The sequence below is a fragment of the Perognathus longimembris genome, chromosome 5, assembly GCF_023159225.1.
Source record: "Perognathus longimembris pacificus isolate PPM17 chromosome 5, ASM2315922v1, whole genome shotgun sequence".
NCBI classification, from domain to species: domain Eukaryota; kingdom Metazoa; phylum Chordata; class Mammalia; order Rodentia; family Heteromyidae; genus Perognathus; species Perognathus longimembris.
Genome location: NC_063165.1, coordinates 18225659 through 18369837, shown reverse-complemented (window position 1 = coordinate 18369837; position 144179 = coordinate 18225659). Strand labels below are relative to the sequence as shown.

Sequence of the window (144179 nt, the reverse complement as noted above, 5' to 3'; positions counted from 1 at the left end):
CCTTTTCCAATTAGATTACGTAGTTCAGAGTTCTTCACACAATGCTCAAAGTGCTTTCTGTTCAATATTCACTGTTGACTGAATTTACAATGCATGATATACCCTGAACGGCTGAACAAAGTCCATATTTCAACACCTCTGTGTCAACAAAGAGTAAAAGAAATCAAATTAAAAAAAAAACTTGGCTAAATATCAGATGATGCTGAACCCATGGAAAACTGCGGATTAGGGGAGGGAAAATGCAAGAATGGAAGTAAGACATGCACTGATGCGTTGTTCTCTGACCCTTTGTGAGCAGTACATAGTCTTCTTTCCCAAATCATAAGCTTTTTGAGCACAGGATACAATGCAATGTCAAGCATAAGAGGCCACCTTCCCTCATTAGTTCTGCCACTGGGAACTAGCAGGAATCTAAGTTTCCTGTTAGAGATCTTCCTTGATCAAACACTGACGATAGCCTTGAATGCTACAATGGGGAAGTCAGCATAAATTTCTAGCTTGAGTTTTAAGAGAGCCAGGTTATGCTCAATACTTTCAGTTAGGCTCCTACTCATTGAATATGAATTCTCTATCTTGCCTCCTGCTCTCATAGTTTGACTCCTGAAAGTAACATCTGTAATGCTATCTTCCTGAATGCCTTCTGTTTACTGTACACCAATGGGAGGCTTCCCCTCTTATCTATTTTTCATGCCCAATTAATCACAATTTTTTCTCCCATGTTATTACTCTCTATTGTGACTACCATTTTAACCTATCTGATATTCGACACAGTTTTAAGCTTACAAAAATAATGTGTCCCTAAAATACCTGTTCAGTAGACCAGCTTGCTTTTTCTTATAAGTTGTTATTCAATGAACAAAAAGGTAGACTGTTCTCTATTACATTTATCATAGTGATTAAAAGAGAATGATGCCTATCCTTGTGCTTAGGAGTTTGCTACAGAAGATCCACATGAACAATCATTCCTCATCTGAGGACTGCTTGCTTTCCTCACAATAGTTTATGTGGTTATCATAGAAGATATTCTGTGCCACAGCTGATTGGTCCAAAAGTAAAAACTAGATCCAATATGACATAATTATAATCTGTGCTTCAGATTCTATTTCCTACACAAAGCGTATAGGTCCAGATGATACACAAATGAGAAAAATCAAATGCAGCCTTAGTCACATTACATTTCAAACTGGCAATCCTTCTTTAGGTACCTCATCTATGATTATGAAACTAGGACATTTAATCCTAACCTTCACACACACATACACACACAGACACACAAACACATACACACACACATATTTCTTAAAATAAAATAAGTAAGAGCCACATACTTGTCTTCATGTGGAATGTGTCTAGCACTGTAGAGGCAAGCCATAGAAAAGGATGTTTCTCAGGTCTATATTTCCACCTATACCTTTAGCCCAGCTGCATGTCTACTCTTGGGTCTTCTAAATCCTCCTCTTCGTTGAAATCAATCTAGCTTATGTAGATTCCATCAGATAAACCAATGAGTCTTGATGACAACAATTTCCCACCTTCCAAAATTACCCAGTGAAAAACAACCTCAAACAGATCAAGAACCATGTGGAAAATAACTTACAAAATAAAAGTTTGAAGCATCTTAAACCATGAATCTGGTTCATTATTTTTTGTTGTCATTTTTATACTGTTGACTTCAGTGACTGGAAGAGTTAAACTCATCAATTCCATTAAATTTTATACTGGTGAAGTAATCAACCTTATATTTTTCTAATTATAGAATCAAGTACACAATTAGATTAAATACTTGTTTGAAAGTGATCTATATATGTCCTAATGCCTTTTTAGATGGGAAAATGTGTTTTGAAATTACAAAGAAAGTCAGTGACCTAAGCAAGCCAAATATACATGGAGCACTATTACTTCTCAAATGATTATCTTCACCATTGGGCACAAAAGAGACAGTTCCAGACTGATTTCTATCCATCCTAGGTTTGGTGTCTCACCTGAATTTTCTACAATCTCTCAGCTGTCAGTGTATGCTATTAAAGGAAACATAAATCTACCAAATAAGCAACTGTGTGAATTTTGAAAGAAAATAACTCATCTGTTCTCTTCCAATTTATACAAAAAGGACTAAAGATCCAACCAGAGAGCACAATGGACACAGGTAAGTAAGATTTATGGATATATTTCAGGCAGTACAAAATAACTAAGGTTTCTCAGAAAGAATTACCATTATTAGACCATTTGTAATGTATGAGCAATGTTTTTGGGACTTGGGGTTCTGAACGTGGTTTGTAAGGTTTTCAATATCCTAATGTATCACTTGCCACCTATGTGACCTTGGACAAGTTTCATTTGTAAGCCTTAAGTTCCTTCATCAGTAAAACAGGAACCCCACAAGTGGTAGCAGTGAAGGGTAAATAAATTAATAAATTTAAAGAACTTGGAACACAATCCGGAATACAATAAACATTCAATAAATGTTAGCTCTTAACATTATGAGCTTATGGATCCCTTAGTTTTGGAGCTTTAAATTAACACATACACACACACTTCCAGGTGGTTTAAATACAAAAGAAAACACAAATAAACAGAGTAAATTTTAATTAAATCAGCTAATGGTAGAGTACAGATTTGTTGGGAAGATGCCTTTTCTTCACACATTATTGCTAAGATGTTGCTTATAAAACAGTAAGACTGCATTAGACATACTCAGTTAAGGAAGCATTAAAATATGTCAAATGAAATCATACAGATTTTGCTTCACGGCTGCTTTTATTATTACTATTCACAATGAACTTTAGTTCAAGGGGATTGCATGAATGATTTTTCTCAAGGAAATCAATAAATCTGCTCAGCCCCCTGAGACTACTGGGTCATAGCAACTATCCATGCTGAGCCACCAGAGAGGTGATAGGAAAGGACTGCAGCTTTGAAGTCTCCTGCAGAATGAGAAGGGCATGTTGAAACAATTAATCATAAACAAGTCATTAAAATTAAAAGTGTATTCTTAAATAGTTTCTTGATGAAGAACAAATGCCTCATTAATCTGGAACATATTGACTTGAGAACACAAGTGAAGTCAGAGAGAGTAATGACTGACATGACATGGAACACGGCATGCTGGGTGTTCCCATCTCAAAGCTTTGGAAGAACAGACACCTCAGAAGGTCACTGGATACAGTGATTGAGCAGGAAACCTAGCATCACCCAATGACACAAAAGTAAGTTTGTAAAGATCTAGTTTACAGATCATGCTGGGCTCCAGGAACACAGTCATTTTTCTCATCCATAGATTCTGAGTATCCTTGAGGAATGAAAATAAACCTACACACAAGACATAAAAAGTAAAAAGAAAAAATTAAGATAGCAAAAAAAGTTCTAATACTGAAGAACTACTTCTTCTTTTAAATAAGTTCTCACTAGGTAGCCCAGGTGAACCTGAGACAGAAGACCACAATCACAGAGCAGGTGAGGGTGAGTTACATTCTTTCTAAACTTGAAGAAATTTAACATCTACCCTCTCCACCTTTACCTTCCAGGTTTTAACTATACATGTAAATGGTAATTAAAAATTACTATTGATAAAAGACTTGATATAGTAGTCGGTGGATCTTCTTTGGGCCAAACTAATGCTGCATTTCTAAATATAAAAGATGGTTATCTATGAAAGATTGCTAGTGACAAAAATTAAATGCACCAAAATCATGCACATAATTTCAAAACAAGACCTTCAAAACCCATATGAGAATTGTAAGGTCCTCTCCATGAGGGCTCCATGTAGGTGCCCCCACCTCATTAAGTCTCCACCCAGTTACCTGGGTAACCTGCAGACCTGGAGGCAGTTACCTTCCCTTTCCCTGAGGTCACATCCGAGTCACAGCACCATATATGGAGGCAAGCCATTCCAGCAACAAGCACCTAGACCCCTGGGACTCAGCCAGTTCAGGGAACAAGGATCATGGAGGGGAGTAAGAAGAGAATGTTGTCACATCCTAAGTGGAGTCACTTTGTCTTGCCCTTTCAAAATTAATCAGAGCCGGGGGATCAAGAGATAGTAGCTTGTCCATCTAATGTCCATACCTGAGTATAGGAACTAGCCAAGTCATCCAATTTTTAATTTTGTGCCCTAAGCCCTTCCTTTTGCCTTAATATTTTTTTTTGTCCAGCCCCTGCCTCATGAGACTTCTTCCAGGCTTCATTCAAGGACTGGCATCTACCACCAAGGGACCTTGCTGCTCACCTTCTCCAGGAGGGGCCACATTTCTGCCTTTTACCCCTAATGCCGATGCCCCTTGTCAGCAGGAAGCAGCCAGAGAGAGTCTTCACCCTTTTTCATAACTATTAAAAGGCTGGAATGTAAGGTCCTCTCCCTGAGGGCTCCATGTAGATGCCCCCACCTCATTAAGTCTCCACCCAGTTACCTGGGTAACCTGCAGACTTGGAGTCAGTTACCTTCCCTTTCCCTGAGGTCACATCCTAATCCACCTGGCCACACCTCTTACCCCTGCCCTAAATAAAGCAGGGCTGGGTGGGGATCGACCTCTTCTCTCTCTTCTCTGCCTTCTCTCCAGCCATGGATCATCTTGGCCATAGGCCAGCAGTTTGGTAATAAACTTTCTCTTTTGCCTGAATACCGCATGGCGTTCTCCTTTACCGGCTACCTACTTTCAAAACCTAACAAGAATGATTGCCGTTTTTAAAGACACAAATCTCAATTTGGAAGAACTATCAAATCTATTTTTTTTCTGAAAAATCTTCAAATTTCAATTTCTAGGAGTTATCCTCTATGAGAGAGCACCATGCCTTACTATATTAGCTCGATATTTTATTTATTATATTAACAAGGTAAGAATTCTAGATATAATAGAGACTGCCTATGTCTTTGATGAATGAATTGCTTCAACATGCAATGGCGTGTTTTATTTAAGGTATTAACCAAGTAACAATTCTAAATATAATACAGACTACCTATGTCACTAATGAATAAATTGCTTCAAAATGCAATGGATGAAATCTTACCTTGAACTATATGATATGATTGATCATCTTAATACTCAGCCTCCTCATTTTCAACAGGACAGGTCACTCCTACCATACCACCTTCCATCACGACTGCTCATAAAGAAGACAAAGAAAATATCCATGAAAGATTTAGGTTTGGAAGGAATGCTTTGTACAAATAATTTTTCAAATTCCACTTGTAGTATTATATGGTTTTTTAAATGAAGAAAAATTAGCATAATATTTGCATGACAGGAACTGGAACAAATTCTCTTGAAAAAAAAGCAAATTTGACCTAATTTTCAAGGCTAACTTTCACATACAATACTATTTTATTTTTAACTTAAGTAATAGATTTCATTTCAGATTTCAAGGTAAGGAAAGATCTTTTTATTTGAAAAAGCAGAAATAAAAGAAAGAGCTTTATTTAGCCCTATAATCGAACTTTAAGCAAAATTTAGCCCTTATTATTTCCTGAAGTTTGTGACTGAAAAATGACAAGGACCTAATACAAATTCCCCATTTATTAAATGCAAACTCACCTTTTACTGTCATACCAACTAGGATAACCTTTGCCCATCAGAAGCAAATAATTGGTTTGGATATGGTATTGAATGACTGTAATTTGAGCTACTGAAAAAGTAGTTTGGGAGGATCATATTTCAAAATCAATCCTGGTAAAACATAGGAAAGATGTTTGTTGGGAAAATGGAGGAGAATGGAAAATGAATAGACCAGACTCAGTCATCAACAGGAGAGGACTGTTTATTGAGGAACAGCGAGGAACAGCACAAACTTTTCCTCCGGATTGGGGGTTGTGTGAGGGGATAAATTTGGGACCAGGCTTATATGGGGTCTGAGCAAGGAAGCAGGTTATTGAAAGCACCACTAGGTCTAGGAAGTTGGGGCTTTTCTGTTTGGCCCACAAAGGGTTGTTTATAGCTGAGGCTAGGTAAGATGTCCTGCCTGCATATCAAAGCAGGTTCACATATTGAGGTTCCTTCCAGGTGTTTGTATGGGCCTGAGGCAATAGGGTGGGATTAATCCTTCATATTCCATCTTTGGATACATAGAAAAAAATGGGCCTAGACAGGAGAGGCAAGTCCTTCATATTCCATCTTTGGAGGCAAGTCCTTCAATGTTTACCTCAACAAACAAGAGGTCACCATGTCACAAGATCGACAAACAGATAAAGTAACTCTATACTTCACTAAGTTTACAATTGTGTGCAACAAGTTCTAAATGTTATTCGTTTTAGTAATGAGAAGTAATTCTAGTGCATAGTACAGTATCCAACACAAATCTGACAGTAAGTAAATATTTGATTAATAACTGAAAGCTTGACTGAAAGAATGAGTAAATGAATGCTTTTAGAAGCAAACACTGTTTAGAATCCTGAAAGGTGAGATGCATGATTTAGCTAAGATTTTCTGCAAATGATATTTCATATTTTCTATCACTCTATCTTCATGCCTATGTTAGAGCTGTTCCTATTCTTGGTGTTGCAAAGAGGGAAAATTTGAACATCTAATTATCTTTTTAGTGGCATTGCTGGTCCTGCATTTTTGACCCATAAAAAATATTCAGTAGGCTGGGTTGTTGGCAAGTTTATTGTTTATAATTACATCTGCTTATAATGGATACTATATCATAATACAACTAGTAACAAACATATCAGAGTTAAATTCTGGCTAGGGTTCCCATTATAAATCACAATCAGGTTGAAAAAGTTTCATTTCTTTATATATGACCATGAAGTCCTCATCTTGGTTGCTAGAGTAAATCAGACTTTTTTTCCAAAAAAACATCCATGTACAAAGGGACCAGCAAGACCCTCTCACAAGAGAGAAGTGAGAAGGAATGTTGGCTATTGTCAGGTGACCTTTAATAAGCTCTGGGGTTTAGGAGATCATGGGACCTTACATGGTAATAGCTGCCCCAAAAGAGTGCCTTCTCAGGTGACCTATATGACCTGCAAGTTTTAGGAGCTCTTGCTGCCTTAAATGGTTATAGCTGCTCCATAGGAATGCTATGTCAAGGTAAAGGGAAGTAAAAGTTAAATGGGCCCAGTGTTGCCTAGGGAAAGAGCATGCTATGCTATGCTATCAGACAGTAGGCTTTTGAGCTAACATTAGGAGATGGATATTACCTTAATTTCTTAAGAATAATGAATGCTGCTCTTAGAAATTTCAAAAAGCAAGAAAATCTTTTAAGAAAAAATTGTAAGAATTTAAAAATATTAACTTAATATCAAAGAAACCTGAAATATTATTCAAATTTTTCTCTTTAAAACTCATGCCTCTGTATTTCTTTGTAATTATTCTAGAATCTGGGAACCCTAGGAAATCATCTCAGAGAAAAGCAGTTCATTGTTTCTAGAAACTTCTATGAAAGACCCTTGTTTTACCAGAAAATACAATGGCCTTAGACTCCGAATTTACATCTAATCCTGCTTAGCCATCCACAGAGCTTTTTCACTTTTTCTGCGGATCTTTCCCTCTCATCATTAGAGGGTTGGAGGGGGAAAAAGTCTTCTTTGTCTTTAACTAAGGACAGGAGTCTAAGAAGAGTACAGTATGCAGTAGTTAAATCTTCTAAATCAAATCTTAGGCTGGGGGTATAGCTCAGTGTTGGAGATCTTCCCTAACATGTTCAAGACCTAAGATTTGACCCCTTGTATTGGAAAGAAAAGTGGAAAGGTGATAGAATAGAGGTGATAGAATTGATTAGAATAAGATGCCTCTTCTCTAGGTCTTGCTTTTAGATGCATTATTACTATCTATCATTTTTCTCATCCATAAAAAAGTAATGATAACAATATATACCCTAGGAGAGATATAAAAAAATTAAATGAAATACTACACATGAAGCACACATCACAGCATATGTGTTGACAATGTTATCTAGCTACACATTTCTCAGTTTTCAGGAAGAACTGGAAGAGTAAGGTGTTAAGGTTAAGAATCCCTTCAGGTAGTTAAATTCTTTTACAACTGTTAGGACTGTAACACCATCAAAACACCAATAATCAAAGCATCCTTGCCTAAGTTCTTTGTGATAAAATCTTCTCTACCTTTGATTCCATTGGAGGAATCTCAGGTCTTTAATTCTGTATCTCTTTTGCTATTGCTATTGTTGTTGGTAGCATGTATTTTTTAATCAGGTCTTATCACAGACTTAGATCTTGGATTGCAGTGTGCACCACCTTCGATGGTTCTGAATATCAAATATTTCTTTTTTCCTTTTGGTTCCAAATGGCTAAACAATAAAGACTATCTCCTCGAAGTGTTACAAAAATCATTCCATTTTTTTCCTCTTTCCAGAAAGTACAGAAAGAAAAGACATATGTGTGAGCAATAACTTTTGACAATGTAATTGGTCAGGGGCAAGTAAGCACCCAATAAAAGTTGAAGATCCATTCCAATCAACTTTTGGGGGACTCTCTGCAATTTCTAAAATACTTGGCCACTTTTGGTAACACTTCACCAAATATCAAAGTGACAGGAGTGCCACAACTTTATTGATTATATGATGATGACAGTATTTTTTAAAAGAAAAACAAAAGGAACACCCTGGAAAAGCGTGTTAGTTTCATGAGGAAAAAATACCATTGAAAAGCAACATAGAGCTAATTTCGTAGACTGGAACAGAAGTCAGTATTGTGAAAATCCTGGATTCCTTTCCTCATGTCACTCCCCAGTATTGACAGTTTCCCAGCATGTATTGAGAATTTGGAAGATGAAATGTGCTTAATTTCTTTCTCAAAATGCCAAAAAAAAAAACAAAACCCAAAAACATTTTTACACTATTCTTAGCAATGGTGGCAGTGTGGAGGAGTGGGAGTTTTCACCGAAGCTGAAGATCATGACAACACACTCAGGATCCTAGAGGGGGAAGCAAAAAATCTACCCTAATGTTAAACTATCACAAAAGATTAAGTATTCAGAAGCACCTAGAATAGTGTCCTGTAACATTACATTATCATAATAGACATGTTAATGACCAAGCAAATGAAGGAAGAAAGGAATTCACCCTAGTAGTAGAGACAGGAACCTTCAAATTCTTGTTTAAGTCACCTGTGCCTATAGCCACACCAGTTTAAATTAGCATGTTGTATGTGATGTGACCTATCCTACTGCCTGGGTCTAGCTGAATGGATGTGAAGAAACAAAATGGTTCATGGATACACAAGATCGTAATTTGTGACTCTCGTGGCCTAGCCAATCAGATGCTTCCTTGTAGAGAAACTTCAAAAGACTCAGGAGAGTTGTGGCCAGTGAGATCCAGAAAAATCCTGACTGTTCAAAGAGAGATACCAAGAGAAAGGATGAATTTGTTTTTTCAAAAAGACTGATTCAGTATTGTAGCTTTGGAGTTTAGCTTTATCTGATTCATGTGAGGCTTCTTTCTGTCATTTAAACTACACTATTTGAGCAGTTTCTGTTCTTTCTGATTAAAGAACTAAATTCAAACTCTTCTTTCAGCAAATTGTTATTTTTATTATACCTTATTAATGTCTCATTTCCTTGTCTTTGGATAACATAAATATCAGCTTAATTTTAAAACTTACTTTAGTTTAGTAGGCTAGTGTAACTAGAAGAGTTTACATCCTTTCATAAAAAGAGTGAGTTTTAAAAGAAAACGATTTCCTTCTTGTGTTTCTTCTCAATTCAAATTATAAAAATTCAAGAATTTTAAATGGTGAGTAATCAAACAAAGGGTATAAGATGATATCTGTATCCTTGAAAAAAAATCTTTTAGGCTAGCAGCTGAAATACTGACTTCAAAGCAGGATTTCTGTAGCTTTATAGAGGTTTTGTGTGGAGTTAACTTCAGCATTTGCACAAAACACAACCACCATTGGAAAAGTACAGACTTCATTATTCAGGTGTCTCATCTATAATCTATGCACAAAATTGAATGAAATTTTTCCACATAGTTGATCAAACTACTCAGTAATGGTTATTATGCTTTGTTGAAATAGCTTGGGGGCTCCACTGTTTGAAAGTGAATCCTCTGTAGGCTTTGGGTGTTTTGTGTTTGTTTTGTTTTGTTTGTGCAAAGATAACCTGTAATTTGCATATTTCAGCCTTGTGAATGATTGAGGTAATCCAAAGTAGTGATTTGCTGTAGGAAAGTCAACCTTTATCCTATGAGTAATTGGAGCAAGACTAAACAGGATGAGTCACTTAGGGAAGAAGCCACTCTGATATTGTGGCCTGTGGCTTACTCTACTTCACTCAAAGAAGGCCCCATGAAGAAAATGTTTCTAGGTATATGTTATATGAGAAGATAGGTCCCAGAGTACTTACTCATACCCCAGAATATGTGAGTAAGAACCAAAACCTCTCAGAGCCCCACTCTAAGAAGAAGTGAGATTTCAATTGATCCTTTGGTGATTTAATGATTTATTAAAAAAAAAAAAAACAGAAGTCTAGTACTTCCAGCCTTAGAATACATAGTATCTTAAGATGCAAAATACACAATACACATGTATGAACATGGCATAATGAAAGTCATTTTGATGAAGCCCCAACATGCAGCAAAGCACGTTGACCAATTGTAAGGTTTACCATTGGGATTCAAGCCATAAAAATGAAAACAAGCTCCCAAAAGGTCAAGTAGGTGGAGGAATTTGTGTGATAGTCAAAAAGTGTGCATGTTCCTTGCTTAACAATTATCTAAGTAGAGAGTGACCTGTCACATCTATAATCTTCCATCAGATGTGATAGAGGGCTCATCAAATATTATCTCTCCCAAAAGAAGTCACTTTGCAAAGTTTTTTTTTTTTTTTTTTTTTTTTTTTTTTTTTTTTTTTTTGCCAGTCCTCGGGCTTGGACTCAGGGCCTGAGCACTGTGTCCCTGGCTTCTTCTTGCTCAAGGCTAGCACTCTGCCACTTGAGCCACAGCGCCACTTCTGGCCATTTTCTGTATATGTGGTGCTGGGGAATCGAACCTAGGGCCTCATGTATATGAGGCAAGCACTCTTGCCACTAGGCCATATCCCCAGCCCCCTTTGCAAAGTTTTATTTGCATTTAAGAACTAAAAAGTATTGAAAGGGTTTAGAGGTATGACCTAATTAGTAGAATGCCTGACTAGCAAAAAACAAAGGCCTGAGGTCAAACCACCATAAAACAACAATAACAACAAAAAATCAATAGGTAGATACATATATAAATAAGATAGCAAGCAGAAAGTTCAAATCCAATTTTAGGCTGAGACAAATCAATGTTTCTGTAAACAAAGAAAAGAATATGCTGAAATATTTTCTATCTTAAATATGTAGAAATTGGGTCATTTCTTTTTGTTTCCAGTTTTTCCCCATATAACAAACACATTACTATTTTTTACTTTTCTATGAAACCCAAATGTCCTGAAGTATCAGACTGAATAATAGTACATGCACACCAATGTATAGATCTCTGATCTCTCTCTCTCTCTCTCTCTCTCTCTCTCTCTTTCTCAAATGATAACTTTAGAAAAACCTTATGACCTAAAGTCTCTCCCACTCTCAAGAAATTTTCATTCTTTTCAGAGTGTTCTAGATTGTTCAGACACCTCTGGCCTTTTGCCATAGTCTGCAAAAGTATCACATATCTGCTTGGGTTAGATCTTTAAGGACAGTATTAACTATTAAAGGACAATATTAACTATTAAAATTTGTTATAATTCTATGCAATTGTATAAAGGAGCTTCAGTTTGTCAGGGTAATTATAACATATTTAGGACATCAGATAGGGCCCCAGAGCTATTATGACAGGCTCTACCCTTCAGGCTTCTCTGCTATGTATATGCTGACTTCTGTGTGGAAATGGGCAGTTTGCCTTATTCCTGAGTGCACAAAGCTCAGCACCATGTGTTGTTTTTGTTGTTGCTTTCATCTGTCCTGAGACTTAGACACCATATCATTCTCCATATTTTCTATATTCTCATGTTCTAAATTCCTTTCAGGCTTTTGTACATGAAATTTCATTTTCTTTTTTTCCAAATCCAAGTAAGTCATATAAACTTTTGGGAGTTCTGATTTTAACTTTTTCCTCAATTTTGGCGAAAGAAAGATCACAGTGTGTATCTACATTTGCTCTGTTGGAACACTAGACTATAACAGTTACTAAAGATGAGACACCGAGTCAATTTTATACTTTGTTCTTTTGTACATTCAATAAGACAAATGTCAATGGATGTCAGAGTTTTACTTAGTTCAAAATAAAATATTAAACCATGGGTAAAACTGAGCTGGCTAGGTAAAATGACCTGTTTTATGATATTATTCACAGGAAATAAGAACAAAGTGAAATTTTTTCTATTTTGCCAAACAGATAGCAAGGCCTTTGATAGAAAGAAGAAACATGACCAAATAAAAACTACTTATAAACCCCACTAAGAGAGTTAGGATCCTTTATACATTAAAAGATGATCTAGAGTGGTTTATAACCACAAGAAGATAGCATTCATTACTACTGTAATTTTATGTCATCTGGTGTAATGCATGGTTTACATGGTACAAAGAATTTGGTAGTGGAAAAGAGTTTCTCAAGAGTTGAGTTGCTCATTAATGAGATGATAGCAATAATAAGATGATTCTAGAGGGGTCCAAAACAAGGCTGAGTGCAAAATGGTAGCCAGACAGAAAACAAAGGAAGCCAGAGGCTTGAATTACAATCACAGAAGACTTAAAAGAAATCAGGGAGGGGAATGAGAGAGAGAGAGAGAGAGACAGAGAGAGAAATGGGTACTTCAAAGTAATGATTCCCTTTCCAGAATGAGATCATTTGTTTAGAACATAGTATATGTGCTTTATAATTCTCAATCACTACCACATTTAAGTGGGCAATTAGCAATATTTAAATAGGCATTTAACAATAAATATTTAAGTGGGCAATTAACAATACTTAAATGATTATTTTCAAGATATATGCAAATATCTATTTCTAAATCCAAAATGATATGATTATATCACTTTTTCATAATGTTACAAATGTGAATCTTACCTATTACCTTCTGATGTACAAGTCTGCCTAATTGACTACAGCTCTGTTGACATCTTAAACACAAACTGGATTATCTGGCTTTCAAGCGGCCATGTTTTGGGCCATCTACTTCTTTGGAATCAACACCTAAGGGTGTTTCCAAGGTATCACAATATTATGTTGGTCTAGTTACAAAGAAGAAGTGTCCTTTCTAAATTTCATGTGAGTGCACACAAACATGCTTAGTGGTAGAGGATCAAGGAGCCTTCTGAGTATAAAGATAACTAAGAAAGAGATATACTTTTAACAATAATACAAGGCATAAAAATGATAGCGCATACATGTTTTTAAAATATCTTTATAGAATCTTTGTTGACGAGAGTAGGTACTAACTAGCAGGAACAAGTTGAACTAATAAGAAGTGCGAGTAAGGATGAAGATGGTCCAAGTAGATTATTTGTAAGTATAAAAATAAAAGAGCAAAGTCTGCTTAAATAGTTTTAGGAATGGGAAGAGGGATAGAGAAAGTGAGATCAATTGAGATACATTGTATACATGAGTGAAAAAGTCACAATGAAATCTAACACCTACTATATACTGATGAAGAAAGGAAGGAAAGAAGGGAGGGAGTGAAGGAGGGTGGGAGAGAAGGAAGGGAGGGAGGGAGAGAAGGAGGGAGGGGTAGAGAAGGAAGGGAGGGAGGGAAGAAGGAAGGAAGGAAAGAGAAAGAGGGGGGTTGGGGGAGGGAGACTTTTTTCTAAAACTCTGCCATTTCTCAAAAGAAGATTTAAGGTTAATTTTTTGAAGGTAATTTTTATTTTCCATAACACATTTTTTTTTTTTTTTTGGCCAGTCCTGGGCCTTGGACTCAGGGCCTGAGCACTGTCCCTGGCTTCTTCCCGCTCAAGGCTAGCACTCTGCCACTTGAGCCACAGCGCCGCTTCTGGCCGTTTTTTCTGTATATGTGGTGCTGGGGAATCGAACCTAGGGCCTCGTGTATCCGAGGCAGGCACTCTTGCCACTAGGCTATATCCCCAGCCCCCATAACACATTTTTAAACTGCCCAAAAGTTACTATATCTTTGTCATTTGAGTAACAATATCATTTAGAAATAACCAAAAGTATAGTAGATATAAGTCTTAAGAAAAAGAAAGTCAATCTCATTGTGAAATAATATATACAAGTATTTTTATCTTATTTTTTCAAGTATTTGAGATGATTTTGTTTTACTTTCAAAGGTATCCTAAATTGTGTTCCTTGCAGAGACAATTTTTTTTTCCTTTTTTCCCTGTATTTCATTACAGCATTAAAGTAACATCTGCAGAATTCAATTATTTATTTTTAACACAAGAAATTTAGAAAAATTTTAGTTTAAGATAGAAGTAAATAATTAAGAAAAATATTTAATAAAGCATACAAACTTAACATATGTCAAATCAAAATATGAGATTTCTTTCAGCTAATCTTCTCCATCTTTTATGTAAAATTCTATCCTGAAGATGTTTTAGCATTTAAATAATCTTTATAATGAAATAAATATTTGTAAAATGTTATCTTATTAGATTCAATTACAACTCTTTGTGTTTATTAACTGCATGGAAAACTATAATTACTTATATTTTGTATGTGTATAAGAATTGAAAGTAATTGTAACTACGTGAAAATATTTTGATATTAAAATTTTTAATGTACTGTGTGAAGTTCTTTCTTTTCTTTAACCCTTTGGCTTATCCACTGTTGTCACTGTTTTTTTTAGTTTGGTACTCTCTGTTTTATATATTGTTTATTTGGTTTGGGGAAGGGAAGAACAACAAAATGGTGAGACAAAGGACAAAGGTTAAACCAATGCAACAGCAATACTCACAAGACAATATGTTGGAAATGAACTTTACAACTTGGTGAAAGGGGAGTTAGGGGGAGAGAAATGGGAGAAAAATGGAGGGAGTAACAATGTTCAACAAGAAATATACTCACTACCTTATGAATGTAAATGTAACCACTCCATACATCACTTTGACAATAAAATTAAATTTTAAAAAAGAATGCTTTGACTTCAATTTTGGAATTTGAATTTGATATAAAATCATTTACTAAAATTATATCAACTCAGCCAATCTTACTTATACAAAATCCTTCCTGCCTATCATTGCACTTACTGAGAAGAACTGCTGACTTGGCTGCTCCATAGCTTCTAAAGTGATTGTTCAATACAATATCAGGTTGTTGAATGTAGCCACAAATTTCTGGAGTCTAGAGAGATCCTTGAGATTTCATTCCACTATCTTTCAAATTTATTAGGTTCACACTGCTGTCTTACAGCTTTCTTAACCTTTTAACTTGTTTTCTAAAATACAGAATACATGTTATGAAAGTTGAACTATACCAATGACAAAAGTGATGGGAATACTATAATTGTAATTGGGTAAGAGTATGAAGGAAGGAGTCAAAGATCAGCATATCTGTAGCAATGGCTTCAATAAAGCACTTATGGGCCAAGTTTTCTTCCTTTCAAACTTATATACAATATGGTCATTTTCCCAATGTAACCAGAGTTCTGGGCCAGAAAGTCAACTCTAGGGCATCTACCTGTGAGGCACTGAAACGTGTCTGAATATGCCAAATAAAGTGATACAGAGGCAAAAAGCAGAACAAAAAGACATTTGTTAGGCCATATTGATACATCACTGAAAAAAGACCAGGTAAATAATTCAGCCCATCTTTGGGGTATGGAAGTGACCTTCAAATTAAAACCATGGCTAAACTGGAATAGAGGATGCAAAATATGCACAATTATGAGAGCTCCCAGCCATAGGTGTGATCCAGTATTCAGAGGCAGTCAGAGGTGTGGCCCAGTTGATGATCATCTGATCATCTGACCATTTTGATCATCTGATTAAGCAACTCTTGGTCACTTGTGGCTGAGTGCAGATTAGATTCCTGTCACAAGAATTGGTCCTGCCTTCCTGGAACCCAAGAGGTCTGCAAGAAAAAATGGCTCCTTCCAAAGGATATAGAAATAAAATGGAGTCAGAGATGCCAGGGGATTTTCCTGCTTTTAGGTACCCTTTGGAAAATTGCAGGCCAGAGTGAAAAGTCCTTGCTTTTAGCAAAAGTACCTGATATAGTAACAAATGTAAAAATAAGTAATTTCTCTGGGATACCATCTTTTAAGCACAATTTCTCTACAGCAGCTTTATTGACATTTGAGCTTACATAATTCTTTGTTGGGATGGGAAGTAAGCATTGCCAGGTTCTCCATTTGAAGATATTTAGTAGAAGACTATGTTTCATCTTTGCCTACTGGATACCATGACATCTTTCCTGCGTAAAGTATTTCTAGATATGCCTAAATGTCACCTCTGTCCCCACCACTTTCTATACTTTTTAGACCTACTGCTTTGAAAAAATTTCTGGCACTGCATGTTACAGAAGAGAATTCCAACATATTCATTTATTAGTTTTATTTACTGTTTTACTACAAGTAATTTACAGTCAAGTTACTACATGCTAATTCATATACTATAAATTCTTGTCCATTAATTTTCTTTAAAATCATATTTCTACAGTTTACCTGAAATTCAAGCTAGTAGTAAAGTGTACTGACTATAGACAATAAAATTTTAATATGGCCAAATATAGCAGATACTAACTTTATAAAGTATATCTCAAATAATATTTGCAGCATTTCATGGCAACAAAAGTTGCTGTAGAGTAAGTAGGTCAGAATTACCATTAGGGAAGTAGCACTCAAAATACCTATGGATTATTATAAGCCAAGCCAAAGCAAGAAACACTCAATTAGATTCGGAGGCTTTCCTTTCAGGCTGCCGAAATATCACTGGCCAAATAGCATTTGCAAATGACCCAAGCCTGAGTTAACTCAGTGGACACGCAGTAAAACTCCAAATGCTCTAAGAACTAGCCTGACTGCACTGATGACTAGCAGAACTCTCAGATCTATTCTTGTTCAAGTCTAAGGTATTTAATAAGCAAAACCAACAGAACGACTGGACTTCACATTTCACTCTGAGAAGTATTAGGCTAAGAAGTATTAGGACTATGAAACTAATTCAGGAGCAAGAAAAGCCTTGAATAATAAACAGACTGCTGGAAAATGAATAAAGGAGCCCATGGTTGCCTTCCAATTTCTTTAGCAACCAGATAAGCAACCAACTATTTTAAAACTCACACACACACACACACACACACACACACACACACACGGCTCACCATAATAAATCATAAAGCAGATAATCAGGCTGAGTGACAGTGTTGAGATAAACTCATTCCAGCTTTACAAGTACAAAACCAGTTATTCTACTGTAACATTTTAGTGATGGCAACTTTCCACATATATATTAAAGAAAGGCCTCAGTGAAGTGTGGAGAGTTTTCAGGATCTAGAGGTAAGAAGTTGGTCTAATATCAAAATTATCTACACTTGGGACCCCTAGCAAATAGCATGCCCCCAATACAAGACACTAAACAGAGGCAGTAGCCTTACTACAGACTAGAAATACAGAAATATGGAGAAGATAAGTGTAAGTGCAAACCAGCGGTTTCCAAAGGTAGTGAAGACAGATACCTAAACACTTAGGGTATTTAGACTTCTATATCTTCCCCAGGTGCTCAAGTTAGGTTTCATTTGAATTGCCATGACATTTTATTGGCAGTTGATGACTGAAAACCTTTTCTCATTGGCCTGATCCTGTCCAAACCAATATTTATTTTTCTATATTTTCTTTTTCATTTCTTTTCTTTTTATAAATACTTATTCCTGAGTGATGACTATTTTATCACCATGTGAGAACATCCTGAACCAAACCTGAACATTTTAAATCATCATAATCACACACATCAAAAAGTTGGAAGAGTAGGCTGAGAAAGAAAGTAGGAGTTAGAAAGACATGAGTAGGAGATTGGATAAAATGAGAAAGTAATAAGGAAAATAAATCATTTTAAAGTATAAGGTAGGAGAAAGAAGCTATTTCCTAAGACTTTGGAGGAGGTTGATTTCCCACACTGAAGGGGGTAGCAGATTGGAAGGTGATACAGATTGTTCTATAAACTCTCTGGAAGGTTTTGGAAATGGAGGCATTCAATGAAGTCTTAATGATATTAGATCTACATGCACTTTCTGTTCCTCTATTAGATAATGTGCCTTGTTTTATTACTATAATGTGTGACTCCATGTGCAAGCAGTCATTAATAACCAAAATGGAATTTATTTCACAGACAAGGGACAATTCAGGACAGTTTGGGGGAAAAAGTGTAAAACACAGGATAAGGCTCTTCAGGGCTTTCCTTCAAATTCACAGCATATCTAAGCTGTTTTGTACACCCAATCCTCTGCTTTTTGTAGTCCCTTCTCTATCCTTACTAATAATGCCCTTCAGATTTTTCTACCCTTCTCCAGGTGCTTCAAAAATATCCTGGATAAAATAATAGCAAATAGATGCTTGTGGTCAAAGCACAAAGTTTTCCTGATCAAATTACCTGAAATTACACAAATGGTGGAAGTACATATTTTGTTTTCAGCAGCTAAAGTCTTTCAGGTCTAAAGTTAATACATATATGTGTTGTGATAAAATCATAGTCTGGCCATTTTAAATACTCTTAGATGCATCTCAACCTTCTACCACAGTCCCACTCTTAAATACAATTTCCTTATTTGAACTTCTTCAAGTCCTGATTTGTTCCTTTCCCTGCGATTTCTACCACATGTTGCTATTCTTGGACATTTCACCTATTTTATCTGTGGTTGCTATCATGTGTCTATTCTATCTTTAAATAGGGTGTGCATAAGTTCTTAATCACTTTTCTAAAGCATATTCCTTTAAACAAACAATCTAAAAGTTTTCATGATCATTTAAGAAGTGACAGGTCTGGGACAGTTAGAAAGAATCAGAATTCACAAATAAGGTTTCCCTTCCTGCTTCAATTAAAAAAAAAAAAGAAATGAGAGTCATAGTGCCTTGTTCCATACATGGGATTTCTTGGGGGTCATAGACTTCAGATGCTAAAAGGACAAAGGAAAGAGACAGATGAGAACAGCCACCAAGCAATAGTGAAAACATATGGTGTCCATCTTGTAAGCATAAGGCTCCCTGGTATTGTTGCCACTGTCCCTGTGCTCAGAAAAGCTGGACGATCCACCAGGCAATCTGGTGTCTAGTCTGAGGAGTGCCAGAAACAGGTGGTGCTGACCTAACCCTTTCCTTCCGCCACACTTATCCCCGGCAGATCCTGTGTTCATCATCCCGGTACAGAGGAGATGAGGCCCAAGTGTTAATACCATACATAAAGAGTCAGCATGCCTAAAATTGTTTCAAATGGTTGTTTCCTTCTCTTTTACAAGTTTTAAGGTGTATCATTTTAAAATGACCCAAGACTACACACAGTTAGTGCATTAACAATAATTATATACCCTAATGTTACATTGCATAAATAAACTGTAATATATTTCAAGCAACTCAATTTTTTTCACACCTGCTTCTAGTCAAACTCCACTGAACTGTTAGTCTCCATGAATTATTTTGTTTGTTATTGACCATAATATACTGTATTTATTCCTTGATATCTGGCTTTCACTGTTCAAATTTTTTTTGAGAGTAGGCCCTATGGCATGTATCATTAGCTCACTTTTTTGTAATTACAAAGTACTATTTAATTATAATACTTAATGTGATATGATTCTACCATAGTTTGGCTATCCACCTTTCTGGATATAGACATTAATGTCTCCAGATTTTCTCTGAACTTTCTTGTGTTACCCTAGTACATCTTGAAATAGCATACTGTAAAGCCAACAATTTTGTATTCTTTAGCAATTCTTTAAAAAATTATTCTAGATACTGTGAAGTTTTACACTAATTTCAAAAGTGGCTGTTGAGGGTTTTTTTAAATTGAAATTGTATCAAATGTATAAATAATTTGGAAGAAGATAAATATTTTGACTCTGTTGAGTTTTTAAATATGTGAGTATGGTATTGATTATTGCAAAATTTCTCTCAGTTTTAAATTTGTTTTATTAGACTTTTCACTAGGTATGGAAGGGCTTTTGTTGCTATTGTAAATTGTTTTGTGGTTTTGTGTGTGTGTGTGTGTGTTATGTTTTGAGATATATAGGATTGAAAGTGGGTCTCATGTATACTAGAGGATAATGATAGAGAACTCTATCATTAAGCCACATACCTAGTTCACATAAATTCTTTAATTGTACATTACAATTATTTGTTGTACTATTTTATCTAAAATAAAATTAAAATCTTAATTTTGTCCCTTGAGACTTTACAAAATTCACTAATTCATTATGTGATGAGCTATTAAAATGTAGTTGTGGATTTTGTAGACATTTTTCTACACATATGCAAATGTCACCTTTGAATATGATAATTTCAGTTTTCTTTTGAATCTTTGTATCTCTTTTTTCCTTTGCTAGCCACATTTCACTAATAAGGATTTCAGTTCAATATTGAATATATTAAATACTGAGTATGTACAATAACATAGTCATATATATGTTATATATATAGTCATATATATATTATAGGCTGATCTTTTTTTTTCTTTTAGCACTTTAGAATTGTATTCAATTCTTTTCTAGATTTCCCTGTTTCTAAGAAGGAAGTAACCATTATTCTTATTGTTACCCTGTTGTAAAAGCCTTTGAATTGACTGTTTTAAAGATATTCTTTTTTATTTTCAGTTAGCAGTACTTTGACTAAAACATACTTAGATGAAGAGTTTTTCTTTTTTTATGGACTTCACAGAGCAGGAACTGGTACACTTCTTCAGTGGTTCATCACTAATTTTGGAGATATTTTTTAACCCATTACTCCCTCAATTATTTTTTCTGCTTCCTTCTTTTTCTTTTTTAAATTAATTATTTGATGCAGTTTTCAAAGCATTGAGTAAATTCTTTATTTTTCATAAAATATTCATTTTTTAACAATTTCTTTGTATGCCTTCTATAAGATGTTTGTACATATAATAAACTTCTCCATCTACTTTTACCATACATCGATTATTCTAAATTTCCTGTTCAACAGTCCAAACATTCTGAAATCCCTGTATTTGTTTCTTTTGACTATATCGTCTCTTTAAGATAGGCTGTGTTTTCTTATATTGCTCCTCTCATGACTTTTAACAAATACTGCAAAAAAAGCAGAAAAATCATGTTCTTTTTCTTGACTACGAATTTGGTGAGCTGTTATTAAGCCATATGATATTCAAGAGATTTAATTTTTATCAGCTTCTATATTTCTGAGTCATGGTCTCCCTCTCTCTCTCCCTCCTTCCCTCCCTGTCTCCTTCTTCCCTTCCTCCTACTTTATAGTCTTTAAAATAGATTCTTGAGTCATTGGGGAGTTTTCTTTCTATGACTACCAGATTTCCTGAATTTTAACCTTGGATCTACCAATGATTGAACATATGACCAGATTGAGCTGAGTTTTTCATTCTTATCAGTAATATACAATAAGAATCACTACTCTTGTTTTTATTAAGGAGTAACCAACAGCTATCATTAAATAGCAGTCATAAAAGAAGCATGTGTTTTTGTTTAAACTAGAAGTGAAAGTCCAACTCAAATTTGCTGTAGAAATTTCGTAGAAATATCTACAAATATCGTTTGTAGGTTTTTCTCTCTCATCATTAATGTTCTTTAATCTGTTAAAGTCAGTAGCACTTATACTTTCCTATCATAGTCTAATCTTTTACAAATAAAATGTTATATCAGTAAGAAATTATTACATCAATGTATCAGAAAAGCTAGTGGAATACCTTCCAAATAAAACGATGTGGATTCCTGGATTCATCCATAAGAAATATTAAAAAGAGAGGAAGGGAAGAATGAGAGAATAGTGTCGGTTTGCTATTCAGCATTTATTTATCGATCATCTACAATGCCTTTAGTATTGTCACCAGAAGTAGCACAGATTTTCTTTGTTCTCTCTGTAATTTTTTTAAAGAAGTTTGCATTGTTGAAATTAGCTAGTATCCACTGCCAAAAGTACATGATCCAGCAGCTAACATGTAATGATGCTATTTCTGAAATCTGTGTTGTAATTAAATGTCACAGTCTTGCATATATTTCAAGCAACTCAGCATTGAAGTCAAGTCAGGTCACTGGTAGAAAGTTATTGGTCAATGATCCCATTAAGCATGTGAAGAGATGTTCTATATTCAAAATGACTTCATCTTCTCTAAGGATAAAACTACTACATAATCCCAAAGGATGTATCCTTGTCCTCATGAGAACTCCATTAAAAATTAATATCTAAACCAATTACAATAAACTGGAAGGAGATTTTGCTTTTATTGTGGTAAAACTTTATTATAATGAGAACATTGCTAGGGCAAAAACATCCCAAAATAGCAGGGTAGAAGGTCAAGAGAAGTATCAAAGACAACTTTTTTTCACCTACTGTCTCCCAAAAAAGATGTAAGAAAATATTTATGGTTCAAGATTGCATATAGTATATGATTTACAATGTCCATATTTGTAAAGCTTTTCATGGGAGGATAGACCTTTGAAGAGTTTTCCCTGATTTTGCAAAATGTAAGTTCTTTTTTTTGTGAATTCTTTTCATAGTGATGGTTTTTGAAAGAGAATTTAAGAAATCATGATTATATATTTATATCGTCTCTTGCTTCAAATCACACCAAATACCAAGCTATTTTGCTATTGTCATAGACACAGTCAATGACTTCCAGCTTTGTAGAATCTGAGAGAAACAGAAAGCACACCAGTTCTCAGCAAAGTAAATGAGTAAACAACAGGCTAGAATACATATAGGAGAAGCTTGCTAATGAAGTGGGTGATCTGAAAGTCTCTCAACCCAGAGCCAACCATTTTAAGAACCAAAGGCAATCTTCAAAGCAGTTACAAGGGAATGAATAGGAAGTTCCTTTTGGAAAAGCAGTACTCTTTGTGGCTAGAGAAGAAGATGGAAGTTATAGATGACTGTAGGTGCTCACTTCCAGGAGGGATGAGATCTCTCTCTCTTGGAAGAGTAATGATTTCAGACACACTGCCATAGGCAGTCAAAACAACAACAACAATCCACATTTAAAGAAAGTCAGTAATATAGAAACTAGACATTGGAAAAGGTAAGAATGAAATCATTCCCAGGAAAGAATTTTAAAAACCTAACAAAGACATATTTAAATTGGAATTAGAAACATTTGAAAGTAGTTACCTTATATAAAAATATCACCAAGGGCTCTTAGATGAAGAATAGGAACAAGAGGAGGAGGAAGAGCAGTAGATATGAAATATCAATACTTGGACAATAATAGAAACCATGCATTGTATATAATGAGTTAGTGAGTGAAATGAATGAGTTATAACATTCTTACATGGAACAGAATATGTGGACTAAAGAATTAAATGGCAAGTGTACATCAAAAAATTCTACAGTGTAGATTATAGATTTTCCAGCATAAAAAAAGAGACTACAAGGAAATACATAGAAAAAATAAATACCAAGAAAAATATTTCAGATCTAAGGTAAGTCTTTTGAAGAGTCGAATTAAAATTACTAAGCCAGATTTCAAAGGGATTGAAATTTATGTATTCTTGTGAAATTTTTGAAGTATAAATAAAATCGAGACAAACAACTATAAAGAAATACAAAAGAAAAAAACAATTTAAAAAAACCCCAAATTACTCAAAACCGCAAAAATCAGCCTGCACCAGCATTATTTCTCATAAACACAATTTATTATGGTGGTAGCTATTTAGTATCTTCAAAATTAAGGGCAGATGGGGGTCAGGGGGCAGTGAGGGTCTGAGTGTGTGGCTAAACCTATAATACTATGTAGAACCCAGCAGGCTTCCAAGTAAAAAAGAATATCAAAATATATTCAGACAAAAGCTTCACCCTAAGCAAGCTCTAAAAGAGTTTCTTGAGGGTATATACCAACAAATAGGCAATGAATCCGCCCCCCCCCATGAGCATCATTTAGGCATAAATATACACACGAGTAGTAAGCAAATGTATAATATATAACACCTAAACAGAGGAAGTCATCACATCATTTATTATTTTGGGGGTGCCAGGATCTCTGCAGATAGCAAAAGCTCCAGAGGCCCAAGACTCCTATGAAATGGCATTATATTTGCATATTTGAAATATAGGTTGTAACTTATGTACATCCTCTAATAAACTTTATGTCATCTAATACTTAATGCACTATTGTATTTAGAAATGCAATTGTTGTATTTAGGAAATAAAGATAAAGAAGTTGACATTGTGTTTCCAGATATTTTCTCTGTTGATATTGTTTTGTGGAATGCTTGAATGTGAGGTCTACTGTAACACTTGATACACCATGAATACTCCAAACATAGTAAACATAAGAAGTAAAAGTTCCACTTAAACTCATCTTTATATAAATAATAGTACAGTTATTAAAAAAAGAGGAAATTAAAATTGTAAGAAGAATTCTAACTTTTGGTGGGAGAGGGCATACAGATATTGATGAAGCCTGAATGCCAATGGAAAAATACAATTATTTTAAAAAGTGAGATAAAGTTTAAGAGTGAGTAATAGGCAAATAGGATCTATAGCTTCTAAATTGATATTTTACATATGGATCTTTTGGAATGCTTTGGCAGACCTAGGGTTTTGAACTCAGAGCCAATGCTTGCTAATCAAGTACTCTTCCACTTGTGCCACATCTCTCAGTCCATTTTGTTAGTTGTTTTCAGATAGGGTCTCACAGGTTTTGATTTGGGAATGGCCTTAGAACACAATCCTCTTACCTTGCCGCTCAAGAAACGGGGATTATAAACATGTATATACCACATACTCAGCCCTACAAATGAGTCTTAGGAAAACACAGTAATTTGAAGGAATCATGCTTCTATTCTTTTTAGGCCTTTGAGGCTGATATCAAACAAAATCTCTTTCTGCCAAGAATTCACTACCTCTGAAGTGTTTTCTAGATGCGCACAGGATATCATATTATAGTATATACTATTCTCTGCCACTATGCCACGTACAATTCTCTGAAGCTAAAAGACATGATCAGATCTACCTCATACAGGTTATCACATGAGTCTGGCTTTCTTGGCTAAGTATTGTCAGTGGTTCTGCTGTAGTGTACTTCAAATCCCCTAAAAATTTCCATTTCCAGACATTTCTAATGCTCTGTGTTGGGCCCTGGCACAGCTACCCAGATTTTGCAACTGTTTATTCCATACATTCTGGCGTAACTTCTAGACTGAAAATAGTCCTTGTTTTCAGGAATGCATCTTGTTATGTAGAAGCTAGTTTTCTTTTAAAAATTATTCACACACACACAACATAAACATACACATATACAAACATACACATACACATACAAACTGAGAAGAGGAAAATTACAAGTAATTTCATTTGCATCGTATTATTGGCAGGCTCCCAACAAAACCAGTTTATCTTTCTTCAAATGGTTCAAAGTAGTATCCTGGGACAAGAGTTGACTTGAAAGAAAATCTAAATCTCTGTAATACCTCTAGAGTGATGATTCATTTAAACCGATTTTACTTGGAGGTATATTGTTTTGTTCAATGTCATTTCATTAAAATAAAAAATTTTAAACCTTACAGAGATGATTGCTGTTTCACAGATATATGCCTTCCAAGTTATCTTCAAACCACTATTATTATTTTAATATATCTAACACTGAATGTTCACAGGTTATTATTCATACCCACAATAATGTAAATAACAGACTTTTCTTTTTAAGGTCTCTATAATTTTCATCAATTTTACATGAAAACTGTGTTGAATATAACACAAAAACTCCCCAGTATACTTATTTTATTCAACCTAAGAATGGGTTTGGGGTGGTGTCTTACAAGGAATGGGTTGATGAAATCAACATAACAATTTTTTATATTCCTCTCCTGAAAGGATTTGACATCAGAGAACATAGAGTTTGCTGGAATGAACCAATATTCAGTGTCCCGACATAGTACACAGAAACCCTGGAACGGAAGATTGTTCAGATACTGAATCCAGTCCTTAAGGGCAAACAATGTAAGGTTAGAGATACAGGTATTGCTTCCTTCAGCAAGACCTTCCTCTTTTGCCAAACCACTAGTTAACTTCATTCATTAAATAAGAAAGGGACACCGGAAGTAGTATGATATCTAGTACTGTGGTAACATGGGGCTTGTGCACATATTTTTTCATTACCACAAAGACTGGGAGATTCATCATTGTATCTCAAAACAGACATGTACGTTTTTCATTGGCATCCATGGTTGTCTACCTAGATTGAAATATTTGTATGCTTCTTAAATTAAATTATAAATATCTAAATAATTCTTGGAAGAAAAACATGTTCTCCATCTCTGCTTCAGAGTGGCCCACTAGTTTGTGTAAGTGGATCAGTAATATAGTATAAATGTTTTTAGAATATTTTTCTAATGGAAATGTGAGGAGATTCAACCAAGAAGGAAAAAAAAATAATACTTGAGAACCACACTTGAGAACCACAATTTTTCAGGGTTTGCTTTGTTTCTAGTATTGGATAGACACTGCTTTGTTTCTGTCATTCAAGAACACATGGAGACACAGAAATGTTCACATTCACACTTGCGTAGAACAAGATGCCTCACTGATTTGCAAACTATTTGCAGCCAGTATTGCACAAATCTTCTCCTTACTCTAAAAATACTGATTATTTGAATCTGACTATACGCCAGATGCTCTTTTAAGTGATGTATGTAAATCAACACAATCTTTGCAGTACCCTTACTACAATCCATCTCAATGCAAAAAACAGCTCAGAGAGGCTAAATTGCTTACTGAAGTTCACACAATTAGAAAGTGGGAAGCAGAGCTTTACTCCCAGAAGGCAGGCTCCAGCATCTGCAACGGTATTCTCTTCCCCTGTATTCTCCTCTCTGTCAGGGTGCTGAGATGCTTTTCAGCAAGATTTTGAAATGACAGAAAAGCATTTGGTACAATTCATCCTTCTAAACAGTAGAAAAGAAAAAAGTAATATAGTGGTAGCCGCCCGTTCCTGTGTTTTTAGCTCACTTCTGATAGTGTCAGGATAGTTCTGCTATCAGAGTGTGTCTGGTTAGATGCACATTACTTTTTCTTCATTGAATCATTGAAACAGGTGCTTCAAATAAGGTGAATAAGTTTGAAGACGCACTTAAATTTGTAATTTGACTTATTCATTTAACTTAATCCAAAAAATTGTGTCTGTCTTGCTGGAAAACTAGCTAATTAATGTGAATCCATCTCTCCTCATCTCTTTTGAGAATACAGCATAGAAGTTTTTAAAACTTGCATTTTTAGGTCAAAGCCCAATCATTTAAACATTCTGTGTCTTAGTTTCATCATTAGAGAGTCATACGGATTTCTTTTAGGTCTAAAATTACTATAGGGGCTGGGAATATGGCCTAGTGGCAAGAGCACTTGCCTAGTATACATGAAGCCCTGGGTTCAATTCCCCAGCAACACATATATAGAAAATGGCCAGAAGTGGCGCTGTGGCTCAAGTGGCAGAGTGCTAGCCTTGAGCAAAAGGAAGCCAGGGACAGTGCTCAGGCCTTGAGACCAAGCCCCAGGAATGGCCAAAAATAAATAAATAAATAAATAAATAAAATAAAATAAAATTACTATATTCTAGCATTCTGAATATGTCCTAAGTGTTAGTCAGTAAAGGAGAACGCCACGTGGTATTCAGGCAGGAAAGAAAGTTTATTACCGAACTGCTGGCCTGTGGCCAAGATGATCCATGGCAGGAAATAAGGGAGGGAGGGAGGGAGGGAGGGAGGGAGGGAGAGAGAGAGAGAAAGAGAGAGAGAGAGAGAGAATCCTCCACCCAGCCCTGCCTTATATCTAGGGCAGGGGCAAGGGGTGTGGCCAGGTGGATTAGGATGTGACCTCAGGGAAAGGGGAGGTAACTGCCTCCAGGTCTGCAGGTTACCCAGGTAACTGGGTGGAGACTTAATGAGGTGGGGGCATCTGCATGTAGCCCTCAGGGAGAGGACCTTACACTAAGTTCTATGTGAAAATTGTTATAAATTTCCTGAAAAACTTTATGAGACTAGAAATTATATTGTAAATACTATTACAAAAATAGTTTAACACTTGTAGTTGTTTTTATATTTTATTAAATATTCAGGTATATAAAATTATATATGTATACAGGTATATATGCATACACACACACAAACACACACTCTCACGCACATACACAAACTTGCCAGGTACCAGGGGCTTTCATGCATAATCCTATCTACTCAAGAAATTAAGATCTGAAGATCACAGTTTGAAGCCAGGTAGACCAGGAAAAAAACAGTGTTGAAAGTAGAGCTATGACTCAACAGTTAGAGTGATATCCTCGAGGAAAACAAACAAACAAAAACACCTTCATGGGGCATGCCCAGGCCCTGAGTTCAAGTCCCAAGACTGGCATAAAATAAAGTACCAAAAAGTTGAGCATGGTGAAATGTGTCTGTCATCTCAGATCTGTGGAAAAGTGTAAAATAGGAGGACTGTGGTCCACATAGGTATTGACAAAAGTGACACCGTACCTATAAAAATAACGTGAGCAAAAAGAGCTGGAGGTGTGGCTAGTGACAGTGATAGAACACCTGCTTAGCGAGCGTGAAGCCCAGTACTGCCAGGAAAAAAATTCTAAAATTTCATAATTAGTGATATTTGTTTTCTTTCTACTGCATGTTTGATGTCTCCAAATAATAGGACTCTCTGTAACTCAATTTGGATATATTAAGAGATCTGTGTCCATAAAACATACCCTGAAAAAGAAGAAAAAAAACTTCTAGTTACATTTCTGTTGTTGCCATTTTAATCCACAAAAATCACTTGTTTACTGAATTCCCACAGTATTTTCCCATTTCTCCCTCACTTTTCCCTATGCCCAATTTTAAGAGGGCAAGGGAGTTATTCTTATCAAAAGTGAAGTCCAATCCTATTGTAATTATTAAAATTTTCAAATGGCTACTCATTTCATAGAGGGGAAAAAGCACTAAGTTGTTTTTCACAATGACCAATGTATTCTGCATGATGTGGTTGTACTCTCTCTTTCTGTCTCTGTCTCTCTGTCTCTATCTCTGTCTCTCTGTCTTTCTCTCTCTCTCTCTCTCTCTCTCTCTCTCACACACACACACACACACACACACACACACACACACACATTTCCTCTATACTTATCTCACTTCAGCAGCAATGCTCGCTTACAGACAGCTTAAGCTTGTATCTATCTTAGGCCTTTTCATTGGTCACATCCCATGTTTGAATGGATGAAATACAGTTAACAAAACATATCCTTACTTTCAAGTCAGCTCAAATGTCACTTTCTAAAGCTAGCCTCGTTGCAACCATACTTCATCCCAAACCTCTATACCCTAGTCACTTATAACTGTCTCTTTTTCTCATAGTCTGTACCATTTTCTAATATCGCTCAAAATTTACTTATTTGTTGTGGCTATTTTTAGTTTTCTTTGTCATCTCCTTCCCTGCACTGCTGAATATAACTTCTGTGAGTATAGAAAACAATATTTTAGCTTTCCAATGTATTTTATGCAATTTACACAACAGATATTTGTATAGAGATGAATCAATGACCCAACTACATATGAAAAACCTTACTTACCATTACATATATTTATATATTGTTCACAAAACATACCTCCAGAGTTAAGTTAAAATCATTGGTTTTGTGAGATTTCTTTGGCCTTCCTCATTTTGGGTGCCTAACAGTTGTGATATGGTTGCTGCTTTTTCCAGCCAAAGCAACAAGAATAAGCAAGGGAAAAAAGAAAAGTTTTAAAAAAAATGATAAAGGAGTTTACCGCAAAGAGAATAAAAAGTTTCTTTCTTTTGGCCTCTACAGACTCAAATGGCTTATGTTTCACTAAACAGAACTAGATGTAAGTCAACCTAAGTTAACAAGGAGTTTGTGAAAAGGCAACAAGATTTCCCTAATTTGTTTCATCAGTCATGAATCATAAGTTTAGGAGGAAAACATGGCCAAAGGCTTCATTGAGTTATGCTTTGGTGAAAGATGTTGGTCAGGCTAATATAGTCATGTACTATGAAATTTGCAATCTACTTGAGCCAAGAATAACAGAGGAATAAAACAGTATAAAGGAGGGAGGAAGTTTTATTTAATTAAGGATCAGAGAAAAGACATAATTTGCATGAGTTGATTAGATTAAAAGAAATACGAAGTGTCCTAGAATAGGTGGTTCTTAAGCTTATCCTTGAATTAGGAAAAGTCAAATCAGAAAGGCAAGAAGTTGAGAACAGGGTTAGTGTGAAAGGCAGGACTTCTAGTCTATCATAAATGGTAACAAAGCTAAAGTCAATTGGCAGCACCACCAAGTAAAATCAAAACAGAGTTTTATGGCAGCTCTTTAGGAAGTGGAAGGTGACTAAAGGCACAACAAGATAAGCCATGTGTCATCTAATATCTCCTGAAAGACTCTGTGGCTTTTAAGTTTACCATTGGACATTATTAATTTAATCCAATGCTTCTGTTATAATAGTGAAGAAAGTACGGAAAGGAGTCATCAATTGATTTCTCTAAAGTCACATGGTAGCTTTAAGGCCAAAACAGGACTAGAATCAGGACTTTTCTATTCCCTCAATACATTTTCCAAGTTTCATTTTAGCATGAACATTCTCCCTTGCCAAACATTCATCACCATGTAAGATCATATTAAAGAAAAGTGCTTAGACATGTATCAACAAACCCATCACCAGGGAACTGGATAAGTAAAAAGTCAGTGTCTGTGCAATTAAGTGGATCTTTCACTGTTGATGGCACAGCTGTTAAATAAAAAAGCTTTGTTTCACAGAAAATTTCAGTTATGAAAAGGGTACATTCATAGTACCCAGCAGGTGGAAGTGAGGATTTTTCTAGTATTGGCAAGTCATAAAGTTTGACATATTTAAAAAGATACTATTGAGCCTTATTGTTTTTCCATAGAAATTGATTTTTCACTATTTATTCAACTTTTGATTCAGCGGGACTCACTAAAGAGAACTGCTCTGCAAATATTGAAATGGCTCTTGTTGAAGTCATACTGAATCAGTGTCTGTGGGCTGGAGAGCTGTAGGGGCAAATATTATATCCAGGATACCAGCCCCAAGCATCTCCATTATCAACAAGATTCTAAGTTCACATTGTCTGTGCTTCAGAGACACAGATGTCCCATTTTACATTTCACAAACAAAGCAACTTAGGAACCAAGAATGTGGAGAGGGGAGGAGGAGGCAAACCCTAAGTCTGAAGAATTAGGATATGAAGTCACAACCCAGTTTCCCTTCCTGGCCTCAGGCAAATGATTGACTTGGGGGCTGACAATGACCTGCTTAGAGCTAGCTGTAGAGTGTCAAGTGCAACCTGGTTCCATGTCATTGAACATGTAACAAAGCACAAGCAGAGAGAGACTGAAGCACTGAGGAGAAAGGTATGCATCAAATTATATCCTGAAACCTTCCTTTTTCCCTGAACAAATGTAAATACTTAGATAAATCTGAATCATTCATTTTGAAAACCCAACACAGCCCTTCCCAGACAAGTAGGGCAGATTAAAGCAACAATAACTTCTGCTTTGCTCAAGTGATTTTCTAGATTAAGCTGACAAAACTGTTATGCAGGAGCCTGGCTTTGCTTTTCTCCTAGTTACAGAATTGAAATGCCCTTCTCTGTTTCAGTGACAGAAAGAGAAACCCACAAGAGGACCAAAGAAATGTCAGAGGAGGTGAGAGAGTGTAATCGTCTGATTTAGGGCCACATATTGATAGGTTTTCTTTATGGTACTATGAGATTTCTCAGACTGAGGTAATCATGCACCCATGATCATCTCCTCCTGTGACTGAAGCCAACAATCAAGTAGCAGTGGTTGCAATAGAACTAAAGGCCTCAAGTTACTTTGAAATGTATTTGAAAGAGTAAAATAGTGAGGACTAGGTCCGTTGAATAGCGTCTTGGCCTGCCACGGGAAATCAGATGCATAAGAGACATTGTTTGGGATCATCTTGTTTTACCTGTCCTGTGTCACTCACTGTTTAGTTAACTCACTTTCCTGTGACTCTGCAGAGAGGATCGAAGTAGGAATTAACAATCAACACTGTGATATCTGGCCAATAAAGTGATATATTCCAAAGCATCTAATTATAATAGCAGACACTAATCAGATCATGAGTCCACTAGATTCACACACACACACACACACACACACACACACACACACACACACACACACAAAGAGAGTCACTTGGAAGAAGGGAGGATGAACAACTAGCAGAGAAAACATTCGATGGAAAGAGCAAAGGAAGGAGTAGACTTCAAGCAAGGTAATTCTCTTCTGAATAAAGTTCTTCACATTTATCTTCTGTGTCCTGAACTTCTTTCATCCATCGATTTCCTGGGACAAGAACTCAAGGAGACTCCAGCCACATTGGCAAAAGAGCTGCAACACTGGCAGCAACTCCAACTCCAGGCTTGCCTATTACAGAGCTAAAGCCCTAGGGGTCTCTGCTAGCTGCTGAGCCAAAAGGGCTGTGTGGGCACAGAAAATTCTGTATCCTATTTACTCAAGTATTTGCTTGATCTCTTATTCTTCCCTACCCCACTTGATCCCACAACAAAACATTCTGTGTAAAACAGCAGGTATGGTCCTTACTGATGCATAAGTACCAAACACATTGCACTTTCTTGTCAGATACAGAAACAGAGGTTGTGGGCCAAACTAGATGAATTGTACCTTCATCCACGAGGGTAAGGACACTTTACTGGGTCTCTGACCTTGAGAATTGGTAGAGGGCCAAGAGAAAACTAACCACCAGAGAGAAGCATTTCAAGCAGAGAGAACAGTGGCTACAAAATCACATGAACAGGGAAGGTCCTGACAGAACCCGTGGGAAGAGTGGCAAAGTTCCATCTGCCTACAGAGTAGGGTGCCCAGGCAGAGATGTAGAGGAACAGATAAGGCATGGTCAGGAGCTGGAAAAATTGAGTCTAGTGAGATTGGTTGCTATCCAGACTGCTTTCCCACCTACCCATTTTTCATTTGTAGGCTACATGGCTTCACCTTTACCACTCTGAAACTGTCCTTGTCAAGGTAACTGATGATCTTATTAGGAGTCTATATGGGGGATTTTCAGAATTCATTTTGCTTATCATCTAGGCCATCATTGTATTAAAGATTAAGTGGTGAGAATAGTCTCACATGCAGAGGCAAAAAATAAAAATAAAAATAAAAGAGAGACTGTTGTAGAATTTAACAAAAATAATAATAAAAAAAACTGGTTGGCCAACCTTTTATGATACCAACACACTGGCAATTCTAAACACTGCTAATACCAAAAAAAAAACCCTGAAATGTTGTTTGAACAACCTTACAATTATGATTGCATTTAACAATATATCATTATGTGTATGTTATCACAGGTCATATGTATAGATGTGTATATATGCAAACCTCAAATAAGCACAGTCTGATCAGCAATCCTTTCATAATGTATGAAAAGATATTATTACAATAAATCCCTGAAAGTTAATTTCAGGAGTTGGCACTTACACAGTCTACTCAAGACACCCATGGACTCAGCTACACGCGTTCATTTCAAAAGTCAATTAATAATGATTCAGTCATTCAAGTTGCCTTTTAGCACAGTTTGTCTCCAGCCTTGATGCATCCACCCTGCAGTCAGCATTCTATGCTTCATCAGTAGCTTCATGGTAAACAATGAAAGCACAGATCATAAAGACAAAGGCATAGAAATTACTTTGCTTCTGTGATTTGATGTTACCACAAGAGATTTTATTTGTACTTAAAATTTTAAATGGCAAAAGGCTGCAGACTAAGAGAGCTGATTTATTGACTTGGTTGATATAAATTTTAATTTGTACTTTAAACTGTTTACCACAATTGAATAAAATCTTTAAAATTGGTATTCATCCATTTGAAATTGTATTTATGGTTTTAAAAAAACAAATCATGGAAATGATGATGATTACTGAAATAATTTCATAATGTGGCAGAAATAATCTGCTTTTGGTGTTAAATATCTAATACATATTAGACATACATGAATATTAGCTATATATAATTTATATATGTATTTATATAAATATATACATGTTTATATATTTATATGTATAAAATATATTATATATAAATGTATACATGTATATATTTATACATGTATATATTTATATAAATACATATAAATATACAATGTATATTATACATATATGAATATTAGATATGTATAAATTTTACATATGTATTTATATAAATTTATATTTTATTATATATTTATTACATGTGTTTATATGTATATGTCTATATAATACGTAACATTATATAATAATAAGTTGGTATATACTAATATTTCTAAATATATACACATTTATATGTTTATACAAATAAATATATAATGTATATTAGATATACTATCAATCAAGATGATAATATAGGCCACACCTCCCTTCTCTTTAAAATTATTTCATTATAATCTCTCTTCTTTTTAAAAATTATATTATTATCTTTAAGTAGTTTTACAAAAGGGTTTCAACTCAACAAATCAATATGTAAGTACAGTGCATCTTGGTTGTTGTCATCCCTTCCATCATTTTCTCCCCTTTTTCTCAACCCTATAAATACCCTCAAATTACATGATCCCATTTTCACATATGTACATTAAAGAAAATGATATTTGCACAACCTTCTTCTCTCCATCTGTCTGCCCTCTTTCCCCTTAATCATCTCCCTGTCCCTAATAAAACATGTTTCTGTCTCCTGGTATTTATTTTGTTGAACTGTTCAGTAGTTGTTCAGAGGAGTTACCACTGGAATCCTCCCATGAGTGTACCATATTTTCGTGAATTTGTGTATATATGCATATGACCCTGCATCGATTTTCAGGTATGCTTATACTTAAGATTTCATTTTTACATGTGAAAGAAAACACGAGTCATTTGTCTTTCTGAACCTGATTTTTTTCACTTAATATATTTTTCTAGGTCCCTAAAAATGACAAAATAATATTCATTCTGAAAAATAAGTAAAAGTCCATCCTATATAAGTTACATTTTCTTGATCATCTTCTCTATATTGTTCCTTTTTTTTTACGTTCCTGTTTCAGCTTTCTTGACCCATATTCTCTTAGTTTGTTTCTCCCTCAGTTGTCTCTTTTGCCAGATTACCTCCTTCTCACTCCTTAAAATGACACACTGTCCCAGATTATAATTTCATCCTCCCTCCAAGTCTCCTGAGAAACCTCTAAGGCTCTATGGTTTCAATAATCATGTGGATGTGGCCAACTCCCACATCTATAACTTTGGCTAAATTTTTCTCTCGTGCAGTAAATTGACCATTCAACTGTTTGCTGAACATCTTCCCTGAAACCTAACTTAGATGTGCCCAAATTTAAATTTAATAGTAGGAAATTGAGCTTTACTTTTACAACTTCATACCTTAGCCTCTCAGATACTATTTCAGTAGCTTTCATATGTTTCTGATTTTCTTTTGCTTCCTAAGCATTGTTCATTCTATTGTCATTCTGTAAGTTCGGAGGAAAAATATTATATCCTCTGCAAAGCCTAAGTTTGAGGTTTAATTAGCTTGTGCGAATACTCATCAGTCATTTCAGGTTTTCTTCCCTGTGAGTCCTTCATTGTACTTAAATTCTAAAATAGATACAAGATCTGTACTTCTTGGACCTTATTCAGTGTTTTTATAGAGTTGGTGCTAATAAATATTTTGAAACATGAATGCATACATGTATGAATTGCTTCTACTTTGACTAGGATTTCTCCACACCATGCATCATGGCTACTTCGTCTCATACCATCAATTGTTCCATTTTGACTCATTTCATTCCTAGAGAACTTTTTGTATGCTTTATTATTTATAATCACATTAATGATTTAGCTCAGAATGTATTGTAGCATAAAAATGATACACGCTAAATGAAATCTGGCAGGTTTTTATTTTCACCCTCAGGAAGGAAATGGAGGTATAAATATATTTAAAATCTACCATGTAGTGATGGAAAATAGGGCTTTTGGCCAAACGGATTTTTTTTTTTTCAATTTTAAATCCACACATCAACAGAAATGTTCACTTAAAGTCTCTTCTCACTCTGCATTTCAAGGGAGCTATGGGCATAGAATGGATGCTTTCTGATTCCCAAATAAATACACACACACACACACACACACACACACACAAACACAAACACACACCCCAAGAGGGTCTTCCAAAAGGAGATGATGATGCTTTCTTCACTAAAAAAGCACAACTGTAATCTGAGACTAAGAAAGAGAGGGTCTTGTCATAATGTTTAGCCAGTACAACCTTGTCTTTGTGTTCATATCAACGACAGTCACTGGCTCCTGGTCAGATGTGCATAAAAAGATGAGAAGCCACTGGATGATACTCTGATTCAATGCTGGCTCAAGGCAGGGCTGACAGCAGCAGGTAACAGGCACCTGTGTGGGGCTCCTCATGGGTCATCAGGGGTTCTAATCAGCTTCTCTTAGCTGGCAGATTTTGAACAGTGGGTATGTTCCAAATATGTCAGGGCATATTTTTCAAACATCACTGCAGATTCACTTGTTATGTCTTGCCTTTTTTTAGACCTTGACAATAAAGGAACAGTTTTAAACAAAGAAGGAAAAGGGAAGCCAGTTCATACTGATATTTTATGACATGCTAGGATCCTCAGTGAGATTAGCCTATTTCTTTAGAATCTTTGGGGTTCTGTTATCAGAGGCTCCTTGTTATTTTCCATTTCACAGCTGTAATCATATCTCCAAGAGCCCAACTTTACTTTCATGTCTACGTGCTCTGAATTTCGACCAATTTCAAAAGTATATATGTGAAGGAGGATATTGAAGAAACACAACTATGTACGTGCTCTAGCTATTTATATAGATGTGTGTTCTTGTGAATTCTTGAGAATCTCAACTTAGAATATAAATATCTGAAGCACCAGAATCTTATGATGGTTTTATTTTTCTTCACAGGACAACAAGCACTTGATATTGAACAAATTTTCACACACACACACACTCATACACACCCTTAAAAAATGCTCTCCATTCTAATTTATGACTAGATACTGGAGCCTGTACCTACCCAACAAAGATATTAGAGGTATAGATTTGGAGTACTAAAATGCACTCCTCCGTATTTTAATTTCCTATGTAGCAGTAAGTTTTATATTAGATTTTTAGGATTTCTGGAACAATTTAAAACAAATAAGGGGAACAAGAGAATTTTTAAATGGCCTAAAGCAACTGAAATATATTTTTACACTTTTCTGGAGATTAGATATACAAAATGAGTTTCATTAGCCAAAATCGAGGTGTCAGCAGGACCATACTTTCTCCAAAAGCTCTAGAAAAGAATCAAGTCCTTGGTTCTGCCATCTTGCATTGGCTGCTGACAGGCTTTAGCTTGTAGCCCCTAAAACTATTATACTTTGCCTCTATTTCATTATCTTCTCTTCTGGTTGTATGGATTTGTGCCATTGCTCCTCTCTTATAAGATGTTTGAGTGGCTCAAATGGTAGAGTGCTAGCCTTGAGCAAAAGAAGCTCAGGGACAGTGCTTAGGCCACGAGTTCAAGCCCCAGGACTGGCAAAAACAAACAAACAAACAAAGAAGATGTTTGATTGCAATTTTTACCTGGCTATATTATCTACAATTATCTCCCAATCCATAAATACTAATCTTAATCCTTTTATTTCTGGTTGTTACAGTCAGAGAATAATAATTCCTTCTTGTTCTACCAAGTGTTTTCCTTAGAGATAGGTGTTGGAGAAAGAAATTACTACTTAGAGAAAGCAAAATGAAAACCACAGAAGTCTGAGGTAGAAAGTTGAGAGAATTCTCTTGCTAAATCAGTGTAAGTAAGAACACAGGGATGAATCAAGGACTAGGACATGCTCTCTCTTGACCACAGTAAACCTGACATTAGAGAGATGAGAAAGAAGCAAATAACATTTTCCCAAAGAGTCCCAGTTAGGAAAGAAATAGTTTCTCAAGATGAGCTAGTGAAAGTATAGTATCTGTTAGCAGAGGTTGTTAATACATAAATAAAGCTGATCTCTGGCAGATCAGGTATTTTCAGAAAATCGTGAAAACTACAGTTACCCACTTAGCCAGAATATTCAAGGGCAATTTAATGAACTAAAACAACCTAAATCAAAATGATCCTATGTGCTGAAATTGGCTTTGGAATGTGTTCATGTTCAAAATGAATATTCTATTTTGGAAAAGATAGAAAATATTTAATCACATGAACACATTAAAATAAATCAATAACTAATGAATGAAGTGATAGTTAGATTGTACCACAAATGAGCATCCCTCTATTTTTACATTGATATAAGAAGAAAGAGCTTCATATTCATTCCTTTTAAGTCCTAGAGTATAAGCTAGTAAATTGTTTATTTATTAGAACTTCTGCCCATCTTCCGGTAAATATGTAGAGCTTATCTCCTAAACTTAATCTTTTCCTTGGGATTACTAACTTTTGTTTTGAATCCTTAAGGCCTGTTCCTTTTAGTCTCTATTGACTATCATCTGAAGAAAGAATGCAAACATTCAAAAATAGTCAAATTTAATTTAGTGATTCATAGTTCTATTGGATACATCCTCTCTAGCACTTGTTATTATTAGATTTCCTGATAATAGACATTCTTACTGGGGTGAGGTGGAATCTCAATGTTGTTTTGATTTGCATTTATTTTGTAGCCAATGATGTAGAGCACTTTTTCATGTGACTCTTGGCCATTCTTATTTCCTCTTCAGAGAAGTTTCTTTTTAGGTCTTTAGCCCATTTGTTGATGGGAATGCAAACTTGTTCAACCCCTCTGGAAAGCAGTGTGGAGGTTCCTAAGATGGCTAAACATAGAGCTCCCTTATGACCCAGCAGCAGCACTTTTGGGCATCTGCTCAAAAGATTACAAACAAGAACACACTAAAGCCATCATCACAACTATGTTCATCGCAGCACAACTTGTCATTGCTAAAATATGGAACCAACCTAGATGCAACTCAGTAGACGATGGATCAGGAAAATGTGGTACATATATATAATGGAATTCTATGCCTCCATCAGAAAGAATGACACTGCCCCATTCATAAGGAAATGGAAGGACTTGGAAAAAAGTCATACTAAGTGAAGTGACCTAGACACAAAGAAACATAAACCCTATGGTGTCCCTCATAGGGAATAGCTAGTACATGGCTAGTAAAAGTGGATGAACAAAATATCCCAATAGCTACATCCATATGATCACATAAGATGCCAAGCAAAATGAACTCCACGTTATGCAAACAAGAGTTATACCACCGTTGTGATTATTTTCAATATGCCATGTGAAACCATACCTTTTTTTTTCTTGTCTGTTTGTTTATTTTATTTTGTTTGTTTCTCTTGTATTCCCTTCCTGTGGTTCTACCCCCGCTACCAGTGTAGCTCATCTGAGTACCCTGGATACTGTTTATATGGGCATTAGAACTGGGGAAGGGAAAGGGAATATCAAAATCGAGAGACAAAAGATAAAAGGACAAACCATTCCAAAAGCAATACTTACAAAAACATCTGGTGTAAACCAAATGCACAATTCTTGGGGGGAGAGGGAAAGAGGGAGGGTTGAGGGGGGAAATGAGGGAGGAGGTAATAAGTTGAACAACAAATGTACTCACTGCCTTACATATGAATCTGTAACCCATCTGTGCTACACTTTGACAATAAAGAGAGAGAAAAAAGAGATCGCTGTTCTATACTCCAGAAAATCAAGTGTTACAGAAATAACATTAATAAATGCTCAATACTTCTGATTTCCTTCTCTAGTTTTACTCTATAATTATATTTCTTGTCATTTTCCAGTGAACAGAAAAATGTATTTTAGTGTAATATAAGAAGTAATAAGTTCTTGAAAAACATTGCTCAATTCACAAATGTTCTTTCCCATTTGCGATGATAACCAGTGATATTTCATTATCTTAATGAAGGCTTCATTTTCTTGGCCCATAGAATGATATAAGGTAGATCACAGCCCCTGGAAAATCTAGATACGCAATAAATGTCAGGTGTTGGTGTCTCACAACTGTAATCCCAGCTACTTAGGAGGCTGAAATCTGAAGATTTCGGTTCAAAGACAGCCCAGGCAGGAAAGTCTGTGAACTCCAGTTAACCACCAAAAAACAGAAGTGGTATTGTGGCTCAAGTGGTAGCCTGGAGCTGAAAAGCTGAGGGACAGCACTCAGGCCCAGAGTTCAAGCCCCATAACCGACAATAACAACAATAAAAAAGATATGCAATAACTAAATATATGAAGTAACATTTTTTGGTCTTTACTGAGAATTTTAGAAGATGACATGATACTGTAATATTATAATTCAGTCCATCCTCAATGATCAGGACCAGGATCAGGACTGGTGGCTAAGCATTGCTTGAGCACAGGAATGTTTAGAAATTTACATTACTGTAAGGCTATATATAAAATAAAATTAATAGAAAAAGGAAAAAAAGACTGAGGTCCCTACAAATGCTCAAAATGTAATGTTCATACCAGCTGTTTTCCTAATTGCCAAAAACTTGGGAAAAATCTATCTATAGCAAAAGAGATGAAAATAAATGTGTATCACTCGGTGAATGATGCAACTCTGGAAAGGCTATATAGGAATTCCGATTATATGCATTTCTAGCAAAGAAAAAGTCCTTTGGTCAATGCAATGGTTGTCAGGAACTTGCAGTAAGAGATGAAAGGGGGAATGATGCACAAGAGAATTCTAGAGCCCTAGCCATCCCTATATGATACTATATGGTGGGTAGGTACATGTCATAAATTTAAATTTCATTTAAAGGAGCAAGAAGGGTAGACTTTAGTTAGATTCCTCAAGTACAATAAATGTAACACACTAGTCTAATGTTTTTCTGGAATCCAGAGCAATACACTCACACACACACACACACACACACACACACACACACACACACAGTCTCTGTATATATTCAAAAGTGTCACTGAAACCAAATACCTGAGAATATCAGCTCATAAAGAGGAAAGACATCTTTTTGTATCACAGTGTTGATGTTTCAGTCTATGTTTAGTTGGCTTATGTTGACATATCATGGTGGGAACAGTAGTTAAGGAAACCATTTATCTCGGGGCCAGGAAGACTGAAAGGAAGAGACCAGGGCCTCAAATATCTCCTGCAAGGGCATGGCTCCCATTGGTCTGGGAACCTCTCATGAAGCACCAGCTCTTAAAGTTCCCATCACGTCCCAGCAGCGCCAAGCTTTGTGTCTTAATACCTATGTATTTGGGGGCGTTTTCCAGATCCAAACTATAGCAATAAAGTCAGTGTCCACTGATATTTAATGCATGGTTTCTTGTCATATTACTTTACGTCTATACATTTTCCTCAGCATTAAGAGATAATGGAATGAAATCTGATTTTAAATATGCAGACTCAAAACAAATTTCTTATTTGTGATATGAAAAGTATGATTGTCCTATAAATACAACTGTTTCTAACTGTTTTCTAGTTAGAGAGTCTTTAAAAAGTTGTACAGTATTTGGTAATCAATACCATGCTAGGTAAGCACTCTATCACTAAGCTACATTCCTTCCTAGAGACAAATAGGAAAAAAATAAAACAACAGAGTCTGCTCATCCTTATCAAAGATTGGCATATTGTACGTGAAACTCGTCTTCCTAAAATACACATTCCTGTCTTCAGATATTTCTAATTACATAAGTCCTCCCTTGAAAATATTCCCTTTGTGACAAAAATTTTTAATTTTATTTTTATCTTTAATTAGTTATACAAAGTTGCCATTCAGGTGCTGGGGATATGGCCTAGTGGCAAGAGTGCTCGCCTCCTATACATGAAGCCCTGGGTTCGATTCCCCAGCACCACATATACAGAAAACGGCCAGAAGTGGCGCTGTGGCTCAAGTGGCAGAGTGCTAGCTAGCCTTGAGCAAAAGAAGCCAGGGACAGTGCTCAGGCGCTGAGTTCAAGGCCCAGGACTGGCAAAAAAACCAACAACAACAAAATTGCCATTCAACAGAAAATAAGAGTCTTGAAGTCAGAGGTTTCTATTTCTTTGCTAATAGAAATCATATGGGGTAGAAATCAAACTGAGTCATGTTTACTAATACTTCATGCTTAGAGGAAGCTATCTATTAAATCACCATTGAAAATCAATCTCCTCATCCCAATACTGTAAATTTAAATTTTTCAGTGCCAGCAGAAAGATTTCAAATGCAACCAGAGTAATTTCTGCCAAGGCATTATTTCTTCTCTTAGGAGGCAGAGAGAGTAACTAAGTAACTTTTTTCTATGTAAAGAAAATAATGCACTTAAAAATATTTATTACATCAATTTCATTAAATCAGAATAAAAAGGAAATCATAACCAATCAGCCAAAATAGGTTAAAACTTCTACTCTTGCACATCCTGGCATTTACCAAACATGACTTTCCAGAGTGAACTACAAGAAATCTCATCTTCAGAGGCTACTTGGCAGGAAAAGCTGACTTAACAGTAAGGGCATGGCAATTCCTGGGTTACAAGCAACTCCAAAGGGATCTGAGAGAACCCATTTGCTCTTCATGTTGGAAACATTGTCAGAATTATCTTTATTAGCAGAAAACTAAGTAAAGCGGGACATAAGTATATTTGATTACAGAGGTGAAAGTGTGTATAAGAGCAAGTAATGATGTCAGAGCCCATTAAGCTCTCAATTACTATATCTTCTGCTTGGACTATCCCTAGAGTTTAGTTATGAGTCCCTATTTTTAGACTACTTAGGAGATAAACATTTCTGTGTATGCTCTTGGGAGTAGGGAAGAATGAAAAAAGCTGCGTTCCCATTTTGTTGCCAATAAGAAAAAAACACATATTGTCCTATGGATAAATACCCAGATTTGTATGGACATAGGCAAATGCCACTCTCCCTTTAATGAAGCACTTTATATAGGTGAAGTGAGCTGGGGATGTGAAGGTAACAAATCTGGGGAAGGTAGGTAACAAATCTGAAGCCATAGTCTTATGATGGACAATGTTTACTAGTAATACAGAAACAATTAGGGAGTAAGAAGAAAATGGTCTTGGATGGAAATACATAGTACACTGACTGATGTTACAGCATTGAGCCCCACGGTATTGTCCCTTTGGCTCTTGTGACTAGATTGACCATAATGGCTGCCAGAGCAGCCCCTTAGCCTTTAGCAAAGACTGCAATTTTCTAATTGTAAGAAAATCTTTCATTGTCACCTTTGGATTAGCCTATCAATGAATGGAGGAAAAGCATAATCTCAGGCACTGTATCCATGCTGTGGCTCTACTCTGTGGCCTTGTTCACACAGCTTTCTAAAATACAGATGTACCACTAATAAACTGTGAGCTCATTTCTTTTTCCACATGCAATACCCACAGATAAAAGTTTATTAGTAAAAATGAGCAAAACTGCCAAACACTATTTAGAATAATTAAAAATTATCTTCTGACTCTGGAAATATACTATCTTGGTTATTCTTGGAAAGATTTATACATTTACTTACAGGCATTCTTAATAGGGCCCCCAAAATGTGGCTGAACATATGAGATTTTCAGTTCCCTTCTGCTTATTCTACTACTTGAGAGTACATTAACTTTGGGATGTAGAGCAGGTAGTCAAATGACGATGATGACAACTTAACTTTGTAAACATTTATACACTTATTTAAGAACCTAATTGGATTATGATATACAGATTTTAGTCCTAGAAAATGGAACTGATCTTTGAAAAATACCTTTGTCCCACGTCAAACTAATGTATTTATATATAAACCACTAGGCCATAGGCTCATAAAGGTAAAAGATTTTCATTGAAAAAGAAAATAAATATTACTTATATGTATGTTATTGTTATTTAACCATTGATTACCTACACACATATAGTACGCAGTTGCACATGTAACTGTATGGACAGGTACAGTATTCAGAATCCACTGCCTTTTGAACTCTGTACAAATACTTTTTTTTTTTTTTTTTTTTTTGCCAGTCCTGGGGCTTTGACTCAAAGCCTGAGCACTGTCCCTGGCTTCTTTTTGCGCCATTCATGGCCTTTTCTGTTTATGTGGTGCTGAGGAATCAAACCCAGGACTTTATGCATGCTAGGCAAGCACTCTACTGCTAAACCACATTCCCAGCCCACAAATACTTTTTCATTAAAAAAAAAAATCTTGTGGCCATTGAATCACAAATAGAATAGTAAAAGGGAAATTCTACACCGATCACCATTTTGTACTTCACCTTGATTATCCTACTTTTAAATGTAATAACTTTCTAGCCAGCTTCTTTTTTTTTTTTTTTTTTTTTTTGGCCAGTACTGGGCCTTGGACTCAGGGCCTGAGCACTGTCCCTGGCTTCTTCCCGCTCAAGGCTAGCACTCTGCCACTTGAGCCACAGCGCCGCTTCTGGCCGTTTTCTGTATATGTGGTGCTGGGGAATCGAACCTAGGGCCTCGTGTATATGAGACAGGCACTCTTGCCACTAGGCTATATCCCCAGCCCTAGCCAGCTTCTTTTTCCTTTTATTTTTTCAAGGATAGGCAAACCATCCTTGAAGATCTATTTTCACAATCTGGACTTGTAGGTTTATGGACAATCCAAATACCAGAGGAAGCTCACAAAATAACAGTCATTTCAAACTAGAGGCCATGCAGTTTTTGAGGGTTTTTTTTGTTCTCTCATTTATTCAAATTCACTGCAGGAAGTAAACACTAAAAGATTAAAAAACAAAACAAAAAATTCACACTGCAGTATGTACAGTTTCAAGACATCACATGAAGAAATTAAATTCCTAATAAAAATGACAAATTATATTACTGAGCAGATTGCATCAAAACTGGCTTTGTAAACCCCAGATTTTCTTACCATGAATGGTAATATGCCTGTATTCCAGTAACTGCTAATGGTAGCATACTCCTGGTATGATATTACGTTTCCAATAGGATTTTTAAAAATTTGTGAAAGTGAATTGTCATAGTGGTTGATTTGAAAAAAAAAAGTTGAGACCCTTGGATTCAAGCACATTCTTTCACAAAGCTTAAGCCACAAAAGCCATATCCAGAAATGGAATACTGTCATGTTGGGATGAACATTGGATCTGACTTGTTAAGACATTTTGCCAAATGCACAGATGCACAGGGTTCCCCATGCACTTTTCATGCAGCAGGTAATCACAACTTAAATAAAAGGTTTATTCTATACATTTGTCCAGACTTGCAACTGTATACACACATGCACAATTTTTAAACCTGTCAGATTATATTTACACTTATACATGGAATATACAGAAACCAAAATGGATTAAAAGGCTTTTCTGTTGCATTAGAACAATACAAAATATGTATTTCTCATTAAGGAAATCACTATTTACATCACCTTTAAAAACCAGTTTTGACATCTTCATGTAACAAGTCAATATATATATATATACATATTACATATATATATATAAAATATATACTCTCACCAGTTTACTCTTCTATATGTAGGAGCAGAGAATAAACAGGTAATGCTACCATACTGATGTCAATGAAAGCTGTAGTACCCTTTCACAAATGACTTTATTAGGAAGAAATTGCCTAGATATCTAAAATAGTCCTTAAAAATGTGTATATGTGCATTCTTGTATCTACATATGTATAAACAAAGTGGATCTGTGGATGTATGCTTTTGCTCAGTGCTCTTCTTTAAAATCACTCTAAATTTAAAGTGGGAAAATTATGTAGTAAATCAGAACAGCATTTTTGCAGTCATATTTATTTCTGTATTACATATCCTCATTCCTTTAACTGTTCCTTTAACTGTTAACAAAAATAACCAACCAACTAAAACAAACCAACAAATAAACAAAAAGCACTGCTGGCTCTGGTTGCTTCCACCCTGCCTTAATGTCGCTCCCTTGTTAGAAACAATCTTCTGAGGAAGAGTAACATTTCTGACAACACTTCTAAGGCTCTAGATATTTCACAATGAGAAAGAAAGAGATTTATTTCAAAGCTTGTTTATACAGTGTAGACATTGGGATTGTCACAGTAAGGACATGGAAGAGAATAAATTCACTGGCCAGTGGAATTTTCATGTCAGAACAAGCATTCATTTCCCTATTATGTAGCATCAGATACACTCCTGACTATTATAAGATATCCAGTAACTATTTACAAATCACTTTGAGAAAAAAAGATAATTATTTTAGAGTTTTAGGTCATATTAGGAAATAATGTCCATTTTTAATATAAAAAATCATAGAAACAACTTCAAGTAGAACAACTTTAAATTGCCTACCAATTAATAGTTGGCTATACAATAATTTGATAGGTCAGTTGCTTACCTGGCTCACAATTGTAAACAAAAATATTGTGTGTGTGTGTGTGTGTGTGCCTATGTGTGTATGTGAATGAAGTATGGACTGTAAAATGTCAACTTAAAAATACTTATTTCCGCATTGAAATACCATGTGGCTCAATAATACGTTAAGTTCTCCCACAACAGTATCAATGTTTTCCTCTCATCATTGTTTAGAAGGAATAGATCCAGGGGAGTGACTGTACACTGACTGTACATTCTGTCATGGATAAGTGCTCTTTGTTCTTTGCTTAAGTCAATCTGAGTTTTAGTGCCTTTCCTGGGTTTAAACTAAATGTTTCTAATCTTTGTCAGCATTGTTCATAGGACAATGGTGTTAATAGAAGATAAGGATGTATTCAGGAGAAGTTTCCAAACCATCCTGGAATCACCTGAGTTTGGTAAGTGGCCCTGTTATTCCATCCCTAAGGCTAATTAAGATGTTACTCATTCCTGAGATGTTGAGCCAGATATGAAAGTTGTCCCCTCGACCCAAATTTTTTTTGTCATAAAAAGTATTCAGAACCCTATTTCCAAAGACAAAACGAACAGCAATATAGGAACTACAATACTGCAAATTTTGAGTTATGTGTGGCTGTACTGGGGAAAATATAGGCATCAAATCGTTTTATAGTCTTGTGTTCTGAGAAAAGTCATAAGCAATGTTTTTCAAAAACATCAGTGTGCAGAAGAAACACCTAGGGAGCATGCTAAGACGCAGATGGAAGATTCCCAGGTCCACTTAGCAGAGATCCTCGTGCTGTAGCTCTGAGATGTTGCCTATGAATCTGCATTTTAAAGCAAGTGCTCCAGATGATTCTAATACAGATAGATGGTCTGAGTCCAGCTTTAAGAAATCCTGCTCATAAGACTCACAAGATACCATAGGAATGGTGAGAATTAATTTTACAAGAGATGGTGCAAATTGTCCAAAGAAAAGCCATTTTGCTTTTATTAAAAACAATTTCATAAATAGTCAACAATTCAGGAAACCACCTGAAGATAAATGTTAACTTTCCAAATTCTGTAAAAGGAGGAGTATTAATTTAGTAAAGAAGTTAAAAATACAAAAATGGAAATCTGCCTTTTTTTTTAAGGATCTATCAAACTGCCTTCTAGTATAATCTATTTTTACTAAATAGTACAAGGTTTAAAGAAATATATATTGAAAAGGTCTGGGGTGGGACAGACACATTGAGAACCACAAAACCACCTCCAAGAGTTAAAAATAAATGTGTTCTTTTTTGTTTTTGTTTTTATTTTTTAGCAAAAGTGAAAAATGTATGTTTTTTTCTAATTTATTCTTGAATTGAAAATGAGAGATGAATCAGAGCTTTTTTTTAAAATTTAATAATTATCCTTTAAAGAGTTAACAGTTTGGACAGTAAAAATGTTATGTAGACTGACTTCTGAGATGCAAAATAAGGTACTCTAATAAAGGCAGCAAAATGCATTGATCCACTAGGATAGAGTTTTACATTTCAATTTATGCCTCTTATTCATTATTACAAAAGAAAGAATTTCATTCATAGTCTACTCACAGTTGTTCTCTGATGCATACAGAAGTGTTATACAACCAATTGCTAGTTCAAATAGTTTCCTCATGACACCTAATGTTAAGCAAAAATTAGTATGCATATTTAAACATCACCAGTAACCAGTACTTTTCAAAATGGAAAAGAAAAAAGTTTCAATTATACCATGCTTGTCTCAAATCATGCTCTTATTTATACAGATCTCAAGTTCATACTAATTAGTTTAAAAAAAATCCAGAGCTGGGTGATGGCAGCTACATTTTATTCTGATTCCTTTTTTATTGTTAGCACGTTTCCCAGAAGTCCATAAACTTCTCCATTTGCGCTGTGTGGGCGAGAAGCATTATTTCCCATATGGCTATTGTAAGGGCTTCTTAAATTAAAGAAAGAAGACTTAGTTTCTGCAGCAGGAAGTAACTCTTCCTTGATTGTAACCTGTGAGACACTTTCAGTAGATGAAGACTCCCTCCAGATGTCCTTGTCCTGTGTCTCCTGACTGGTAACAGAAGTGCCTCCCTTCTGGAGCATGTAATACAGTATTGGATTTGTTTTGGTCAGTCTTGGAGAGTCTTTTTCATACTCATTCTTTTCCATGTCTGTGATAACCCACTTCATGGGCCCCTTCTCACTGGTCATGGAACACCCATTCAAAAGTCCAGGTTCTAGCCTAGACCCCGAACAGCCCAAGTGTTCTGGGAAAGGAGGGCTCACAGGAGTTTTTACTACTCCTGGGTAGGAAAATGTCCTGTTATCCATGCCACTGTTGGGTTGGGTGGAGCTGTACATTAGTCCATTTAAAGAAGAAATGCTAAATTCAGGTTTGCTACTGGTCACATGATTTTTGTGTCCCTTTTTTTTACTGTCCATGACAGAATTACTTCTGTGTGGGGACAAATCTCGCACACAGTTTTCGGAGAGAAGCAGCTGTTTTAGAACATTGAAGCTTTTGCTCTCTCTAGCCCAACTCCGATGTTCGTTTTCGCTGGTAGAAGCTTGACTAGAAGGATAATATTTAAAGTCAAGATCATTTCTGCTCAGTTTTAGCTCTTCCTGGTTAAGCAAAGGCCCATAGAGTACTTCCGGAGCACTGTGGTTATTTGCAGCATCGACAATGTTGTTTTTCATCTTTTTAAATGGATTTTCTAATGGCTCAGTATAAAGCTTCCTTTTCTTAGGAACTGTGCAAAGACTCTTGGATTCTGGAGGTGGCAGGTCACTATTTCTATGACTCTTGTCTGTATCATCAGCTGTGTAACTCTCTTGGTTCTGTCTCAGCAATCGACTTAATAGACCATTCTTTGAGAAAGAAAAGTCCTGAGGTGAACCAGGCTCTGACTTGAAGTCCTCTGTCACAGGTAAGGCAGTTGCGCTTCTCTGCACGGTGGGAGTCCTACCTAAGAATGAGGCGGGCTTGGCATCATGGCTCAAGTGCATGTTGGTATTATGAATATGTAAGTCATCATTGGGTTCAGATTTTATTTTCACCATCAATATTTGCTCATTTAAAGCTCTCTCTCTCTGTTCCTGAGTACTCTCATCTCTTAAGGGTGGTTTCTCTTTCTTTTCACTCTTCCCTTTGTTGGGATTTCCCAAGAGCAACTGGAGGACAGTGCGTCTTTCTAGTAGGTTTTCTATTTCAGAACCAGAAAGTCCTGGTTCAGGACCTGTTGGTTGGCTACCGAAAGACTTACTTTCTTCAATGGCATTTGTTTTATTTGAGAGCATAGGGCTATTTAGTCTGTCAATCATACCTACAGTTTTATCTGTGTTTACACTTAACAGTGGTTTGCTAGGTCGTGGCTCTTCAACTGGCATGGAAGACTGCATTCCACACTGTGCCAAATTCTGTAACAGTTTACTGGCACTGAAGGTTGCAGAATTCTGTGCACCTTCATTCGGAGCTGGTTTCTCTCCTTGTGACTCTTTGCTTTTTGAAAGATCCATCAGGTGGTTGGATGCAGTATTTGTCAGGTTTTCAGAGGGAGTACTGCAGGCATATGGTGGGGAATTCCACTTGATGACCATAGAGTGTTGAGAGAGATTGATGGGAGAGTCTGCTTTGGTCGATGTGTGTAATGGTGGAGTGCTCACTGGAGTAGTCCTGTGTATACTGGGGCTTTCTATCACTGAAGTCCTTGTATAGTTTTGTGTACTGAATTTTGTCACATCACTGTGTATTCCCTGAGGGCTGGTGGTTTTTTCTACATTTTCTTCATTTTTATGGCCAAGAAGCAACTGAAGAAGTGTTACTTTCTGGTGTGAATTTAGTTTAGAATTCTTTGAGGTATCTTGCTCTTTGATATCCACATCTGGGACTTTTGGATCCCAAGTGTTTAGCAAGGACTGAGTTAAATTATCAAAAGAAACAGGCTGGTCAGACTCAGGTTTCTCCATCCGGTGCTTACAGGACAAGTCTATGGGAACACAATTGGAATATGAACTTTCATCACCACTGCTGTCATCTGTGAAGCTTGGGTTGTTATCTGAATATTCATCCATAGTTGTAGGTGTACTACTATCCTCAAAAATGCTTCCTCTCTCATTTTGGCTGTGTCCATTCATTGGCTTAGGTATGGTCTGGCTTTTAAGAAGATGTAAAAGCAAACTATTGTTAGCAGCTTGCTTTATATTGTTTCTTTCCAGGGAGTTCTTATAGCCTGAATTTTTAGGGGAAGAAGGAACAGGACCCATTGGGTTTGGAAATGTTGTAGCACTGTTTTTGCTACCCATCACCTTGCCTGAAGATGTTCTTGCCTGACCATTAAGATGGCTTGCCATTCCTTTTGAGAGCTGAAAATTGCTGACGTCCTTCTGGCCATTTTCTTGTAATCTGGCCATGGCAGCAAGTCTTTCGCTTGCTGCTTGATTTGCATTTTGTGTTTTTAAAGCATGTTCCCGAGAATACTGCTGCAGATGAGCTTCACTCGAAAGGAGTAATGCAAGCTGACTACAAGCAACACTAGGCTTAGGTGATGTGGCAGGACTAGCCCTTTTCTCCACCATGCTAGCGACGGCCTGCAGCCGTGCAGCACATGATAGGGGTTCACTCAACACTTTAGTTCCACTCTGTCCCCCATGATGAGGCGACTCTACAAACCTGTCTCTAATGAGGTTTTTAGTGACATCAGGAAGACTGGTATCTGGCTTTTGATCTTTAGCTTTACTTTTCTTCAACAAAGTTTTTAAGTGACTGGAGGCAACACCATAGCACCTTAAATCCTTCTCTACTTTTAGAGAATCATGACTGAGGGCATACCCTTGCTCCTTGAGGCTCTGCCTAATTTGTTGTGACAGAGCAACTGTCTGCAGCCTAGAGCTGAATGACTGAAGCAAAGAGGCCAGTAATGTGCTATCCTGTTTGCCTTTAGGCACATTGTCAACCATGCCAGCTAGCAAAGCTTCCTTCTTTACATTTAAATTTACGATGGAATCAGACAGCCTCTTCCGCTTTGCTGCATTCCAGTCCTCCGAAGACTGCAACAACCTGGCTTTTTTGAGATGCAGCATGCCAGACCCCTGGTAAGTATGTGTACTGGGAACTGGACCATTACTTTGACAGGTGGGAAATGCACTGCCAGAAATGTTAAAGTTCTGATCGTCTTCATTGTGTCCAGCAGACTTTTTGTCGACGGTGGTACCTGATCCCCCCGCTGCCTGATGCATTAGTAATCCTTCTAGGTAAGTTAAAACTATAGAATCCTGATGCACATCGGAGCCAAGCTCTTCTCCATGAGTCATGTTCAATAGGAGTGTTCACAGGGGCTTGGTTTCTAGTCACTGTAAAGAATGTTTTTGTTGTTGTTGATGGTGATGGTGGTGATAGTAGTGGGCAAGACGTAACTTTAAAAAGTGAGTGACAGTTTATCACTTCCCATAGCAATTAGACAGAACTGTGCTGTTACATTCTGACCAGAATTCCTCTGGAAAGACACCAGGCAGGTAAACTTGCATGCAGTCTGACCACAGAGTTGATCAACTTCCCAGGCAGGAGCAGAGGAATCCTGCAATATGTATTTGTAGTAGCAAGCAGATGTCTTAGTGAATATATTTGTTTTCTTTCTTCATTTTTTAATTCTTCATCAAATGCAAATAGCAGTATTCTAAAAATAAAAATGAAGATAGTTAAGGAAATGAAGAAGTAAGATCATACTCTGTCAGTAAGCAAAAGAATGCAGTTTTACTAATTTATATCCATATCTGCATCAGTCACTTCCTTAGTAATTTACTTTATAATTCCTATTAACATGCAAGTTGAGTTAATCTACACTCTTAAATGATCAACTAATTTAGAGACTTTCAAAACCCATCAAATTTTTAAGTACTCATAACCTTTCTGTGAGTTAATATGAAAGTTAACTTTGCTTAACTGTTTTCTGTCTGTATAAGTGAACTAGAATTTGTTCCCTTACGTTATTGGGTACTTAGGAAGAAACGTAAGGAAATGTGCTGAAAAAGAACAATGAAAAGATACAGTATGATGTAAAACGATAGGACAGAACACATTCACCGCAGACATAACCACACACCAAATATTTAATAATTCTGCAATTTGAAATAAATGGAAGAACTAAGAGGTAGGGTAAGATCAATGTGGGAACCTATGTAAAGTTTAATAGTATCTGTCAATTGGTATGTATCTTAAAGGTAAGGCCACATATAGTAAAACTCTTGCTTATAATTCAGGAGGATTGCAGTTCAAGTTCAAGCTGGGTGGAGTGGGATCACAGTTCAACAAATAAGTCACATTTAAAATTCCAGTTGTTTGGGAAGTATAAGAAGGAGAATTGTGGTCCAGGGCAAAAGTGTGAGACTCTTATCAAAGAGGACTGGGACTGTGGCTCAAGTAGTAGGGTACCTGCCTAGTAGGTACCAGGCTTTACAAAGAAGGCCTGGAGGTTTAGTGTTAATAGGGGACTACCATAGTTTCTTTGCACAGGGGCCCCAAAGCAGCAATTTGTCACTTATTCACCTATCTTATCATTTATTTACAGCATTACTGGAAAAAACAGAAGACAGATTAATAAAAATCTCAGGAAGACAAAATGACTTTAAAGAACAGTAAGCATCTTGGGTTATGGCTTTGAAATCATTTGCACAGTATAATACACTCAAAATGTAACTGAAGGTAACTATACATTTTTATATTTGGACACATAATGAACTCCTCCTCTGAAAATATAGCGGAGTATGAACCTAAAGTAAGTAAAATGGTAAATGTAAAAAACCACATACTGTCAGGTCATCAGGGTAGGCCAAAGGAATGGCAGGACAGGGCCATATTAAATATTTAATTTCCTAATCTCATGTAAATCAATACAACTGAAGTCATTGGACTCCCAATCTTCCAGGCAATCTGTTCAAGGACTAGGAGATTAGGTCAGGTCAGTTTAAGGACTAAAGGAGATGCTTTAAAGAGTTTAAGGAGATGATGGGTAAGCAGGCAAATCGGTACTCACAGTTTCTAGACTATTCTTAATCTAAATGATTTCTTTTTCCCCACCCTTGTTATTTCTTTCCAGGTGACATTCTTATATCAATAAGTACAAACAAATTTAAAAAAATTAATGTGATTACCATGCTATAATGGTAACCGTACATATACACTACACACACACACACACACACACACACACACACACACACACACACGGGAAAGAAAATTTAGAATAAATTTGATGTGAAGAAAAATAATTGCTTTCAAAAATAGTCAAGGTGATTACTTTTCATTAATTTCTTTGAATAGAAATCTTATAAAAAGCAATGTTTATAAGAAGCAGTGGAGGAAATGGGTTGTCATGAAAACTAGTTTGTTGTTTTTTTAAGAACATGAATTTATATATCAAAGACTGTTGTTATCTGGAGAGGCTGTTATACCCTGGACCAACACATACTACCACCTTACCAAAATATGAAATGCCTGAGAAAGTAGTTGTTCTGAAACTTTGTAAGGCCCGAATTCAGTTAAAATCTAAATTGAAAAGTATTTCAGGAGTAGAGTGAGCCAAATTTCTTCAAATATCTTCTAATTTCTCTTAACACCTTACACAATTAAAGAGGTAGAAATCATTATTAATCCTGTTCACATTCACATTCACTTCTGTGGTACAAAATGTAACTGAGAAATGCTAAAAAGAGATATGATACTTGGATATAGTATAGATCACTTATAACCATTACCACCTAACAGACATCTTCAAGTTAAAAATGTTACTTAATGTTTTCAGAATAATCCTGACTCAATGTCTATAGCACAAAGATGAAGAGCTAGGAAAGCACACCTCTACATGTGTATGTGAGGAGATCTGCAAAGAGACTAGATAAAGGAAGACCTTTCTTGATGGATGTCACCACTGAAGATGGAATGGAGAGACACAAACAGAAGACCAGTGTATAAGAGAATGTCTGCCCTCAGTGACTCTGCTACCCGGCTGCCAAAATGCAAGTTTTCTGCCCTACATCATTCTCCCAATAAGATGGACCTCTGAGGCTGTGAGATAAAATAAATCTTTCCTCCCTTTGCTTAGGTATTTCATTGTAGTGACAAGAAATCTAATACTATTTCCAAGATAATAAAATGGCAAAATACTTTAAGATAGAAACAATAATATTACTAGAATTACACAAAGTACTTTCAATATTTAGATGGTTCCAATGGACACAATTATGCTAATAGCAAGGTATAATGCTTTCTCCTGTTAAAAATATATTCATAATAACCTTTTTTTTTTGTCAGCCATGGTGCCTGAACTCAGGGCCAAGGCCCTGTCTCTGAGCTCCTCAGCTCAAGGGTAGCACTCTTAACACTTTGAGCCACAGGTTCACTTCTTGTTTTCTGGTTGTTAATTGAAGATAAGTTTCTCAAGGACTTTCCTGTGCAGGCTGGCTTTGAGCTGCAGTTCTCAGATCTTAACTCCTGAGTAGATAGGATTATAGGCATGAACCAACAATAACCAGCTCATAATAACTTTTAAAAAGAATAAGGCATATAATGTAATCTTTCCTACCAGTTAGAAATACTCATTTAATTTATATCTAACTATGTTAGAAATTGGAAACAACTCTTTTAATTAAATTTAAACTGGTTTTTAATTTTTATAGTATTGAGAGTTACTGGTTCACTAGAGTGAACTAAAAAAATAGTGAGACAATTCCATGGAATTTTGACTATATGCATAGACAGATTTTAAGAAAGAGCTAAGTTTCAATACACATCTAGTTTAATAAAATAGGTAGCAAAATGCTTGAATTACAGGAGTATAATTTTAAAAGGGTTATACATTCTCTCTTTTCAAAAGTACATAAAGCTGGGCACTGGTAGCTTGTCCCTATCCTAGCTACTCAGGAGGCTGAGATCTGAGGATTGCAATTTGAAGCTAGCTCAGGCAGAAAAGTTTGTGAGAATCTCCAATAAACTACTCAGAAAAAGCTAGAAGTGGCACTGTGACTCAAGTAGTAGGGCACTAGCTTTGAGCAAAAGAATGTCAGGAATAGCATCCATACTGTGAGTTCAAGCTCCAGGACTGTCAAAAAACCCAAAAAAACAAAAAAAGTACCTAAATCCTAAGTATATGCAATTAGATTGAACTTTCTCTTCAAGGTTTTAACAATAAAATAGTTGTGAATATTTTATATGTGAGAAAATGTGTACATACAAATAAGTGCTATATTGGTTCTTTGAAATGAACTATTTCTATAGCAAAGTTTTTGCTTTCTTTTATTAAGGAGTAGTTTATCAATCAAGGAAAAACGCTGCTGAACTTTCATACACTCTGCAACAGCAAAAACACAAATAACACAATAACACGATTTACTCAAGTGAAAGATATATCTAAATAGAATTTCTTTTTTTTTTTTCTTGCCACTCTTGTGGCTTGAACTCAGGACCTGGGCACTGACCCTGGCTTCTTTTTGCTCAAGGCTAGCACTTTACCACTTGACCCATGGTGCCATTTTTGAACTTTTCTGTATATGTGGTACTATGGAATCGAATCCAGGGCTTCATGTGTGCTAGGCAAGCATTCTACCACTAGGCCATATTTCCAGCTCTAAATAGAATTTTAACATTGGGCCACATTTGACAGAAAATAAGTAATAATAATAACACTGGTCTTTTTAGCTATTCTTAGGTTCTGTTTTTTACTTGCAATCAATTCTCAATTAAAACATTCACTTTATTAAATACCTATGAAGTCAGTTGCATAACTTAAATTATGTTTAGGAGATATCAATCTTACGATTTTGAACTGCTTCCATGAAATGTTTCCCCAACAACTTCTGCATTATCAAGTAATAACTTACTATTAAATATAAAAGCTTTTTGGAAATGAAGCTGTTAAAAGCACTTGGATTCTTGAGTAGTTTCTAAACACATACAAGTAACTGATATAAAGCTTAATTTTTGTCATTTAAAAAGTCTTACTGGAAAACAATATCTAAAGTTCAATTGTGGGTTATTTCATGGGTGCTTTTTACATAAAAGGCTAAGAAAGACACTCAGATGTTTTATTATATATTAGTAGAAAAATATATATCTAATAAGATTATGCCAAAGGCATTTTTATTGGATCTTTTATTTCAATAATACAAATGCAAGGCAAGTAATTTATAGAACTCTTGGTATTGTCTTATGTGGAGTTATGAAAGGAAGTTTTAAAAGTTAAGCAGGAAGCAAAAACTCAAGAACAATTTTAAATCAGGATGTAAAAGCAGGCATTTCATCCAAATGGATGATACAGCATTCCAAGACAAAAGCCAATTATAAATTAAGAGCAATAAAACCCAGTGCTACATCTCATACTACAAGAGAAAAAAAGGTATCCTTTTAGAGAAAGATCCCAAAGCTTCATTAAAATATGAAGACTTTATGTTTAGTGAAGAAAACAAAAATGAAGACTACATTGTTCCTTTATTACGAATTGAATGTTAGAAAGCAGTTGGAAGTGAAACAATAAGAAAAGTACGGCAAACATTGAAGTGTTGTGAGAGCACAGCAGAAAATAAAAAAGAAATAGAATAATAAAAGTTTGAAATTTTACATCTAGAATACACTTCTAATTTCTTGCAAAATGAATAAAAATCAGCATATATCTTTTTGAGAAAGTTTGAATCCCAAGATAGTAACTTCTTTTGAAGATGTATCTTTATCAAAAGACATATACATGGCTATACAATGTAATAGGCACAACAGAAAGAAATGAACCTATTTAAAAACATTTTTGCTAACACAGAGTCCCACCATTTGAGATTAGCCCTAAGGAGTCTTATCTTTCCATAGATTCTCATTTTAGGTATGAATATGCTTCAGAGACAGGTAGCACGCAGAAGGCGCTGAGATTGAGCAAGTAGAAGAGCTGCCCACATTGCTCTCTATTGCAACCTGAGGGACTTAAAATATTTTTGCACAAGGCCAAATTTGCTTCAAATTTCCAGGTCCATCTGACAAGTTATAACTTGTCAGGTGTTTCACAGGACTAAAATAGTGTCACTCATATTCCCTATTATAAAAGAGACTGGAGACACTACTGGATGACTAACTCTAATGTTCAACTAAAGGATATAAGTATATGTGATCTTTATTTCTGTGATTTCAAGTAATCAGTCAAAGTGTAGTTGATAAAAAATGACAAGCATTTTAAACAGAAAGATAATATGCTGTTACAGAGTTGTACAAATTGCCCTGACAAATACGTCTTATGGTCTTAGTGAATTCTAGTGGAAAGAGAAGGTTTTGAAGTGGCCATACACCCAATCATCAAATCCCAAAAGATTATTTACCATCCACTATCTATTTTTTGTCAGTAGGATCACAAAATTTCAAGCACATATTTAAATATGAATTTATATTTAAAGAAATTTTGCTCATCTATTGCCTACATAGTAAATAAATTGTAAGCTTTTTAATATGATCTATGAGGACATAGCCAAATGCTAGAGATGAATTAATTGTCCTAGTGACAGAAACAAATACCTCTATAACTCATACAACAAAATAATAGAGGATTTCTTTGTTCTAAGCTACCCTCAGAAGGCCAAATATGACTCTAATTTAACAAAACTATGCTGGCTATATAGTAAAAGTTCACTATTAACTTTACTCTGACTGCATAGTTTATCTAAATAAAATATCAAAATTAACATGAAAACATCAGAGATTTTTAGTTAAAAATAAAAGCTGCAGAGATTAAAAGGAGCTATAGGAAGGCCTAAAAATATTTTTTTTTTATTTTAAAATGCAGCATATGGCTGGGAATATGGCCTAGTGGCAAGAGTGCTTGCCTCCTACACATGAAGCTCTTGGTTCGATTCCCCAGCACCACATATATGGAAAACGGCCAGAAGGGGCACTGTGGTTCAGGTGGCAGAGTGCTAGCCTTGAGCGGGAAGAAGCCAGGGATGGTGCTCAGGCCCTGAGTCCAAGGCCCAGGACTGGCCAAAAAATAAAAAAATTAAAAAAAAATAAAATGCAACATATGCTTTTATATTGTGCTGTATTGTTTTGAAAACACAAGTTATTATTAGTACTGGAGTCTATTTATTATCTAGTACTTTTATTTTTATTTTTGAGGTAGAATCTCCCTGTGTACCTGAGCTAATCTTGCATGTATACCTTCTTTTCTACTTTTCTTTAAAAAGAAATAATAGTTTCCCAGAACACAAACCATTACTTCATTGTGTAAGAAGACAAAGAGCAAAAGAAACAATCTAAATCTAAAACTGAGAAGATAGAGTTTCTCTTGATCTACTCTAACAGTCTTCAAAGTTGCTAGTGCTTTCTACCACTTTTCAAAAGAATAATATTTTCCACTTTGTCAAAATAAGGAGTATAATGGAAAGTTGACCTTTCCTCTGGAATTTTTCAAGTGTCGATAGTGTATATGCAGGAACATCTCTTAAGATTGGTGCATAAATCTTATTTAAACTCAACTATGGTTTCCCCATCCCTAAAATAGATTTGACACACAGACAGAGCACAAGGTCGAGGTCACAGATCAGCAAGAACGATTACCAACAGAACTGATGTAACAGCTGGCACTTGATCAAAGCTCCTAGGGTTTTTAGTACACTTAGCAGACATTCTGCATTTACTCATGGGGTACACTCTGTTTTAAAAATATTCCTCCCATCCTTGGGACAAGATCTTTCTATACTTTTCATTATACAGCAGGGTCTAAAATATATATTGTATTAGATCACAGAGTAAGAGGAGAAACTTGTGTTTCAGAAATGTGCATTTTTAAATGCATGTATATGTGTATATTTATGTAAGAATTCCTGAATTTTTGTTGGTTAAAACTGGTCTCTGCCATGTACATTTTGTAACTAGCTTAACTTGGAAATCCCATGCTGCACTATACTCCGACAAATCTCCCTATCAGAGGCTGAAATGAATAGTAGGTTATAAGGTATCTTAGATATCTTCATTTCCAAGACATTTACTATCTTAAGTATTTATATATATATATATATATATATATATATATATATACACACACACACACACACACACACATATATTTGTGTGTGTAATCTGGGACTTAAATTTGAAATCTGACACTTCTGCTCATTAGCAAGAGTCAAACTACCTGAGCTATGCCTGCAACCTCAGTACATCTTTGTTAAGTATTGGTTCAACCAGGAAAGTGCAATAATGTATCCACGGTTTTCCTTCACAATTTTCAAGTAGAGTGAATGAACGGAAGACATGATAAAAAAGGAAAAGTACTCATTACCTGACTCATGTAACTGTAATCCCTCTCTCTGTTCATCATTTTTATCATCATCATCATAATAATAAAGTAAAAAATAACAATTAAAAGGCACAAAAAACAATATCCACAAGTGATATGTAATGAACATATTGGAGGGTACAATCATCTAACAAAACCAATTCTTTGTTTTATTGTTCAAACAATATAATTAATTAAAAATATTTATGAGAGCATGAGCTACGTGATGATAGCTCCTACTAAAGTATTCTAATCAAGAAGACTTCTCCCTACCTTGTTCCTTACCTCCCTCCCTTGTGCTAAGGAAAACTAGGCCTCATATATGATAGACAAGCACCCTTCTCCAACGCCATCCTTAAGAAATTATCTTAAGGGTAAATAATGCTATTGGGACAAATTTACAGTATAAAAGCTTTTCTTATTAAATCAGGTACTATTTGCTATAACTTTATGTAATTTCTAAGTTATCTATGATACATAAAAATGTTCTTGAAAAACATAAGGGAAAAAATCTTATCAAATTACCAAATTAATTATCATTAAAAAATGAAGCTTCCTTTATTTGGCTGAAGTAAACTGTTAGTATAACAAAGTTACAGTTAATGGATAAATCACACATACTTTTGCCCAGATATCACATAAAGAAGTATCTATTCTTTTTAAAACACTCATTTCCTTAAAAAACACACTACCAAGGTCTTTTTAGATGAATCACTTATAGGTAAATAAATACTTCTTTATGGGATATCTGGGCAAAAGTGCTGACTTGCTGTGGATGGACCATGAACTTTGATTTCTATGTGACATCAATCTTGCTAGTATTGTTCCAGAATACAAAGAGTTTTAAGTTGAAAGTGTTAGTCAGTACGTAAAAAAGAAATATCACTACAGACACATCCCATGGATGGACAGACATACTGACGATATATGAAAAGTGACGTCAAGAAATCTGACAGGATTCCACTCTAGATGATTAATAAACCAAAGAATGCTACACGGACAACACACCCGGAGAATAAATATTAGATGAAGCTATGGACACACCATTAGTAGGTGATCCTTTCATATTTATTGTCCTATGTACCCTTCCCTGATCTCTCTTTGGTTTATCTGTGCATATGACCCAGTGTTCGAAGTAATTATCTCAGTAATTGCAGCTGATCACTGCTAATCTGAGACCCAGCTTCGCTGCATCAGTTCTAAACACTTTCAGTGCCAGCACACAGCAGCCTAACATGCTCTCTGACTCGACACCCACCACTCCCAGGTAGAGATAGACTGAGGTGGGAGCAGTAAGGAGGCTTTACAAAAGACTCCAGTGAGCTGGAGGAGAAATGGGGAGAGCCCGTAGCCTTCGATGGACCAGGCTTTTCTTGCTCTCCATTATTGCAGAAACATACTTTACAATTTCCCCTTAACCTTAAACTCATCAAAAGAACTATTTATTGTCTATTATTGACAACATTTAATAAAATGAAATCACACTAGTGCCAAAGAACACCTTAACTTTGTGTAAATCACCCATTATTTTTCTTTCTTGGTTCATTTGCTTAGTAGTACATAGAAATATACCACATGTGCATATTCTTATATCAACATTTTTTGCTATTCATATTTTCTTTGTGCTTCAGTCTCTACTGTGCTTTTACTGATGATATTTGGACAAAATGAATAGCTTATATTATGTGAAAATTCTTGTTATGACACACGAGGATATAAATAGCCAAGCAAGGAAATGGCAATGGGATACAGGAGAAAGAATATGGTTTCTGCTTAGTGCCTTTCCTCCCATTTGTCCATCTGATCCCTATCATTACCATCATTTGATGACCTTTATCATTTTAAAAAACAAATAATCATATAGACAGCCTTTCCTGAACTCCAGAAGTCATGCCTGTGACTCTGTAGCACTCAGAGAAATTTTCATTCACCTTACTTACAAAAATGTATTTTGCTAAATGTATGCCCAGCTCCTCAGCAGAGTATGAACTGCTCACTGGCAGGAGTTAGTTATATTATCCTTGTCATCTTTATGTCTCAGGGATGGGCAGACATAGCCTTCCAAGGAGAACATATAGCAAGCCAAATTCTAGGAGACTCAGTCTGAAAAAAGAAAGATGTATTGTCATGGTTGTAAGGTGCCTCACGTTTTAAAGTGAGATGCTATTCCCAATGTTTGGTTTCAAAGTGAGGACATCTTCTAAAGATAAGCTATCAAAAATGATCAAACTAAAAAGCAATTAAGGTATTTTTTTATTCTACATAGAATTTCAGTGAGCTTAGAAAATATGAGAAACAAGTATTCTGGTGGAAAATAAAATGGGTCAAGAAAATGTGGTATACATAAACTCATCCATTTACACATCCATTAGAAAGAATGATATCTTATCTTTTGTAAAGAAATGGAAACACCTGGAAAAAAAATGTGTTAAACGAAGTAAGTCAGGTCCTGAGAGATAAAGGGTGCATGATTATATGTAGAAACTACAATTAGAGCTTACATGTAAATATGTTGAGTGGTATCTAAGTGTATACAAATATATTAACTGAAATGGGACAGATTGAAGAGAGAATTCAAATAGTAAAACTCCTTTAAAAGGCCAAGTCAAAATTCAACAAAATAAACACCAGGAAGCTGGTACTTGAAAGTGGTGGAGTGGGGTCAAGGGAAAAGGAGTAGAGGAATGGAGAGAAGAGGGGCAAAATGCAGTCAAGAATTCAATGTATATCCTATAAAATTTAGAAGATCAAAGTAGGAAGGGGAAGGATAAGTAAGAATATCGAAAGGGGTGACATTAATCAAGATGCACTATATCCATATACTGGTTTGTGCAACTACTTAAGGACAATTCAAAACTTTTTTTTTTTTAATTTAAGGATGTGAAAACCACACACTTACTGAGTGCTTATGGCTCACTCCTATAACCCAAGCTACTCTAAAGATCATGGTTCCAAGCTAGTCTAGGCAGGAAAGTCCATGAAACTCTTATTTCCAATTAACTACCCAAAATCCTGAAGTGGAGCTGTGGCTCAAGTGGTAGAGCGCTAGCTATCCTTGAGCAAAATATCTAGGGGACCATGTTCTGACTTCTAGTTCAACCCCTGAGACTGTTGCCATGTACATAGGAGCACAAGCACACACACACCTACACACACACACACACACACACACACACACACACACACACACTTTTAGAAGACTATAAAGAAAACCTTTAACATTTCTGTATAACAATTGATCATTTAGTTTCTTTTAATCATTATTTTCCCAAATAGGATACAATATACAATCAAACTACATCGAGAATGAACTTATGTTTCAACATGCTGGTACCATTACATACGTTCATCATCCTCTCCAATTATTCCATTATAGAAAGATGAATAAAACTCATTTAACATTGAAATACCACTTTATAATGTTTTAATGGAGATATGTTAAAGAAATGAAGTATCACTGGGCACTGGTGCTCAAATCTATAATCCTAGTTACTCCTAAGGATTGTGATTGGAGGCCAATAAAGACATAAAAAAATTACTTGACTCTGTCTCCAAAATAACCAGCAAAAAGCAGGGCTGGAGTCATGGCCCAATTAGGAGAGTGCCAGGCTTGTGAGCTCTAGGTGCTGAGTTCAAACCACAGGTAATGTCAAAAAAAAAAAAAAAAAAGGAACAAACAAAGAAATAAAACATAACACCAAAATATTCAATCCTAGAAGCCAGGTATACCAAAACATATTCTAATATAGTGAAACATGTAAAATGATTTTAATTTTACTGTAACAAGAACAATTAAGAAATCATTTTTCTACACCCACTTTAGATATTAAACACTGGGGAAGATAATAAATATGTACCAAAGAATTTAATTTTTTAAAATTGTGATAAAGATTAAATCAAATTGGCCAAAGCTATTCTGGGGATAATCTTTTTCTTTTGAAGCCATGCTGGCTGGAGAGCATTAAGAGTGAACATTAGTTTATTCAATAAAAAAATCTGTCTTAAAAATAAAGTGATTCAATATATAAAAGTAATCAAATTACCCTGTAAAGATTATCTAATAAACTAAAAACTAGATCAACAAAAACTTATCCCATTAAGTTTGACTTGGATAGTGATATGATGTGAGTCAACATATCATTGTCATGTATATTCTAGTTCTTATTAAACTACTAAGACACTCTTAGTAGAAATATAAAATCAAGGCAATATGTGTTAAAGAGCTGTAATGTATGTTAAAGAGCTATGGTTCCGGTAGTCTTACTTTCAGGAGTGGTATTAAACCTTAATATTTTCTCGAGTGTACAAAGGATAAGCTGTCATGTGTGCAGATAACATCTAACTTTGATAGGGATGAGTAACACTAGTAAGATATAATTTAATTTGTACTAGAAACAAAACAACATATACCTTATTGTATTCTAAAAGCCAATGATTTCCTTTTAAAGTGAAACATACAAATACTCTTATCTCATGCAATGCTAGATAGTCAAATTCACAGAATTTGTAGGAAGCTGGAAGAACAGCTAATAGTTAAAATCTTCTTTCCTCTAATTCTATCACCAGGTTTCATTTTTTGAAACAGCATGATTAAGAAAGAGATCCTTTAAAAATGACAGAATCACAGAACCTCTCTAGGTGAGAAGATAGTTGAAGGGCTATCTGCTTAATCATTTGAAGCCTAATTCCCTTCATAACCTATTTGTTAAATAAATGTTTGCTCAGCTTATTTCTGCAAATCTCCTGTCTTGCAAGATGGTATCTTTTGGAATAGTAAGACTGTTGGTACAATTTTTGGTTCTTTCATTTACCAACTGTTTTACCACTCTTGAAAGTAATTAATTTATGTGTACACAAAACTGATGTCTGTTGCATAAAACCATCATAAGGAATAAATGTGAACAACCTTACATAGCCTGGGCACCTGATCAGTGCTTAAAAAGATTTTCTCTTGTTTAAAAACCTTGTTCTATGATGGTACAATTTTAATAGTACAAATGTCTTCCTCATTGTTAGCTATCACCTATCTTTGTAGTCCAATCGTTTCTTTGAAGCTACAGAACATTGGCTAATCCTTCAATGTTGCATAGGTACAATTCTTTACAAAATTGTGACTGGCCAGAGTATATAAAACCTTGAGGGAGCTCTCCCCCATAGACTGTTGACTGCTATTAAGTGTACTACACATTTCCAAAGCTCTGGTTTTTCAAAAATGCTTTAAAAACCCACTTTCCCGTTATCAAATGAAATACCACAGTATATTTTCTTTCATTTTCCTCCTGTGGTAGTTAAAATAATCTCTCTTTATCCACATTTTACCATACAAAGCTAAAACAACTCAGATAAACTATGTGATTGGCTGTCAGAAAGTGGCTGACCCCAAACCAAAACAAGGTATTCTGAATTCTAGCTTTTTCTATGAAATCTACAAACAACAATGAAAATGAATCTGGAAACATTTGGTAAGAGAAACACTTTTGCAGCATTGAGAAAATTGGGGGTTACTTTTCTTACCCTAAAATCTTGTCTCTGCTATTTTAAGTCTCTTGATTTTATAAGAAAACCCAAAGCCCAGTTATTAAGCAAATAGTTTCTAGGTTCCTAACTCTATGATTCAGCACTGGGTGAATCAGGTTGATTTGCTTCTCCATTATTAGCCTGTTTCTTTAGCTGCAAAAGTAGAGTGATTATATCTACTTCATAAAGGTGACGTATTAAATGAAATGTGTAGATACTATATCTAACATGTATTATATCTTATATTATACTGTTTTATATCTAACATTTTCTAGGCCCTTAACAAACTTAAACACTTCAGATAGAACACCATAGCAGAAACTTTTTCAGTTTTTTCCCACTTACTTGCCACTTGCTATATATAAAGTTCCTTGATGTCTATGGATTCCTGGAACATCATAGGCACTGAAAATTATGCTTAGGCATATTCTGTATGAGTCTTGAAAAACTTTAAAGTATTTAAATATGTATAATAATTTACTTAATCTAGATGAGTTTTAAATTTCTTAATCTGATAACACTAACTCACTAATATCAAAGAATAATCCCATCTATCAGCTCTCCTTTGCTACAGCTTGTTCTTATAAAATCTGTTTCCTGACACAAACCCCATGGGGATAAGTCAACATTTAAAACCTGACTGAAAGGTAGTGATTATCTCTCCTCATATATTAATTCAGAGAAAAAAGCTTCATTAAGGGTTGGTAGCTTAAACCAGGTCACATTTCAGATACATTACAGGGGAGTTAGTGTGCTGACACAAAGACTAAGGTAGGCACACAACAAGACAGGGATGAGAAAGGCAAAATGGAAGAGAGAGAAGACCATCAAGGCACTAGTGAATTACCTTCCTGTTTCGAGGTGGTCCAGAACACTCCTGAAGATCCAGCTTTATAACTCCAATAAATTCCCCTGTACTTAGCTTTGCTGAGCAGGCATCTTGTTCTATCACTATGATATGGAACCAATAAGGTCTAAGACGAATGGCATTTTTAAAATCTGTGACCCTAAAGAACTCCACAAATAAATATTAATGTTCTTGTTCCCTCCTTAGTCTTCCTCGGGCAGCTTCACCTTCAGTATGGCAAAAAGAGTAACATATATCTCTGATCTTCAAATGAGGAAAGCTAATAATACAAAGAGGTAAAAACAGTATCCAAGGTCAAACTTAGAATTTGTAGGGGTGGAAGTTGATAACAGAATTTCCTATTTCTTATTCCCAAGGGCCTACACTAACCAATAAACCAGCTGTTTCTCTTGATAGATCTAAACTATGCCAATTAGCCAAACAGTGTAGGAAACATTGACCAAAACAGGGGTTAATTGGACATTGGTTGTTTTAATTCCATAATCAGTTCTTTCCCTTAGCTACCCTGGGAGTGAATAACATATCTTTTGCAGGAATGGGAAGGAGGCCAGCACAGGCCATCTGGCTGAACATGTCCTTTCCTCAAGTCATCCCTGCAGCTGTGTGAAACTTAACTGATGTTGAAGAACTTTACAGTTTAAATTGTTTCACTATTTTCCATATACTCTATTAGATCTAAAAGTAGAGTGATTAAAAAAAAATATGTGCTGGGTAGTTTCGCTGACTGTAAAGTTAGTGTAGATACAAAAACATCAATACCCTATGTGTGTATGTGCATGCATAGGTAGTAGTGAGATGAAGTCTGAATTTTTTGTATGTTAAAAGACTTCTCATAAAAATATATTTATAAAAGGCGCTTATGTTTAAAAAAGAGGGCAAATCAGACTCTGTTCTTTTGATATGACAAACAAAATGGCTGAACACCAGTGTTTAAGGCTTATAATGCTAGCTACTAAGGAAGCTAAGATTCTGAGGATCATGGTTCAAAGCTGGTCTAGGCATAAAAGTCTACAAGGCTTCATTTCCAAAATTACTAGCAAAGTAACAGGGATGGAGGCAAAGCTCAAAAGGTAGAGGTTCAACTGCAGATCTGCATTCTGCCCCACCCCCAGCTCCTAGTGTACAATGGCCTTCCCACTGATAGAGGAAAAATGGAGCCATGAGAGCACATGTATTCTACTTCCTCGGCCATTTTTGTTCCATTTTCTGCTATATAACGTTGCTAAATGACAACAAACTTGGATTACTGAATTCAAGAACACTGCCCAATACCTGAAAAGTAGATGTGCATCCATCAAGTGGGTTTTAGTGCTACTAGCCTCACAGCCAGGCTACCTATAAGCACTAACTTTTTTCCTCTCATCTGTTCTTGCTCCCTGCTGTCCCCTCTTCCTCCTCACATACGGCCATATGGCTTAGTCTTTTTTTTTTTTTCTTTTTCTACCTTTTAATTCTCAAGTCTTACATGACTGGCATTTATCAGTATAAAGGATTCTGATGCTGCAATAAAGGCCATATTCTGTTTTGTTAGGAATGCTACACTAAGGTGGGATGGGGTCCATTTCTCTTAAGCAACCCAAGTATTAATGCCCAACTGTGTGTGAGAGAACTGTCAAAGCCTCATAAGATGAACACTGAGTCTTTAATAAGAGAATCTGGAAAATGAATGGGTGGAAGAAAGGAATGGATAGAAAGAGGGAATGTCTTTATCCAATATGCAATCTGGTACTATGGCTACAAATTATAAGACAGTAAGGGTCCATGTCAGAAAGTAACTATAAAAAAACAGAGAAGAAGTGATTAAATGTTGAAGATATGTCTAGTAATCCAGCTGTATTATGTGGGCAAAAATGAAAATTAATTTTATGTGAAACCTGAATTGAAAGTGGATGAATATTTATGCTGAAGTTGGCTAACAAAGATCAGTTGGTCCTTCCTCAAAGACATAGACTGCAGTGTTAGGTAAGTTGGTATTTGATTCAGCCAACATATCCCTAGCAAAATGGTCCCCCATTTCCCGTGAAAAATGGGATGGAACCTAACAGTAAACAGCTCTTACAATATGGTTATAGCAAAAGTTCATCAAAGAAGCTGAGAAGGAAGAAGCTTTACCCTGGGTCAAATAATGGACGCTACAATTAAGTGCTAGGTGTTTCTCTTGTTTCTTTGCTGCTGTAAACTATTGGGTTTCCCCACATGAGTGACCATTCTTCGGAATCCTTGACAGCTCACAGTCCTAGATGATAGCCCTGGTCATGAACATTTTGACCATGAAAAAAAAACCAAAAGGAGTCACTAATAACAATTATCCCAAGATGGAATCATGATGAAAAAGAGGCAAGTAGGTTTCACTTCTGTAGTTCTCCAACTGCTTTTTAATCAACTACTTCCTGAGTATCATGTAACCTGTCTCTTGTTATTAACAAGGCAGGATCAATAGCAAGGAGACTCAATTTGCCATGAGGACCAACTCTGGGGCTCTGAGAGGTACTGAAGCAAATATTAAACATAATAGGCTTCACTTTACTCATTTAGAAGTAGAAAGTTAGCAAGCTCTTCATTAAGATAGTGCTGCATGTATGTGTGTTCTAGTGGTTCTCTCCCCTTATTTTAAAGGCCAATACAGCTAACCCCTAATCACTCTGGTCTCCATTCATCTGTTCTATCTTTTAGAATTGATGTTCCTTTCAGGTCCAAGTAGTCACTAGTGCTCTTAATGGAATGAAATGTCTACTTCATTTTTTTTTCTTAGCCATATACAGAAGACTTTCTTTTGAAGTGTCATAACAAGTCAGTGGTTCTAAAGATGGACAGACCAAGAGAAAATGAAGTATGGTCAGCTTACAGCAAATATAGGTGATATTTCTTCTCGTACTTCCCTTCAGATTAAGGGACTAAAGTCGTTTAGAGGAAAATGAAACAGGGTAACTTAAGGAAACTGGGGCCTGGTGAGGGCAACTCAGAAATATGGTATTTAGAAACATGGAATTTTCATCTTTGTTTCAAAGACAGATAACAGGATGCATTCCTTTCTGAGGGATGCATTCCTCAGCCCAAGAATTAACACTTGCCTGACAGAAGGTATGCCTTCCTGAGAAAAATGTTTCCCTCCAAATTCAGAAAGGAACACCATGAGTGATTACAGTAAAGACAAAGCACTTACCTTTGCATAACTTTGAAGTCAGACCCCCTCCCTTTACCCTATAATTACCCCAACAGCACAAGGAGCTTTGTCTCTCTCTCTCTCTTTCTATCTCCCTGTGAGAGCACCCAAACTGGGTTAGATGTGCCCCTGCCCTTCTGTTTGTCTGCTGCCAAGTTTTCTTTCACAATGACTTGTCCAGAAGTTCTTATTCTGTGATTGAAGTCAAGGATCCTAAGTGAGGAGTTCCTACAGTTAGAGGGAAACTTCCTTAATCTTCACTTGCATCCAGTGGTAATTCCTTTCTATAATCCTTACTACTCAGGAGGCTGAGAACTGATAGTTGCACTTAGGAGCAATTAATTAGCAAAAAACCTGGAACTTAATGAGTAGCTCAAATGGTGGAAAGCCAGTCATAAGAGAAAAAACTGAATGGGAGGCACTAAGTTCAAGCCCTAAAACTGGTGAGGGAGAAGGGAAGTGGCATCTCAGACGGTAGTTAACCTTTAAATATACTGGTCAAGAATACTAAAAGAAAATAAAAATGTGCATATATGAGAGGAGGTTTTCAAAAAGTGAACAACAAAAATACACTCTCAAAAAAAAAATACACTCTCCTCAAGAAAGGAACAATTGAAAGGACAAAGGTGGTTGTTGCTCCATTTGCTTCTTTATAGCCATCCTGGAGGCCAGGCATTTGACAAAGTACACCCAGCATGAAATTCAAAGAGGAATAGAGTCAGGAACTGGTGGCTTACACCTGTAATACTCACTATTCAGGAAGGAGGCTAAGATCTGAGGATCATGGTTTGTAATCAACCCAGACAGAAAAGCCTGTTATACTCCAATTAACTACGAGAAAATGCCAGAAGTGGAGCTGTGGCGCAAGTGGGACAGCACCTAGATCCCAAACTCAAGCCCTCCTTTACTTCTTTCTCTGATCAATGTTTAGAGTATCACAGAGAGCTTTAAGAAACTTTGCCTTGAGATAGGGATATCATTTAAATAGATTTTTAATAAATACATTATTAAATGTATTGATAGAAAGTAGACATGTTTCTCATTCTATTGATATAAAAGGATATCAAACTTCCAGAATAAAAAAGTACTATAAAGCTGGCGGCTCATGCCTGTAATGCTAGCTATGCAGAAGGCTGAGAGCTGAGGATTGCAATTCCAAGCCAACCCTTACTGGAAAGAAAGTCATTGAGACTCTTCTCTCCAATTAACCACCAAAAAGCCAGAAGTGAGCTGTGGCTCAAATGGTAGAACACTACACTTGAACTAAAAAAACTTAGAGACAATGTCCAGGCCCTAAGGTTCAAGCCCCTCATCTGGACTGGCACACATGAAAAAAAACTTACAATTTTCCTCAAACATCTAGTTGCAAATGCGGATTTCATCACATTTCACCATATAGGCAAGTTATTTATCAAGTAAGATGTCCCTCCAAAAATGGTACACATACTGTAGAAATACTAACACAATGAGAACAAAACACTTCTATGTGCTAAAAACACATAAACACCAAGCAGAACTTCTTAGGTCATATGTTCAGAATAAAAAAGATAAGTGGAGTTCTGCATAATCAGCAAAAAGAAATAACAAATAAGATTAAACATTAAAATATTAAAATTATAAGATTAAACACAGAATATTTACATGCCAGGGATGATAAGGGAGGATAAGGATAAGGGATTATAAGGATAAGAGGTCAACAGATATGAAGAGTGTGGAGAGAAACAAGAAGAATCCTACTGTGCTAATACCAGTGTTTCATTTGTAAATTTTATGTATAAAGGCTGCTTTGAGGGAGCAATACTTCAGTAACAATGTTAGAGTCAAGAATTGTATTATATAACATAATACATTAGAAATTCCATACTGGTAAGAATTTTCTTTGAATCTCTACTTTTAACTATGGAGCTAAAAAAGGGCAGACAGCTGATACTTACTGAACCTTATAATTATCACAGAGGAACAAAAAGGAATGATTAAACCTTAAAATCTCTGTCCAATAATTATTTTTCGTTATTAAAAAATGTCAACATGATGGGGCTGGGGATATGGCCTAGTGGCAAGAGTGCTTGCCTCGTATACATGAGGCCCTGGGTTCGATTCCCCAGCACCACATATACAGAAAATGGCCAGAAGTGGCGCTGTGGCTCAAGTGGCAGAGTGCTAGCCTTGAGCAAGAAGAAGCCAGGGACAGTGCTCAGGCCCTGAGTCCAAGCCCCAGGACTGGCCAAAAAAAAAAAAATGTCAACATGAAAAATATTTCTACAACACTGCAGAAAACAATCCTTGTGTTTCATTGCTATGTATGTTTATCTTTGTGTTATTAGTGATTAGTCTAAAGATAAAACATTAGAAGTAATAAAGAGTAATAATCAAGACCAATAAGAAAAAAAAACGAAGATTGAGAAAATTCCTGTATTTGATTTCACAAACTATCTTTTTTTTTTTTTTAATCGGTTGTGGGGCTTGAACTCTGGGCCTGGGCACTGCCCCTGAGTTCACAAACTATTTTACAGCATTGATTATGCATAGGATTATACACCAGGTATCAATATCCTGACAATTTAAAGTAAATGTAAGAGGTACTTTTACAGCTGTCTTAGAATTTCTTTGATTTTGCAATTTTTTGCCTTGCTTTCTTTTCTGTTTTATACTTGTTTATCACTTATCTTTCACCACTAGACTGTAATTACTGTTCCACAAAGACAAGGACTACTTTTATTCTTTTAACCATTGGCAAGTTTGAGAAACTAATTATGCAGAATAAATGCATGTCTAGTCATCTTCCTAGGGTCGATCTGACCTCTTATATAAATATACAATCCTAGGAAAGAATTGGTAATATAATTTACATTCAGGGAGAAAAATATAAATAAATATACACAATTATTTAAATTATCATGTAAATTGAAGATGCATACAGGATACAGCTTAAAGACCTTTCTTATTTGCAAGTTGTATGCTTTTATAGGGATCAAAAGGAATAATCATTTCATTAAGTGCCATCTAATGAAAAAGTAAAACACATTATTTAAATTCAGTTCAACTTATAAGGTTTGTATAATTCATTCTTTCTCTTGTCTTTCAGAGAAGACTACTTTGTTACTACTACATTTGGCATTTGATCTTGTAAAGACAGATCATTCTTGTTCCCTAAAAAGTGATAAACAAGCAACAGCAATCGCTAAGAAATTTCCATGCTTAAAGGAAAAAACAAAGATTTGGAAGCTATGTATAGGTAGCATTTGAAAGTATTTAGTTAATATTTAAACAAATATCATTCCATCCTCTCAAATCCAGTCTCATTTTTCCAAGTTGTTCACTATATTTCAAAAGGTAGATTTATGATTCATTTGGATACCTTATACTTTGATGTGGAAAGATAATCACTGAAAATTAAGCACAATTTTAATATATATTTTAATAAAATAAAAGCAATAAAGTTAAGTCTAATAAAAATCACATCATTGATCAAGGATCACATTAAGAATGATATTATTAAAGTAACAAACCATTTTTAGGTTAAAATCGGAAAACAACAGGTATTGAACAGAAGAGTTTAGAAGCAGCTTCCGCATGCTATGAATAATATCTGAAAAGTTGTAGCGACAATTTTTAGGTATCCCAAGAGCTATCTATATCCTATGAAGGTAACATAAAATCCTCTATTATTAATTGGAGAGAAAAAAAAAAATCCACTTCATACCAGTACAGTACATCACGGTCTTATACTCAGAAATGTAAACTTAGAAAAGAAACATCTATGTATGTATGAATGTATATAATGCTCTAGGTCTGACACATATGTCTTCTAATTTAATCTTCATAATAACTTAATGAAGTAGAAACTATACAGGTGGGAAATAGCAGTTTAGAGAGGTGAATCTGCTTATAAACTTGAACAAACTGTTGAACTGAACAGACAATTCTGGAAATTACTTTTCCAGTAAAGGGCTAGAGAGGATTAAAAGCATTTAAACCATTCCTATTCCATTCCCTTGATTTGTATGATTATAAACTTAATTGTGAGCGTAAGACTAGCCAAGTCCCCAAACCACACCTCCACTGCTAACACATTTCCCCACTGTCTCCATGTCTGGTCAATATGGATTTCTAAATATGTCTCTAGATCCTTGTCTGCATCTTCCCTAGAAATAGAAACTCAGTAATAGTGAATGAAGGCCTCACCTACTCAAAGCTAAACCTAGTTTTGTCAGCCTCATGAACTAGGCACCTGATTTTTGGATGAATTTTCCTGGCCACCTTTCTATTACTTCTGTGGGACTTAACCTACAATCCCTTCAATTTTTCTCCTGAAGTCTCATCTTTCATAAGCAATCTGAGTTCCAATAGTTCTTGAATCTGGCAATTCAGCATTTAATTAGCCTTGAAGGATTCCACAATCTATCTCCCCTAAGGGATAATGCATTGCTTTCCTCCTTTCTTAGACTAGTCAAGACTATAGTATTAAAGAAAACATTGCTCCATTTTTTAATATTAATAGACTATAATGCATTTATTTGTGACTATATTATTCTAAATTTATGGAGTTAGGCAGACTTTTTACCATCTGAGGCACATCCTCAGACCTGTGATAGTCTAATTGCATGTAAAACTTTAAAATTTTCATTTTTCTTTGTAATATCCAATATTTTGACACCTGCTCTTGGCATAAAAGTATACTGGGTCTAAACTCACAGGAAGCTGTCCACAACTCTGTGTGCCTATATGTATGTGCACATGCACATATGAGTAACAGGTATAAAATTTGGTTAATAATAACATTATTTTAAAGACCCATGAAATTAAACAGATTATATATTTAAAAGATCACTTCTTTAAAAGCTAGGCAATTTATGTTTTAGCCCTAAGCACTAAGGCATTTTATTATAACAATGACTAAGGAACAATCTATACAAAGGTCTTTGTTCTTATCAGTTGTACAAATTCTTCATAGTATTTCCTAAAGCTCCGTTGTTCAAAGAACTCCATGTTAAGCATACATAATAATGGACACCAAACACTAAAACTATTTGCTTCTGCAGTGGGCTTAGAAATGTCACCACATACAGTTGTTCTTGCAAGAACTGTCATTTCATGGTTTCACTTATTAGTCATAATAGGATGACATTTTTTTTGTTTTGTCTATAACTTAATGTTCCTAGATAGCTCTGGCTGAAATTAACATGATTTTGTTGGATGTTTAGAATAACTTGTTGGTATTGGCAATAAACATAATATAGTCAAATTCATAGAACACTATAAGAAATAGTTTCATAGCTTAAAAAACAGCTCTAAAAATTCAACATCACAGTAGGCCACTATAAGAACAAAAAGAGTGGAGGCAATCTGAGGTGATGAATGCTTAAGAACACATTTGGAGGAAGAAAATTAAGTTATTAGACTGATTTAAAAAGAAGCAAGTACTGTTCCTTTATTCAGAATAGGTTCAGAAGACAAGCAAATGTTAAAATTTTACATATATAATAGAGTTAAAGCTATAAACAGACAACAGAGAAGAAAGTGGAGATTGATATTTGAGTGTTCTTTGTCATTTTTTCCAACACGTATTTACTCAGCATCTATAGTGTGCCAAGCAAATAATTAAGCACTATGGACAACTTGGTAAACAAAACATAGTCCTTCCCTATTAAAAGCAATCCAATAAGAGTAAAGACAAGAAAACATAAATATCTATTTTATCTTTGGTTAGTCCTTCACTCTCCATTATTTATTTCTATAGCTAATTATTGCATGTGTATCTATGGGTATATAATATGCATAATTATGTTTGGTTATACTTACATAAATATATATACATACACCCAAATATATATACATATATATACATATATATACACATGCATACATATAAACCCAAATGCGCACATACACACACACACACACCCCATACGTATATGCATAGCAAGTATTTCTTTGAAAAATTGAAAGATTCTAATTTTTTTCAGGTAACCAAAAAATTAAAACATGAGTTTTGAAGGACAGTTTTGCATCCTGAAAAATAAAATAATATGATTCCTAGTTTTGTGGTGCATTTTTACTTCCTACTTGCTGATACTTTTTTTTTTTTGCCAATAAGTAAAATCCCTAACAAAACTAGGTATATAAAAAGATTGATGACTACATTCAGTTGAAAATGATTTTACTTTTGCATTGGAGCTCAATTCTTTGAAAATACTTTATTTCACTTATAGATAACATGACCTGAAACAGTTAATTTTTGTCACTGTTTTATGTCATAGTTTGTATACTTGCTTCTGATTTCAATGAATGCATTTCTATTCACACTCTAATGCATCTGCTCTAATGTATCAAACACATTTCCAGTTACACACTTTCAAACAAAAAATCTGATAGCAGGTCTAAATCAATGTCCACAGTGTATGTACATGGCTGTGACTTTACTCATGTCCTTAGAACAGTTATGCTCAAATTTAAATTTAAAAAAGTAATCAATGACATGTAACGCTATATATTAATTTCAAGACTACAAAAGTAAACAATGAAAAACTAATTTGTCAATGTAGTAGTCCGAGCAATTTTGCTTCCTTTCTCTGTGGATGCAATCAGAGCATTAGGAAGGGGGCAGAGAAGGCAAAGGGCACCTGCAGTTCACATGTGACCAGCAGCTTGGACAAGAGAAATACCTTCTTCTCCTTCACTGTACAAATTTATACACAACCTAAAACACAACACGCGGCCACATTTCAAAAATTCTGGTAATGGCAAAAGGCCCAATTTGAATCAAAGATAATTTAAACATTTGGGTAAAATGTGAAAGCATTTACTCAGTTCAAAGTAGGCAATCCCAAATTGTAATGTATACATCTGTATGTGGAAATCATTCACAGACATTAAAAAAGAAAATCTGAGAAAGAAATGATGGAATTTCCTTACTTACAAAACAACCAACCAGTTAGTGTTAATATACATAAATTAACAAATAGACAAATTAAATAACATATTTTTAGTAACAGTTTAAGGAAGTACAGAAGCCATCTCATCGTTGTTGTTTTTTAATCGAAGTCTCTTCCTTATTCTTGCTACTACATAGGACCACTAAGAATATGATGCACTTAAATGAACTTAAAATAATTTCTTTCCTAAACTAATTATGTCTGTAACAACCTCCATGTTATCTACCAATTTGTACTCAAATTCTTATAACATTCACTTGAATTTCATCTTTCCCTGACATATTTCCAACAGGAAAACACATTCATGTCTCAGAACACTTTCTAGGGTTTTGATGTCAATCAGTTTATGTTCCCAGTGATGCTTTCAGCAAAACGATCTCATTCGAATGAAGTCATGGACTAAAGTAAACAAAGCTGTAGCCTACTGCCCTTAAACACTTTTCATTCATTTCTTTCCTTTTTCTCTCCTCAGACTTACGGCACGTGTGATAGAAAAAGTGCATGTTAAATATTCCTGGAGTGTCACAATATGTAATACAATAAAACAGATTACAGCCCTACCTTTCTTTCACAGCAGTGGTGCCAAGCACAGGTACACCGAAGCAATCAATTTGTTCTGCAGACAGTAAGGCTTTCATGGAATACTAATGCAAAAATCTCTTTTCTTTCTCCTTTGCCTTGACTCCCCAATGCCCCGGTCCCGACCAATACAAGGAGGAGGGTGGTATGTCTTCTGCTGAGATAACCACAACTACTAATCAAGTATACGTGTACAAGGGCACAGGATTAAACCTCCACCAAGCTTGAGTCAGGGTTTGAGAGCAGCTAAGCACATGCACAGCATGTTACACACACACACACACACACACACACACACACACACACACACACACACACACACTCTCTCTCTCTCTCTCTTTCTCTCTCTTCCCAACCCCCATCTCTCCTATGCACATGCTATAAACATACAAATGAATATCTACTTCTGTAAATTAATTCATCATACTTTATCATCCCTCATTCATATATATATGTATATATATATATATTTTGAGACATAAAATTATCCTGATGAAGTAAGGGTTTATATTCAACAGTGCCCAACAACAATTCTCTCAGAAATGAGAATCATATCAGTATTCTCTCTATTGAATGGTTCACTGGTTTTGAAATAATCGGTTTTATTTTTTGTAAGTTGTACTTGCCAGTACAGTTCTCCTGGATTTCTACTTTCACGTTTTCACAAAGGGTTAATAGACTCAGCATGAATCTTAGGATTTTACACTTTTAAAAACACACTGTTAAAACTTAAGCAATAGCTTTTTAACCAAAGAAAGTGCATTACTAGTAACAAAAAGGTATCCAAAAGATTTCCATTCATGTTGGAGTTTCAAGAGAATCCCATACTACTTAAATAATATTTTCAGGTCTCAGATATAACAATTAAAAAATACCTTTAACACTTTTATAATTATGGTAGTACAATGGCATTTTTGATCGAATCAATCTAGGGTTAAGACTTTTTAATTGGATTCTTGCATTTGGCTTATTTTTGTTTTATTCAAAATATGAAAAGGCATGTCAATCATTGACAGAAGTTAACCATTAAACCACTTCATTTTACTTTGCTATAATTTTCAAATACCTCTTGTAAAGACGGTCGAGGGGCTACAAACTAAGCAGTAACTAAAGAAAAATACTATAAATAAGAAACTTATCAGAAGACTTTCTAAATCAACTTTAATCATGTAAACAACTGCTCTGTCACAAATACACCTACAATATCCTATATTCTTCTTATGCTTAAAACAACAACAAAAAAAACTCTGTAGGGATGATTAAAGTATGCTAGGCAATTCAATGAAATATTGCAATCATGTTTAATCGATGCTGATGCATTTGTCCTTGACACGGTGACCATGTCATCAGGCTACTGTCATGTGATATCATGTCATTTCTCCACCTGGCTCATGACCTTGTCCTCTAAATGACCTAAAGCTTCCCTCAAGTAGCAGGAGGCCCCTCCCCGCTGTCTCAGCAAGGTCGAATGGGTCAGCGTGTCCTCATCTATAATCCACCACCATTTGTCAGCAGGGAGGCTGGAGGAGGCAGGCTTGCTACAAGGGGAGAATGCCCAATTAGGCAGCTGTCACACAAAGCATAGGCTGCAAAATTATCCCCTGTCAAAAGAAAGAGCAGCTGCGGGTGCCAATTACAGCAACCTTTCAACCCTTTAGGTACTGGAAACTACACAGAAGTAAATGAAGAACAATTAGTGATAACAAATCGATGAATTAGGACAGTAAATTAGAAATTACTAGCAGGTGAGCTTGGGTCATACATGACATTTAGGGCATAGCAGACTCCAGGCAAGGACAAGATGCGAGTCACACTAACCAATTCTTTGCATAGAGATCTGCCCTCTGATGTTTTCTTTCTGCAAACCTGGGCTGCTTTAAAATATCTATACCTAAAAATATTTATCCTTATGTATTTAACCTTTTTTTTTCTTTTCAGAGGCCCAAAGAAAGTGTTTCTTGGCAAGAAGAAAATTCTTAAGAAAAGTAAATATAATAAATTCTAAGTTGCTCTTAACACAATTCATCAAGTTATCCTTTCAAAGTTAAAACTGACTATGACCCACAAAGATCCACAGAATCTGTTCAAATAATCACACTTACAGTGCTACACATCTTTACCAAGAACTTACCTTGGTTTTACTTTAACCACACTTAAAAGAGAAACGTGAATTTGAGAAAGCAAACTGAGTATGAATTCTGAAAAAAAAAATTTCTGCTGGGATTATAAGGTTGAAGTAAAATTTCTTTACAGGACAGTGATCTTGTATATAAAGAGTAACTGAAAGATGTGCATATATATGTATATATGTGTATGTATAATCTTTAAAATAACAGCCATAAAATTACTGTTTTAGATTACTGGGCTCCCAACCTATGAAGGTGATATGTATTGTGTCTGAGGCATAACAAGGCAAATTACATGGAGTCTATTTTACTAATGTACTTGGTATTAGTATTAGCTAGCAAGAGAAGAGGAAAGAGGAGAAGAAGCCCCAAAGTAGAGAAGGAATCTAGTGTGGTGGTTGTTGTTTATAAACATGGTGCCATGCCTTAGATGTTAATTATGTTCAGAAACAACTTTTGTAAAGTCCATTTTAAACTAAAATTAAGTTGTATCCCTTGAGAAAAAAAGGTCTGTGTTCTCACACTCATCCAATGAGAGGAGAAACCTAAAGATAGGAGCTGTAATTTCTAGAGGTAGGTTACAGTGCTTCATGAGGTATCCAAGACACAGATATGTAAAAACAAGAGAAGGTGTCCAGATGAAAAAGCACTGTACACACACACTACAGTACAATGAACCACACCTGCAGTCAGTCTCTAATTCCTAGCTCCCAAGTCAGGCCATTTCAAACTTGATGTAGATGAATGTCATAGGGGGAAAAAAGCTCCTCCATTAAAAGTTTATCAGAATGTGAGTTAAAAATTATACTTCCTCCTTGTAAAAATAGCTGCCTTCATCCCCCTCTACATATTGTATACATATATAATTTATTTACATATGTATGTATTTAATTTTAGAACACAGCCCTTTAAAGTTAGACATACAGAATTCAAAGAAAGGGCAAGGGGACAGCAATGAAGGAGTTAAAGCCTTTAGAATTCCATTTCCATCATACATGGGTGACTATCTCTTTAAATAATTTAAATCCTTTCCATCAACTACAAAGCTGTTTTGAAGCCATTTAGCTTTGTTCTTTACATGTGTTCTAATTAAGAAATGACCTTGTCATCACACACACCAGAAATCCGGGATTATTTCCTACAGCAAAAATTCACAAGGCGCCCCCCAGAAAAAGAAGAGGGAAGAGGAAAAACAGACTTCTTCCTCAGTTCCACACTAAGAGAAGTTGTTGGATGGCTGCACGCTGAAGCAGTTTCACCGCATAATTTTTTGTTGTTGTTGTTGAATGTCACAGGGCGGGTTAGTGTGACCTTGAGCTGCATCAGCAGCACAGCAAGGGTCGAGATGCCTGCAGGCGCCCTTGTACTGGATTTGCAAGACAAAAACCTTCAAACTGGCTGAAGGACATCTTAAATCTCTTCAAAGGTTTTCCGAACTAATCTGGGCTGCTCTTAGCAGGATCTGAGCCAGTGAGAGAAGCAAAATTAAAAACAAGGTCTCTGACAGGATGTTGTCTCCTCTTAACCCTTCCCAAGCAGAAGAGAACAAATCACCGGCATTCCAGAGAAGGGTTTACCTAGAAGCTTTCTTTCATAACAAATTATATAAGCAAGCAGTCACAAAAGACTGGACAGCTAATAGCACTTAAAAAAGAGTCAACAACCCTTGCATTGTGCTTACTAATAAATTCTCCTAGAATTGTTTCCCTCGTACATATTTTAGAGTAATAACTAAAAGCTCTTTGTGTACTTTTAGATTCGTAGCACACCCACAAGTTAGCACAACAGAAGTATTTCCAGTGACATTAATCTCTCAAATTTTCATTTTTTTGAAGAATAAGCTTTTAACTGGTTAAACCACAAACTTCATGCATATTGCATACGAGTTACTAAAATTACAAAGAATAAAACTGCATTCTATGGTTAATAGGTTTCTTATTCCTAATATGATAAAATATAATGGAGGAGGGGTGAAATCAGAATATCAAAAGTGTACATAGTATAGAAGATTGGCATTTTGTTATCATTGCTTTTAACATTTATAGTACATGTGATAAAAGTATTAGCCAGAGTAGAGAGTTGACCCAGAATGGGTCCCCCAAAATTCATGCGTTATTAAGTTCATCTCCAAATTCAGGAGTCAATGTTAATGGTATCTGCAGATGGGGCCTTTGGAAGATAACTAGGACTAGATAAAGATAAGGTCATGGGGGTAAAGTACCACAAGGCATAGGGAGGAAGAACCACTCTGCTTAGCAGGTTTGAATCCTGCCACTCATTAACCTCTACCATATTGTGCTGCAGCAAGAAGACCCTCACCAATGCAAAGCAAAGTTCTATATTCCTGGAATTCTCAGTCTCTAGAATCATAAGTAAGTTTGTATTCTGTATTAATTAGTCTCGAGTATTTTGTATAGCAACAGAAAACGAATTAAGACAAACATATTTTGATTTTTCCTTGGCAATGGCCCCAGAAATAAAAAAAAAAAAGATGAATGAAACAGTCCTAACTCTCAGAAATGAAAAGTCCAATGCAACAAATGACAGTAGTCTTTACCATGCATTAACCTAAAATCAGCATATTAACATTTACGACTTCAGTTTACCATTACCAGGTATAAGATACATCATGATTAGTTCTAAAGAGTGACTAATGTAAGGTAAAGAGTTTCTTGATGTCTAAGAAGGTGCAATTTATTTTCTTTAAAAAAATAATAAATTCAAGATTTTGTTCTGTAACAACCACACTCTAATTCATTCAAAGACATTTCCCCAAAGTTACAGAAGGGCAAAGCAAGTATGTAACATAGGAAAGTGCACAGTACACACGAACCCTTCTTAGTCCCTATGCAAAATGACAGAGTAGACACTGAATCGAATTGCTATGACAAGTATGGAAAAAGGAAGCTAGGAACACAAAGTACGCTACATACTCACTAGGTTTCTCTTTCCCATCTGTAAATGCAGATGGTAATGAGAGATGGTTAAAGAAATAAGTAAGGGCTAGTCCAACAGGAGAGAATGGCAGCATTTCTAGATAGCACAGACATACTTGAAAAGTTTGGAAAGAACTGATTGTGACAGGAAAGAGGATTGTCCATCTTGCCTAGAGAGATTAGGTTGGAAATGAGACTAGATCAAGGACTTTTGAGTCAAGGCCATGCCAAGGAACTGCCTTTATCTGGTGGGCAGTGGAAGGATTGTAGGCAGTGATATGATTAAATGCATATTTTAAAACAAAAACAGAAGTTGTGGGACTGTTGACAGCTTAGAGAGGAGAATTTGTAGACCAGCTAAGCGCAGAGAAATCATAGTCAAAATAAGGCGTGGGCAGGGACACAGAAGAAAAAGCTCGGAAAACAATGAGGGGTGGTTCAAGTATTTAGAAAGCAGTTTGCATCACATAAACTGTGCTATAAAATAGGATATTTAACAGCAAAAGATGAAAACAATTAAAACAACTACGATGTTTCAAACCTAAGGTGTGTAAAAACTTGTGTTAGAGTGATTTATATAGTGTCAAGGAAAAATAGAAGCTCTATGAGGTCAAGTCAAGTCCAAGTCAGCACTGGCTCTTGTTTGGAAACTGAACTTCACACATTTTGAACATCAATCTTCACTACATATTAGGTAAGGTTTTTTTCTTGTTAAGAGATACATATGTACCTGCTCAGAAAAAATCTGAAGGCATATTTCATTTGGTTCTGATGGGGAGCGAGGAGTGAGGGATTGTTTGGCTTAAATTATTTGGTTAAGTTATTGTTGGAGAGAATAGTTTCATCCAACACTGATAAGGAAAAAATTAACTGGGCAAGTATTTATTATTGACACCTACTATGTCTAGGGCATAGAATTAAAAGATAAAAACTTCCAATGTGGGCTCTGGCTTCTAGATTATCACTTATAAGGGTACTAAGTCCCCAGATTCCAGTGAAACTGTGACATCATCATACAATAAAAGGACCATGAGTTAAAAGAACTGTGAATAAATCAAGAATCTGACTAGCAGCCATCTTGTACCGCCATCCAACTGAAAGGTACATAATACATTTCCAGAACTCTCAGGGAAGACCCTGTACCTACGTAATTCGAAGAAGTCGTTAAATACTCTAGAGACTGACTGCCCTGCTAAGACCTCAGAAAAAAATTTAACAGAGTATCAGCCAAGGTAAGAGAGTAGAGTGAGAAAGAACAGGAGCTACTAGAGCCAAATAAATATCTGCCAGAGAGCAGACTGTACTCTCAGAAAAGGAGTTCCAGCATCAGGGATCAGGTTAAGGCAAGTGGAGGAGAAGGTCAGACAGAGGAGAGGTGAAGGAAAGTCTTAAAAAGAAGTCTATCACTGCCACTGCATTCAGTGACCTCATTAAGAAAATTACCAAATCCCCAAAAGCTCCAGAGTAAGAAGAATCATTTTAAGGAAAATCATTTTGAGAAGTATTTGGAAGTTCACAAGTCACTTAAAAGCCAGGGTTACTGACAGGGCATAACTAGGAATGACCTTAACAGTATCCACAAATAAAATGACTTCTCCTTGAGTAAGCATCTCTTGTCTTATGACTGCCAAGCTAACACTGGTAATTAGTTCCAGCACATTCTATGTCTAGACATTAATAGAAGAGAGGGTAATTTGAGAGGTCTTGAAGATGTTAAAAAAAAAACAACCAAAAACCCCCAAACAAATGTAACCTACAAACATGAAAGCTAGGTTGCATTACTAAAAGAAAATGTAGATTTGAAAAGTGTGGTCCAGGACTCCTTGGGATACTGATGACCTATTCAGTAGGTACAGGAAGTCAACTGCTATAAGACTAAATAAACTACCACCTGCTTTTTTGGTCATTTTTTTTTCTTGAGTGTACAGTGGCATTGCTCAGAGGCTATGCCATGGCTCTGATGACTAATGAAGTGTATTCCTGAACATTCTTGCATTTTTCTCGTTTAAAATTTTGAATATGGCAAGTGTCATGATATGTGCTGCTCATCAACAAACATTCACTTGGGTCCTCAATGGTTTTAAGAAGCTAAAGGGATCTTAAAAACTGGAAGTTGGAGAGCTGCTTCTGTGCTACTGAGGTAAAGGAAGGACAATCTTGCTTAAATGTCTTCCAACAAAATACCTACTTTCTAATTCCAAGAATTTTCCCCATAAGTATCCAGATAAAAAATATATTTTATGTATGAGTATCATTAGATATAGTTGAAATACGAAGGATCTTTTCATAAGGAAGAACAGGAGACTAAGGATGACTTGAAACATCTCAGTATTATTCTGAATTTACTATGCAAAAGTAGCAAATGCACAAATTTACAAATGCTTGTAAAGAACCTGGGCATAATTAACAGCTGAAGCTACAAAGATAACTAAGTGATAACGCAGACTTTATTAGGTCTACAATCTGGTCATGAAAAAATATAATCTAAGACATAGTATGACAATACTTAGGAAAAGGCATGGACAAAATGGAGAAAGCACTGATGGGCAAATTTAGGGAAAAAGAACAGGAGACAAAGGAGGGACTTATCTTCAGAGGAGGCATGTAGATAGCGCAGGGATCTGTAGAAAATGTAGATAACTCTAGGGATAATCAAGGTTTTGCCAAATGGAAAATAAACTTTAGCATTCTTTAGAATAACTCAATAATTCTTTAGAGTAACTCAATGTCCACCGATTTTAATGATGAAAGATTTGGACTTATTTTCTGCTTAATTTCCAAGCTGACATGGGCCAAAGCCTTTTAAAACTATACTACAAATGAGTTACTAGAAAGTTAAAATAAAATGAAAACACACAAATAAGAATTGGACCGTCACCAGGGATACTTTGAGATGTTCCAGCCTCGAGGTCAGTCTGCAGTAGGCAGGAGGACTGGCAACAGCTGGAGATTAGCTTCACAAGAGAAGCCTGGGGAATTGTCAATAAGAACGGTCTTGCATATTAAATTGAAAAACAAAAAGATCAATATGGTTTGAAAATTACTAGTTTATCTCTCATCCAGAAACGGAAGGTTGTAAGTTTTTAAATAAAATGTATAATAAACTCAACTCTTACAATGGCACCAAATTCAGATGTGCAAACCACAGACCACAAGGTTGAAGGGCAAATGTGCAGAGAATCAAGGAGAATATCAGGTTCACCACAGTTAACCCAAGTGAAAAAGACAAAGTGAACTGGCAGTTCCATCAACAGATTTTTAAATTATTTTATTTATTTGAAAACATTCACAGAAAAGAATTCATACTGAGGTTAAGTATAGTAGGGATCTCCCTCTATCAATGAAAGCACTAAGTAAGAAACCTAACATATATCCTATTTAAAAGATACTATATTTAGAAAAAGTGTTAACAATAATGTTTCCTACTGCAAAACAGCAAATTAAGACTAAGGTTGATCGTTATAAGAATCACTACACTATTTTTTTCCATAAAGAAGTGACATAAATTGGCATTTTAGGAAGTTCTGGTGACTGAGAAAATGAGGCACAACATTTGTACAGAGGAAATGGTTAAATCTGAAATAAGATGGTTGGCTGTGAGAAAGGAAATTAGAGTGAATGGAAGCAATGTTGAAAAGTAACAACACTTCATGTGAGCCAAGCAATCAGATTTTCTTACCAGGGTTGTCCATGAAGCCAAGGAAATGCCAATGAGACAGCCAGATTGGTTAATGGCAATTACAGCCATGTTGGTATACAGCAATGAATTGTTACAAAATAACTTCCTCAGACAATTTATTGATCTTGTTTTGCCACTAACATGTCCCTACTACTAAGTTTAGGGTAGATGTTTTAATACTTTTTATAAATTGTTATTCTTATTTGTGGTTTTTGCTTTCTACAGTTTTAGTCAGCGGGATTCAGTTTGTTCAGTTCAATACAGTAAGATATATTTGAGAAAGAGAAAGTAACTTTCTCCTAATTTTACTATAGTGTTATAATTACTGTTTTATTACTAGTTATTATACTTCTGTTGTACCTAATTCATAAACTATTCCAGGTATATATGTATGTGTGTATATATATATATACATATATGTACTATATATGTATAGAAAAAAGTGCAGTACTGTACCGATAGAATGCTATGGTACCTGTGGCTTCAGGCATCTACCTGAGGACTGTGGATAAGGAGGGGAAGCTGATGTTCTTCCATTGTTATGGCATCAATAAGGCATTTTTAACAACTTGGCAACCTAACCTGTCAGAACTAGCTGAATAGAATAGTCAGAGCTGCTTATTTTTGTATAATTATATAGATGCTTCCACATATAACATAAAAGTAACACAAAAACTTGATGTATTTATGGCAAGTCATCCACAATTCCATCACACATGAATAAAAAAGCACAATAAAGCATTTTTCCCAAAGAAAAATAACATATAATAAAAATGCCCTTACATGATAAAATAGTACATTCAAATATGTAAGCTAAATTGATTCAGTCAATTTATCTAATTCCACCTATGATATTAATTGTTGTGTGAACAATATGTTTATGAAAATTAGAAGGTAAATATTAAACACTGAAATGAGAAAAGGCACAAAATGTACATGGAGTCCTACAAACTATAAGAAAGTTGAGTTTTATTTTGTTAGTTACTACATAAGATGACTGTATTCCTTGCTAAGGGGTAAGTATTAAGTGAAGAAAAACTTGGCTTAACATATAAAATGCTTTAGAAACACTATGCTTCATATCATTTATGAAATTCAATAATAAAAGTATTTTCTCCCTATCCTCTTTTTTTGCTCTCATTCAAAGTGTCATTCTTAAAAATGAAACATTAATGTTATAAAGTGTTACTATATGACAAAATATGTAAGTACAAAGTCCTCAACTAGTCAAATACTGATCTATCAAATCCTTTTGGAGACATAATCTACTGATAAATGGGAAGCCTACTGAGAAGACATGAGACTGAACATCTCCCAACTTATTTGTGCATGAACTACTCATCCAAAATTCTGAATTGTTCAACAATGAATACATTATAGAAAATATACACATGATGTATTCACTATTAAAATCTTGAAACATTCTAGAAAAAACACTTTGTGTATTCAAAGTTATTTACTGTTTTAGAAAATCTTTTTTTTTTGGCCAGTTCAGGGGCTTGAACTTAGGGCCTACACATTGTTCCTGAGCTGCTTCTTTTTTGTTTGTTTGTCTTTTGCCAGTCCTGGGGCTTAAACTCAGGGCCTGAGCACTCCCTGGCTTTTTTTTTGCTCAGTGCCATTTCTGGCCTTTTCTATAAATATGGTGCTGAGGAATCGAACCTAGGGCTTCATGTATACGAGGTAAGCGTTCTTGCCATTAGGCCATATTCTCAGCCCCTAGAAAATCATTTTTTAATATAGGAAGAAGATTCAACTCTGATTTGTTTTCTTTTCCCCTCCTCCAAACCTCCCTCTCTCCCTCTGCACCCCTTTCTCCTTCGTTTCCTTCCATTTTTAGAAATGCCATATCTCATGTACCCTAGGTAGGCCCCAAAATCTCAATCCCCCTACCTCAATGTCCAGTATGCTAGATTATTGAATGAATTTGACATATAATTATTTGTGCATAAAAGCACTTTTTGTATTTTAAGTTCCAGTATATTTGCTTGGTATTATTATAATGAACGATTAAACACTGAAGAGCATGAGTGTAGTAGTATTACCGGGCAAGCATACAAGCTTGGCTCAAAGTTACCATTTGTATTTTGAAATATCATGGTAAATTATGACACTAAATTTTAGAATGCTGTATTTTCTCCCTTCTAGCTGAGTTTGCAGTTCACTAGCTGAAAGTGAACTCATCATTATTATAAGCAATATAGTATACCTTTTCCCAGTGAACATGCTTTGCCCTTACCTAGAAATAAATAGCATAAGGTCTAAAAGCTTTAAGATATCAAATGCACTTAGGTTGTAGCTACACTAGAAAACAGGAGTGCTAATCCAACTAAAATGAACTACTCAGTCATCTGTTTTGTTCACTGCTTACCTAGTTATGTTAATGTAATCCAATTATTCTATCATTTCTCAGAAATGTCTTGTAAGTGGTAACCATTTTGCAGAATCCCAAAAGTAATCAGTGACCAATACCATAATTAATCCACAATAACATGCTGCTATTTTTCTTCAAAATAATAATTAACTTTTTATTTGGTCAGATTGCAATATCAGGTTTTATATTAACTTTTTATTTCCTGTGGCTTTTTGTTGTTGTTGTTAAAAAACTAACAAAGTAATATCAGCACAAATACTATTTATTCTTTTCAAGCTTCCCAATCCTTTTCTAGAAGTAGCCTGTCCATTACATTCTCAAGAATGTTTATTTTTATATTTAACCTTTTATTGTGTTTAATTAATTTATTTATATTTATCCTTTACTTATAAATTCCTTCAAGGCAGGATGTGATCTCCTTTATTTTTTTTAACCACATTGCACAGTGAAAAAATTTACACAGGTAAAGCACAGAATATACATCTGGGATTATAAGATAATTTACAACTGAGAAAGAATTGTCTGAAACACATTAAAGCTACAGTGATTAAGCCCAAAGAACTCAGGAAAAATATTCTCACCCTCTGTTTCCAAGGTTTGAGCCTCCTGCTTTCTGAGAAGGGAAATTGAGAAGGCTGCTGAAAAGTAGCTCTGGTGTCATCTGCAGTCTTCAGATTCTCCGTCTTCTCTCAGTCAGCTGTGCATGGTAACAAGGGGGAAAAGATAGTTTGGTAACAATGCCAAATAAGTTGCAAGCCTATCTTTAGTGAAATTCAATAAAATGTGGTGTGTTTTCTTCTTCAAATGTAGAAGGAGTCCTTTGACAGGGAGATATAAAATATTGTGTATGTAAGTGTGTATGTATATGTGTCACACACACACAGAGACATGTCTTTTTTTCTTTGATGTAGCAAGCGTAGAATCTACTCTGATTAGAAAAAAATATGGAGGACATGTACACTTATTTAGCTATATAGATGTTTAGCTATATAGATGTTCACTACATACATTATTTCTAATACCAACAAATTAGAAATATCTATTAAATGTCAAAAATTGAAAAAAAAAACTAGTGAAGTATATTAGGAGATTATTATCCTTTGGGGATTATGTAGTCCCTATAATATTAGGTAAGGAAAATCAGTTACACTGGATGTTATAAAATAAGTGATAAAAAAGGAAGTAACCTTTTGCTCAACATAATTGAGCTTAAAATTTTACAAAAACTGTAGGAATTACTCTTGCATTTGAAAGTATTATTTTCCCTTGCTTCTAATTTTTCCTAGTTTCTCTACAATAAAAAAAAATATGCTTTCCTAATAAAAAGATTAAAGGATGAAACCAGTCGCAGTTAAAAACTACCCATTCCATAGCAGAAGTATAAAATAACAATTCTAAGAGGGAGTACACATTATGGAGGTAATTCTGGGTTTTCATGCTATCTACACTAAATGAAGAAGCAGGTTTAGTCAGAAGAAGGAAAAACAGAAGCAGTCATTAAAGCCACAAGCTTCACCAGTTGGCTACAAAGGTCTTTCACAGGCAAGATCTTATTTGATCTTCTAACAGTGAAAAGACCAGAGTTCAGAGTGATAAAAAATAGTGAATAAAACCACAAAAAATACATCTTGGAATCAAATCAGGTCTTGATTTTAATTCTGATCAAAGTTTTCAGAGGAGCAGGAAACAGTCATATTCTATGATCATTTATAACTAGAAAAAACTATTTGCACATATATTTAAAAATAATGAAATGTGCAGTCATACATAACTAGAATATGTTAAGAATGTCAAGAATTTTCTACAAGTACAATCTCCAATCTTGGATACTATACCCAAGGCAAACCCATTTGATACCATGTCAATATGATCTACTAAATCAATGAAATTCTAGCAGAATTAATTGTTCCACTCTGTTACAATTCCTCTCCTTCTTCAAATATATTATTACCTTCTATTTTAAAATGAGAACAAGAAAGTAACCATGACTATATTTAAGAATTCTGTGAATAGTGACCTACAAATTGATGCCAAATGACTGAACTTGATGGGGCTGTGAAATTCTATCTTTCTATCTTACTCTTTTTTCAGTATAGGTACACAGGAAAAAAGTCTCCGAATAGACATATTCTATAAAGAAGAACTACCAACTATAGGCAAAAATAGTAATAGCCCTTTTAGAAGAATGTTATTAAAGGGTGAATCAAATCAGAATATGAAGTTCTAAAAAAGCAAGACTCTATTCATTTGAAATGAACAAATTGTCCTGTAACTTAGCTCAATGATCTGTGCTGGAATTACTATATGGGTAAGACAAACATGGAATCAGACTAAAATAACTGAGGCACTGAAACTAAGGAAAAAGAGAAAGCTGCTTTACGAAAAGCTATGGGGAACTGCTTCTTTGAGGAAACAATGCTATGACACTCAAAATCCTGAAGCTCTGGGCTGGGGATATAGCCTAGTGGCAAGAGTGCCTGCCTCGGATACACGAGGCCCTAGGTTCGATTCCCCAGCACCACATATACAGAAAATGGCCAGAAGCGGCGCTGTGGCTCAAGTGGCAGAGTGCTAGCCTTGAGCGGGAAGAAGCCAGGGACAGTGCTCAGGCCCTGAGTCCAAGGCCCAGGACTGGCCAAAAAAAAAAAAAAATCCTGAAGCTCTAACCACTATAATAATAATAAATAATAATTAAGTAATCAAGAGATTTTCTAAAGGCCAAGAATGAAAAGGGTTTGATTAACCCAACTTGAAAATGACAAGAGTGGTAAGAAGTGAGCAAGGCAGAAAAATGAGGAGAAATGAGAGTAGAGTAAGAAGCACAAAATACAACTCAGGTTTCTTTTCAGTAACATATACACAGACTAAACACACCAAGACATACAATGGATAAAGACCACAAAGTTAAGTGGGAAGTTTAGAAATACAGTCCAGATATATCTGGAAACAAAGTTTGAGTTTTTGTTCATGTTTTCTACATGCTTGAAATTAGTTGTATAAACATTAGAGTGAAAAAGAATGCCATGTATTGAACTTACAGCCCAATGTTGCATCAAAGTAGTACTCTGTTCCCAACTTTTAAGGGGAAAAAGTCAGCTTTTCCTTACAATTATACATTAGCTGTAGGATTTTTTTTTTTTTTTGGCTGATGTTGCCTTCTCTACTTATGGTTTGAGTTTATTCATTTTCAGAATGTTATCAAATTTTTTTTCTACATTTACTGAGACAATCAGGAGATTTGGGCCCTTTATTCTATTAATAATGCATATTATGTTAATTGTGTCAGTGTTAAAAACAACCCTTCTAGTCTGAGTGGGAATTATACAGCAAGCATCATGCAAGTGGCAAAAGACCCCATTTTTCTGTAAGGTCATGAAAAGGCAAGAACATGAAAACAACGATATCCATACTGTGCAATAAAATAAAGCAGGGTATATGAATGGGTTGGCAAAAAAGTTCAAAATATCCTTCTTTGTAGTTCCTATGATTTTGTGTTGGTAATACTAAGAAATCTGCTCAAATGAAATCCTTATTAAAATTAGTAATAATGTTTAGAAATGTAAACAATGAGATTTCCCCAAACTGAAAGCCATCTGAATTTCATTTATAGCCTAGAAATGCCATTACCTAGTCTAAAATTAAATTCATTCATTTTTTACAGCACAGCTAAAAGAAAAACCTATTAAGTCTAACTAAAGGACAAATCCTGCATATTCAAAACTACAACTGTAGACAGAAATTAAAGATCTAAACATATACTGATACACCCCCATGTTCCTCTTGGTGAGACAAAAAGATCCAGCTGATTGACGTGAAGGCAATCAAATTGACTGATCAACTGCCCAAACTAATGGAGCAAAGTCCCATCCTGATTTTTTTAACATTAAAATTGCAGGTCTTCAGTTACCTGGCATCAAAATATACTACAAAGCTATAGACAGAAATATAAATAAGAGAACAAAATAAGTGTCCAGAAGAAATAAGCTCATACTTGTGTCATTTATTTTTCACAATGTATCATAACAATTTAATGAAAAAAAGTGTCTTTTTAAGAAACAGTGTTGGAATACTTGGATAGCAATGTGCAAAAGTGAGTAGCTAAGTCAGTAAGTGTAAATCTTTATAACAACAACAACAAAAATTCAGATGATATTTAAATCAACTAAGACAACAAGACTTCCAGAAAGAAGGAATTGGCAGAAAGCTTGGAAACTTAAACTAGGAAGACTGCTTAAGTAAAACAAGAGAACAATGGATTTTAAAACACTGAAATAGAACAAAAATCTTCAAACGATATGTTAGATGAAAAGCAAATCTGAGTAGGAGAAAACATTTGCAACTCCCAAACCAAAATAATTGATAACTATATTTACTAAAATACTCACAGAATTCATAAGTAAAATAAATAAAACATTTTAGCCAATTTTTAATGGGCAAAGATATAAAGGTACTTCTCCCCCTCCAAAAAAACCCAACATATGAACCTTTAGTTAATCCATAAAGAGATGCTCAATATCATTCATTACTCATTACAGAAATGCACGTAAAATTGCAAAATCCTACTATGATAGCTATAATTTTAAAAAATTGATGAAATAAATGTCAAAGTTGAGGAGAACTGAGAAAAATTGCTACCTCTTACAATGCTAGTAAGAATAAAAAACAGGCTAGCTGCTTTGGAAAACAATTTGGCAGTTTCTCACAGAGTTGCATGTATATACATATTGTCAATGCCCAACAATTTAAAACTTAGACATTAAACAAATAATGAAAGCAGTGTCCATAAAAAAGCCAATTTTGTAAACAAATTGAAATTATGCATCAATTAGTAAAGAGATTAAATATAAAGTGGTAACAAAACATAAAACAATGGCAAATGCAATGAACTGACAATTTACCAAAAAGCACAAATCTCAGCAGTATAATGTTTAGTGGAAAAAGCTAGACACAAAGAATATTTATATTGACTGATTCTATTTATGTCTGAAATGTTTAGAACTGCTAAAATTATATTAAAAAAAATTTACCTCCTGAATAGGACAAAGAGGTAGACAGCAAAAATGAATATTAAGAAACTATTTGTGGCAATTAAAATGTTCTAAAACTGGGTTGTGGTCAGGGTTTCCCAACTAAACAAACTCACTCAAATTGATCAAATGGAATATTTACAATTGGTGCATTCGCAGGATTTAAATTATATACCCAGCTGTAATTTCAATAGCTGTACTCTGCTGGGCACCTGTAATCCAAGCTACTCAGGAGGCTGAGATTCCTCCTCTTCTCTTCATTTGTCTACTCCTTCCTCCTTGATCCCACCCAACCCCTTTCAAGTACAGGCTTCCTGGTGATTTCTTTCCCTGAACTTTGATTTGAGCTTTCTAAGGAATTATACTATTTGAGATCTCCCCGGGACATTTGCATACACTTACACACTACCCAATGTTTTCAGTTATTTCACTTAACATGATTTTTACAAGACTTTCCATTTCTTTAAAAATGGCACTATGTCATTCTTTCTAATAGATGAGTAAAATTTCATTGTACCACATTTTCTTGGTCCATGCATCCTTTGAGTGTTACCTGGTTTAATTCTATAGTGAATAGTGATGCAGTAAAAATGGTTGTGCTAGTAGTTTTACTATATCCTGGCTTGTAATCTTTTGGGCAAATGCCCAGGAATAGAATTACTGGATCACATGTAAGTTTGATGTTTAATTTTTTTTGACAAACCTCCATATTGCTTTCCAAAATAGTTTAACAAGTTTTAGAGAGCCACCAACAGTGTATTAGGGTTGCCTTTTGGTTGCATCCTTGCCAACATCAGTTATTGATAGGATTGTTCATTTCAAAATAATTGTACCACTAGTTAGTATGGCAGCACAGCCTTTACTGAAATCATCATCTAGGTGAGGACTCTGAAGGACATAATCTAAAATATAAAATATACCCCTCTTTTAGTTTTTCCATTCTGCCTTCTTTGCTTTACTTTATTTACAATTTATGAGTAAGCAATCTTAAGAGGCTGGGAATATGGCCTAGTGGTAGCTTGCCCACCAGGTATACACGAAGCCCTGAGTTCGATTCCTGAACACCATATGTATAGAAAAAGCCAGAAGTGGCGCTGTGGCTCAAGTGGTAGAGCTAGCCTTGAGCAAAACGAAGCCAGAGACAGTGCTGAGGCCCTTAGTTCAAGCCCAGGACTGGCAAAAAAAAAATCTTAAGAGCCAGTTGGAGTGGTATACACTGCAAAGCCTAGCTACTTGGGAGGATGAGCCAAGAAGACTGTTTCTCAAGAACAACAAAACAAAATACTAGAGTCACCATCTCAAAAACAGACCAGCTATAGTGGCTCACATGTGTAATCCCATAGTCTGAGACCAGCTGGAAGGGGGGAGGAGATGACAGATAGCAAAATCTTTCTGAAAAAAAATAATAGAAGCAAAAAACTGGCAGAATGGCTCAGTAAGCATGACAGCCTAGCAAGCACAAGTTTAAGTTACAGTAATGCAAAGAAAACAACAAAATCAAAATCATCAGAAAATGGAATGGCTTTATCTATTTACAAATAAAATGTAGGCTCCATGAGGACAAAAAGAGAGTTATTTTTTTCTATTTATTTGAGTGCCAAGGCCATTATTAAGTTTGCACTTCATAACCCTGACTTAATTTTGTGATCTCAGAAGAGAGTTAGAAACATTTTTTTTAAAAAAACAAAACACAGCAATCTTCACTAGATATGAAAATGCTAAGGCCTCAAACTCACATGGTTGCTTCCTAACTTGCTGGCAGAGCTCACCCTCTTTCCCCTCAGGAGATAAATCCTAATTAGGCCAAGCTACTTGTGACAAGTAATGTTTACTCCGATAATAAGGGGCATGGGCTTAAGTACATGATGCAAATTTGCCCAATGGAACTTACTGAAAATGTCTTCTGCACTTCAAACAGCACAGGAAAATGTCAATTGCAGCTATGAATACTGCCCCTGTAGATGCTTAAGATGACAGGGCAGAGAAGGGAAAGAACCAGGTGGGACAGGCTTTGATGATATCTTTAGACCACTAACTGCTGGGACTTTCAGCTTCCTGGAGGGTGAGCAGAGATACTACTGTTAAGTTAGTGTTCATACAATCTTCTATAACTTATGTTTTCAGTAACAGAATATTTTTTCAGCTATTCACACAATTTTGTACAATACACTACGCTAAATTAAAATGTAAGTGGGTTCATTCACCTGAGGGAAAATGACATTTCAATTTAAGTCACATTTTCTCATGGGAATCTTATAAACATCAGCATACTATTTCACTGCTCCTAATTAAATTGAAAATAAATACATGTCAAAGCAAAGGCTTTCTAAATATATTATTTAAAATAAGTGAAATGGTAAAATTATGCTCCACATCACTATCTGCCTAATGATGTCCTATAGAACTCTAAATGTTCATCCAAAGGAGAAAAAATGGGAAGGAGAAGAAATGTAATCGGAAGGAGGAGGAAGGTCCAATGGCCTAACATACTCAGGAGATGATGAGTTGAACAAAGGAGGAAAAGATACAGTGGAAACAAGGGGAAATAACTCTGCTTGTATGCGAATGCCCTGTAGGAATAAAGTGGAGCACAGACCAGGTGAGATTCTCTCCTGTCATCCTTGAAGCTGTCCCACATTTGAGGAGGTGGGGTTGGAGGATTGAGTCACAGGACTAGTTTTGAGTTAAAGGGCTTTTTATGTCTAACCCAAGGTAAACGTTCAGCACAGTACTCGTGGCTTACCGCTTGTAATCCTAGCTGCTCAGGAAACTAAGATCTGAGGATGGTAGTTCCAAGCCTGAACAGGAAGAAAAGTCTGTTAAGACTATCTCCAATTAGCCAAAAACAAAAACAACAACAGCAAAAAACAAAACAAAACAAAAAAAAAAAAACAAACCAGAAGTGGAGCTGTGGTTCAAGTGGCAGAGTGCTAACCTTGAGCAAAAAAAAAAGTTCAAGTACAAAGCCCAGGCCCTGAATTCAAGCCCCAGGACTGCCACAAAAAAACCAAACAACAATAAAAACCCTAAAATTTTACTTAGTAATCATTCTAAAACTGTATTTAAGCCTAGAAATCTTCAAGTTTTATAACAATGTAACATGTCACAATGCCTCTTCTTACAATATTAGGGACTTAAGAATTCTTATAAATTCATGTTTGCCCCTGTATTATCAAATAAGTTACTCTAGATATAATGGAACTAAAATAGAAGGTTTTAAAATTTTACTATGGAATAAACTTAGCACTATAAAACATCTATAATTGGCTGTCGTTTTTGAAAAAATATTTAGATAAATCAAGTCTCAGCAAAAAACAATACATGTAAAGCCACTAATAGAGATTTCCTTCAAAAAGTTTAAACCATATCCTCTAGTACTATTATTATTATGCTGGTACAGTTTCAAAACACAGTCACTGAGCTTGGTATTAGTATTTCACACCTCTAATCCTAGCTAGTCAGGAGACTAAAATCTGAGGATGGAAGTTCAAAGCCAATTGGGTAGACAAATCCAAGAGCATCTTCTTGCCAACAAATCAGCAAAAAGTACACATAAAAAAAGTCAAGCAATAATGCAAGCCTCTGCATTCATGGCACAAAAACCAAGCAACAAACAAAAGAAACCCAACCTACCTTCACTGAATCAATTCAACTGAGGGCTTTAGAGGGGACCGATACATATTTATCTTAATACTAACATTCTCTCTTGCTCCTTTTTTGGCACAAAATATATAGGAAATCAAGCAGAAGGGACAGCAAGATTAAAAGTCAAGCTGCCAAGTGAGTAATAAGGTATGTGATATTAAAATATTTGTAATAGAGTCTCCTAGAGTACAAAGAATCAGAATATGGTTCAGATAACAAGTCATAGGAGGCTGAAAATTAAAAATAATCATCTTTGAAGTATTTTATATTAATATAAATGAAGGAGATAAGCAGTATTCAAATGAAATGAGAAAGTATTTAATCCCCAAACTCTAATATTAATCGCTGCATCAAAGAAAATTCCGAACTATATTCCCCATAACTAGAGAAACCCACATTAGCCATAATAAATAAATAAATATATTAAAGCTATCTCTACACTCTGTGCCCAAAACAACAACCTTATGCATGAGGCTTTCATTGTCATATTTTCCAAAACAACACCATGAAGTTATCCCCACTTCACAGAACAGAACATGAACAATGGAGTAAGTCATCTGCCCAAAGTAACTTATCAGTCAGTGAGTAAATAGTAAGATTGGGATTCCCTCTTAGATTATCTGCTCCTCTGTAAAACCATGACAGTGTTCACTTCAATCTGCTTGGGCTTAAAGGTGGTATCTCAATGACTTCAAGCAGATTCAAATACCAATTTTTGAACTTGATATGTGGGAAGAAATTAGTCCTGCACTCTACCAAACATGGCATATAAATTCTTAAGCAACTGTTTAACAAGTTATTCCTGGTTATTATGTTTACCTTTTATAAAGGAGATGCAGGGAAATACTATTTTTAATATTACTGAAGTCAAATACTCTCTCACTTAATCATTATCCATAAAATAGATATAATCCAGCTTACAGATGAGGCTCAGTAAAGATGAGTCCTTTGCAGGTAACAGGCAGAATTAGCATTCAAATACAAGCCAGTATATTTTTGTAGTATGTTTCACAAATGCCACCAAATAAAGTCCTGCAGAGTCACAACTGCTTTAGTCAGCCGTGTCTTGATCATTTCCTGAGAGACTGACACTGTTTATAAATCACTGGTCAAACATTCCATGTGAGGAGCTCTGCAAAAGACACATATATAACTACAAGTCTTTGTAGACCCTACTATACACTCAGAATAAAACAACATTCCTCAGGAGTCTAGCCTCTGGCAAACTTACCAACTATGTTTCTTCTCTTATTACCAGTGCATAAACACTCTGGATTTTCCTTACTAGGATAAACCCTGTTAAAACTTTTTTCTTCTTTCTCTAGGATGTTTTAAATACCAAAAAGCCGAGGAAATGTTGGCACTTTAAAATAAATCTTGACCTAGTAAGAACTGGCACTGGGCCTTTTATTTTCTTATACTCAGCAAAATACAAACCTATAAAAATTCAAATAGTAGTGAGTCACTTCCAAACACAGACTTTATACTGAAAACTTTTTTTTTAACCTGGATATGTGGGAAGAATGAAGGCGAAAACACTTTTAAAACCTATAACTCCAATATAATGGGAGAAAAAGCAAGTCTATGTGGGATTTTAGTAATTTCTTTTCTGCAAACTGTTTGCCCTGGGGAAAAAAACAATAAATATTTCTACTAACTCTGATGTATCACCTTGCTTTATAGTGGAGACCCCGAAACTGTCATTCCTCACTCAGGACTGGTCGAGGTATTTGCAAAAATGAAATAAAGGCCACTTTAATCACATTATGACATTCGTAATAAAGCAAAGGAAACTTTGGTCAAAGTGGAGAGAACTGGGTCAGTAGATAGCAGGTCTTAACTGGTTCAATGATTTGAATATTAGGGATAATTGCTGTGCATAGAGTCTATGCAAATACTATGCGATAGGGCTCCTGTGGATTTCCAGAGGAGGTCTTGATCAACTTATCTATGGATAAAAAAGAATGAATTAGTGGTTGACCCTTATCCAAAGCTTCACTTCACACTCACTTAGTTTTTCTAAGAGTGACTACAATCCAAACATCTTAAATGGGAAATTCCAAAAATAAACAACGACCAAGTTCTTAAATTACATGTAAGTACTGATGAAATCTTACTCCACATCCATGAAGAGAACCACTTCTTTGTACAGTGTGTCCATTCTGTTCTTCATTACTTCCCATTTATTACCTAGTAGCCCTCTTATCCCAGTACAGGTGTTTAAGGAATACTTATTTTACTTAATGGGAGCACAAAGCACAAGAATAATGAAACTCTCCATTTGAATATGCCAAGAAAACATACTTTCAAATGAAAAAGTAAAAGTTCGCTTCTTTGGCTAAGATGGACATAAGGACAATCTATCCATGAAAAATAAAATTTGTGTTACTTTTGCTGCCATATTTCAAGCTACAGTTAAGAAATACACAGCACTAAGTTAGTATGTGCTTAGGAATAAGCACAGAACATATGAAGCTGATCAGTACTATTGTCTTTTGGATCCACTGAGGGTCTTGGAATGTATGTTTTGAGGACTAAGAAAGATAAACTCTATTCATTTCATACAAGTCTGGTACATAAACAAAGGCCAACTGGCTCAATCTTAGCTATTCAGAAGTCTGAGATACAGAGGATTATGATTTAAGATCAGCCTAAGCAAAAATATTGCAAAAACCTTTCTCAATTAACAAAAACTTGAGTAGGCTGTTTGTTACTTATCTGTGATCCCAGCTACCTGGGAAATGTAATAGGAAGATAAAAATCCAAGCTAACCTACACACACGAATAATTGATAAGCAAAGGAAAAAATGCTTCTTTGCCAGTAGTGAATAAACTTGAACACAGTTTTTTTAAAAAATGTTCATTACCATAAAAAACTACTTCCATCAAACACAGAAACGCATACTGACAAGTGATTCAGAAAATGTGTAAAAGTGGTTTGCGTTATTTCCTATGAATATAAACCATGAGTATTCACCTAATAAGTATATGTTTAAACTGTCCTACTTACTACAACATGAACATTATTTTATTGAATGCATTTATATATCCTTCCTTCATTTATTTCTAGTCCAACCTAGACATCTACCAAAAGTTTTTAAAAAGAAATAATGCAAGTCAGCAAGGATACAAAGGTAGATAGACACTAAAAAGGAAGCCAGGGTGCTAAGGTCTGAATAGGAAGCATTCCTGCAAAGGGCTCCTGTGTGAGAAGCTTAGTCCCAGGCAGCAGGGTTATTTTGATTAGAGTTCAACCCATATCAATGGATTGCATGAGTTCCTAGCTGAATGGCTACTGGGAATAAGGCCTGCTTGGAGGTTATACTTCAACGGGGGTATAACTTTGTAGGTTCCATGTTTCACTTCTTGTCTTTCTCTACTTCCTGGTCACCACAAGGTGAGCAATTTTGCAAAATCATGTTCTACCACAATCTACTGCTTCTTCACAGGCACAGAAACAATGGAGAAGGCCAGTATAGACTGAAACCTATAAAACTGTGAGCTAAAAGAAATGAAGTATTTCCACCGAGTTGGAGGCACAGTGGCCAACTACTTTGAAAGTAGAGATTGAGGAGGATTGTGGTTTGAGGCTAGCCAAGAGAAAAAGCCATATATCTCAACCAACAATCTGGGCATGGAGGTTTAGACCTGTAATCTCAGCTTCTCAGGAAAACAGGTAGGAGGATCATAAGTGAGACCAGGCTGTAGGCAAAAGTGAGATCCTACCTGCAAAATAGCAGAAAGGGGCTTAGAGTTTGACTCAAGAAGAGCACTTGTCTAGCAAGTGTGAGGCCCTAAGTTCAAACCCCACTACTACCAAAAAGAAATCTTCTGAAGTGATTTTTGTCACAGTGATGAGAAGGTGTCTTGGATGCATACCCATAGACGTATGTTTACCATAGATTTTATCCAAATTATCTTGAACTATACATATGGAACCTTGTGGGTATGCTATAGTGAATGCTTGTATCCCTCAGACTCATATATTGAAACCTACTTGTAGATGGGAATACATAGAAGTGGGTATTTAAGAAGTGATTAAGTCTTAATGCAGTGACCCCATGAAAAATAATCAATACCCTTACAAAAGAAGCTCAGGTGCTTCATGTCCATTTCTTTTCTGTGAGGTTACAGTGAGAAGATGGACATCTATGAAGATGAGGGTCCTTCTCCAAAGAGTCTGTTGGAGCCTCAACAACTGAGAAATAAACTTGCTCTTTAAAAGCCACCCAATATATGCAGTTTTGTTATGATTACCCACATAAACTAAGGTATGAGGGGGAAAAAAAAAGAAAGAAAAAGCATGTATGCTTCTCAACGAATGATTTAACATCCTTTCTTCTCACTAACACATCACATATTACTGGGTCTACAAGCAGACCAATTACAAATCTACATCAATGAAACAAAGGTGAAAATGCTAAGAGGGAACTTAGCTATGGAAGCTTAGAGGCAGAGCCAGGTGGCCTGGTGGAAAAAGGCCATGGACCCTGCCAACAGGCTGACAGAAGTACAGATGGGAGCTGATCCCTACAATGGAGAGGAGAGCTGCCACGGACAGGATTGACTGAGATTACCTGCCTGAATGTTCAGTGTAGACGTCACACTGTCTTAAATCAACACAGACTTCATATATCTCATTTTCTAACCAAGGTATATCCTTTAAATGAAGTCTATATTTTCTAGTAGCAACCACTATACTTATACCTGACCTGTACTGCTATACTCTAGTAACTATAACTTTTCAGTAAATCTTTCACAAGATTAAAATGGATAGAATTAGCTTAATGTACACTACATTTGTAATTGCTTATACAAAATTCAGACATATCAAGACTCACATAAATGCTTCTCAACCTAGCTCACCAATACTCAAGTTTAAAAATAAACATAGTATAATTGTTTTACTTTCCTATCATTGGAAAAGCTTCATTTTGTGAGAAGAAATGTAGAATGGTAAGATAAAATACAATACCTTCTGATTCTCCCACACGTAAAAATAATGCACCCTGCGAACAGAGTTCTGAAAGGTCTCGATCCAAATACTTCCTGAAAATTAAAAGAAATATGTGTTACTCTAAGTACATCTCAGTACTCGAAGTTACTCTCAGCACATTTCAGTAGTGTTTTAAAATGGGATTTTCACTGCTGACTAAAATACATCATCACAAGAACTAGCTAAACTATAACTTCTCATACAAGTTCTCCTAGAGTAGAAGTGCTGATCACTACTTACGCTACAATATTGTTTAAAAAAAATAAAAAAATTATTTACAAAAATTACATAACTTTTCTGTCTTTACACCAGCTTTAAACTATTACCTATTTTCAGAGATGTGAGAAGTTTAATGCCAGGATAAAGAGGAATTTTCATAATAGGTTCTAGGAGGACAATATTAGAATTATTTGACAGCCATCATAAAGACCTCATTCTTCCCCAGGATCCGAAGGAACAGAAAATATTAACCAACCTTGCTACAGAAAAACACACATGAACAAGTTTATATTTCCAGGAAAAAAAAAAAAAGAATGGATGAAAGTTTTGGGCCTGCAAGAGAACAGAAGCTCATTTTAGTACTGTGATGACAATGGTGGAAGAGTCTTTTAAGGTGGTCAACAAGCCAATAAATAGTGAAGCTAGCAGGTATTAAGGAAGGTATGAAACAGGTGCTGGGTCCCCTTTGGAGCAGTTGTTTACATCTGACTGACATAGCTAGGCCTCTTCAATTTCTATCCTATGCTCAATTCCCAACATCATAGCTTTGACTAAAATTAAACCTCCCTAAGCTAACTAGCTATTTTTCCCTATTCATTTCATTCTCCTGGAAAGCATATATAGACACCAAATTCCTTAGTGGATTGTTTCCCCTAGCCAAGCATCAACCACTATTTCCTCAAGGTTGCTTTTCCTTTTTGCTTTCCTCACTGTCACTGCTCAATCACAAATCATAAAGCTGTGATCAATTAATACAATATGCTTAAGTAGTAACAATACTATGAAAGGAAAGGAAGTAGCTATATGGACCTACTACAATGACAAGCACTTGTCTTTTTGTTTATTACTATATACTTCCACAGTCATTCACTCAATTCACCCACTTTTTCATGAGTAAAAACTTCTAGTGCCTATGTTGGTGCAGTCCCAACCCCCACAGTTGGTCAAACTGTGTCATGGGTTCTCCCATTTGCCCAGGTGATTTGAGACTCTCAATTCCTGCTGTTTGAAGTCCTGCTACAAGTGGCATAGTAACCAGACCTCCATAAAAGTCCTCTAAGTACTTGCATCAGCCACACCAAAGCTATTTTCTACCAATAGCAGCAAGCAATATTACCTACATCTATACATCAACTATAACTAGAATTACACCTAAGTGAAGAATGTCTCCACAATCTTAGAAGTAGGCAGCATATCCGTAAAACAGTTTATAATCAGGGAGTAAAAGCAAAACATTAAAAAAAAAAAAAACACTGAAAAAAATATTTCCAGGTGATGAGAGAAATAGAGAAAGAAAAAGGGAGGGGGGAGGAGGAAGGGGAAGGAGAGAGATAGTGCCTATTATCATTTTCTATTAGGACACCTCTTTTTCAGCAGCTAAATAAAAACATTACCAAATCATTTTATGTAATAAAACTTAACCTTATATTGACCTTCCTCATAAAGCAAACACCGCTCTATCCAATAAGGTTCCATCTGAACTATGTAAGATGATAAGCAATACCTTAATTGCCTTCATTTACATGACTTTGAAACTATTCTGAGCTGAAGTCATTGACTGCAAGGTCACAGAATACAAAAAAGCAGAATATATACAATTTACTGAGGAGAGCAATCCTTTTCAAACAGGGTAGAAGCACCTTCTCTATGTCTCATTAGGAGTTATTAGCTGCTTAATGCAATCAACAAGTGTTGCCATCTCTTTGTGAAATAAATCACAGGCATACATATACATGATTATACATTGATTTTTATAAGTGCATATAACATATTAAGAATATATATTTGAAAAAGTGCATCACATATTATGGCTTTCTTATTAAAATTAATCTACCTAGAGACCAAGAATAACTCCGCACCCTACCAGCATTTAAAATTAAGACACAAAACAGGACTATTCTACTCTTTCCTTTTTCTTTCTTTTTTTTCCAGTAAGAATTTCATAAATCTAAAATCCAGGGGACAAAACTATAGCTTTAGGAAAACATTCCCAAGCAAAGGATATTAAGTATATCCAGAGTTGCTGGTTTCATTATTTAAAACTTAATTCAGCTTATTTGTTCAGAAGTATGTTGTACACTATCATATTAAAAACTAAATAAAATACAATAGATTGACAAAAAACAACTATCTTACAGGAGACAATGAGTATTCTTCAAAATAGGTTTGATACATCAAAATACATCAAAAACTGATGTGTTAACGCTGTGGAAAGGATTACCATTAGTAAAATTCTAACACAAGATAGGTATCAGTGGTACTTGAATTCACTAGGAAAGGAGACTAAAAGAATTAGGCCTAAGGCACTTTTAAAATGTTTCTAATATTAGCACAAATGTGGAGCTTCAAGTAGTTGTATTAGGTTTAATATAAAATCACCAGAACATTAAGAGGCTTCTGTTATCAAATGAGGTAAGTCTCATATTTAATTTGTGACTCAAGCATTTTTATGTTACTCAAACCAATTTTTTTAATTTAAAAATGATTTAGGGAAAGAGATTCAATGATATTTGAAAGTTTATATTTCTGCACATTCTCTCCCTATAGAAAAGAACAAGACTTCCATGAAACTATGCAATAATACACCCAAATGACTTCAGCTTATCCTTCTGTACAAAGAACACTGATGAATACATGTTTACTTCTATATTCCTAAATAAATTCCGATACCATGATGTCCCTTGCTCCTTTAAAAAAGGAAATACTATCTTTCAACTTGTATCTATAAATTGAGCCACTTCACTTTGGATGAACTGTTTTAAAATAAATGCATAGGCAGTTGATAAAATAATGACCACATCTTTAGGTGTTTTAGTTGTCTTTTAGTAAGAAGCAATTCAAGATCAGATAAGCAAGTTCATAACTATGAAAAGAAATTGCTAGTTCCCAATTCTTGATAAGTGTAAGAGTGTTGTCTTCCAAATGAAATCTCCAATTGAAGATACTCCTCCGAGAAGATGTTTTGTTTCCCTCTAGCATTTCTTTCTCTCCCCACCCTCAAACACTGATTTACTTTATGCTGTTAGCGAACTCGGTAGAAAGACAATAGTTGAAATTCTACTTTATAAAATTGTCCTTGTCCAACTCTGCCTTACATATGAAATTGTAACCACTCTGTACATCACTTTGACAATAAATTTTTTTAAATGAATTACAAAAACAAAAACTTTCCTTCTATGGAAGCCTACCTTTATATCCACAACTTAAGCTCTGTGTATCTTTATATGAGCTACAATTTTGAACTGAAAATGAATTATATTAATGTCATCACTCTCATAGATTCTAATGAAGAAAACTTAACATTCAAGTTTTAGTTAAGATACAATCCAATCTTGGATGACTACAACAAAACCCAAGAAAAATGCATGTGTCTCTACGTATATTGGTAAGTTTCACTTTCTACAAGGTATGATGTGGCAACAATTGAATGACCCTTATCACTGTCATTTTGAGGGCTAGCCGGCTTTTTCTTTTCAGTATGCCACCATTTTTATTGCCACATGGCCATATTTGTGAATCTTAAAAAAATTTTCCATTTAAGGTTGTTTTATACAGAAATTGCCATCATGACTGATACTCAAAATATCTGCTGTGTTGCAAGACTCACTAGCCAACTCTTAAGAGACAACAAAGGAGGCTGGTATCTGTGGCTCAGGCATAGAATCTTGGCCACTCAGGAGGCTGAGATCTGAGGATTGATTGTACTTTAAAATCAGCTGGGAAAGAAAAGTCTGTGAAACTCTAGCCTGAAATTAACTAGCAAAAATGCCTGACTGGAAGTGTGGTTCAAATAGTAGAGCACAAGCCATGAAGGAAAAAGACATTGGAAAGCACAAGGCCCTGAGCTCAAGTCCCAATACTAGTGTGCACCTGTGCACAAGCGCACGTGCACACAACATGCACACACGTATAACTCCTACAGGTTACTCTGCTCGGGCTTGCTTTTCCACCAAGCCTTACAATCTAAACTTTTCACTAGCTCTTCTGCCCAATGCACTGATCAATGCTACCATTCTCTCATGTTGCCTCTAGAGCATGCCATATCTCCAATGACCCATGAGTCTAATCAGCATCGTTTTCAAGTGCTTATCTTGTGTTTCCTTTGTGATTGTACCTGACTAACCACATAAAAGAATACAGAATTCTATGTGGGGTGTGTATATGTGAGAGTGTGTGTGTGTGTGTGTGTGTGTGTGTGTGAGTATGTGCACTAAGGCATGTGCCTACCTATCCTCATTTCCTCTTTTCTTTCCCCTTCACCAGGATGTCAAAATAAATGAAGTGATCACTTTTTAAAAAATATAGAATGATATAAAAATATATAGAATCCAACTGCTTGAAGGTAGCTTACAAAAAAGAAAAAACACAACTAGCAATTCTGTATGCAAAGTTAAATCCTGGACTGCCACCGCTGCTCCAATAACACACAAGAACAATGTGACTCAAACTGCAATGGACAGGTTAAAAACACTTCATAAAACTTGAAACACCTGCTATGGGATATGTTAATGCACAATTTAATCGAGGAAATATTTCTCTTCCTAACTCACCTGTTCCCGCACCCATCCTGAATTCAACTCCATAAACTGCAGTTATCCCCCATTATAAAACAGTTGACGGTTAAAACAATGAGCCAACCAAGAAAGTACAATATTCTATAACTGACATTTACTGCCATTGGCCTTGGACTTCTAATCTTTACCAGACGGGCACACAAATCACTCCATCAGCTCATAAAGGTGTGCTTTTTTAACCTCTAAAACAGATGGGATTGGCCAGAAGTGTCTGGCATGTCAAACTGCTAATCACTGCTGCCCTTTGCACAAAATAACCCACTTAAGTTGAGGCATGGTTGCACTGTAACCGACATTAGTCTGTGGGAAACCCATTTAACTGTCACACACTCCTGCCACTCCTGCTCTCCCTTAATTAAGCCTAATGCCTTATGCTTTGACCTTTTGTTCTAGCCTATTAACCCTATCTAGTACAAGTTCAATTATGTTAAACTAAAAAGTTTGCTGTAAAATATTAAATGTCAAGTTCAAAAATCATAAGGAACATCCTCCTAGTCTTAAGTTCTATGCACCCTGATACTCCATGCATTCAAAAACTAAAACCTCATGTTCATTCGAGGTAATTCTGATGCTTATTGAGTTATTCTAGTCCATCTTCCTCCAGCTCCTCCATATCCCTTTTTTTAAATTAATTAATTTATTTATTTACAAAAGTAGCCACAACCGAAAGTTGTAAATAAGGGACCCATTTCAGACAATGAGAACTGCTAAATCCTGCAACACTTGAAAATATGTAAGAATATACATATCCTTTCTGGATATGTCATTGAAGTACTAGAGACAGCCAACAACTTAAGTGATCACAAGTACTGGATAAATTCACAAGTTTAAGGACAAGTACTTTTCACACTTCCATAGAAAAGATGGCTGTTCACTTAACAACACCCCCCAAAAAAAGAACCTTTCAAAATTCACAGTAAAGTATCACATGTATTCCTCACCAGCATAATCATCACAGATGTCTTAGTTCTCTCATTCAGTGATATGTACTGCTGTTTGCTCCCCAATCACTTCATACAACTAGACAAAACTACCTTGATAACACACACTAAAGATCAGTGTCATAAAATTTTAAATTCTACAGTAAACATGAAAAACATTGTGTAATAAGTTAAAATTCTGGAAAGATTTCAACATTTTGTCTTTTTGGTGGCCCAAAGGCCCACCATAATTTTTAATAATTCTTACAAATTATTCTCAGCATTAATGGTTATCGTCATCTTTTGCATTTACAACTCTAATTTTTACAAGCATAAGAAAACTTTTCACTAAATGAAACATGTACAGGACAAGGGTATTTAAAATGTAAAATATGCACATAGGTAAGTAGTCAAAAAGGAAAAAAAAAAAAAAAAAGAAAGAAACACTTGCTAAGAGGCATCCATTGCCAGGCATAGGTGAAGTTAGTTCTGGTGAAAAACTTGTTCTCCCAAAAGCAGGAAACTAGGTTAAAGGTATTTTTAAAGCACTTGTTAAAAACAATGCAATAAATACTTACCCAGGCAATATATTTTAAGATTTGGAAGGAAAGAAATTTCTCATCTATAATTTCTGAGCTCAAATTCAATTTAATTTTATTTTTTGCCTTTCAACAGCAATAACTAATGATTAAAGAGCATGATGATGAGATCATAATAGAATATTCTGTTAAGACAAAACAGAATATTCTGTTTCTTATTCTATGTTTAATAGTCAGAAAATTCTATGTTTTTAAACCTAACAAAAGTGTTTTATCTATTACTTAATCCCTATAACTTTATCAGGCTTTGGATAGTCAGTCATTCTTGACAGACACTAACTTTTAAGGTTATTGAACACAAAAATTAACTGCAGGCAGGACATTTTAAGATGATTTGATGTTACCAATCAGTCAAATCCAACATAATTAAATGTGTCAAGCTGGTATGTCCTTTGACTACTAGAAGTGACCCAAGAATACTACCTAAAAGTCTTTGAAATATTTTGCTTCATTCCTTTAACAAAGGAAAAAGAAAACAAAAAAAGTGTTGCCTCTAAAATGCTGTTGAACGTGTTTTCTAACATATTACAATGTTCATATTTTGAATAGATTTAAGATTATAATAGCAAATTGTTTCAAGTGACAATTGCAGCATCACTAACAGTTTCATTTTTTTCCTTTTCATAATTAATATGCCTGGAAAGATGGTAATTTTTAAGGCTGCAATGCTATTCTTGAAAGTAGGCTAAATCAAACAGACCAAAGAAATACAGAACTATTATTTGCAATTTGCACATAATAAAAAGCTGTTCCCTATAAATATATAAAGGCTTCACTCCTTGACCTAAATGAGCTAGATTTTACCATTAGTTGAGATGGGCACAGCTCAAATCGCCAATGCTTCCAGGCAGTCTTGGAGGTGGTAAGACGTAGGAGAATGGGCAATACAAGGATGAGTAAGCTCAGGGAGCTTAGAGTCAACAGAGCAAACAGACACTGACAAGTCTGACTATGGTGCATACAACGGTGTGCTCAGGGGAAAATATTGATTCAGGTTTGGGAACTGCTTTAAGTCTTTGAATATTCTTGCCTACTGTCCCTAAAGCAATTTGCATATGCCACATAAAGAAAGGGCTATTGCGAGGTTCACTCTCTTCTTTCTTATAAGAAGTGTGATCATCTATGTGCAAGGCACATTATCACTGCTTGTCTACACAATGTCCCTTCATCCATTACTTTTTTTTTATAACAGAAGGCAGAAATGGGGTCTATAACCTTTGCATTTTGTGCCCAATTGAACCAAAGACCCAAATGCCTCAATTTGTTAGTTGTAGGTAATAAATAAGACCGGTGTTCTGATTTTATCAGTCAATTAAAGGTGCCTGGCTGTTTATTTATTTACAAAAAGAAAGCTTCTAGTGTGTGTGTGTGTGTGTGTGTGTGTGTGTGTGTGTGCGCGCGCTGGCACTGGGGCTTGAGTTTAGGGTCTGGGTGCTATTCCTGGGCTCTTGGGGCTCAACGCTAGTGTTCTACCATTTGAACTCTACTTGGGGCTTTTTGTGGTTATTGGAGGTAAGAGTCTTTGACTTTCCCTGCACAGGCTGGCTTCAAACTGTGATCCTCAGACCTCAGCTTCCTGAGTAGCTAGGATTACTGCTGTGAGCCACCAGCACCCAGTCCCAGCCCCTTCCCCCAACACTGTTTTTCAAACAGAACTCAAAATGCCTATGACATATACAAACAAATCATGAGTTCATACACACATGTACTATAAAAGAACTTCTCGCGTAAAAATTATCTGCCTAAAAATGATATTGAAGTAATAGAATTATCAAATGGACTCAAGACTTCTGAAGATCACAAGGATTTAAGTACTTAGATCACACCCCACTTTTCAGGACCCAATACTGATTCCTATAGGTCCTATCTTGGCCTTTGCTTGGACTTTACTCTTGGATCCACTGACAAAGCTGGGTCATTCTTCCCTCACAATTGGTACCAAACTTTTCTTCCTGAGACTGCCAAAATAAAAACAAATAAACCTGGACTGGGAATGTGGCTTAGTGGCAGAGTGCTTGCCTAACATGCATGAAGCCCTAGGTAGCTCAGCACCACATAGACAGGAAAAGCGGGAAGTGATGCTGTGACTCAAGTGGTAGAGCAGTTCCCTTGATCACAAAGAGGCTCAGGGACAGAGCCCAGGCCCTGATTTCAAGCCCCAGGACTGGCAAACAAACAAACAAACAAACAAACAAACAAATAAATAAATAAATAAATAAATAAAATAAACCAGTTGTATCAAATAAGCCAAGATTGACTTCTCACTCCATCCGGGTCAATCTAACTGTCATATGAATGACTTTTAAAATTTATTTAGGGCTGGGGATATGGCCTAGTGGCAAGAGTGCCTGCCTCATATACATGAGGCCCTGGGTTCGATTCCCCAGCACCACATATACAGAAAATGGCCAGAAGTGGCACTGTGGCTCAAGTGGCAGAGTGCTAGCCTTGAGCAAAAAGAAGCCAGGGAGAGTGCTCAGGCCCTGAGTCCAAGCCCCAGGACTGGCAAAAAAAAAAAACACACACAACCCAGAGCTACTCAGGAGGCTGAAATCTGAGGATCACAGATTGAAGCCTGCCTTGAGCAAAAAAAGAAAAAAGAAAAAAAATTATTTAAATCCTTAGGGGTTCAATTTCCTGATCTGTAAAATGTATATGATAATTTGTTAGAAATTTAAAATTAATAACAACTGAAACCATTGGAAGATAAAGTATTTGTTTACCCAATTGCAGCACATGGATTCCTAATCAATTAAAAAAAACAAAACAGGCTAAGAATTTGAAAAAAAAATAAGGGAAATATGAAAGGAAGCAAAACTGACGATCTAAACAAGAAAATGGTACACATGTGCTGAATATTCTTGAGCACTTTAGCACTATTTCATTTATAAACTGTACTGGGTGCCCTTTCATAGAAAAGACGCCTGTATAAACTGTTGGCTTGATAATGGAGAAGGCCGGGAAGGTGTCTCTAAGATAACAGTGCTAAAGTTCACAGCATCCATAGCTTTTGGTCACAGTACTCCACAAAATTATTTCAATTTGTTAAAGTCCAGGCAAAAGGAATACAGCACTGGAAAAAAAGAATGTTTTGAATAAAACATAACACTGATCCATATCAATCAAAGTTTTGCCTGCAGAGATGAAGGGCCAGACATTAGACATTGCCTTGGTTTTTGCTTGAGTAATACCAAATATCCAGCCATTAGGAAAGAACTGGATGGTAAGCCAAAGACTTCTTTCAACCCCATGTATGGCATCAGCTACAATCAGTCTATTTTTTTTCTTTCTTTTTTCTTTTTTTCCAATCCTGGGGCTTGAACTCAGGGCCTGGGCACTGTCTCTGACCTTCTTTTGCTGAAGGCTAGCACTCTACCACTTCAGCTACAGCACCACTTCCGGCCTTTTCTGTTTATGTGGTACCAAGGAATCGAACCCAGGGCTTCATGCATGCAAGGAAAGCACTCTACCACTAAGCCTACCACTAAGCCACATTCCCAGCCCTACACTTGGTCCAGCTTTTTTCTTTTTTTCCAAAGAAGCATGGATGGTTTTGAGAAATGATACAAATATATATCTAAAACTAAAGAAAACATTTCTCTCAGATACCTCACATTGACAGTTTCTCTTTGTTGGCCAAAATATATTCTCCTCCATAAAAAATAGAAACAAAGCATTTCTTTCGACTTTATGTGAATACTTTATTTTCCCAACATTTACTCAGCAATTCAAAATCCAAAGCACACTAGAAAATATTACAAATATGTGCCTTATTACTCATCCTATGTCTTCATTATAGATTCAATTTGTACCTTTCAATGTATAGAGAACCACTCAGCTAGAGTGGTTTGGGGTTCAAAATCCCATAAATTTTAAATGAGGAAAGTAAAAAAAGTGGAAAGCTTTGGAACTCCATTTCTCATGGTCTCAACACTAAATGAACATGTCTGGTGTGTACTGAAAATTACAGAGCTTGTCACAAACCTGCCTAACTCAGAAGTCTCCAACCTCCAAGGCTCCAGTCCCACAATGAAACCAATGATCTACCTCTAATTCCAATCAATTCACAAATGCTGGTGTGTACAGAGATTAGCAGCATAGCACCATCTTTAACACAATTATTCAGGGTGAAGCCAATGATAATAAGAAAAAAATTATTATTATAAGAACCTTGGTAGTCAAAGGTTGTTTCTTTTCAGCCAGGAAAAAACTATGGCTCTGAATTTGTTACAACTGTTTCTTGAAGTGGACAAACATAATTAGCCTTGGGAACACTGAGATTAAGACCATGACAAGCTATTTTAATGAATTATATCAAGAAACATAGTTGCTTTCACTGCTTCAAAGAGCACTGCAGTAATTCTGTGGTACACTTCACCAGAGCTAGCTCAGGAGGGCAAGGTGCCACTGCCCTTGGGTACCCCGGTTCTCTGTTCTCTCTCACACACGTGGTACAAGCGGCAGGATAGAGAGAACTAAGTGCAAGATCAATTGACAGCCATGTGCCTTCCTGAGAGGCCAGTCTGTGAATCCAGGCTGGGAAGTTTGTACCTAGTGCCTGACTTTTATTGTCACATGTGAGGCAGGAAGCCTGCCTGCTGAAAAATCTGCTTCTCACTGATTTTCTCCTCAAAGGAAGGCATTCTCATGGAAAACCAAATTATCAATGAAATTAGCGGTGTGGCCTCAGGCAAGATACTGAGACTGCTCACATTTCTTTATCTATATACCTTCAAAATGGCATATATATATTAGGGGTAGGGGTTTGTAGGGATTGAGAACATGCATACAAAGGAGGCATCCAATGGCAGGTACAAAACAGTTGCCCTCAAAATAACAATTTTCTTCCTTTTCTGGCTACTCCCCACAAGCTAAAAAAAAAAAAAAGAGGGAAGTAAAGGCAAAGCCAAGCATTTGGACAAATTCTTCCCATTCCACGTTTCTCACTTTTAAAAACTGTACATTTGAAATCATTACTTTTTAGAGCCAACAGTAGCATATATGGACATAGAATCCGAACTTCAGAATCTGTACATGCTATTGTCCACAGAGATAAAAAGAACTTATTTTTTTTCTGTACCAGGGATAGAGTTAGTAGAAAAACCTAAAAAATAAAAATGAAGTGGAAAAAAAAAGAAAAGAAAGAAATAGAATTTCTTTGAATTTTATTCAAAAATCAAACCTGAGCTCACATGACCCATTGTGTAAATAAATAATGCCTTCAGGGCAAAAATGGCAAAGGTGATTTGGGAACACTGCTTGCCCATTTAGGATATTTCACACACCTGCAAATAAACACTTTTTCTTGATCCCCCTACTTTCTGTCCTCCTTTCCCATTATAACTCTAGTCCTCCATTATAGATTATTATAAATTCTTAACTAAAGAGCCAAATCATTCCAGAAGGAGTATTTTTCACAAACCTATTAGCATCCCTTATACATTTCATCTCTGTCAAGTTTTTGAGACATGCTTTGGAAGAGAAATCATATTTTATTCTGAACTTCTAATTCTCAGATGTGTGCTTTTACATGCCAGGTTCTTGTCCACATTGTGTCATTAAGCACTGTAAGATTGTGTATCAACACAATCCCCTCTCTCACTAATACTACAAAAAATGACCATTTGACTTTTAATACAGTAGCATATTTAATGTGTTCACACATTACTTATAGACAAACTTCACAATTAAAAGCACATCAATGTAAGAAGTTACCTCAGTTCCTTCCAGGTAGTGACTTAACAGACCTTTATCTAGTACCATCACTTAGCTGGTAAACAATACAAAATAAAATAATCAAAGCAGACTACTAGCAACACAAGCTCCAAAGTCCATGGAGTTGCCCTCAATACCTTGCAGAAGATGAAAATTACAGTTTTGAAAACAAGCAGTGGCCCTGACTATCATTTACCCAAGTGACTGAGAAATGACTTTCTTAATTAGAAGTCTAAGAGTGAAAGACTCCTTTCCAGCAAAACTCTGCATAAACACCTACATGAGGTCAATCAGAGTTATCCTGTCCCAGTGAGTGGTATCTTAAGCTGATGACTCAAATTCCTCACAGGCTTCAAGTTTAATATTTCTTGAAACCCTGGGCTTAGTCACAGCGAATTCAGGGCAAATAAGGATTTCTTCCTTACATTGTCAAAGATATTTTTACTAAACAACACCAAGTTAAAGAGGCAAGATGGATTTTAACTTAGAGCTTTTATTCCCTGAGGTGCAAGAAGTTAAAAATTTTCTAGGAAGACTGAACCATGATACTTTATAATTTCAAACACAACTATTAACTCTGTCAGAGGCAATTTTATTTTCAAATTCCTGAAAAAAAAAACCTTTTATCTCAGCCCTTGTAACTGAAAGTGAGGGAGGCAAGGAGGAAAAGAGGTGAATAATGGGGACATGTCACAATCTTTCTAGCTTAAATTTCAACATATGATGGTGTTTTTTAGATTATTTCTACCAAAACACAAATCAGATCGATTATATTTTAACAGATAACTATTTATACCATTATGTTAAAAACTGGTATAGCTTTAAAAAAAACATTAAAATTACTAAGTAAATACACTTAAGATCTTTTTCTAATGTTACTCTTAGCAGTGACATTACTCTTTTTCTTTTTTCTCTACAGTTTTGAATTGCCAACTTTCTAGGCCCTTCAAATTTGCTTCTCCTATATTCCTCCCAGAGGTCTAGGCTAACTTTTTATCTCCAGCATAATTCAAAGGATAAAATTCAACAAATTCCTAATGCAATGGCAAAACTATCCTGCTTTAAAATTATATTACAGTTCTCTGCTTTATGAATTTAAGAAAAACTACCGTATGTTTCTGGTGCAATGATTATTCTATAATATCACAAATTTTGCAATATTTTATTCATAATATTTGCAAGAAAGTGTGGGGATCAATTTGAATTTCAAGATTCATGACACAAAATATTTAGTATAACAGTTATACACATTAATGTACTATCCTCATCTCTGAATCTATATTCATTATGAAAACTTGTAACTACCTTTTCTACCTATAGCAAAATGTGAGGTAATTTCTGCTGTAAATTGGCTCTAATCTTCACAGTGATGCACATTCAAGATTCATCAAACTGAACATTAAATTTCAAAGAAGAAGAAAAAAGGCAGCTATTTAACAGTTTGCAAGGAAATTCTGATAAGACTCCAGTTCTCTTTGGTCTCAATTTCTTTTCGTACTGTACAGTCAGAAAGAATTCTTCTATAAATATTTACATCAAGGCATCTCCATCAAAGATTCTATAAAAGATTTTTTTAGTTCACCACCCAAACTCCAGATCTTAAAAGAATAAAGAAAAGAGACTTAATGTTCATTCATTTTTTTTTCCTCCAAAGCAAATGATGACTCCTGGTTTCATGCTGGTCCCAAATTCTGATCAACTACTTTAGATACACTTAAGAGGCATTCAAAAGCAAAGTGTGCATATATATGCACAAATGAGGAACTTGTCATTTTTTTCTCTGCCTCAGACAACCACTATTTATATAATATTGCTGGCCTCATAAAAGGGAATCCATTACCATCAGCAATTCATGTCTCTGCTTCAGCATCAGATGCAAACAGGACATGGAAACAAGATCTCTCTCCTCCATTTACTTTTTGTTTGTTACACCCTCTGGATAAAATCCTCAGCTCCAGTCCATTGGCCTGCTTCGCCATCTGCCACTCCTAGCTTTTACCTTCTCAAGCTTTAGTGACCATCCTGGTATTGTATTTCTAATTGGTGTGTTACCTAAATACTACTGAATGTGTTTGCTCATCCCTTACCCCTACAATCCTAAAAAAAAAAGAAAGAAAACAAACTTAAGAAATGAATCTTATTCAACAGATCCAAATATACATACCCTGAAATCACCCAACCTTAGTCTGTTGAAAATGTCTGATCTTTCAGAAGTCATCAATGTTTTTTAAAATAATCCTCTAATTGGAAGACCTGAGCATACAGGGCTTAAAGACAGCAAATGCTTTTTCCTCAGTCATCACCCATGTAAAATAGAAGGTATTATTTTAAAAAACAAAATCCATACCTGGCTATATATCAGTATAGTATTGGAGAAAATAAAAGAAACTTGACCTGACCTCCACAGATAATATTTGAGAAGCTACAAATATAAGGCAGGGAAAAGTAAAAAAAAAACACCAAAACTTGTAGAACCTTTTTTATTTCAGAGAAACTAAGAGGGAGAGCAAGAGAGAGAGGAGGAGAATGAAAGTAGAAAGAGAAATTAAATCTCCATTAACCCACACTTTAAAAACTTAAGTTAGGCAATCTAAACGTTGAAAAGTACAACCCATCTTTATCACAATTCAAAGTGAGCGTATCTTTTCTTTTCTTGATTAAGAACTATATTTGGTAAATGTGTTTTTAATCAGAATTGCCTTTTTAATATTACACACTAAATACCATTGCTTTTCTGGACCTCTTTTTAAAAAAGTGCTTAACAATCTTCAGTTTTAAAAAACTTTAAGACTTTATTCCTTTAACCTCATATATCCTAAGTCACTCTGATTTAAAATTACTGGTACATCACAGTCTTCTAAGTGCTGGTTTGCAAAGGAATCTGTGCAATTAATAATAGCCTTCCTCAGTCTCATCTTTCTAAAAAGCTGAGGATGGCATATCTCCTTATCTTCCTATTTGTTCCATTAGATTGACATATTTTGCCTCATCTGTCACCTCCCATAAAACTCTGCTTTCAGATATGAGTTAATTCATTTTTAGTTGTCCTCAATGTTCTAAAATAGTGACGTTTGACAGAATTAATACAGTGCTCTAGTTCTCTCTGTTCAACTGATATTTAATTAAAGATCTTGGAGGCCATCTTTCTCTTGGGCCACACCATTTAAAGGAGGAACACTTCCTCCTTGGACAATGTAGAAAGCTACATAGCAGCAAATCTGCCTCCCTTCAGTCTCCGGTAACAGACTGCTTTACTACACATAAAGTATGAACAAAATGGATTATCACTTTATTTCACATTGACCTGACTCCCATCTCTGAACCACAACTCTACTATTGCTTACATTCTCCTTATCCTTTCAAGTTCCAGAATTTCTGTAGCTGTCAGGGCTTCATGTTTTAAGCATGGTTTTTGTTTCTACTGGACTTCAAAGGGCTCTAATGGCATTTTATTTGAAAGGTTTCTTGAGCATCTGATATCACAAGAAAATCTCCAAACAGTCACAGCTAAGTTGGAGCGCCAACTGAAAATTCCCTCTTTTAAATTCTTTTGAAGTAATATATTTTGGAGAGCAGCCCACTCAACTTGATATATCACAATAATTTTCTATTCAAAAGGTGGCATGGATAATTTAAATTGGCAGTTGCCATTTACTACTTAAATAATTGTTCTCTTGGATGGCCTTTAGAAAGCTTGCACTTCTTAATCATTTTTGTTTTTTGGTTTTGTTTTGTTTTGTTTTTTACTATATTGGAACCACAAGAGGCATGTCAATTTAAGCAAACTTCAGGAGCAATAAACTAACAAACAGACTCTAGGTGGTGGTATAGGTTGTTTTTTATCACAACGTTTTGCTCTTAAAACTTCAAGAGTCAGAAGGGCCTTCACCTCCTATACACACACATTTTCTTTCTTACTTTAAGCTTACAATACTGCAGGGTGTTTAAATTAGGAAAGATCTGAGTTTATCGCTTGAAGCGCCAGGTAAAACATGATTCTAAATTGTCTTACATAGATTCAACTGGTTTTCGACTACTTCCAAGGCTTGATAAGTAAACCTCACTGTGGAATGTTCCTCTTTTTTATTTTAAATATAACATCTTCCCTTCCTAGGGTACTTTTAAGAATAAGTTTGGAAAGAAGTCTTCCCACACCAGAGTAGGAAAAGCCTAGAGTAGCACATACTCATACTCCATTGACTGACTCTGTCCTTTGTCTCTAGGAACTTAGTCCAAGCAGAGAAAGTTACTACTGGGGATGGAGCCACTGCTCCAAGAACAGTCAATCCCTATCCTGGGAAAAACCAGAGCAACTCACTTAGAAGTTGAAAAACATTTCAACATACTGCAGACAGCAACCTACACTTAGAGGCCAAGCAGAGGAAGCACCATTTGTTTAAAAAGTCAACTGATTTCACTGTCTCTTCAACAAAGGTAACTAACTGATGATTAAACATTGGATAATCACATGTGGAAGATGCCACCCACTTGCTAAGCCTATGATTCACTAATAAGCAGGTTCCAGGCAATTCATAACTTTAAAGAATGAATTACTTAAACCCTCTGCTTCACAAATTCCCCAGGGACAGGCAAAAAGACTATTCGTGACATGTACATATAGGTAACCTAAATATATTTTACTCTGGCCATCAATATAGTCTCAGATACTCTAATAATCTGTGCCCTCACAATATCACACTTAATGCATTTACACTACCAGAGACAAACTAACTCAGTTCCACCAGCAGCAGAGTTGAAAGTTCTTGCACCTAGAAACACCTCAACTTTTCCCAAAATAAAATGTCTTATTTAAAAAATAAAAAAGTACCTATCATTCCACTCTTCTTCAGAATCGGATGATATTACTATCACGATAGAAGAGAGGAACTCCTAGAATGCTTCTGAGATCAACATGTGTCACAGACTCCCAGTGTGTCCGCCTCCACAACACAGTCGATTCCTTTGTTCTTTTAGCCCGAACACCAACTCCTGATTAAAATTTGGAAACTACTTTGGGCAGGGTGGAAGTCTGTACGAGGTAATCCACTGACACCCTTCCTAAACTAACACTATTCAATCCCAAGGAGTCAGGAGGATACAGTCCGAAGTGGGCAATGCAGCCTGCCAGGGCGAGATGTGAGCCCGAGTCCTTGTCCCAAGGGGTAAAACTACGGATTGGCCTAGGGGTGGGTCCCAGGGGTCCAGGGGGTCCCAGGGACCCGGCCCTCGGGAGGCCAGGAGCCAGTGCGGGCAGGCCTGGCCTGGGACTGAGAACGGTCCCTCTTCCATGCACTCTTGCAGGCCGGGAATCGAGCGAGCACAGGGCAGGGAGGCGCCCGGGCGGAAGGCGGGGGGAGCGGTGCCCAGAGCCACCCAGGACGCGGCTGGGTAGCACGGGACTCGAGGCGCCCGGGAGGCCGGCAGGACACGGGGGCACGACCCCAGGCCCGCGCCCGAGCCCTGCGCGTTGGTCCCCGGCTCAGGGCGCGCACGGCGGCCGTCCCTCGGCCCAGGACCGGGCACGGAAGAAAGAACGAATGGACGGACGGACAGACGGGCGAATCCCGCGGAGCTTTAACTCCACAACTTGCCAGCCCCGCCGCCAGGGCCCCCCGAGTTCCGGAAGGAGCTTCGGAAGCCGGGTCGAGAAGCACGATTCTCCCCGACAAGCCGTCCGTGCCAGCGGCCGACTCCCCGCCGCCGCCTGCGATCGCTGCGTCCGGGCCGCGCAGCCCAGGGGCCGCCCCGACGCCCCCGCGGGCCTGCCGGCCACCGCCGCCGCCGCCGCGGGCCGCGCTCCCGGGTTGTTTCCGGCGCCGCCGCCGGCTGCTCCTCCGAGCTTCCCCCGGGCCGCTATCACCACTCACCCGAGGCCGCCGGGCTCCGAATCCCTCCGGCTTAGTCAGGCTCGCTCCACCGAGGCACCCCGCCGCCCCGTCCCGTCCTTCCCGGCTGCCCCGGCCGCTCTGGTCTCGGAGCTGCCGCGCTGCCCAGCGCGCAGCGGAGGACCTGCGAGGCCCCGGGCGTGTGCGCGCGGCTGGGTCGTGCCTCCGCCTGGGCCGCCTCCGCCTGGGCCACCGCCGCTTTCCTTCCCCGCCGCCGCCGCCGCCTCCCGAGTTCGGGGCTCTGCTGCAATGTCTGCGAGGCTGACTTTGAGCGCCTCGCTCGCCGCCCGCCCGCCCGCGGCCGCGCTCCTCCCTCCGCCCGCGACTCCGCCGCGGCCCAGTCCCTCCCCTCGCCGCCCCACGCCATTCAGCTCCTCAGCCAAGTTTCTTAACCCTTTTCCTCCCCTCCTCCCATTGTCACCGGGCGGGAGGGAGCGCTCGGCTCCCGCGGCCCCGCTCGAGATGGGTTTTGTGGGGTGCTACTATTTTATTTTTTGTCTCTCATCCCCACCATCCAGGTGGCCTGGCCGGGACCTTACGGCCCGGGAATGGGGGTGGGGGGAATAGAGCAATCGAGAAAGGTGGGTGCTAGGCTCTCACAAGGGGGTCCCCCTTGATTCCCCGCGTGGGCAAATCCTCTCCGGTGGGGGGAGAGAGGCGGGGGGGCAAGGCGATACTTCTAGTTACCCTGGCCTAAAGGCTCACCGGCGTGGTGTGGTCACCGTACAGGAATCGGGGTGCCCTGCCCTCCCCGGGAGACTCTGCCTGGACGCTGGCGCCTTAAGTGTGTCCCTCCTCCCATTTCAACCCTCATTGCACACACACACACACACACACACACACACACACACACACACACACACACACCACGCGTTTTCCCGGCTTCTCTTTCTGTCACCCTCAATTTCCACCTTGTAATCTGTGTCCTGCTGTCATCTGGGGTGGGCGGGAGGAAACACGGGGACCCCCCCCCCCTATAACTCTAGATCACTCACAACCCCCCGCCCCCAGTCCCCCATGCCCAGTAGCAGTTGATAGACAGCGGGTAGTCAATGTTCAGAGACTCCGGGAAAGGAGACCTGAGGAGTGAGGGACCCCCCACCCCCACCCCACCCCGCTTCCGGGAGGGAGGAAGGGACCCCGCGAGCAAGGGTTCATCTTCAGCTGCTTTGTCACTGCCAAGTCTCTAGGCCAATCTCTACCCTGCCCTGGTGGACGCGGATCTGACCCCCAAGACCAGGCACCGGGAGCCGGGCTGCTACTTCTTGGGCAGCTCTCCTAGGGCTCCGTCTGCGAATAAATAACAATTACATCACGAGGCCGGGGAGGCCGAGCTGTGAAGCCCTCCTGCTTCTCTGGCAACCGAGTGGGGCTGAACCCGCCTCTACACGGTGGGTGGGGGAAGGGTGGAGGGAAAGGGGGGTACGGATTGGTGAAGCGAGAAAGTAGGAGAGAGTCCTAGGAAACCGTAACCTCCCCCCCCCCACCCTCCCACCGCGCTTCTTGTACGTGCTGCTTTAAAAATCATCATATTCTCCACGTTCCTCAAAACATCCAAGTAGAACCATGAACACCCCCTCAACACCTCCCCACATGTCAGCTTGCTTTTTGACTTTTGCATTTTTAGCATTTTGGTAACTCGCCATGAAAAAAAGAATTTAAAAAAAAAAGTGCCAGGGGAAATGAGAGCTTGTTGTTGCAGAAATTGTTTCAGCTTGACACGGAAACGCTGAAGTGTACGGCTCGGTCTCCCCCTGTGCTCTGAAATGGCAAGCCCATGCGAAAACATTTACTGGATAGAACACGAACGAGAGCGTGAAGCTCTCCGTCCTCGTGGGTAGGTTTTCATATTCTAAAGAATTCGGTAGCATATAGAAGCAAAAGTTGTCCGTGCACTGCAAAACAAAGCAAAACATCCGACTCCTAAAACTGTATTCTATGCCTGTTATGTAATCACTGTGTTGTGCATTCAAAATTTAACCTTTAAAAGTATGAATGAATTCTGAAATACCTTCTCAATAGGGGAAGTGAGAGCAATTTTTCAAATTAATTCCTAATAAATCTAGTTCCTAAGCATAGTGCTGGACACAAATCAGCAACATTTTGCTTAATGGCAAAATGGTGCATTTTAAAACATTTATCCTACATCACTGTAGTTTTTCAAGTATGGAATCTGTTGCCATGTAACATAGTATAGAAGCCATATATTAAATAGCATACTATTTCTTTATGATACAGTTCAAAATCTGCTAAAGATGAGCTAGTAAATATTATTTTCTTCTGGTATATCATTTATCAAGAATTGATTCAAAGTAAATATTTCAATTAAATGATAATCAGGATAAGCAGGCTTGGCCCTCTAAAGAGGTCAAATTTCTTTAAACTATTAATTGTTATAAAAAGGCGTTCTAAAATATATTTCTTCTTTCTGAAGCATTTATTGGGCTTCTTTTCGCTCTTTTTATTTTTTGTTTTTTTTGAAAGTTCGGTGCCAGTACTATTAAAAGTAACGACCTTACAGTTGGTAGTGAATTCAAGAAGTACTTTTCAGATAGGGTGCCGATGGCTACATATACCTGTTATAAAAAGCCAAGAGCTGAGGATAGAGGGAAGTGGGGAAATGAATGATTTATTATCTTCACACTTTGTAGTAAGTCTCTCTCCCCATTGGCTGACAATGTATTATCTTTCCCCCAGTTTCTAGCATTTCTACCTCTACCATTAACTCCTCTTCTGATTGGCAGTTTTGAGTCTGGGAACCTGGATAGCTTCACTTGTCACAATTCTTTCTAAAGTAAAACTGAATAGGTTGTATGTAATAGTGATGTGTTCACCAAAGAGTAAGGCAGTGAGGTAGTAAGGTAGTGAGTAGATTTAAGGATGCATTTTTGCATTATTCAGATGTTATTTCTTAAAGCAACCTGGTTTAAAAACCAGGGTTTGAATCATTAAGTTTGTCCAATAAGCCAAATGTTGGCTTTGCATTCTAACGTAAGTGTTCGAAATCCACTGACATATGTTAAATGACTTACTGAAGAAGCTACTCAATCCTTATTAATTTATCTTCTCAGCCCCATAGCAATAGTTCATTGAAATCCTGCACTCTATTTGATGGTGGATTAGTGTTAAATGAATTGCATACCTCTTGTAGAATTCATTTTAACTTAATCATGCTAATTGTGTGGAGACTATTTTGTTGTTGTTCTTTGTTTATTAAAAAATCAATAGGTATGTTGCCAGGCTAAGAGTGTCATTGCAAGGATATTGGGGAATATAACTAATACAAGAATGTCTATGCAGTAATTTATAGTTTGAAGCCAACTTTCACTGAACCATTTGTGACAGGGAAATATGCCATTCCATTTCTTCTTACCCTAAGGTCATCATTCTTGTGGGATCTGATACTGTACTGTAGTGTAGGTTCCATATACCTATCTGTTACTAAGAGTCTTAGAAAGACAATTTTTTTTTATTTGTTCGCTAAATCTCTCATGGACAGAATTTTCCAGAATATCTTATGACTGAGTATGTATTCATCGTTGTCCTGTTCTATGTGAGTATAGTACAAGCCCAGGGTGGATTGATTCCCTTGTAAGAGCATGCACACGCCTCTAGGCACAGGTCCCTATGTTCATCAAATAGAAATCATTCAGTAGTTGTCAACCAAGATGCTGTCATGCCCCGGAACAGAGTGTTTATTTTCTATGTGAGGTATAGATGATGTACAGTTGAGGCAAAGAACATTTTTACAGTGAGAAACATATAATCCATCCCACAGCTATTAAAAGTTTACCTCATGTGCAAAGGGATTCTCAGGCTGTTGAACACTGAAGAAGTGTAGGAAAACAAAAGGACAACTTGAGAAGTGTTCCCAGTTAACACTCTAGATTGAACTAGGACCATACAGGAGGATGTATACAATTGATCATATACAAATGTAACCCCAGGACAATATGGCTATTAGCCTTTAACTCATATTATTTTATGAAGTCACAGCTTCATAGGTACATGAAGAGATCAAGTGTAAGCTGCATTCACAATTTAAAGTTTCTTGGTTGCCATATTTAAAGAGTACAAAGAAACAGGTATTGTTCACTTGAACAGTTAATTTTCCCATATTCAAGATACTTCACTGTGTGCACCACATAAAAATGTCAATTTTATGTTATATTTTATTGTTTTGAACATGAAGCCTTCAAAATCCAGTGCCTTTCACATTCACATCATTTCTTGTTTTAGACAGGATTTCAGGTGTTTAGCAGACATTCGTGGCTACTGACTACCATACTGAGTAATATAACTCCATACAATGTGGAAACCATATAAAATCTTTAGTGGTATAATTAAAGCAGATTTTTTTCCTTACAATGATAATCTAAAGCTCGTAAATCTTAACATTTTATTGTGTTGATTACCTGTTTTTAATAACACTATTTCATAAAACCCACTTTTGTACATCTAGGCTTTTCTACCAGTTAGAGAATCAGCAAAGTTTACATTTTATGCACTGTGTCTTCATTAACCATACTGTGGTTACAACGACTCCAATGTCTATTAACTCTGGTGGGTGGACTGTAAATGTAAACTACTTTATGGCAGAAATAAAACGCTATAAATTGTGGGTTGAATAAGCTTTAGAAAAGTCTTCCTTAGAACAAGAAACTGCCTTTATTCTATTTGCTGTCAAGTATCTTTCTAGCTGTACAGCAGGGAATTGCTTTTTAATTCCTCCATGCCCACTTACTTGTGGCCATCAAATTCTAGCCCTGCTTTTATTTTGAGTATCACCTGTCCCAAGCTGCAGCAGGAAGTATGTATGACTCCTTGAATACTGAGAAAAATACTAAGAACTACAGTGAAGATATGTAGACACTCTGGCTTCAACTTCCTGCGTAGGTTTTTCCCTAATGGGATTGGAGTCCTTTTACTTTGAGTGGAACTTGTGTGCCCCAAACTGGCAAAACCAGAAGAAAGCAGATGCTTCAGTGAAATGCAAATATGTATGATGCCTTGTCATTCCTTCCCCAAATAAGAAGACTCTATTAGGTGTGATCATGTATCAGTTTAATTTGTATTAACAAATGAAAGTATTACTCAGATCTTTTCCTCATGTACAGAACTCTCAGTAAACAGTATGAACACAGATGCAAAAATTATAGGATTTTACAAACAGACTTTACTACGATTACGTAGTAATCTAGACATCTAATTCTTTTTACTGAAAATTGATCCAAAAGTTTAGTAATTTACTCAGCCCTCAACTAAAACAAAGCATATTTTTTTTTCACAATTACTCAGGATTCTTTAGGGAAGAAAGCTAAAAAGAAAACCTCTCTCTCTCTCTCTCTCTCTCTCTCTCTCTCTCTCTCTCTCTCTCTCTCTCTCTCTCTTTCCCTATCTATCTATGTTTATTATTTTTGATATTGTTTGACTCTCCAAAGAAATGGAAGTAGACCTGTTTTTAACTTGTTTAGATAGAAAAATATAAAAAATATATATAGTGCATCTTTTCATAAGGCCAAATCAAAATTATCTTCACTCTCAATATACCAAAATTTAAAAGTGTTTACTTTTAAGGATGCATTGTAACTCTCTCTCTCACATACACACACACACACACACACACACACACACACACACCCCTTTAAGATTTCACATACACTGCAATAGGCAAAGAATAATCTTTTCAACAAATGATACTGAGAGTCCAAGAGAACTGGATAGACACATGCAAAATAAATAAATTAGAACCCTTCTTCTCACTATATACAAAAACTAATTTAAAATGGATCTGAGACCAATCTGAAAGACTAAATTGGAAGATATATTGGAGAAAATATAGTAATAACTCCTCTGAACCTTGGTGAAGCAAAATGTTCTGAAATATGACACAAAAGGAACAAATGGCAATAGAAAAAAAATCAGTATATTTGACTTAGGTCAAGCATTAATTATTTTAGGCATTAATTGATACTTAAAAATGGCAACCCACAGAACAGAAGAGACTATTAACAAATTATGTATTTGAGAAGGGATTAATGTTTAGAATATTATTTTAAAAATTCATATAATTCAATAATAAAAAAAACAAATAATCAGCTTTTAAAAAATCAGTCATGTCTTTCAATGGACCTTTCTTCAAATAATATGTACATTGATCAGATGAGAAGATGTTCCACATATTTATTTAACTACCAGGATAATAGCAATCAAAACTGTCATGTGATATTCCTTTATATTCAGTACAAATGGCTATAATAATGATGATGATGATAATAAATAAATAAGTCAATGGTGAGAATGTAGAGTAATTGGAACCCTTCATTGTTCTTTGTTGCTGAATAACAAGTCTCCTCAACATTTAGTAGATTAAAACCTGAACACCTGTTACTGCAAAGATTCTAGGGGAAAAGAGTGCTCCAAAACAGCCCAATTCTGACAAAAACTATGTCCTTTGACATTGTGCGAACACCAATAGACACTTGAAGGTTTAGCTAGATCTGGTGGATGCAATTTTAGAAGGTCTCCTTCACATGACTGTCAGTCCCCACAGGTTCTCACCACATCAGTGTCCCCACAGCTGGACTGAACCACCTCACAGATAGAGCAAGCTATCCAAGAAGAACAATGATGATGTCATGCTGTGCTATGACCTGACTGTGTCCTAATTCACACATGATTATTTCCATTGTATTCTAATTAGAAGTGAGTCACTAAGTTTGTTCCACATTCAAAGGGAAAGTCATCTTGAAGGTAGGGTTATCGAATTATTTTTGGACATGTGTTTAAAACAACTGCAGTAAGCTCTTGGCAAATTTTTATTTTTGCCGGCGCTTGCCTCTTTGATTTTTCCAAACAAACATGCATGAACTTGTTTTCATATATATAACATGTTCTCTGTCTTCCTCATGGGAAAAGGATCCAAGTTTTTCCTGATAGAATATCAAATCTACTACTGCCCAAGATTTCTGAAGGATGTGTACCTTTCTCCTGAATTGGGGCATCATGAAGGAGGCTAACCAATAAACTAAAGACTTATTTGGCTATCAGTCCATTTAAGTTTCCAGTGGCAAAGAAGGAACAGATCATTGTATGAAATTATGCAAGGGAATTATGGGAAAGAGAGCACAAGTCACCATTCCCCAGTAATTTCCAACATCTACTGAACAAGAATATCCAATAGTCCTTGCTCTATAAGAGCCAAAATGTTACCGTTTTTGAACCTGGTCATACCAGATTTTCTCAAATGTTCTTTTGCATTCTCTTCTGTCATTCCTGGAACTGCCGTTGGAAAGTTCATACATGACAACCCCCCCCCCATAAGTATATCTGAGTTAGGTACAGAGAAGAACAATCTTCTTGAAGATTGCTGGGATTTTTCAATATTGTGACTCAAGTTTAAATTCTAACGATCTTAGAGCTGTGGCAAAGTTGGGAATCTCTCAGAAAGTCAATTCCTTTGCATGTGTAGTAAGCTTTGTTTGTTTCCATTCCACTCCATGTACAAAGCAACCATAGTAAAAAGTCTTACCAAGCATGGGTTTTCAAGGCTGCACGTTCTCAGCTTTTATTTAGTAGGCTTTGACCATCCTTCTGGCTTTTAAATTAATGGTGGCTACCTTGAGAGCACCTGCAATAATAGGCTTAGGTGGGGAGGCAATACAATTTATCACCTCTTGCCAGCAATATCACCGCTGCTTTATGACAGAGCAGGAGTCCTACCTCCTGCTAAGCCTGCAGTTTCATGATCACAGCTTAAAGTTTCTTCAATTTTAGGTACAGAACAGATTACTTTTGACACGGCAAGGTCCAAATCACTTGATTCTTCTTCAGGATAGCTTGCTAGCAGGCACAGAACGAGTCCATTCCTTAGCATTCTAGAATGTTTCATTCTAGTTTTCCTTGCTCTGGTTCAACTGAAAATAACAAATGTGAACCACTACCTACCAATATTGTGAAGTTTTGTACCATTGCCCTTAATATTAAAGCCTCTGTCAGGAAATGGCCAACTTTTTGAAGTAAGCAAGTAATAACCAAACCAATTATTCCACTCCTTGCCACATTGCAAATGGACTTTCATTGTATACTGCCAAAGTGTTCCCCCTAATTTAGTGATACTTCTCTCTGCACATCCTGTTTCTGGTACAGTTGTTACAATGGCCTTGGCTGCAAAAACTTTACTAGTTGGAGGTGATATGTGTTTACTCTACTATCATAGGTCATGGTTTAACTTCTGCTGATACCCAGAACCCAGGTTTGCAGAAGAAAGGTGTTACTATGTAAAGTCCACTAAGTGGAACCTCTGCCCAACTATAGTCACTTAGAATTATTTATGTCAGTCAGGTTTCTATTATGGTGACAAATACCTAGGATAACCCTCTTAAAGGAGGAAAAACTTATTTCTTTTAGCTCATGGTTTTAGAGATTTCAATCTACTTGGCCCTATTATTTGAGGTCTATGATGAGGAAGAACAGCATGGCAGAAACACATGGTAGAGCAAAGATGCCTACCTCATGGTAATCTGAAAACAGAGAGGCATAAAGGAAGGAACTGGGGACCCAATATACATTTCAAGGGCCATACCCAAAGTACCTAACTTCCTTCAGGTAGACCCTGCTTCCCAAAGTTTCTACCACCTCCAATGACACTACCAGCGTTCAACACAAAAGCATTTGGACTACATCCTAGAGCTAGCTGTATACTAGTACCTCCACAACAACGTATAGAACCAAGCACTTCTGCTTCACCCACCTCACTTGCCAAACAGCACTTTACATACTGCCTCACAACATATATTTCCATTTTCCATGTATTATGTTTTTATGCATCTTGTTAATGGAAATCAGGAATTATACAAAACCTTACTTTCAGCTGAGTTTGTGAAATGCCTGTAATAGAAATAAGGAGATTATTCTAACCAGATATTAGATTATTTCTCAGTGTATTTTTTTACAGTATCTATCAATGACCACAGGTGTATTTCTGAATTTTAATGATATTTTAACATTCTCAAATTTGAGGATCATTATACGGTCTAAAATAGTAAAATGAATAAACATTTACTGACTTACTAGTTTCTCCTTTTTCCTAGCTTTATTTTTCTTCTAATTGATAAAACTAGAAGAATAAGATGGGTATGGTAGATCAATAAACTAATTTCTCTCAGAGAGTCATTATCCTTTATATCATATAAATTAAGACCTATGTGGTTGCTGTCGTAGTTTTTTGGTTTATGTTTCTATTTTAAAGCCACTAATAATATTCCAAAAATTACACACACACACACACACAAACACACACACACACTGCCTTGCTCCCTATTAGTACAGTTTTCTGTAATAACAAGGGATTTTCCTTTGTTCCTAGACCTTCCCAGTATAAACACAAGTGGCAGACAGTGTGATACCGACCACATAGTGGAGCTTGTAATAGTAACAATTGAGTATAGAGTGGAGCTGAGACCAAGGATCATTATTGCATGGTGTGAATATACAGTCTCATCTGGTGGTGAACACAGGTCACAATTAAGGGAGAATGAAAACACATGTATCTGGTAGAAAGATCAAGACAAAGATTCTGAAGTGGGTGGATATTTGAGATCATAAAATGAACAATAATTAACTCATCCAAGGCTCATTAAGCTTGGGTAAATTTTGCATTTATAGTTCATTACATTCTAGGTCTGAGAAAGTGGCTAACTACTGTTAATCAATACATTATATAATGCTCTTATGGGGATACAAATATGTGTACTTATTCTCTGATAGGGTTCCTTTGGTTATAAGGGATATCAAAATAAATTATCTTATTAAGAATAATTTTATTTTATTATCATCATTAGTTGTGCATACTGATTGTGCAAAGCAATGGGTTTCATTGAGTAAATTTCATGCATGAATATCACGTGCTTTGATCATATCCATTCATGAATTACCCTCATGCTCCTCAAAAGAAAAATTTGACACAAAAATTGTTGGATGTAAAGAGTAGCTGTATTACTAGTCTTCAAGAGACTTGTCATCATAATTCTCCATAATTAATGTACCTTGGTTATTAACCAGCCTTGCACATTGGTCCAATTCTCCAAAAAGAAAATTGGGTTAACTATTACACAGCCATTGCATTACTTCTTTTATGCACAATTGCACACCCTGATCTAAAGAGCTATACCCAGTGGTGAAGGAACATTCACTTTGTTCAAAGGATTAATACTCCCAAGCCTGCTCATAGAGCAGGTAATGGTGGAAGATTAAGATAGGTGTGGTAGATCAATAAATTGTCTTTAATGGAGTTATTATCTTTTATATCACATAGATTAAAACCTATAATATTCTAAAAGAAACAATCTTACTCAAAAACTGCTTGCAATTAATGCACATTTTTATATAAAATGCATTTATTCTTTCACCGGTTCTTTTCATATTGTCTACTAAGTACCCTGCTGTATATTTTTTCAAGTTTCTTGACACTCAATGAACATATCATGGTGACTTCTTTTGTGGTGCCCAAGGGGAGAAAAAGAGCTAATATTAAGATAAACTTTTTTAATAAAGGCATAATTAAGTTACATATTACAAGGAAAGTATCAGTTCACATTTTGAGAATTCAAGGAATATGTTTGCCCTTTGAAGAAGTGATTTTGGAGGAAAATCATAAACAATGAAATGCCAGCTGACTTTATTCTGTGGTCATCACTGATTTGGGTTTACATACTGATCCTAATATCTTGTTATAGAGTCAAGCTTTTCAGATGTTACTAAGCTACCAGGATCTTCATTGATTCACAATGTGCCAACATATAATGGCATTTTATTATTTAAGAGCAGATTTAGAAACCTCCTGTTACATTTTTTTTCCTTTTGGCAATAACCCTATGCATTGCATGCATGTCAAAACTTTTTCAGGTGCCTTTACTAGCTGTGGTTATTTTCTGAATCTTTTCTTTGATGTCAAGGTTAGCCTTAAAGTTGTGGAATGTTTTGAACTTACATTTAATATCAGTATGTGTTCTTTTGAAAATGACTTTTAATATGACATTGTGTTGATGCCCAATAACTCCGTAGTAACATTGTATTTTTATAGGCCACATGTTCTTGGCCCTGACATATTATCATCCTTTTATAGACTCCTAAAAAAGAAGATTTAACCAATTAAACAATGGCAAAATGCTTTCTTGTCATATAGAATTATAATTTTATACTTGCTGGAATAGCTTTCTTAAACTTATTTATATAGATTTTAGTCTACTATCACTCTACATACAAATAAGAAGGTAAGATAAGTGAAATATATTTTCTTTTATTGTTTTTATTATCTTTAAGTGGTTGTACTAAAGGGTTTCAATTCAACATGTCAGTTTGTGGGTACAATGTGTCTTGGTCAATGTCATTGTTTTCATCATTCTCCTCCATCTGTTCTCACCCCACACATGCCCTCAAGTTACCTAGTTCCATTTTCACATATATATATTGAATACTATGACTGTATGTGCCTACTCTTCCCTCTCTTTAAAATACAGTCTTAAAGGTAACTAAAACATTGTCACACTGAATCTGCCTTCCAAGAATCACTTTTGACTTAGTCATCAATGTTTGGATTTTCTCAAGCACAGTTGAGTCCTTTGTATCAGCAAACAATGCTCGGGTTAATAAAGCATTTCTTGAAAATGCTGTACTACAGTCTCTGGAATGTGTTTTTTCTCAACTACTGAAGAACATGACAAATGATGACCACTGTGTGGCTACTTGGTCTCATAATTTTGGATATGTTTTGATGTAGATGTGTGCAAAATTATCCCACAGTCAGGAAGGATAAGGCATGTCCCATTTCAGAGATGTCAAAATATCAGAAGATCAATTGTTATGACATAGAATTTAACATGGACAAGCAGCTTTACTGGATCATTTCCAGAGTGTTGATGCACACCTTATGTCTCCTTAGTCTTATCATAATACTATAAGTCAGGTAGATGTTTATTCTCATTTTACAAATGAAGTACTGCATTCTTCAAAATAACAGGAACTTGATCCAAAGACACAATGCTATGGGACTATCCTTGGTAGTATTGGAGACTTTTACTTCGAATTCAAGGCTCTTTCTGCCATTTTGTGAAATTTCTCATCATATTTCTTAGATATTTGGAGATCTGCAGTATAATTCTCAATGCCCTAAATAATAATTTAAAAAACACAACAGTTCATTATATTCTAAAAAGCACTGATGTCTGAAGATTTTTTCTTCTGTTTAAAAATCAAATAATAGACATCATCTCCAAATTGCAGAGGAATAAATCACCTATTGGATAATTTTTCTACATCAAACTTTTATCAGATTTCCTTTAACAATTATTATTGGTTCTATCATTTGATTAAACTAGCACCTGGTTCAAAAGATATCACATTTACAGAAAACATTTTTAATTTAACTTAGCAACACTTTACTGGAGTTTCATTTATTAACCAAATATAAAACCACCTGATTTTATTCAATTTTTGTGAGGCTGCTCTTTTCTAGGTTCATAGGTATGCCAGTAGCTCAGACACACTCTTATTAGTAAGTTGGCAAGTTACTGTATTAGACTGCTTCTTAAAGTCCATGTATAATTCATAATAAATAAAGAAGTGGAAATTTGATATACCCTATAAGACAATGAAGGGGTTGTTTTCATGAGGCCTGATTTTAAAATAATTTCCTTAACTACTTACTATGAATAAGACATTCTAATTTCAAGATAACCCTACCTCTGAGCTGTACTTTTCCAAGCCCATTCTGGAGAAAGTTTCTCAAGCCTATGTCAAAAGAACAAATTTATAGCTCTTTCTAACCAGGAAAGAGCTGATGCACTTAATTAATCTGTCCAGGAAGCCAGGCAGACTTTCATTCCTTGAACACATTGTATGTTTAAAGCATGTATAATTCAATCCTATTTGAATGATGTGTGAAAGAGAATTGACATAAAATAGCAAGAAAGCTCTGAAGTGAACTGAGCTATGTAATTTGAGCATAAGCATTCTTAATATCACCTTTAACGGAACCTGAAATGTATTTGCTGGTGGGAGAAATTTTAGTATAGACTTGAAAACTATCAAACTGCATCTGTTACCTTCTCCATTTTGATAGCAACATGCTCATAGGCAAAACAGTGGCTTATCTGCTAAGTCAAATGTGAATGAAACATTTGCTAAAATAATCTCTTTCCTTTGGACAACATTTTGCAATAAAGTGCACTCCCTGGATCATTTGCCTGTATTTTGAGCCTTCAGAGTTAACTGAGCACAGCTAAGTCTAATATGGTAATGAGCTCTTTGTGGAAACCTGGGCATATGCATTCCTCATGCTCTGCTGTGTCCTACTCTGGTAAAGAGAGATAAGAAATGTTATTGTGCTGGTATTAGAGTTTTCTCATTGACACATCTAAATATGATGAGCCTGAACTGTCCCACTCTATCATGTCCTATTTTCATATATCTTCTGAATCAAAAAACTGCGATCATGAAGCTAAGGTGAAGAATGAGGATAAGCAATAATAATCAAGTCATCAAAATAAAAGTTGGTAATTAGTGCTCAAACACTGTGTAAATCTGCTTTGAATTAGCCTGTGATAGTTCATATGCAAATACCATATTTCTGGCATGTGACTCTAAGTCAATCCAGTAGACATTTACAATGGAAAATAGAAAAAAACCTCATGTTTATTAACAATATTCTATTATTTTATTTAAAACTTAGAATTTTCAATTTAGTAAATTACCATTTAAATTGTGGTTTGTGTTAGCATTTACCACTCACAGCAAAATAGCCAAGTAACTAGTGGGTACAAATAAAATTTAGAAATTTAAAAAATAAATTTAGAGTCCATGTTTGTTTGGGTCTGGCTCACTTCACTAAGAATAACTTTTTCCAGGTCCTTCCATTTCCTTACAAATGGGGCAATGTCATTATTTCTGATAGAGGCATAAAATTCCATTGTGTATATATACCACATTTTCCTGATCCATTCTTCTACTGAGGGGCATCTGGGTTGGTTCCAGATCCTAGCTATGACAAATTGTGCTGCAATGAACATTGTTGTGCTGGTGGCTTTAGTGTGATTATGTTTGTGGTCTTTTGGATAGATACCCAAAAGTGGGGCTGCTGGGTCATAGGGGAGTTCTATGTTTAGCCTTTTGAGAAATCTCCATACTGCTTGCCAGAGTGGCTGAACCAGTTTACATTCCCACCAACAATGAAGTAGGGTTCCCTTTTGGCCACATCCCCTCCAACAGTTGTTATTGTTAGTTTTCTTTTCTTTTCTTTTTTTGCCAGTCCTGGGCCTTGGACTCAGGGCTGAGCACTGTCCCTGGCTTCTTTTTGCTCAAGGCTAGCACTCTGCCACTTGAGCCACAGCGCCACCTCTGGCCATTTTCTATATATGTGGTGCTGGGGAAGCAAACCCATGGCTTCATGTATGCGAGTCAAGCACTCTTGCCACTAGGCCATATTCCCAGCCTGTTAGTTTTCTTGATATAGGACATTCTTACTGGGGTGAGATGGAATCTCAATGTTGTTTTGATTTGCATTTCTTTTATGGCCAGTGGTGTAGAGCACTTTTTCATATGTCTCTTGGCCATTCTCATTTCCTCATCAGAGAAGTCTCTTTTTAAGTCTCTAGCCCACTTGGTGAGGGGGCTATTGGTTCTTTGCATTTTGTTTTGGAGGAACGCCTGTTCCTGTGCCAATACCAAGCTGTTTTTATTACTATAGCTTTATAATACAGCTTGAAGTTGGGCATTGTAATTACTCCAGCACTGTTCTTTCTGCTTAGGATTGTTTTTGCTATTCTAGGTCTTATAATTAGCACAGGTTTAGGCAAGTCACAGCAGAGGATCACAGGAGCCCAATAGCTATACCCTTACGAACACAAAAGATAATACTAAGTGAAATGAACTCCATGTTATGGAAACGATTGTTGTAACTACTTTCAATGTACCATATGTAATTGTAGCCTCTATTATTGATGATCTTCTTGTATCACCTTCCTGGTTGTACCTACACTTTCTCTGTATCTTATCTGAGTATATTGGAAACCATGTGTACTGGTATTAGAACTAGGAAATTGGAAGGGAATACCAAAATCGAGAGACACAGGGTAAAAAAAGACAACTACAAAAGCAATACTTGCAAAACTGTTTGAAATAAATGAACTCATGGAGGGGGGAAGGGGAAGGGGAGGGGGGAGGGGGGAATGAGGGACAAGGTAACAAACAGTACAAGAAATGTATCCAATGCCTAATGTATGAAACTGTAACCTCTTTGCAATTCAGTTTGATAATAAAAAATATATATATAAAAAGAAAAAAAAAGAAAAATGAATTTTAAAAAGCCATACCTTGATCTTCTTCTTGTACTCTGTAAAAGTAAAGATTCACTCACACATGTATACTTGGAACAACTGACCTATATATGCCTTTCCAATTGACATATCCAGGCAGGTCATTGTGTTGAAAGTCTTTGTTGTTTTTAGGTTTTTGTACTATTAAAACAATAGAAGAATGATGACCTTTTTTAGCAGCATTTACATTATCATAGTCTAAAATGGTCTTTCATTATTTCTTGTCTCTAAATATCTTTATCTTTCTTTCTACTTAGACTGTCAGCTCAAATAACCCTCTTTTCATAAGATAATTTCCTTCCTGTATAATATGTTTTATATACTTCTTTTATGTTTACTTTATTTCCATATTCTTTGTTCTGTTAGATTAGAAGCTTCTGGAAAGCAGGGATATTGACTGATCTGGGCGGAGTTCAAGAAGCAACATAGGCTATCGCAAATGGCAGAAGCTGTTGCAAAGGCATCCCTGCCAGAGGCCCTACCAGTGCCCGAACACGAACAAGCAGACAAGATGTAAAAGAAGACGAGTCAGAGGAGCAGTCCTTCCAATAGAAATAGATTCAGATGCTGTACCCTCCATTGACAGATTTTTATAGTTAACTTTTGAAAAATAACTTGCAGTTATACTAGAATACATTCTCTTTTTGTCATAGAAATATGACTTAAGTTTTTTTTTTTTGTTCTCTTTTATTTCTTTGCTTTGTTTTTGCCATGGGGCTTGAAATTGGGGCCTGGGAGCTGTCCTTGAAATCTTTTGCTCAAGGCTAATGCTCTACCATTTGAGCCACAGTGCCACTTCCAGTTTTCTGGTGGTTAATTGGAGATAAGAGTTTCAGATACTTTCCTTGCCCAGCTGACTTTGAAGGATGATCCCCAGATGTCAGCCTCCTGAGTAGCTAGGATTATAGGAGCAAGCTGCCAGCCATAGCTAGACTAAAGTTATCCATTATTTCATCGGCTAAATCTCCTCCATCCTTACCACTAGGAAAATAGTTTCTCAAGAAACTTAGTGGAGAACAGGAGCAGTTTGATATCAAACAAAATGTCAGAGAATGTCCTTTATGCCAGGTAATTTGTTTAGAGACTGTTTCTCTCTTCTTAGTCAAGTATTTTCAGAGATTAATTAGCACATTACCCAGATAGTTATGTTTCAGTAAATATTTGTTAACTGAAAGACTAATCGTATTTACTTGGGATTTGTTTATGTCTGATGTAGTGCAAGCTATAAATATTATGTCATTTAATACTAATTACTACGATTCCTATTTTATGAGTAAGTAAACCAAAACTTGAGAGAGTATATAACTTGCTTAATGTTACCTAGCTAGTCGGTAGTAGAACTGAGATTTGAACAAAGTGCTAGAACTCTTAACCTGTATATGAGATTACCTCCTTATACTGAGAAAATGTAAGAATGAATAAATGAATGCTCTATGCTTGGTAGAAGACAGTCATCCTATAGTTTAATGTTGCGTCAGAAGTAGAAACCCAGTTAAAAACCATACAAGAACTCAGGCCACTTCCTATCCTTCAACACATTCTGTTTATGAAACATTAACTAATTTTTGCTTATTTTCACTTGAAATTGGATGACATGTCCCATCAAAAATTTTCAACATTATTTTTAAACGTAACACATCTACATGATAAAAGACACTTAAGATGAAGACTATTTCAGCAAAGAATGATAAGCAAAGTACCAGATGCCACATATTTCCAACTGCAAAAATATCACAAGGAGCCAGCTGTATCTTCTAAAATTTCATGATGTCATCATATGGTTTCAGGATCTATTTAGTTGGCTCATAATCTTATTAGCTTATCACTGCTCCGAGCCATGCCCTAGGCCTTAATTGCATAGGTTTGTTTATAACATTGTTAGAATTAGAGGTCTCATATTTCATGTAAGAAGCATCTTACAGAATAGTGCAGGAAAACTTGCCACCCTGAGCAATACTTAGTGACCCTTTGCAAACTGATGTCACTGTCCCAGTTATTCAAAGAGGTCATCACTTCCTGGCATTGAGATATCACACCAGTGACTCAGAGTTTTTGATCTTGTTCATCTTTTCCCAAGAGTTCAAGTCTAGGATGATGATTTCAAAGTCTGATGGAAGCAACGTATTACAGTTGAACAACTTTCATTGTCACAGTAGAATTTACCATGTTTTCCTAGCATCACTTCTGCTGCCAGATTCAGAGAGATTTCTATTATATTGGGGATGGCAAAACTTTTTGCATCTCTCACACTTTTTCTGTGATTTTCATTGTTCCATCTCTTTTAATCACCACCTTTAATTTTTGTTCACATTTGTTCACTCACTCTCAAATCTACTTTCTTTCACATGTCAATATTTCCCCTTTATTAACAGTTAGGGAAGCTAGCAGCAGATATTTTCTTATGGATGCTCATTAAATAGGTGGAATCTACCACTCGGAAGTTTTGAAAGTAAAGACACTAACAATTTATTGACCACCAATGGGCCCCATGACACCGCCAGAGTTAAGGATATGTTTTCAAAGGAAATCACTAGAAAATTGTCTTCATAATGTATTATTCCTGCTCCTCATCTACTGTTAAGATGGTTAAAAAAAAACAAAAAACTGAAGCTATCTTTCTACTCTTATTTTTAAGAGTAAATCCTACTTATTAGAACATTTCTCTGTGCAATGAAAACTCAGAGGTTTTAAAAAATGGATTACCTCATGTACTTAAGAAATGCAAGAGTACAAACAAGTCCAGCCATTACTGCCTTAACCAAGATCTGACGTGGTTGTATGCAGGTCATATTTGCCTTTCAGTCTTTTGTCTGAGTCAGTGGTCCACCCTTGTCAGGTTCACTTCAGTCACAGAGACAAAATGGTAGAAATCTCTCCAGACTTTAGTTTCTCAAATTTGTAGCCCAACATAATATACATACAGATACATATGTATTATATACACATACTCATATATATACATATATGTGTATATATACATTATTTATTCATTTTCCTCAAACAAGCAATATAAATTTCCCCAAATCATTGTCATTGGCTCTGATTGGCCTGACTTATATGGTGAGGTCACTGGGAACCTATTTCTGTTGCCAGGAATATGTGATGCTAGTTTGTCTGAGTCATGTGCCACCTCTGAAGTCAGGGTAGCATTTTTTCCAGAGTGTCCAAAAAGTGAGATATGAAAAAGCATAGATCCTGGAAAAAAAAATTACAAAATACTCGATGCCTACTAACAAGCAGATGTCCACTGTAGTGCCATTTCAGTTTATCCATTGTACTTATTACTATCAATACTTGTTTTGTTTCCTCCTCTCAACAATAGATTAAACGTGGAGGAAGCAAACAAACACCCCCACCTCCCACACCCCCCCCACCTCACCCCACTCCCCTGCAACTGAGAATGGATCCTGCCGGTAACCCTAGCTCCTCAGCAAGCTGAGATCTGAGGACTAAGGTTCAAAATCAACCTGGGCAGATAAATCTGGGAGACTCTTATCTCCATAATAACCAGAAAAAAGATAAAACTGGAGGTGTGGCCCATGTGGTAGGGAATGAACCATCAGTGAAAAACCAAGTGAGAACATGATGCCTTAAATTCAAATCCCAATTCTGGCACACATGTGCACGTGCGCGCGCGCACACGCACACATTAAACTAGAAAGGGAGTTCGAAATACAGATTTTTGGCTTAAGCAATTGACTTTAAGCATTATAGATGCTATAATTAATACAGGTAATAATTTTTGCTTACTTTTGTATTTCTTTAATGTGTTTTTTGGTCAAAGTGGACTTTTAGTTTAATCATTTTATTTAGTTAATTAGTTATTTGGTTGGTTGTATAGCTTGAACTCAGGGCCTAGGCAATGTCGTGGAGTCTCTTGGTGCTCATGGATAGCACTCTTCCATTTGAGCCACAGTGCCAATGCCAGTTTTTGAGTGATTAATTGGCTATAAGAGTCTTAAGGGGACATTTGGCCTTGGACAAATGCCTTGGACAAAGGCCTTGGTACAGTGATCTCAGCATCTTGAGTAGTTAGGATTTAAGGCATGAGTCACCAGTGCCTGGCTATTTTACGTTGACTATCATAGCAATTATGGTATCTTTTTCTAAATGTTAAAATTGGTAATAAATGATATTAAATACTTTGTTAGTAACTAAACCATTAGGAATTATTAATATGCATTAGTAAGTAAAAGGCAAGGAATATAAAATATTTCTAGATACATATAATAATACACATATATTTCTAGATTACCTGTATTTACGAATTCTTTGACTGCCAATAATAGGACACTTAAGAACACTGGAAATCTCAGAAGTAGAGGAAGATATATTTTCCCTGTATACTTTTCTGCCTTTTGAATTTAGTATCATATGTATATATTATGAGTTTCAAAGTTGCATCATACTAATAATAGGTGTATCTGATGGTTTTGATTATATAAATATATGACAGACTTTACAATCTAATGCTCTTGTTATCTGCTGGCTATTTCATCAACTGGATATCGTTAAGTATACTCAAAGGCTTATAGAAGAGTTCATTTTAAGAGTAGGATTTCTAAAAAATATATACTGTCATAACAACTCAATATACAAAAATCATTATTAGCGATGCTTGCTGGCAACCTGAGACCGTTACTGAAAAGAGTTTCTGTGCATTAGTGTATTCTATTTGTGTACTACATATACCCGTGTACCAATTATTTACTACTCACTGTTGAGCTTGTACTTTATCTACACTCTTTGATTCATAACCATAGTTCCTCTGCCACCTGCCACTTAATCATTTCCTACTCATTAACAGCTCCAATGGGCATGATCATAAAGAGAAAGCAAAACTCAAATTTATTTGTTATTGTTAATTGCACATATGAAATTGACTTTATTAAAAAAAAGGCTTAGTGTGGTGATTAAACAGTAATTTCCATAAGTTTAATTTATTATTTTTCACTTCTAGTTCTTTCACATTGATGCACTCCACCTACTAATAAGCATGAGCTTTTCTCTTTTGTGACCTACTTAAAAATATTATCTGCCCCTTCTTACAATTACTTGAGTATAATTTTCCAAGTATTGTCTAAATAGGGGCTGGGAATATGGACTAGGTGGTAACGTTCTCGCCTTGTATACCTGAAGCCCTGGGTTCGATTCCTCAGCACCACATATGTAGAAAAAAGCCGTAAGTGGTGCTGGGGCTCAAGAAGTAGAGTGATAGCTTAGAGCAAAAAGAAGCCAGGGACAATGCTCAGGCCCTGAGTCCACACCCCAGGACTGGCAACACAAACAAAACAAATAAACCAAGCATTGTCTAAATAAAGGACTACTCAGCAGTTCATTCAGCTTTCTGATTTTTTTCCCCAAATATGGGCAATTTAAAAAACAAAAATAGTAATATGTGTTAAGTGAGTTTCAGGATTTAGAATAGTTATGTGCAAAAGAAAATCAAAATTTAATAATATATAAAAACACAAAACACACCCACACAGAAAGAAACAAACAAACCCTACAAAACAAAGTGATATGAGCATGAACCACACTAAAGTTTCTTTAAATAGATATGTTAAATCTTTCCACAACACATGGATAAATTGTATCCAGCTTCTGACTCATAATAAAGGTAGGATGCTATTACAGTTTTAAGTCATGATGCTTTTGGGTAATTTGTTACATATTAATACAATCAATGTATATCTAATAGCTTGTTTTATAGTCATAGCACTTTGAACTTGGTCATTAATCATTGTGAAATTTATCATATTTGTTCTCTTCCTTTTAGAAATACATACCCAGAGAGAAAGACACTTGTATATTTGATCTCCCAAATTCCCATATCACTTACTGTAATTCTGAAAAAATATGGTAAATAAATGAACTGCCATTCTGGATGTATGGGAATGTATAACCTAGTATAAAATTATCTATAAATGAATTTATCACCTTTATTTAATACATCTAAACTATGCAAATTCTTTGAACCAGAAATTTCTTATTGGAAATTTATCTGAGAAAAAACATTAACTAGAATGTTTATTATAGCTGTGCTTATAGCAAAAATGTAAACAAACTATGTTTAACAAAAGTATTAAAATATAGTAAAACTTATACATTAATTAACAATTATGACACAGACATTTTTGTTTTACAAATATAGAGCATATTTATCATACATTGCTAAGTGATGAAACCAAGTCAGAAATACAATAACACATCATGTTCACTAAAAATTTAGTGTGTTCTAGTCACTGATATATGCACCTTTCCTACAGTATCTCATATACATATGAGATTATATAAGTAATTACATACATGGAAAATCATATGTGGTGTGTGTAGTAACATGCCTGTAATATTTCTACAAAGATATATCACCAAAACACTTCCAGTGATTATCTCTTAAAGGATAAGTGAGATTGTTTTTGCTTTCGGTTTCTTTCTCTCATTTTGCTACAGTAGGAATGAACCTAAGGCCCAAAATGCCAAAAGGAAAGTTGCCAAATGATAAGGGTTACAGATACTAAAGCTAGAAAATGGAGCCAGAGAGACAAAGAGCAGAGCAATAGATCAGGGCTTGGGCAGGAATCCAGGACATGCCTAGAATAAAGAGCTATTGTTAATGGTTCTGCTGGGATATGTTGCCACTTTTCTGAGATAATAGGGATCCTGTGAAGTATAAGAAAGATTCTGGGTAGTATCTTGGTTAGGCATTGATGCAGGCATTTTGCATGCTGCATTAGCCACTCTACAGTCTTGGTTAGTTGATACAGCATCTAGCTGGGCAGGTCTGGAGGTCCTCAGATTCAGGAGTTTAGAAAGATGCCTTCCTTCTGAGTTTTGCTAGTTCCTGTGAGCTTGTTTCTGCTTGGTGTTGACTACTCAAGAATGAAGCATTTGAAGAACATTACCCATCTTACTGTAGGTACAGTATTTTGACTCTCTAACCAGCAGTATTAAGGGGCCTTTTTTTTATCACTTGCTTAGGGATTTGACTGAAACCTCAAATCCCTAAGCAAACCTCAAATAGACTGCCAGAATTTCTGTAAGCCATGATGATTTCAGATGGGAATTACTTTCTAGAGAGGCAGGCTTGGAGATTTCCACAAGCATGTGTAACATGAACCCCAGTCTTGGTGAAAGATCAGGCAGCACTGACATAAAAATGTGAGTTATCAGATCATCCATGAATCAGATCACTCATATCATAACAATTAGGGTATAAAGGCAGAACATGAGGTGCCTAGAAAATTGTAATTGTAGGAATTCAAATACCATTTTAATTCTTCTTTGCCTCTGTGATTAAAGATACTTGTGTCCATCTAGAGGACACTTCCACTTCCAGATTTCCTCCATATATGTTATTGGCATTCATACTGAGGCCCTATTCACGTTGTATTTACAACAGTCCCAACTAGGAGCTTGAGGAAAGGAGCGCAGTGTTATATGTCAGGAAGAGTTGGGACATTAAAAATAATCCTAATGCATTTAAAAGCTCAGAAAACTGTCATTCATTTGCCATCCTTTCAGAAGTGAGATGAAACCAAATGATCCCCGCCATGATGAAGCTCGTCCTAGCTTGTATGGGAGGATGCCAAAATGGAATGTTACAGATATGGATGATACAGTTATCTCTTATTTTCAAAAGGGCTGCTATAGGATTGAATATGTTCTCAATACTACCCTTACCCATGTAACTTTGAATATGTAAACACTATATATATATTCCTGTTAAGTGGCAACTTGTAAACAATAGTACCTTCACAGGCCCATCTGATGCACATCATTTGTGCTTTCAGAGTTCCCAACCTGGAGACTGCAAAGCATCATCTAATGACTAGGTTCATTTGACTCTAAGTCAACCAAGATCATATTTAAACAGGGCTTCCTTCTAGCTTTTCTCCATAACATGCAAATTATTTGATTTCCTTTTCCTCTTGGGGTGTAATGAAGTATGAAACTGGACCTGACTTATTCCCTTTCTCTCATGCCCTTAGATTTGGGCATGTGCATATAAAGTGTTCTAATTTAGCTACTTCTATTCAAAGCAGTGAGTGCAGTTAACAATTTCCAAATTTTAAACGTGGTCCTCCAGTCCCACAATTCCTAGCTACCAGGCATGAATGTTGGCTACAACCTCACAGATAGTTCTTGGTGAATGGGAAATAGTAAAGACAAAGCAGGCCAACAAGCTTCACTGGGTAATAATAGGCAGAATGGGTAATAATGCTCAGACAGGTTTGGAAAGATGTTTAATCAAATTGTTAATTCAAGTACTGTTTATGTCAACAAGGGGTTGCTAGTTAAGCCATTTAGTGCAAATCCTTCAACCTTTTCAGGAGAAAATACTGCTAGGGAAAATTGCATGTGTAGAGTAAGGAATAGATTCACAGACTTCCTGAATTATTTAATTTAAGCACAAACTAAAAGCAAAAAGTTAACGATCTATGAAGTTAACTATTTCCTGTAGAAAGCCTGTATTTTTCAGAAAACACAAATGAGAGCTAAAAACAAAATTTTTCTTGTGATGAGAGTAAAGTGAAAATTGTTCCTCAGAATGTCAGTACATCAGAATTTGACCTGAAACTAAATCCCTCAATATTCAATACTGAGTCTTTACCTGGCAAAATTATTGACTACTCTCTAGCTTAAATTTATCCTATTGATCTAGTAAGATAAAAAGAGATGAAATTTCCTGGAAAAGGATGGCTGTTTCTTTAATGTCAATATTATTATTTGACATCTGTCAAGTTACCTCCAAATTTGATTGTAGTCTTTTTCTGTTATCAGAAACTATTGTTTATACTATAATTTCAGGATGCAAAACCATCCATCTTTCTGGAAAAATTTACAATAAATTATGTTTGATCACCCTCCCCCATGACCCAGCTCTTTCCATATCAGTAGGGAGGGGAAAAAAAACTACAGGCAATGATTTATTTGAGTTATTAATTTTGAAAAGAATCGTTCTTCAAAGCAAAAAAAAAAAGCCTATTACTGTGAAAAGAGAAATCTTCAACTACCTCTAAAATAATTGACTGGACATATGTTATATGTGACCCAATGACACAAAAAAAGCATTTCATTTAATCAACAAAATAGATCTTTCACATAAGGGTTAGCTTGCTATAATGACATACAATAATCACCAATTTTATGGTAGACTCCAAAACTAAAGAAGCCTTTTCGAAAGCAATTGGATTTTAAGTGCTTTCTCTCTCTCTCTTTCTCTCTCTCCATGCTCAAACTCACCTGCTGCACAAACTAAATTGTACTGGCCAGTTATAAAGTAGGCTGGACAGCCAAGAGATCCTTTTATTAGAGATGATTTTGGAGAGATTTCAACACCATTAGATCAGGATGTGATGCAATGTCAAAGTGACATGGCTTGCCTTAGATTTCATATGCAAACTGAGAAGAAG

At 36.0% G+C, this 144179-nt stretch overlaps 1 protein-coding gene and 1 long non-coding RNA gene across 6 annotated transcripts; one reads left to right on the top strand and one right to left on the bottom strand.

Annotated features, from left to right (window-relative positions):
• Positions 1 to 45946: 45946 nt before the first annotated feature.
• On the bottom strand, positions 45947 to 119678 carry Nrip1 (nuclear receptor interacting protein 1). Of its 5 annotated transcripts, none has more exons than XM_048346406.1 (5): positions 119375 to 119658; positions 101460 to 101533; positions 88394 to 88509; positions 61576 to 61738; positions 45947 to 52009 (listed from the first exon to the last, which is right to left on the bottom strand). In XM_048346406.1, the coding sequence occupies exon 5, from the start codon at positions 51645 to 51647 to the stop codon at positions 48171 to 48173; it is 3477 nt and encodes a 1158-aa protein (XP_048202363.1). In that variant the 5' UTR covers positions 51648 to 52009; positions 61576 to 61738; positions 88394 to 88509; positions 101460 to 101533; positions 119375 to 119658; the 3' UTR covers positions 45947 to 48170. The 5 variants fall into 5 exon arrangements, 3 of the variants coding, with proteins under 3 accessions (XP_048202363.1, XP_048202365.1, XP_048202366.1); XR_007210976.1 differs by lacking the exon at positions 45947 to 52009 and adding an exon at positions 55619 to 55678 and having other exon boundaries at positions 119375 to 119677; XR_007210975.1 differs by lacking the exon at positions 45947 to 52009 and adding an exon at positions 56315 to 57403 and having other exon boundaries at positions 119375 to 119678.
• On the top strand, positions 88517 to 103034 carry LOC125351567. The gene is made up of 3 exons (XR_007210977.1): positions 88517 to 88702; positions 93979 to 93983; positions 103024 to 103034. It is a non-coding gene; the product is annotated as an uncharacterized LOC125351567 (long non-coding RNA).
• Positions 119679 to 144179: the final 24501 nt, after the last annotated feature.

Excerpts from the sequence above, each read along its gene's own strand:
- Nrip1 (XM_048346406.1), bottom strand. The coding sequence starts at position 51,647 with ATGACTCATGGAGAAGAGCTTGGCTCCGATGTGCATCAGGATTCTATA.